The 111,112-nt window shown below is 31.6% G+C and overlaps 1 protein-coding gene across 2 annotated transcripts; it reads right to left on the bottom strand.

Moving 5' to 3' along the window:
• Nucleotides 1-4,897: 4,897 nt before the first annotated feature.
• LOC145260609 (protein dpy-30 homolog) lies at nt 4,898-94,057 on the bottom strand. Of its 2 annotated transcripts, none has more exons than XM_080118905.1 (4): nt 94,021-94,057; nt 14,497-14,585; nt 6,069-6,214; nt 4,898-5,249 (listed from the first exon to the last, which is right to left on the bottom strand). In XM_080118905.1, exons 1-4 carry the CDS (start codon nt 94,052-94,054, stop codon nt 5,183-5,185), a joined length of 336 nt encoding a protein of 111 aa, XP_079975031.1. In that variant the 5' UTR covers nt 94,055-94,057; the 3' UTR covers nt 4,898-5,182. The 2 variants fall into 2 exon arrangements, with proteins under 2 accessions (XP_079975031.1, XP_079975032.1); XM_080118906.1 differs by lacking the exon at nt 94,021-94,057 and adding an exon at nt 55,820-56,053.
• Nucleotides 94,058-111,112: the final 17,055 nt, after the last annotated feature.

Genomic DNA, 111,112 nt, shown 5'->3' with positions numbered 1-111,112 from the left:
GGATTGACTTTGCTTAATTTCAACGTTCCGAATTTCCCATCGGATGATGGAGACATTGGCAAAGACGTCACATATTTTTTTTTCTTCCGTTACGGGTTTGAGCCTGCCTGCCTACTACCACATTTTTTTTTCCTCTCTCTCCACCCAATCTGCGTACTGTTGTTTGCCTCCCCCCGGCTCTTACCACTTTATATTTGTAGCAAGGCTAGAATTTGCTATTTACAGCATTAAATGAACTCGCAGTTTATTATAGTCATAAACTGCACAAATGAACATATCCTTTAAAACGAGTGAAAAAAAGATAGATGTAGAAAAATAAAAATAAACTCGGAATAAACTTGCAGCTTGCATGAAGACTCTTTCAAAGGTAATCCGAAAAGCAAAAATAATTCTTACAAAGAATCTAAGGATTATTTTCACTTTTTTGTCTACCTTTGAACAACTTCCTCGCCATTGTTCTGCCGATAAATCCTATTTCTTATACTTTTGTTCCCTGATAAACTTATTTCTTCTTCTCTTGTCATTGTTAAGTATTGAGACATCCTGTTGAACAAAGATGGCGGTGGAGAAGCAGTGCAGTCCTGAAAAAGTAATTGCTAGTAACAAAGATGGCGGCCAAGAATCAAATGCTGTCCGTGACGTAGTTAACGGCGAACTGATTAAATCCAAAATTCAACAATTTTTATAGTAACTTTGGAAGATTTTCATTGGTTGGTTATAAAAACGATTGTCAAAATTTTCTTTTTCTCTTTCCTTTCTGACACTTTAACGAATGGTATAGATAGCAATGGGCAAGATAAAAACCGGTAAGGTTGAAAAACCCTCAAGTGTTGTTACAAAATAATTACTCCTAGATGATTGACCCACAGCCAATGCCTTATAGTATATATTTAAGAAGAAAACAAAAAGATAAATACGGTTTTGTCCCCCAACCTCCTGACTAACCAAAGGGTTGAAGTGCAGTGTTGTAAGTCATGTGTTATTTATGCAACCAGGCTATGTACTGCTTAGCCACCAGGATCATGTCCCTAAGGCACCAATCACGGCCTAAAAGTAGCCCTGTTTCTGAAGGAGTCTTGCCCTTCTACATTGGATTGCAGTCAAAGAATTCATGGTCCTGCTGACAAGACAGACAAGGGTAAAAGAAACAAGCTCTCCAACCCAAAAACAGGAAATATTTTTTTATTTAGTCACCACTTATCAAGGCTCGAAGGCCACTCAAGGATAAGAGTTAATGAATGTAAAGTGGTAGTTTAGTAATTGTTACTGGTGTGTATTGGGTGTAACGTGATCGACTTGGGGGAGCGATTTGTTCCCCATTGGGGAGGTTGAGACTGGGTAAATATGCTAAAAATGTTTAAATTAATCCCGGACACCAGCAGATATCAAAAATACCTGAATTGAAATATACAGATATGTATATTTTATTGTTTGAAAAGCCAGAGGTATATTTTGCTGTTTAAAAATCCAATAACAGGAAATGTCAGAATAAAGTAGAAACAAGATTGTACTTGTTGGCCTGGAGACCTTCAGACTATGGCATTTTGAATGACAGAGATTGACCCGGGGGTTATGTGAACGGATGTCATTTTTGGTCCCAGATTACAAAACTGGTAATATTGGTGAAGTGCACACACGCAAATGTATCTGGGGTTTCCCCAGATACGTAGTTGGCTCTGACTGGTTGAATAGGACCACCACACCCCGACCTGTCCTGGAATATAAAAACAAGCGCCCAGCTTTTTTTTTAGACAGATTGGAGATTTGTGCCAACCTTGAGAGGAACCAGCTCCCAAACGCCGACCCCTCTCTCTCTCTCTCCATTTCGCCGAGTGCCATCTATGAAGGAGAGAGATTTGTGAATTTAAAAATGTGCTAAGAACTGAACGTGTATATATCTGTAAAAAGACTGTAATTTTTGTGAAATTAATTTTTAGTAGAATAGAATTTTTATTTGTTTGTCTTCCTTCTTTCTGGCATATGCGAGCTTCGTTTTTTGCTTTCAGAAGAATTCGACATAGAGGCGCTTAGAATTTCATGTGGCGAGCTTCCGACTGACGGGACATCATGAGCCACAGTTTCGAAGAAGACCAGAGGTCAATTGCTTGACCTCACCACGGGAGTCAGCCACAGGGTAAAATTTAGGTTATTTAAGGGGACACTTCAAGAACTTGTTTACATTGAACTTGAAGGCTACCATATTGTAATCGGCTGGGAAGCGTGCCAATGGAACAGTGTTCCACATGCGGACAGTTCTAAGAAAAAACTTTGTTCATGGAATCTGGATTTAGAATTAGGCATAGATAGAAAGTAGGGAAAATTGTTGATCGTGGTTGTAGTTAGTCGAGTGTTTTTTGCGAAAGTTAGGCAATGGGAGACCATAGATTGGATCTCAGATGAGCACTTGCCATGAAAATAATCATAGAGCAGAGATAGGCTCGCAACGTCTTGTTACATGATAAGGGCTGTCCTTTTTTCATGTAAATATAAAAATAGAGAGATTACTTAAAATGAAAATAAAATGAGAGAAAGCAGAAATCGAACCTTGGATATAAGTTTTAAAGAACAATAGGTTTCAATGGAATGTCCAGTAAATTGTTAATTCTGATGAAATAAATAATAAATAAACTATTCAATTGTTAGAAAGAATGTGGATAATAAAATATGGGTTAAATAAATTAGATATGTAGGTTGAATTCCTTTGTAAAAACATCAAAGAAAAAATAGGTTATTGGGAAATCATAATGTCGGAAACGTGCAAAGTCGCGCATGTTGAAACACGTGAATTTTGCTCACGAGGCCGGACATGCATGGATTTCTCAATATAGGAAGTGAGAGTTAGTTAGTTAGGGAGACAGTCAGTGAGAAACTCAGGGAGAGTCTGGAGTTTGAGATTCGAATGTCTAGAAGCGAGACGATCACTTTTAAACTTAATATGTGAAGCTTTGAATTCTTGATGAGAAAACCACGGCCGGTCGTGAAGAAATAAACCCATCATGTGTTTTGATAAAGCTCGTCTTTGTGTTGGTGATTCTTACAAAAAGGTAAAGTGAATTGTTATTATGTCTTGTGTTATAAAATGTCGTGACATACACATTTCATATCCACAATGTGAATCTACATCTCATATCTACACTAAGACTGTCTGAAGACATGTCTACACGTCTGAACACTATCTCCTCACACTAAGAGCTTCACATAGCAACACATCTATTAACCTAAGAGTTTCTTCTTCTACACGTCTAAGTAAAGAACAGTTTTAATATAAATATGAATCTTCATAACACGAACACGGAACGAACAATCTCTCTCACAACATCCCTCTCTAGAACTCTTACAACAACAACTCCCTCTCTTTCTCTTCTAAGACTGCGCTTATAATAAGACCTCCAAAATATAAGTCTCTTCTGTGGGAAAGAGGTTGCAAGGAAGAGAAAACGGTATCACCTACTAGGTTTTGAACTCTATCACAGCAAAATAGGGTGTAGCTAGCAGCTCCTGCCCAGATGTGGCAACAGTATTCCATTTTATGACGTATTCAGCTCTTATACAGACAGAGAATTGCATCAGCAGCAACAAGATACCTTTGAGCGGTTAAAATGTTCATCTTTAACAAATGAAAACTGAAGAACGATGATCAAATTAAATAAAAACAAAAACAAAAAAACAATTTTCAAAATTTTTATTTTATTAATTAATCTGTAAAAATGAGACAAAAATTTTTTAATTAATCAAATTAAAATCTTTTTCATGAGTTTTGTAATATGATTCTTCAAAAATGAAGATAAGTGTTTTTTCTTTTAATGGAAGTTGCTCCATAAATAACCTAACATATGAGAAAATGTTAGGAGTAAAAGAGAGATAAAGTAGAATAAAAGGGAGGCAAGAAAGAAAAAAAAAAGAAAAGAGAAATATAAGGAGAGAGAGAGAGAGAGAGAGAGAGAGAGATGGAGAAAAGAAATAAAATGCAACCAAATAGTGCCCCGAAAATGAGGCCGTAAAAGCGATTTTGCATAAATCAGCCTTTTGTTGAAAAAATTATTTTTAAAATGCTGATTTGGTTAGAGTCAGCAAGCATACTTCCTAACTTCTGATGCGGTGACAAGTTGGTTCCTTTATTTTTATTATTCTTCAGTATTTCTATTGTGAAGTGATTTATTGAAATAAAATCTGAGAAAAGGATATTATTGAAAAATATACAATAGAAATTACAATTATACAGATAAACATAACACAATTAGTCTTTATAAAAAAAAAAGTTTTTATTTAAATTGAAATTTTATGTTTTTTATATATTTTATGTTTATAACTTTTTATGATTTTATAAATTATAAAAAGTTATTTTTTTAATTTAAAAAAAATTTTTTTTTATTCGAATTTATATGTTTATGAAAGTATAAAAATGAAATTATTGAAATCAAAATATAAAACATCATAAAATAAAACATATCCAATACATAATATTTCCAAAATAGTTTAAATATTTGAAAGTGTTTTCACAAAAAGTGTCTTTAATAATTCTAAAAAAAAATTTAAAAAAAAAAAAAAAAGTTAAAAATAAAACTAATTTTAATAATTTTTAATTAAAATAAAACCAAAAAAGCATTTCAATGATTATTAAATAAAAAAAAAGAAAAATCTGAAAAACATAAAAAGAAGGAGTACATGCACGGGAGAGATATAGGTGTGAGATTTGCCTTGTACCGCTTCCAGTAGCGCTACATCGGAAGTTAGGAAGTATGTAATCTGACTATAACCGCAGATTGTTTACGACAAAACAGAGAACTCGCATAACATCCTTGAGAGGTTCTAGCTGTTTTTTCAAAAAAAAAGTAAAATTTCAGTTAAAAGTGAAGAACTCACATTGCTGTGAAATAACAAAAACAAAATAAAGAACAACAGTTTTTAATTTTATTAATTTATAAACATGAATGAAATGACAAAAAATTAATAAAATTAAAATCTACTTCATGTTTGGAAATGTGATTTTTCAAAAATGAATTTCTACTGTTCATGGTGTGTTTTATTTGATTTTTTCAAGATTTTCTGAATTTTTCTTTTTTTTTTTTTTTTTTGCAGAAGAAAAAAAAAATAAAGAACAACTCAGATGTGAGTTTTGTACAAATGTATTTACACAATCCATCATTGAAATCAATGATGACCCACCAAGAATTTCGTTTTGTTAATTCTCATATTGGCCTTTGTTCTTTAACAAATACGTCGCAAGATACTCAATAGGATTTGGAGGTCTGAAATAGAAAAAACAAAAAAGAAATTCAATACTAAAAAACAATTTCAGTTCCCAACTCCACTTTACATCCAAGCATATATCGGACAGCTTTTAGAAATGGACTTCCAAACTATTAACAAGCATCACTAAACAACAACAGATGAAAACAGCCATCGCAATCGAAATAATGCTTATCATAAATTTTCATCACAAAAATTCCAAAACACTAAGGTATTATTCTCATTACGTCATTTTTTCTCAGCATGTTTGTTTTATATATTGGCATATGTTGGAAAGCTTTAAAAAGTTGACTTCTAAACTAACCTGTCACTGGCCGGGTCTTCATTTATCCCTCTTTCTCTCAAGTCTTTTCTTATCACTTTCTCCCACATTTTCCAGTTGACTGACCCTACTATCTTAACTGTTCTACATCTAACCCAAGTTCTCACTTTGAATATTATCTTCACAATGTTCCAGTCAATGTAACCTCCAACCTTCTTCCAGTGCATCTTGTCGAACTCAGGAATCTACATCCAATAGAAATAGGACCCAGTGGCATAACGAACAAAGAACTAGGTAAAAGAATTTAGCTGTAAGTTACACTCTTCTGGAGGTTGAAGATTCAATTCTCAGTGCAGGTAATATGAAAAATACAATTATGAATTACTTGGGATTTCTAACCAGTCATGGCTTATCAAATGAGACCATACTACCTCCTCTCTCATGTATTTATCGTGAATTATCTCCCTTAAAACATTTGGTAACACACAATGCAACCTTTCATTAGGCCAAAATTTAGATCTTAGAAAATTGTATGGTAGATGAGGAAGTGCCTTACCTTTCCTTCGCTAAAGCAGACATTCCTTGCAGTAATATTGGAACGACGGTTTGGTCAAGGTACGCTCGCGTTGGTAGGGACTGGAGATCGACCTTTGGGAGCTTGGCCGGCATTTCCGTCGCCTCTTTCTCATTTGACACAATTTTCTACAAGTTGAAAAAAATACAAATAAAAATCAAATCATTTAGACTCAAAAAAGAAAAAAAAAGGTTTAAAGAAAGGCATTCTGGTTCTAGAAATTTTTTTAGTTTATTAATTCCATGCAATGAGTAAATAAGAAAATAAAATAAAAAAAACTTATTTATAACAGAAATTTTAATTCTTTGGCATTGTTTTTTTTTTGTTTTTTTATAGATTTTTTTTGTTTTGTTTTGAAGCATTAATGAAAAGCTTAAGTGATTGACCACAATCTAGGGATGAATTCCTTCCTCATCTATGAACACAATTTGACAAATGCAGCATAGCGTGGGGTTTTTTTATCACTAGATTATCTATGATCGTCTTCAACAGAAACAGCTTCTTTATCATCCCACTGCAGAAAGATTTGACACAAGGCATTATAGTGGGATATAAAAAAAAAAAAAAAAACAGAACACATCAAGAAATGCACTCTGAAACACAAAATATGCCTCAGGAACACTGCCAGTATTCCTTAGTAGTGGCATCTCAGGCAATTAGCGATAATTTTCAAAACTTAGGACTGCACAAAACCATACTTCAGGCCAATAATTTCAAAATGATCAAGACTATAGGAATGAGTGTTGACGACATGTTCATGGCTGATATGAATAGCCTCTATGCAGAAACAGCTGTTTGTCGTCACTCTGAAATGTAAATAGTTGACTCATTGGATGGTGATGTCTAGTTGTAAAGGTGGTCATAGTGGTGATGTAGCAGCAACAACTTTGTATTCCTTTATCTTTACATTAAGGTAACAAAAAGGAAAAATAGCAACAGTTATATTACACCTCATCATGCGTACATGAACTGTTATACATCGGTTTCACATCCATTTGCTTCAGCCGTCAGTCTGAAAAAGCCCTATGGACGGAATTCATGTTGGTTCATTGATTTCCACTTTTAGGTCATTCTGACCATCAGTGCATCACTGAAACCTCTTCATTCAAACAACCTGTTCGTCATGCTTTTTCAAGTTCTGTTCTTTTACACAGCAGAGTTTATCCCCTCACCCATTCCTGATTTCACAGATTTTAATGAAAAGAAAAGTATTGGAAATGTGAAACATTCGTTGATCCGCATTGAATTTCATACTACGCAAATACTTCCCTTCCATTGAAAAAAACAGAATTTGAATTGTAACAGACAATTTTTGCCCTTCTTTTTCGCAGTCATTCAAATGTCTTAAAGCAAAATCATACAAGCCAAAGAGCGATGATGTCATTAAGGTCATGTGTTGTTTCTTCCCAATTTTTTTATTAATCTTTAAAATTGAGGATGTTATCAGATTATTCTTCTTGTTTCATTTTCATTTGTTATTCAAATTTTTATACTTCTCGTTAAAGGACACTTAAATATTTCTGTTATTAAAATGCAAGTGCATTTGTGCAACAAAGTTTGTCAACATAAAAATGACTAAACTATAAAAGCGAAATTCAGGAAACAAAAAAAAAAATCGATTTAAAACAAAAACAATGGTATCTACTAACATGTTTGTGTCAATTTCAACTAAAGCAATGATATCTACATAATTAGCATGTCAGAAGTACTTAAATATTACTGCATTATTTAAAAAATAAAACAAAAAAAACATGAGTTTTCAATCTTTATCATAAAAATCTTTGCTATATTTCTTTGTGAACATAACATAAGAAAAGTACCTCAGTTACACTAAAAACAAAGCAAATAATGCATATTTATGTTATTTTAGTTTCCTAATGTTATTTTATTTTCTAGGTTTGCTATATAGAATTGACCAAAAGTCAGCAACAAAATTGAATTTTTTTTTTTTTTGAATTACATTTTCCCCCAAACAAGGCACATTGCCACTTTGGTGTAGGGGGCTACTATCAGGGGCAACAGCTACTGGGGTACTATGTAGGGATTTGGGCAGCAAGATGTCGGTTCACGTTACACTTGAACTTCTGCACGTCAGTACAGTTGGAGAAGCAGGGACCGGGAATGGAATTCCAAAGTCTAGCGGTTCTGGGGAAGAAACTATTGGAGTAGAAAGATCTTTTACATTTAGGGATCTCTACAGTGTGGGGGTGGGATTTAGCAGCATGTCGGGTTTGTCGAGGGTGCTCACGTCGTGAGGCCACAAGTGAATGCAGTTCGTCAGAGCATTCACCACTAAAATACTTGTAGAAAAGGCAGAGGGATGCAACATTTCGTCGATGGGACAGAGGCTGAAGCTTAGATGCCAGTTCAGGGCCTATCAGGTTTGCGACTCTTTTGAACCTTGTCAAGGAGCGAGAGACTAGTAGCAGATGCACCAGCCCAAATGTGACAACAATACTCCATACATGGGCGAATGGTGGCCTTATAGAGGTACAGGATACTTTCGGGTGTTAGTAGTTGTCTAGCACGGTAGAGAGAGCCCACCTTTCTTGCAGCGGCCCTGGCAATGCCTTCAATGTAATTGTTCCAACTCAGGTTTCCTGTTAATGCACAATTTAGTAAAAACTCCTCTGGAATTGGCAATAGTCACACATTATTTATCTCCCCTTGGAATTTTCCAGTGTTTGATTTTTTTAGCCAAACATTTTATTTTGGCTAATTTTCATTAAAAAAAAGTTTTCTTGATTTTTTTTTTTCCTATTTTATGGGGTTTTTTTTTTTTTTTGTAATTTTTGGATATAATCATTACTGTAACATGGCAATTAAGTGGAGACCATTGGTTTATCTTGAAATTCAATATTAAAAAATTTGAATTTCGCTATTATAGTGTAGTTGCAGCACCTCTACTATTAAATAAATACAGATAACATTCACATTCGTTTATTTTACAAATTTCTAAATATAACACTCAGAATATATATATATAAACAAACATGAACAAGCAAAAATATATTGATAAATAAGTGCAATAATGGTTAAATAAAAAAAAAATGTTTTTTAATTACTTACCCAATCTGTATTAGAAAATGAGTATGATATCATTCTGGCATTATTTTTATAAAGCAAGACATTCATTATTTTAAAAAGTTAATGAAACAAAATGAAGGGGTGAAGTAGAAAAAGTAGCCAACACTGGTGTTAGAATAAAAATACAAAGAACACATTTGTTAGTTCGACCAGCATTAACTGAATATTCCAACAATAATGTTCAATATTACTGTTCTCAACTACGATGCTATTCTCCAAACTCCAGAACCTTTAAACGGAATGTTTTATTTAATCCATGAGAGTAACTTACCAACAAGAATCCGTGGCATATCAGATGAAAGTATTAAGCAATAATCAGTTCAAAATGAGTCTTCAGATGGTTGAAGGTTCAGTCCTTAGTATGGACGATAGTAAAATACAATTACAAATTACTGCAAACTTCTACACGGTCATGGCTGACGAAACAAGAGCAAGCTAGTCTCATGGATTAATTAAAGGTTTCCATCTGAAATTCCAGAATTTGACAAAACATACTTGAAAAGGTTAAAGGATTCTGGATTTTTTTTTTTTTGTAGTGAAATTAATATATATATGTGTGGGTGGGTGGTACTTTGCCGTTGTGCATGTGGGGTGAGGTGGGGGTGGAAGAGAGTCTGTTTTTTATAATTTACAATGTAGAAACAGATCGCTATACCCAGAAGAATCTTTCTCTTTTCACTGAAAATGCTAATTTTCTATCCAACATATAAAATGTTCAAAACGAATTGTGTAATAAAATGAAAATGGTATTTGAATTATAATAATGATAACTTATGGTGAATTAATAAGATGTAATTTTGTAAATCTATATGCAAATTAGGGTTTTCAAAATGTATCTATATAATTATAAAATTCTGTGAACCTTGCTTGCTGTCATCTTGTCTTCCATGATTAGGCTTTCCATCTTTTAAAAAAGGGATAACAGGTGAATTTATCTATATAATTATAAAACTGTGGCCCTTGCTTGCATCTTGTCTATCAAAAACATTGTTATGGAAACCAGCTTGTAGTAAATAAAGTTCACATTTCTTTCCACCATCAAACCATATTGAATACAAATACACTTTAGTCTTTGCTTAACTTGTAGACATAGTTTCAATAATGAAACTACGTTTTGTTATGTTTTCATTTCGATTCTAGCTGATGGCACTCATTTTTTCTTTTTTCTTTTTGAAATCATAACTATATGTTGGTTACAATATAATATGAAATAATTGACTATAATAAATACAAAATCTGTACCAATTATAATTTAATTGTATTTTACGACTGGGAAATGTCAGGTTCCTCTGCTACTATTAAAGAAAATGAAAGCATGTGCCAGTTTCCAGCAAATTTTCATACCAATCCATTTAAAAAAAAAAAAAAAAAAAAAGTACACGCTAAATACAATACAAATAATTTTGAGTCCTCTTCAATAAAAGGAAATATTGCTTTCTATTTTCTGGTCGTTTAGCATGCAGGGAAGGGCCCATAAGTGTTCATGAGGCTTTATGATAATCTCAATGGTCCCGCTTTGGTAAAAACAATAGATAGATAATTCACTAGTGCTCGAGGTGTATATCTTAATTGTTGTCAGGTCATTTCAGTCTCAGTAACAAACATTTTAATCCAATTCTGTGATCATTCTCTTGTGATCCATCTCTAACAAGTGTCTTTGAAATATATTTATTTTGTACTTTCATTTTGGAATAAATTTATGTTGTACTTTCTTTTTTTCCCCCTCAACTTATCGCCAGAAACTAGTAGCATTTTTTTTTCCTCTCAGATTACTTTCGTCATCGTTATTTAGTCACCCAGCCAGCAAACAAATAATTGTCAAGGCATCACTGGTCTGTAGAGTTCAATGAGCAAGCTGATCGTTTTATTGTCATTTTTCTGGCTGATATTTCTCCTAGTGGTCCTAGCTGTGGGGGGTGGGGGTGGAGAGAGGACCATTTCATGGAATCACAACCAAATATTTCAGTGATTTCAGGCATTCCATAACAGTAAAAAGAGCCTTGAACATTAAAAAAGGAGGGGAACCCCGCCCCCCCAAAAAAAACGATCAAATTAACATTTTTTTCCTACTAATATTTTCTACAATGTCTCCTTGTAAATTTTATAAAACATGAACTCCTTTTCCTTTTTTCTTTGTCCTCAACCTAACACACTCATGTCATCGTAAAATTTAACACATATCAGCTTTTTACAAATAGAAGAAATTAAATTTTATAAAATTTAAATTTAAAAAAAATAAAATCTTTGTTTTAGGTCATTCCTTTGATGGCCGCATTTTTATGGGATGAAGAGAGCAATTTGTGCCTACTCTTTTGCCTTGAAACCTAAATTTAACTTATTCACTTTTTATTACGAATGTGAATCTGCACCGGAGTATATTATCTACAAAACGCATGATCTACTTGATTTTGACACTGGGGGAGGTCAATCATTCCTGTAACAAAAGAATGTGCCTTCCAAAAAAGATCACAACTCAAGTTTAAAAACAATAATAATACAAATACAGTTGTTGTCGATCCAGTATGTTAAGATAGTATAATCACGTTGACATACTGTTTTTTGTTAAGCGATGTTGAGCGTGGTCAATACTAAATGGGTGACCAATTTAGAATACGTGTTTTCCACTTATCTTGGCATTGTTCCTAGTCGTCCTTGGACTTCTTGCCATTGGAATCAAACAGTGTTGATTCAGAAGAATTGTGGTTGAGACTTGTGCAATCTTTGCTTCATAAGTACATGCGCAGTCACTCATATAGCTACGTATCCATTATCTCTCAAGATTGAATGGTGGCCATAAAACTCGATCCAGAGTAATAAGTCAAAATAAACGACATGTCAAAACAGAAAGCTCACAAAACTTATTCCATGCAAGATTGAATTAAATTCCCACCCACCAGCAGAGATTATATTAACAAAATCTACAACTTCTGTAAACGATCCACAAATAACTCCATATATGGCCTGCCTTTAATTGCACAAGCATTAACAGCACATCTTCTGCAGAGATGGTTTTCAATAGGGTTAGTCTTCCTTAGTTTTTCTTCTTGAGAATGCAACAATGAAAAGCAAGAATAAAAAAAGAAAAAAAAATGTCTTACGCTTACAAAATCATACAAGACATTTTGATTTCATTAAAATCAGACAATTCTTTAAATCTTAGTGATTATAAAGAATACATTTATTTGCTTTTGTTACAAAGCAAAATGTCAGCATCCATTAACCATCAATGCTGACATTATCCACAGCCTTTCATAAAACAATATTAAATGTGTTAGTAAAAAAAAGCCACACGCAACAAGTTATGTAAAAGAACAATTAGAAGATGTATATGTCTATATAGCGCTTGAATGTTTGTTCAAGGAGACTTTAAACCTAGATACGATAGTCATCATCACAATCTAAGATGGGTTGCTTCACGGTGCAAAAATACAAAGAATGAATGAGAAAACAAAAGCAATTATAGTACATCTTCTGCTAGGTTTCACAAAGATTATGAATCAACGCTTAGTGGAAAAACTCCTCGAAAGGCATATTTACCATACCGTACTGTACCGAAGCAGCATTCACTTCACTCAAAAGAGGAAGTTTCATGGGAATATCAAATTCACAAGCAGCCCCCAGTTGCACAGTATATCCCTGTCAAGGGAGATGACATAAGTTTTTGCAGGAAAGTGTCGACAACCTCATATTTACAGTGCTTCATATTCTCAAATGGTCACCCACTTTAGTACTGACCAGGCTTAACGTCGCATAACTTTGGTGATCTAACAAGAACCGGTGTGTCAACGTGATTATGCTGAATATATAAAGGTGTATTTAAATTATGGTTGACGAAGCTTTACCAATCGAACGATAGCTTGTTGTCTTACTTGTGGAATCATATTTGTGCATTTCGATAATAGAAACAAAACAAGAAAAATGTGCTATTAAAAGCCTTGACAATGTTCATTTAAAAATAATTCAAATGTTAATGGCCATTCATATACACCCATCCACACTAATATCTTCAGAAAAATCTTTTTGTCAAATGAGAATTCCTGACCCACACCCCCACCCACGTATTTGTTTATCTGTCCCAGTTTGATTGCAAGATTTTGATTTGTCAGTTAAGTTGAATTTTCTAGAATTATTGGAATTCTATATATAGAAAATATATGGAAATTAAGCTACACAGAATCTTCTGCATTTCATCCCTGCAAGAAATTATCAGGCTAAAGTGCTAAATATTATATATCTCCTCATAACATTTAATGTGTGGACACACAAAATATCTCATGAAAATAAAAAAATAAAGAAAAAAAAAATTATATTTCTTGGTTTCATTAGATAGAAAGATATAAAATAGAGTGATTGCATGTTTAATCATATGTGTGTAATATTTATTTATTTATCATGTTCAAATCAACATAATACCTTATATTTTAAACTGGAGAAAAAACAAAAAAATTACTGAGTTTTCTTATATTTTAATTATAAACGACTCAATGGCAAGTCACTGATTGGTTTATGATTAAAACTCAAGAAAACCCAGTATTTTTTTCACCTGTGTCTATTATTCTCTCAGCTTGAAACTTAAAGTACCATTAGGATCTGAACATTTAAAAACAAAGCAAATGCTGAGATCTGTTATTGAAACAGAGACCCTTAGATCCTCAGTTTGACACTTAATCCACTAAACTATTTCGACTGACCATACATTTTGTAATTGTATCCAATGCTGATGATCTCTTCCATTCGCCTGTTTCCCAGCTGACTACAACTGGTGGTCTTCAAGTCCAACATAAACAAATTCTTGATGACCGCCCCCTTAAGTAATCCAATTTATCAAATTTCTATTACTAATATTGTACTACAATATCATCCCATTGACTACTGTACACTCAATAACCCTTATCCTCGAGTGGCATCCAGGCCTTAATAAGTGGTGACTCTTATGTAAAAAAAAAAAAAAAAAAAAAAAGATGGCATCCATTAAAAAAAAAAAAAAAAATGTTCCTAAGTGGATGAAATATTATTGAAAGAAAGTAAATCAAAAAACATTTTTGTTAACATAGGCCAATAATAAAAAAAAAATGGCCAATAAAAAGCAAATATTTTGTAGGAAAAAAGTTATAAATCAAAAGATTCAATAAATAAACTTCCTTTACTTTATTATATAGATTTGCATTGTCAAAGCTTTTAATAAAATGTAATACCTTTTATGCTACCCGCAATATTTCAAGTGAACATTAACACTTTCTAAGAGATTTTTTTTTTTTTTTTAAAAAGAGATAAGAAAAAGAAGTAAAAAAGAAAATCTCTTCGACAAAGAACAAAAGTCTACCTGTACATTGCCAGGAATCTCTCGGTTTGTCACAGACTCTTGTTGCTCATTGGAAGCTTCGAGCGCTCCAGTTGTCCCGTTTTCTCGTTCTGAATTAAAATAAAAGTAGCTCAGAGAAAGCCAACTAGCTGTGTGGGACAGATGGGTGGGTGGGTTGCTTATCCTTGAATAACTAACGACAATTTCAAACCAATAAGCTTACAATCACGCGTTAAGTGTTATATTAAGATGTTTTTATGGGAGATTGCTCAATATTGCCGATTGGGTATATGTCTAGATCTACATTTTAAGATGGAGACATAAGATAGCGGGAAGGTCAATAAAGAGATGCAAGTTTGGAGATATGAAGTCAACAGTGCATGATAACTGGTAGTTTTTCCCATAGTATTCCTCAAACCAGAGACACCGTGCAATCCACTGATTCCACATCTCCAAACTAAAAAATTAATCCTTGATATGAGCATTCTCTATAAATATTGCAAATATTGTATTTATTAATGCGCAGATATTATTGTGTATATCTAAGTCAAGTATGTTTATATATTTGTACAAGATTCATTCTTAAACTAATCATTATCAAATTGGAAACATAATTGCTAAGCTTAAGGGATCCAAATGTGGGTCATATTTAATTTAATAAATTTTGTGAAAAGGGGGTGGATGCCATTTGTGAAAATTCAAACATATTTGTTTTTTTCTGAAATTATATATCTTAAATATTCCCCAAATTACATTTTCATTTGGATTTTTTTAAGGAGGCATATGAACACAATCTATTTAAAATTCAAATATTTCAGATTTGCATCAAAGTTTGATTTAATCATTAGGCACTAATTAGACAAGATTTCCAGAATTTCAATTTCTTATTAAAATCCTTTTTGCCTTAAATCAAAATCATGTTCTGAGAGGCGTATTCTTCTAGTATATATATGTGTGTGTGTGTGTAGACGGTATTCTTTCATTAAACACAGAATATTTGTTTGATTATACCAGTTTGATTTTTTTCAATTTTTCTGATAATCTTTTTGTGTAAAAATCAAAAATGAATGTCTGTTCCATCTGTACGTCAAACGTTTTTGATTCTTTGTCGAAAAAAAATGAACAAGAAGTTATGTTACATATTTTTAAAAGGTTATTATGTTACATATTTTTAAAAGGTTATTATGTTACATATTTTTAAAAGGTTATTATGTTACATATTTTTAAAAGGTTATTATGTTACATATTTTTTAAAAGTTATTATGTTACATATTTTTTAAAAGTTATTATGTTACATATTTTTAAAAGTTATTATGTTACATATTTTTAAAAGTTATTATGTTACATATTTTTAAAAGTTATTATGTTACATATTTTTAAAAGTTATTATGTTACATATTTTTAAAAGTTATTATGTTACATATTTTTTAAAAGTTATTATGTTACATATTTTTTAAAAGTTATTATGTTACATATTTTAAAATGTTATTATGTTACATATTTTAAAATGTTATTATGTTACATATTTTAAAAATGTTATGTTACATATTTTAAAAATGTTATGTTACATATTTTAAAAATGTTATGTTACATATTTTAAAATGTTACTGGATTCATATATAATGAAATTTATTGTAAATTACTGGGTTTTAATAAAGATAACTGTGATTTACGTTTCTGAAATTTTTAGACGAGGAATGATCATTCATATTATTTGGATTTTTCAAATTATTGTTCTCATTTTAAGTATTATTTTTACAAACCGAAACATTGTGAAAAAAACATTCAAGATGAGAACAGTAGTTCGAAGAATCAAAATATGCTTTAGTTTAAATATTTCATTATGATCTAAACTAAAAATTTGCATAGCGTATGTAGATAGAGTTTCCTAATGTTATTTTATTTTCTAGGTTTGCTATATAGAATTGACCAAAAGTCAGCAACAAAATTGAATTTTTTTTTTTTTTTTTTAATTACATTTTCCCCCAAACAAGGCACATTGCCACTTTGGTGGCTACTATCAGGGGCAACAGCTACTGGGGTACTATGTAGGGATTTGGGCAGCAAGAGGTCGGTTCACGTTACACTTGAAATTCTGCATGTCAGTATACAGTTGGGGAAGCAGGGACCTGGAATAGAATTCCAAAGTCTAGCGGTTCTGGGGAAGAAACTACTGGAGTAGAAAGATCTTTTACACCTAGGGATCTCTACTGTGTGGAGGTGGGATTTAGCTGCATGTCGGGTTTGTCGAGGGTGTTTACGTCGTGGGGGCACAAGTGCTTGCAGTTCGTCAGAGCATTCACCATTAAAACACTTTTAGAACAGGCAGAGGAGGGATGCAACATTTCATCGATGGGACAGAGGCTGAAGCTTAGATTTCAGTTCAGGACCTATCAGATTGGCGACTCTCTTTTGAACCTTGTCTAGGAGCGAGAGACTAGTAGCAGATGCACCAGCCCAAATATGACGATACTCTATACATGGGCGAATGGTGGCCTTATAGAGGTACAGGATACTTTCGGGTGTTAGTAGTTTTCTGGCACGGTAGAGAGAGAGCCTACCTTCCTCACAGCGGTCCTGGCAATGCTTTCAATGTAATTGTTCCAACTCATATTTCCTGTGAACGCTAGGCCAAGGAGTTTGAAAGATGTACTTTCAGATAAAGAGTCATTGGCCATTGCTATTGGTGGTAGAGAAGGTTTCTTGTAATTATTGAAGAAAACAAGTTTAGTCTTGGCAGCATTGAATGTGACCATCCATTTTTGTCCCCATTCCACTACAGATTGGAGGTCATCCTCTAGTTGAGTGTAAATATTTCTCCCGGTGTCATAAATAATTTGATTTTATGTGGAAAAAACGAGTCATAGTGTGTGTGTGTGTGTGTGTGTGTGTGTGTGTGTGTGTGTGTATATATATATATATATATATATATATATATATATATATATGATTTTAATAGAAAATGATCATGACAAAAATTGAAAAATAAAAAAAGATGTAATCAAATTATTATATTCAACATTTCCTTGAATGCAAGAATGCTGCCTAAATACAATTCGAAACGAATTATACTGCAACACAACATTTCTACTTAGGACTTTAATTAAAAGACAAATCAGCTGCAGCCATGAATTGGAAAACCATCAAAAGCTGAAGGACTTCAACAACCTTGCAGATATCATTACCAATCAAACACTCTTACCCATAACTATTACAAAAAATTCAACTTAGCACAAACAATCTATTTTATTAAACAATCACACGAAGCATTACATTAATCTGATCATAAACTTATATTACACCACAAAGACTTCCTATACCTTGTACATAATTACTATCTTTTTAATCAATTTAGCCATCAAAACAAAAAAGCAGAAATTGAATTATATAAAAACATAGCTAAACTAAAAATAAAATACCAAAACATCTCTACTTATGTGATCTCTTAAAAGTAGAAGCTATAAAAATACATGGTAAAAAAAACAATCAATTCATTAATTTCCACTTAAAAAACCCTCTAACAAACTCCACAACAATCCAAATATCGTTATAAAAGTGCTGACAAAACATTTGTAGCACTTAACAAATCCAACTATCATACCAAACTACAAACAAGTTTTGATAACCACACAAAATTGAAAAGAATTAACAATCCGACGAATACATTAAAGAGACAAGTCAACGGATTCATCACTGCCAATAACGCACAAATAGATGATTACAAACTCTTACCTTCCCCTAAAACTTACCAGGGAAAGATACCCCATTTACAGGCTAGTCTAGCTTTTTACAGCAGTTAACCAAAAATAATATTTTGCTATGAGAGATAAACTATATTGACTTATTTTTTAGGCAGGGGGGGGGGGCTTTATTTAACCTACATTTAGTTTTAATTTATATTTTTATTATATTTTTTTTGTCATTATTATATATTATTTGTACTCACCAGCAATTCTCACAAATGATTTTAATCATTTAAAGATTACTCACAATAATCAGTGGTGTTCCCTGAAGTCTGGGTGACAAGTCTCCTCAGATTTCCAGTGTTCTCTATCTCTTTAGATAACCTTTGCAAATAAATTTGCATTACTGCAAGAGCCATTACCATTGGTCATTACTGGAATTTGGGTGGCAACAAGTCTCCCTAAAGTCCTAGTCCTTTTCACACTCATCCAGTTGAGATCTGATTAGTACTTTCTCTCCTTGATCTTTCCATCCTCTTGATCGTTCATGACCATTTGGTGTGGTATCAAACGATAACATTTTTTTTGGAGGGGATGTAGTTATTATTTTAGTATTTATTTTATATTTTGCTACCAATTTTTTCTTTTTACACTTGGAATATTTATTTGCTTCCATTTTGTTTTTGTTTTCACACAGGGTTTTTATATGTGCTGATTTGTGAAAGATATGAATCCGGATATACCCTCCTCCCTTTTTTTCTCAATTTGCTGCATATTTTATCATGAATAATAGTGAAACTTTGATGATTCAGTTCGACTTGACTTCTGGTGTCTAGAACCTGTTCTGATGAAGAGACATAGATGAATAAATGCCCTTTTGTATCAGCAACGATTTTACACCTAAATTGTTGATGTTCAATTCTTGATATGGATATAAATAAAGGTTTGTTTGGAAAACTTATGGGTCGAAAATTCGAATTTAATTTTAATAAATTGATATATTAAAATTTTTAAAATCTGCACTTGTTTGGTCTTTTAACTGTTAAATTTGGAATTTCAATATCACAGTACATTTTTTAAACAGTGAATTTTCTTATTTTCATATGCATATATTTATATTTAAAATATAAACTTTTATAACAAAGTTTTTTCAATAGCTCATTAACTATTTTTGTATTATATGAAGCACTAATCTTTTACAAATTCACTAAAAAATTCACGTTTTATTTTCCATTCAGAGCATGCAATTATTTCAGCCTGCCACCAAGAAAATGTTCATAATGACATATTTATATCTTTTCTTGATAAGGCCATCTTTAGTGTTGTATGCAAGTGAATAAATAAAGCAGCAACCTCCAAAGGGAAACCATGTTACATTCCAGTCATTTTATAATTTGTATTGTTATAGAAGATTTTTTTTAGCCTTCATCTCACACCTATATACATAACTTTATTGTCTGGAAAAAAATTTTGGAAAAAAAAAAAAAAAATTGGATGATATTCTCACATTTCAGCCAATGTAACTTCCAACTTTGTTCAGGTGCATCGTATATATATATATATATATATATATATATATACACATACACACACTCCTATAAATTGTTTTTTTTGTGTGTGTGTGTATTGATATTCATATTAAAAACCCTTTTTTCTATTTATTTAAAAAGAAAATACAACTTTGTTATATATGGGTTGTGGAAATGCATTCACTACCAAAAGATCTAGTTAATTTGCATATTCTTTTAAATTAATTCCCCATTAGTTTTTTCGGTTTTCTTATGGGATGATCATCTTTAGCAAACTATTACGTGTAATTATATTCATGCAGATATTCTACATGATTTATACTTGTGTAATATTTGCATAAAAAGGATATATATATATATATATATATATATTTGTTAAAAAACTTGCCTACTAAAATCCTGTCAGTTTTTGGTCTACAGACATGAAACTTTATATATAGAGTATTCAAACCCATGCGAAACTTTATATTTGGGTTTTAGCCAGCGAAAATCAGTGCAAAAGTGTGAAAATGTTAAAAATTGAAATTTGCCAGGTGATGGTCGAACAACTGCATTACGAATATGCATGTGTAACGTAGTAGCTATTGGTTGATATTAATTTATTTTTATTTCGGACTATTATTCTCATCTTTATTAGTTGTTGTTTTCACAACATTTTGGCCAACTATTCCTCTGGCCTTCGTCAGGTGGTAACCATGACGGATAGGAACTTTGAATCTCCTAACTGTATTCTCAGCAATTACTGCTATCCATAGTTATTGTCGTCTCACCACGTTTTGGCCAAGTAAACCTCTGGCCAGCTTTGGGTAGGATGTAAACCGCTATCTTCTGACAATGTCCATCGGGGTTCGTGGCGCATTTGATAAAGACGTTGAATCTCTACGGTTCCAGATGGACATTGTCTGAAGATAGTGGTTTCAATCCTACGCAAAGCGTGCCAGAGGCTTACTTGACCGAAAACGTGGTGAGACAACAACAACAACTATGGATGGCAGTGATTGCTGAGAATGCAGTTAGGAGATTCGGAGTTCCTATCCGTCGCGGTTACCACCTGACGAAGGCCAGAGGAATAGTTGGCCGAAATGTTGTGAAAAACAACAACCAATAAAGATGAAAAAACAACTAATAAAGATGAGAATAATAGTCAGAAATAAAAATAAATTAATATATATAATGCTCATCTCAAAAATGAATTCCAACTATTGGTTGATGTTTTAATTTTTAGCCTTGCAACAAACATGTCTTCCATAGCTCAGGCATTAATGTCAAAGGAAAAAGTAAATTGTGAGCTAAATGGTTTGGTTTTGATTCTCGGTGGTGGAGCACGAGTCATTTTTTTTTTTTTTTTTTTTACTTTTTAAATCATTACTATATATTGAGTCCAATATAATATTATAATAAATATGAAATCTGCATTAATCAAAATATCATATTTAACGCCCGGGCAATGCCAGGCGGCTTGTTAGTATATATATAAACCTCTATTTATTATTGAGCATTATTATATAAACCCAGTTGAAATTATCTGGATTTTTATCCTGTGAATACATTCTTAACCTGGATTATATATATATTACACATATCTAGAAAATTGAGGGGGGGGGTCTCACTCTGACATTGATATTGAAAGCCTACTTTTTCTACTTGAAAATTATTTAAATGAATTTCTTAATATACTCAGTCATGGATATGCGAGCGACTACATGAAGATTAATTTGCATATGCCTTTAAAAAACGAGCATTATTTATTTAGTTTTTATGCATTTTTATTAGATGATTGTTTTCATTTCACTATTTCACTGAATTCTATTCATGTACGAGGGGTGTGCAATAAGTAATGCCCCTGACCCACTTCCAGTTGTCTGATCTAGCTGAAATTCTGCATGTGCAATGATTTATATCTCTACGGGCTATCTGGCAAATTACAGCTCTGAACTAATTGCGGTTTCTATTTTACAGGTGTTTGAACTGAGTCAGGTGTGAAATGGAGCCTGTTGAATGTCGAGCAGTGATCCAGTTTTTGTATTTGAAAGGACGCACACCACAGGAGACTTTTGATGAAATGAAAGAAACTTATGGTGATAATGCCCCATCATATGACCTTGTAAAACGCTGGCATTGTGAATTCAAACATGGCTGGAAGTCTGTGGAAACAGCTCCCAGACCTGGTCGCCCCCCCCCCGCCATTGATGAGGCATCTGTCCGTCAAGTTGAGGCTACTATTTTGGAAGATCGGCGCATTACTATTCGCAAATAGCCCAAGGTTTCAAGATTAGTACAGGGTCTGTGGAAACTATCATTCATGACCATTTGCATATGCATAAGGTGTCTGCCAGATGGATTCCTAAGTTGCTCACACCATTCCAGAAGCGAGAATGCGTCGAGTGCTCAAGGATGAATTTGGAGATGTGCTAAGAAGATGAGTCAAAGTTTTTCAAAAGACTGATTACACAGGATGAAACCTTTAAACCTTTTAAAAGGAAAGCGTTTCCCAGATGATGCAGCCTTGATTTCTGAAGTCACATCGTGGTTGGAGGACTAACCTGGGGTGTTCTACAAAAACGGTCTCCAGAGCTGCATCAAACGATGGGAGAAATGCATAAATCTGGGTGGTTCCTATGTAGAGAAAGACTAATATCTGTGCCAAGTTTCGTTGCTCTACTGCTATGGGAAGTGGGTCAGGGGCATTACTTATTGCACGCCCCTCGTATAGTTTCTACATTCTGCATAATTGCAAAGAATTTAAGATGAAAACATTCTAGCACACAGAAATATTTTTACATATGTGGCCTTGTCAGTGTGTGTACAAAAACTCTACCAATCTCCTCTCTGAATATTTAGTTAACAGAGTTGAAATTTGATATATAGGGTATTTGGACCTGTGGTACACTTTCGATTTGGTTTTTAGCCAACAAAAACTAAGGGGTCAAATTTGAAAACAAAACAGTTGACCTTGTCAAGATAAAACAAATAGAACATTACACCTGCTGTTATTATAAAACATTCATAGCTCAAAGTTATTTAATTTTTAACCTTTTGTACCCCAGTCAATAATGACGCTGGAGAGATAAATAACAACTAAAGCTGGAGTGCTAAATGATCTGATTTTGATTCTAGCGGATGCTACCCAAGTCATATTTTTATTATAACATTTTACTATATATTGAATAATGAATAGCAAATTGGCTATATAATAAGAAATAAGAAATCTGCATGGATATATAATATTATGCAGGGCTTTATGGACAAATTTATCTTTACTGACCTTTGACAACTAAACATTTTCATTAACTAGCCAAATAGAAAAGTTACTAGCCAAACCCATATGATTTTTAGAATATGACATCTTCGTTCTGTGATGAATATGTACATTATAAAGATTTTTCTGCTTTTTTTTTTTTTAATAAGTGTAATTCTAAATATGCAACAAATTTTATGTTGATACTTAAAGGTATAAACATTCTAATTTCTTTAGATATTTTTTTGAACAGCCTTCGTTAAAAAAAGAAAAGTATATCGTTCTTTTAAACTTTTATTGTTTAAATAATTTAATTTTGTTCGTTTTATATAAAAAAAAAAAAAAAAAAAGGTTGAAAAGATATTTTTCGCTCAGTAGTGAGCTTTGGAAGATTGTCAGTGAAAGAAATACAATGGCCAAAAGATAAGCGTTTTATTATTTCTAGTCGCCACTTTGAAAAATCGCTCGCAAACGTGACTATCTCACTTGCAATGTAAATCCCTGTTCTGCATATTTTACGACAGGACAACACCGGGCAGCCTACTAGTATTACATATATTTCTGAATTAAATTAGATTTCCACCTTTTCTGGTATACAAAAAAGTGGAATTTTACTAAAAAAGCAGAGGTCTCACCATCCCTGCATAAGATTTCTACCCGGTCATGGCTGACGGAATGAAAACATCTATCCCATGGATTAAGTGAAAAGTTCAGTTCGAAATTCCATATAGATTCCAGAGTTTAAGAAACAGATTTGCATGAGAATAGTAATAAAAAAACAAAAAAAATACAAATCAGCACTAAGCGCTGGAACAATGTATTATATACGTTTAATTGAACACAAATTGCTATTTTTCCCATAGCTGGCAGAAGATTGTGTGTTTTCACAATTCACAAGATTATTAACATATTAAAATTGCAATAGATCCAAAAGAATTTTTATCCGACATAGCAAATTTGATGGTATGCATTAGGAAAGTGATGCACCCGTAAATCTGATGTTAGAAATGCTTCTAGCTATGAGTAAACGTTAACAGAAAGAGGAAATGATGGCAGAATCCGAGAACTAAAAAAAGAATAGATGGCAGAGGATGAAGCAGAGGTTACATTTTAGGATGATGAGCAGAACAGAGATGAAGAAAGGTCAAGGAGATGTAAAGTCAAATTAAATTAGAAGAAAACTAACCTACAAATTGGATGCTAACACACATCAAAAGCAAATCAAATATTAGCAATACATGATGCGGCAGATTATATAAGTATTTTATTTAAAAATTATATGTTAGAGTGTCTTAGGTGTACTAGGGTTTCAGCGATTTGGCCATGCCAGGTCTGGAGAAGAAACTGGCTTATAGTGGGGAAAAAGATTCTTCAGTATCATTCAGTAGATGAAGAGAAAAAAAAAATGGAGAAAAAACACAAATCACGAGTTCTTCAAGATAACTGTTGCCTGCTTTTTTTGTGTTCCCTCACAATAGCTATTCCTTGTTTGTACAGAGGTGTTTGTTATTGCTTGTTTAATGAAAGAATTTTTTTTTTTTATTGTATTTTGTTTTATTTAAAAGGCGTTTTTATTAGTGCATGTTTATTTAGTCTGCTTAGAAGAGATTTTTATATACATCGTTTTTCTTTCACAATATTTGTTGACTGGCTTGATTGTGTATAACTAAAGTGTTTTCTGACAATAGTTGTTTTAAAAATATACATCTAGGCCAAAGGTTAAGTTTTGAGAAATTAAAATTCAGGTATAGTTTTTAGCTTTTATAGAACCTACAATCGAGCACTTGTGTTTTTTCTAACAAACTTATGATTATACATGATATACATATATACTAAGTGTTTTCAGTCTAGGAGGAATAAGCAGTACTTATGTAAGTGCATATACGTTTTTTTTTTTGTTTTTTATTTCAAAAGAACATTATACATTAATTTGCTCATCCATCAATACCTCCAGTTTCACAAAAAAACACTGTAAACAGATTGCAAGATCAAAGACACTAACTGTATCCATCTTCTGTTGATGGTATGGTGAGCTAACATATCATTTTAAAATAACACAAAAGGATACGTTATATCCTATCTAATACTCTGTGTGGTATTCACCCAGTACAAATTGAGCTGGATTTCTCCAAAAAAGGAAGTTTCTAGGGAATATTGCATTTACAAGTAGTCGCCAGTTGCATGTACATCCCGCTAAAGAGAAAGGAGTTTTTTCCACCTCAGTTGTTTTGCATGCTCTAACATAGAATACCTTATATTTCCAAATGGTCACCCATCCAGTAAAGACCAGGCTTAACATCACTTAACTTCGGTAATCTAACAAAAATCAGTGTGTCAATATGATCATGTCCTGTTTTATATCATAATGCTGATTGAAGAGCAAGTACACTTGGTATCTTTAGTCCTGTAGACTGAATTTCGAGTATTTTCATGAAACTGAAGGTATCAATGGACAATCAAATAAACATATAGTGTTCTTAGAAATAAATAAGATATATACAGTGTCTGGGAAGTAACTCCCTATTAAGTACTCGTAAGTATTGAAATATAATTATTACACAAAATGAAGACAGTGTATAGGGATTTGAGGTTTGTTTTACTATGCACACAGATTTGAAAAAGTTGTCAAAAAACAAATATATACAAATAAATGTTATCAAAGGCAAGATAAGTTACTTTTCTACCTAACTGGATAAGTTCTTAGTGTTTTTATTTGATGTAAAATGTTTAATCAGTTCGGAAAACATGCAGTGTTTATTAATATATTTGAAAAAGACAAATGGCAGCGAGTTCGCTGTAGGATACGTTAAGTTTAGGAAAACGAGTTCAAACTATAAAACTATACAAAATACTGTTAGAAACTCACTCAATATATGTTACTGACATAGGCTGACATATATTTGGCGAGTTTCTAACAATATTTTGTATAACTTTAGTTTGGACCCATTTCCCCAAACTTAACATATTCAACAGCGAGCCCACAGCCATTTGTCTTTTTCAAATATACCGATGCATATTTTTGAACCGATCAAACATTTTACATTAAATTCCTAAACTTAACGTATCCTACAGTAAGCTCGCTGTCATTTGTCTTTTTCAAATATATCGATAAACACTGCATAGTTTTTGAAGTGATTAAACATTTTACATTATTTATCACACAGTCAAAACAACAGTTGACCCAGAAAACAGTAAATTTAGATATTCAGTAAGTAATATTTCTGACATAGGATGAAGAATTGCTGCTTTTTGAGCCAACTGTTATCTGGAATAAATGGTATGTGGAAACTTTCAATAGATGCAACTACAGGCTGCTTGTAAATTTCATATTTCCTAGACACTTCCTTCTCTGGGGGAAATTGGTTCAAGCCACCAATCTCCTTCTCGTTTAACTGTCAATCTATCCATCAATAAGTCATTATTAAAAAATAAATAAATCTATCCATCAATAAGTCATTATTAAAAAATAAATAAAAAATAGTTACTTGTGAAATCGGTTGATGTAGTTTACAAAGATTAAAATAATTGTGGCAAATATTGACTGTTTGTTTTTATTATTATTATTATTATTATTATTATTATTATTATTATTTATAAACATTTTTCTAAATTATCTAACTTGAGCCCTACTCACAACTATTAATAACTAACTGAGATGGTGTCGTAATTTCTGCAAAATTAAAAGGAGCCATTCTTTTTCACATTTTTTTTATCATTCCTATCTCTCCCCAGTGGCCCTGGTTGTGATGGGATTTTGTAGTATTATACAAATATATAGAACCCTAACACACATAATAGATTTCAATATGATACTTATTATAATATTTATACAATATACAAATGCTTCAAGCAAACTATACTACTCTGTTATAATTTTATACATGCAGTTCAAGCAAATTTCAGACATTAGTAATTAATCTAACACTATTATTACTAAACAGTAAAATACAAAAATAACTACATACAAATAAACAATAGAAAGGACAACATAGTTTATGACAAGCATAAGAAAATTCGCAAGTGTATTTAGAAAAAAGAATCAGATAGAAATGATGAACAAGTTTGCTTTTTTAATATTTTTCTGCCAATCGACTATACAAAAATAAATAAACAAGTTTCTGTAAAAAAAAAAAAAAATTTTGGAAAACAATGATATTGAGCAAAATGACAGCTTAACGCTGGCTATCCCAAACGAAAATGTAATTTTCATTATATTTAAAAACTTTTAATGTGGATAAATAGACCTTTGCAAAACACAAACGATGATATCAAATTTATTTTGTTCAGATTAATTAGCCAACAAAATATGACCATTCAAATTTTGTAGGAAATTTAAAAAATTTACCATTTTGTGAGTTATTGGTCAAGACGCCAATTTTAAGTGTATCATTAAATATTAACGTTCTGAACAAATGCAAAAATATCATTTTGTAGTAAAGCAAAATGGAAATAATTAAATCAAGCAAACGTAAACATTAGAAAAAAATCCCATTATCTCTTTAAAAAAAAAAAAAAAAATGTTAAAAAACATGATATGGAAGCACAATTTTTTTAAAATAAGATTTATTTGATCTGGGTTTTTTGCCACCACAGCTAACACATTGAATTTTCTTAATATGATTCATAGCACTTTAGAAAGCCATTCTTAATATGAGGACAGGAGGGGGTTGTGTACCTATTCTGTACTTTCATCTAACAATTTAATAAAAACATATTCTAAAACTTTAATTAAATTTGAAAATACTATTTCAAAAATAGCACAGATCAATAAGTGAACTAGCACCAAAATTTTTATAGTCTACTTACAGATTAGCATTAGTCAAGTGCACCTTTCGTGCTATTTTTACTGCAAATATATGTCCTATAAAAAAATAAATATATGTCCTATAAAAAAATAAATATATGTCCTATAAAAAAATAAGGGGCGACTCATTCACAAATATATATATATATATGAATAAGAAAGAGCTTATGGCTCTTTAAAAAGAAAAAAAAAAAGAAAAAAAAATAAATAACAGCATTTCGAAGCTGTTAATGTCGCTAAAACAACAAATCTTAAATTTAAAAGCGATAAAAAAACCGTGCATTCAAGTGGTGAGTCATCGTAGCTCATCCTGTAGAACACCAAACTGTGGATGCTGGTCTCATGAGTTTGATCTTAACCCATGCTGATGACAGCTGAGAGCCAGAAACATGCATGTCCATAAGTATACCTTTTATGCATGTAATAACAAAGCTTCTTTCTTAGAAGTGCACGCATGTGGAACTCTCTTCCGTTTGCCTGTTTCCCACCTGACTACAACTTGTCCAACATAAACAATTTCCTGATGAACCACCCCTCTTAAGACACTTTATCAGATTGCCATTACTAGCGATTACTACGATATTATCCCATTGATTAATGTACATGCAATAACCCTAATCCCCGAGTGGCCTCCGGGCTTTGATAAGTAGTGACTTCCTTGTAAAAATAAAATAATATTTAATAAGAAAAAAATATGTCCCATAAAAAAATAAGAGGCGATTTATGAATAACAAAAAGAGCTTACAGCTCTAAAAAAAAAAAAAAAAAAAAAAAAAAAAAAAAAAAAAAAAAAATAGCGAAAAAAATAAATAACAGCGTTTTGAAGTTGTTAATGTTGCTAAAACAATACATCTTTATATACATATAGAGGAAATAAATAGGAAACAAACCGAGTTACGTGTTCATCAACGTTTCGTCTTTATTTTGAGACTTCCGTTTTGTTCCTTTTTATTCGTCTATTTTGTCAGAATACTGTTTCCATTATTCTCATCATATATATATATATATATATATATATATATATATACACTAACCGAATTTGCCAGCTTGTTATCACTGTAAAGTTCATTACTTGAAATACTTGATATATTAATTCAAAATAAGCATTTGAATTCACAGCTTTCGTTCAGGAAGATGAACTAAGATTTTGATGATTTCAATACAAATTTATTTATGCATTCGTATTATTTGGATTCATCGGACTACCGTTCTCATCTTGAATGTGATTTTCGCGACATTTTGGTCGATGTAACCTCCGACCTTCTTTGGGTGTATCTTGTTGAACTCTGAAATGTTTCTGTCAAACTCAAGAATTTGGATGGAATTTTGAGCGGACCCTTTTATTTACTTCATGGGGCTAGTATACTTTTGTTCCATCAAGCTATGACTGGATAGAGGTCCTAAGTAATTCGCAATTGTATTTTTCGGTTGTTCAAACTGAGGATTGAATTTTCAACCTTCAGAAAAACATCACTTTTTACAATTGATTTTTCCAGTGATATTCTCCTGAAGGCTAACAGTTCAATCCTAAGTGTGGACAACCGAAAAATACAATTGCGAATTACATTGCATCTCTATCCAGTCATGGCTGATGGAACAAGACAATGTTCCACCTGTGAAGTAATAAAGGGTTCCGCTCGAAATTCTGTTCAAATTCTCAAGTTTGACAGAAACATTCCAGAGTTCAACAAGATATATCTGAAGAAGATCGGAGGTTACATCAACTGAAATGTGAAAACAACACTCAAGATGAGAACAGTAGTCCGATGAATCCAAATAATACGAATAACCAATCCTCATCTCAAAAATTCAGAAACGTTAAATTTATGCATCTTTTAATGCAAACATTAAAGGGAAAGAAAAAAAAAATCATTCTGCCTTTTGACTTGCAATTTAGAAATAAATCACAACTTATTAAAAATCAAATCACAGTACCTCTAAAGAAACATTTGAACACAAATGCAAAATATTTATCCAGAAAATACATTAAAATCGTGAAACAGAATTATTTCTTATATTAAAATCAAAACAATCAGTTAATTTTCTTTTAATTTTAAATTAATCCATTGAATATCCATTTAACGTCAGTTTTTCTTTGTTTGGAATTATTTGTTTTACAAGCTCACTCTCAAGTTCTTACAATGGGTCAACTATTTCCAAATTCCACCCTGTATGGTATTCTCTAATCAATTGCTTCCAAATTTTCCATGGTCAACCAACATTCCTGCAGTTCCAGACATCCAAGACATTTTATCTAGAAAAATAAATATGTACTAGTTTATATAATTCATCCTTAGGAAAATGTGTTGTCACCAAACTCTCTAACCTAAGGTGTTGAGTTTTGTCAGATTTTACATTGCTTGTGCCTCAGTCATGCAAGATAGTGCTAAGCATTCACTGCCATATAACTTAACAGTTGTTATACAATCCCAGATATATAGAGAGAGACATCTTGCAACAGTTTATGAAATTTTACCCATGCTAACTTCCTTTATCATTGTTGTGGTAACAAGTTCTCACATCCAATGGCTTTTTTGTTGGGTTATTTCTCTTTCATTGGTTATTTTCTATTTTTATTCGGTAAAGGGGAATAACTTTTTTTTAATTGCTTTTGTTTAATAGTAGTTGGGTGTCCAGAATTCCCTCTGTATCAAAACAAAATACAGAAGAAATCTTTGATTTGCATATCCATCACGGAATGAAAAGATCATATTCCAAAAATTATGTAAATTGATCAAGTAATTTTTTTTTTATATAGAAAATCATTTTACAATTTTAAGCATTAATGGCAAATCGTGATTATTACAAAGCTGGAAAAAAAAAAACCTTTGAAGTTAGAATTTAGTTATATTTCTTTGTTTAAGATGGCGAAGTAAGACACCATTTTCTCATCCTATGCTTAAACCTAAACATAGATTCTATGAACAAAGCTTCTTTCAGAGAACTGCCCACCTGTAGAACACTATCCCACTGGCCTGCTTCCTAGTTCAAATCCAATGTAAGCAAGTTCTTGTTTAGCCGTCCCCATAAATAATCCAATTCTACCCAATTTATACAATTAATGATTACTACACAACCAGCTTACATTCATTAAGCTTTATACTCGAGTGGCCTTTAGATGTTGATAAGTGCTAACTCTCGAGTAAAAACAAAAAAAATTTGATTTAGTTTAAAAAAAAAAAAAAAATACTTTATCAATTTACATGATTTTTAGTTTTGTCACAGATACGTATATCATACAGATTTTCTTAATTTTGGGGTGAATTCTGGACAAGAACCTAATTATATGAAAATATGTTCTGCTTTATATACAACAATAAATGTTAATAGTGTTAGCAATTGTTTTTTTTTATTTTAACAATTATTTTTGTTTTTTTCAATTTACCTTATTAAGCTTAACTAGCAAAACCGTGTGTGTGTTGATAGTTCTATGTGCTTGCAGTAAGCTATGAATTCATATTTATTATCGAATAATTTGTATTTTTCCTCTAGACAACCTACAATTCCTGCTGTAAGTAGGTACTATCTGGATCTCTCATTTTATGCAAGTGTAGATATTTTTATTTGTTTTTTTATCCCATATATATATATATATATATATATATATATATATATATATATAGGTAGACACTTGTACAGTTTTTGTATGCTCCCATTCTCAGAATCATTATATTATAGTTGTACCTAGTCTTAGCCGTGTTTTTTTATCACATATGTAAACATTTCCTTTATTGTTGATGTTGCTGTGCCTGGTGGCTTTGTATACAATATTATTTGTCAAACAATTATACATCAGAGAGAGAGCAATTGCTTCTGATTCTGCATTTGTATAAGTATCACTTATATTATCTGCAGTTATTGGGTTTCTTACAACTATTTAGTATGTTTATATTGTTTCCTTAACATAGCTTGCATGTTATCTTAAAACTGTTTTTTTTATTTATAATTTTTGGAGAACATAATGCTTCTAGGAAAATGCTAAAAAATGAAATCATTTTTAGCATTTTCCGAGAGGTATGATACAGTTTTATTTTATTTGAAGAATAATTTACATATTGATGTAACAATTTCATTATTATTTATTTGAAGAATAATTTACATATTGATGTAACAATTTCATTATTATTTATTTGAAGACTGTTATCCTCATCTTCACAGTTGGTGTTTCGCAACGTTTCGGCCAACTATTCCTCTGGCCCTGAAACAACAACTATGACAATGAGAATAACAGTCCACAAATATATAAATATATAAATATAAATATGTAAATATACATATATAAATATATATAAAAATATATAAATATACAAATTACTCATCTCAAAGGATTCCAATGATAAAATAAGTTCATTATTGTAAGGCAAGTTAAACCCAAGTTGAGTTTTCTATTGTATTTATAGCAGGGATCTATAGACAAATTTATCTTTAGTTGACCCTTGACAACTAAATATTTTTGTTTACCAGCCAAATAGAAAAGTTACTAGCCAAACCCACATGATTTTTAGAATATGACATCTTCGTTCTGTGACGAGTATGTACATCATGAAGATTTTTCTACATTATTTTTTTAAAGTGTCATTATAAATATACAACAAATTTTATGCTGATACTTGCAGGTATAAACATTCTAATTTCTTCAGACATTTTTTTACCAGCCTTCGTTAAAAAAAAAATATATATATATGTATATATGTTCTATTAAACTTTTGTTTAAATAATTTTGTTCGTTTGAATTAAAAAAAAAAAAAAAAAAAAATTAAAAAGATATTTTTCACTCAGTAGTGAGCTTTGGAAGATTGTCAGTGAAAGAAATGCAATCGCCAAAAGATAAGCGTTTTATTATTTCTAGTCGCCACTTTGAAAAATCACTTGCAAACGCGACTGTTTCATTCACAATGTAAAGCCCTGTATAGAATAATATGCAGTTCAAAGTGCAAATATTACTATAAATTTGTCAGATCGTCCATTGATACCTATAGTTCTATAGAAATACTAGAAATGTAACCTATATGGACAAAAACTACCAAGCGTAATCACTCTTCAGCTGATGGTTAAAAAGTGGTTATACTTGATATTCTTCAGCATTATGGGTTGAATTTCCAATGTTTGTGTGAAACCGCAAATATCCATAGACAAACTAATCTATAGCATTATTTGAAATCAAAAATGTTCTTATATACATTTGGTCATATCTCCTATACAAGAACACAACATTATACTACATATTGTAATAGTTGATTTGAAGGATTGTGCATATGTCGTGCTAGTTCTTTTTAAACAAGTTAGTCCATGTTTTCTGCCTTTCCTTGTGAAGAACCCTTGGCAAAACCAGGTTTTACTTAAATTGAAGTGGACCTACAGTTCAAATAGAGAAATGAAAAGGAGAAACAAAAAGTTAAATCCTTTCAAAAAAAAAAAGTTATCATTTATATGTAGGTAAGATAATATATACATGTTATATACACATATATATATATATATTTGAAAATAAGAGAATAACACACTAACCTTTTCTGTGGGGGGGTTTCAAATTTATATGAAAATAAAAAAATTTGGGAAAAAAAAAGAAAAGGAATGAAATATTATTTGGGATTAAAAAAAAAAAAATAGGACAAAAAAATGAAATCAAAACGTAATTAAATTATTTTTTTTTCAAAATTTGTTAAATAAGTTTTCATTTTTCATATGGACAAATGATTATCATAGTATCAATTTTTTTTTAATCAATATTTTATATTATACTCCTATATCTCTATTGTCACTGCCAGTTCAGGAAAGCTGAAGAAAGAGTATACATTACTTATATCATACAAAAAACAAAAATGCTTCAACTATAAGTATTATTAAACTGGGGTAGTGTCAAAGAGAAACAGAAAAAGATTATAGATTACACAAAATAAAAATGGCAAATAAAAAATACAGGACAAATTATAAGAAATTAAATAATTTTAAGACAGATAAATACTCAGTTGAATGATAAAGAATATTATGAGAGGATTGGAAGTAATGAATAGAATGAAGTAATGAGAAATATTTGTTGCCATTGAAAATGACGATGTTATAAAAGAGAGCAGTCCAGTGGTAATGTGTTCCATAGATGAGTATATATATTCTAAGAATGTCCTTAGAAAGTTTTTTTTTGTATGATTTTTAATGAAAACATCAATTTTTTTTTTTTTTAATCAACTGTTTGATCGCTAGTGGTGTAGAGATTCACATGAAGTGATCTAAAGCACGATGTAATACGAAAAAGTGACTAGTTAGATTTATTTCATGTTTTACCAAAGTGTAATGTATCAAAGGAAGAGGACTTAATACTGTGGAGGATATCTACTCCCACACCCTATTTGAAAATAGTAAGCATAGAGAAAACTGTTAATCAGTGCAAATATATAAATGTAAAAATTGATGAACTTGAACAACATAAATTTGTTTTTGAAAACAGATACCACGAAGAGCCTAAATTGGAGACAAAGCAGATTTATACATATATATAGAGGGTTTCAGAGATTATTTCACAAGGTGATTAATGTTTTTTTAGTAAATCTTACATTTTTATGTGTATTTTTTGTTATAAACCAGTACCGTTAATGTACAGGTAAGATAAATACCAAGTTATGAATTATCTAATTATCCGATTGGATGTTGCGTGTGTGTAAATAGAAATCAGTGTTAATTGTTAAATTTTAATGATTTCTAAAAATCTTACAGAAATTAAGATAAACAGAAGGAAACTGGTAATATCTTTGGAAACGTTATTTTGTAAAGTTAATTTGAAAATCTTTAAAAAATTGAAAAAAATGTTATAAAATATTTTATTAAATGATTAAAAATTTTTTTTTTTTTTCTGAGACTCTTAGTGTAAGACACCTTTTTCACAGAAAACTTGTTTTTCAGGGTTTTTTTTTTTGGGGGGGGGGGTTCTGGTGGTATTAACACACAGGGGTCAGGGCCATGTGAAGAGAGAAAAAACTGATTTTGATCATTTAATAAAATGTTTTATAACATTTAGTCTTTTAAAATTCAGAAATTAAAACATTTATAATTTAGATATATTTCTTAACTAATTCCCCTAGAGGTGCTTCCTTTAAAATAATTTATGCTGCTAATAATGATTATCACAAAGTTTAAAGAATTTTCACAGGCACCCCCATTGTATTAAAAAGTCATAAATCTCTTACAAAAGAAGGTCGCAGTTACCAAGAGAAAAAATATGCTAATATATATAAAAAAAAAAAAGATAATTTAAGGTTACTTCCTATCTCAGAGAGTAATTATTCTCAGGCTTGAAACAATGTTTGCTCAATGTTTTTATTAAAAACAAAAAAAAATTGCTTTTTTTTTTATTATTATTTATTAAGATGCATATGCCCTCCACATTTTAACATGGGAAGGGGAGGGATTTTTTTAACTATTTTGTACCTTTACGAAATAATGTTTTTCTTTGTTTTTGTATTACATATAAAAAGCTTAGCTTCCTGTTCTTGTACTAAAAAATTATCAACTAGAGTTATCGCCCTTGGACTTGTTTATAAAGAAAACTATACAGGGTGGCCCAAAAATAGTTTTACAGTTCGACCTGCTTCATAAAGTAGTAGTGCCACAACTCTGAACGAAATCTAACTTTGATGAACTTTTCTTTCACCAGGATGGAGCACTACCGCATCATGTAAAATGATGAAAAGGAAAACTTATGGATATACTTATCAGTGAAAAATATTCATTTACATAAATTATGAAAAATAAAAATAATAAAAAATAAAAATAATTTTATAAATCATAAAATTATAAAATATAAAAATAATGAAAAATAAAAATAATTTTAATAACTACAACTTGGCCTTTTGACCGAGATCAAAGTGTAGTATCTGTTCTCTAGATGCTGCACTTCCATTTCTTGTTCTCTTTCAATGGAGGAGCAGTCCTTCACGACTGAGACAATTTTTTATTTTTGTACCTTTTCTCCACGTTATTATTCACTAGCTTGATGTAAATGTCGTTCAGAGTTCATGAACTACAAATCGTCAATTATTATTCTTTTAATTTTATTTTCCATCATTTTTGGTGTACAATATTTTTCACTGATATGTATATCAATAAGTTTCCCTGTGCTTTTGTTTTGAACTGCTATATTTCGCATATACCTCAATATAAATAAGCACTAAAGCATTAAAATAATAAATTATAGAAAATTCCATAGTACACATGAAACACTGAAATGAAAACTTGACCAAAAAATATATATAGTCACAACTGATATAAGCCAGTTCAAGGATAAGTCAACTTCCTAATTTGAGAACTTTAAAAAAGAACTTTTTTGATGCTTCTTGCAATTAATGCTACTCGATAAGTTAAATAAAATTCTCATTTTAAGAAATGCATACAAAAAAAACGCTAACCAAATGTTATAGAAACAATCCCTTTATTATTTTTGATTTATTATTACATATTTAAAAAACGTTAACCAAATGTTGCAGAAAACAATTCCTGTTTATTATTTTTTTTTCATTACATATTTAAAAAATGTTAACCAAATGTTATAGAAAGCAATCCTTTTATTATTTTTATATTATTACATACTTAAAAAAAACACTTATTATTACATACTTAAAAACACTAACCATATCTTATAGAAAGCAATCATTTTATTATTATTTTTATCATTACATATTTAAAACCGTTAACCAAATGTTATAGGAAATAATCCTTTTATTATTTTTCTATTATTACTAGTGGTGGGACGATTAATCGGAATCGGAATCGTTAATCGTAAGAATCGTGTATTTTGGGAGGTATCGGAATCGGATCGTTAAAAAAATACCTTAATTTTCCGATTCCTTCATTACGATTCTTTTAGTCTGATGTTGAAAAAAAGAAAAAAATTTCCTGATATTTCTAACCGCAAGAGAGAAATGTAGCATGTTATAAAAAGAAACCAAAGAAATTCATTATTAACAGGGCAATGCTTAGTGCCCCTCCCTTACAAGGTTCATTCATTCAGATCTATTGTAATCAAAACTACAAAAGAGTTAACTTGAAAAGAAGTATGCAGGGCTCTACATTGCGAGTAAAAATAAAAAAACGCTTATCTTTTTGGCGATTGTTTTTTTTTACTGACAAATATTCTAATACTGAATGAAAATGCTTTTTCAACTTATATTTTCTTAAAATAAAACGAGCAAAGTCAAATTATTTAAACAGTAAACGGTTTAATAGAACAATGTACTTTTTTTTCGTTTTTTAAAAGAAGGCTTTTGAAAGAAATATCTCTAAAATGAAATTGATCACGTTGTATTATTTCGCAAAGTTTTGACAGTTGTCGGCTTCTTTTGATGTTTCCAAAAAATCGACCCCATACCTATCTCTTCCAAACCTAAAGTTATTAAATAACCCCTTCGTTAATTCAAGGGTAATTAATTCAATTCAGTCAAGATTTTTTTTTTAATTTCATTGAAATAAAATCCATTTTTTAAATTTTTTTCTCCAGAAAGATAAAACCCTGAATTTGATTATATTAAAAGCAGAATAATATAATCTTTTTTCTAGAATTTTAAATTGAAAATTAAAAGTGTTTTGCGCAGTTTTTTGCCGAACGAAAAAGAAATTAATATATATATATTTTTAAAAGGTTTAGTAATCAATTAATTTTTATGTCTAAATAATATTTACGATTAATTAAATAATTTCATTTTAAAAAGTATTTATGAATAGAATTTTACTTAAGATTTATAGTTTAGCAATATTGAACCGCATCAACCATGTGTGAATTGAACACGGTCAACCAAAAAAAAAAAATTCAAAAGAAAATGCATATTTGCATTTCATTATGTAAACTTTTATACATTGGTTTCAAAAATTAAATTCTATAAGTTTTTTTTGTTAACTACTGGTTGGTACAATTTACCGCCCCATCCCTTTATATTTTTTTCTTTTTGTCTTTTTTAGCGGATTTTTTTTTTTTTCTTTTTTTACACAGTGATCACCACTTATCAAGACCCGGAAGCCACTCAGGGATAAGGGTTATTGCAAGTACATTACGTTAGTGTGGAGATTTGATGAAGTGTTTAATTAGGGGGGGCGGTTCATTAGGAATTTGTTAACATTGGACTTGAAGACATCCAAGTTGTAGTCCGGAGAGAAGCAGGCAGACGGAACAGAGTTCCACAGGCTAAGTTCTAAGAAAGAAGCTTTGTTCATGGAATCCGCATTTTGATTTAGGCACAGATATAGAGTGGGGGAAATTTTTCACAGTGGATTCAGCTAGACGGGTGTTTTTCGTGAAAGATTGGCGAGGTGGGGGGACCAGAGATTGGAGTTCGGACGAGCACCTGCCATGGAAATAATGATCAAACAAGGATAGGCTCGCAACGTCTCTTCTGTGGGAGAGAGGTTGCAGGGTAGAGAAAAGAGCATCCCCCCACTAAACCACGAAGACTATTTTGTACTCTGTCAAGGCATGATAGGCTGTTTTTGGCAGCTCCTGCCCAGATATGGCAACAGTATTCCATCCTTGGACATACTTGGCTTTTATATAGATAGAGAATTGCATCAGTAATAAGATATCTTCTGGAGCGGTAGAAGGATCCCACCATCTTTCCAGCAACCTTGGCAACAGACTTGATGTACGTGTTCCATTTCAGATCAGGAGTAAAGGTCAAACCCAGAAGCTTGTCAAAACACAGGGCCTCACCCAGACGAGAGCCATCCATCACACTGGGGATCAGAGCGTTGATGATGTAAGGATAGGAGTTTGGTTTTGGATGCATTAAAGGTAACCAGCCACATCTTCCCCCACTGAACCACGCGCTCGAGATCAGAGGAGAGAGAATCCGAGAGAACTTTGTCATTTACAGCCTTTGATGTGTTGCCGTAGATGGTCGTGTCATCAGCATAGATGTCAACGAATAATTTAAGTATGTGTTTAGGGAGGTCATTGATGTAGATCAGGAAGAGAGTTGGGTCCAGGATTTACCCCTGAGGGACTCCAGCATTTATATTGCAGGCCTCCGATTTTTGTCCATCTACCACTACTCTTATGAGCCTATCGGAGAGAAATGATTTAATGATAGAGAACACATTTCCAGTTATACCGTAGCTGGAAATCTTGTGAAGTAGACCCTTATGCCATACCTTGTCGAAGGCCTTTGATAGGTCAAGAGCAATTGCCCTAGAAAGGAAGCCTTTGTCAAGAGATTCACTAATCCTGTGGGATATAACCGTCAGCATATCTGCGGTAGATCTTGCAGAGCGGAAACCATATTGTGTGTCACTAAGAAGGTTATTCCTGCTGAGGTGGTTGACTATTTCTCTATTTAATATGGATTCCAGCAACTCATAACACACAGGAGACTTATTGGTCTGTACTGAGAGGGAGATGACTTATCACCTGAATTCTTAAATACAGGGCAAACTGATGAGGTCTTCCAGGGAGTCGGAAAGCACTTCTCCTTAAGGCAGCGCTTAAATAGTTTCGTAAGTATGGGAGCAAGTTTTGGTTGAAGCTTTTTTAACACTATAATTGGGATGCCATCAGGGCCAGTTGCCTTACTAGAATCTAGGTTCTTGATTAGCTTGGCGACCTCATGCACGGATATTTGTATGTTACCTAGCTTGTTCTGTGTTGTAGGAGGAAATATGGGGAGTTGATTGCCTTCGTCGCATAGGGTAGAATTAGCTGCAAAGTTCTTTGCAAATAGTTTGGCCCTGTCTGACGCTGACTAGATGACCTCTGGTCCATTGATAATGGTTGGGATAGAACGCACAACGCCAAAGTCCAAAAAAAGTCTTCCATGGAAACTTTTTGAAGTTGATGAAGATGATGAGTTGAAAGCCATTTGCAAAGTCTGTCAAATTAAAATATCGCGAGGAATAAAACCATCTAACATGACCACAACCAACATGTTAAAACATTTAACTATGATGCATCCAAATAAATTGGAGGAGCAAAATAAAAAAGAAAAGGAACAAAAAATTACCAACTAGTCACTCAGAGCAGTTTTATTAGTGAGGGTTGAAATCGCAGTGTCTTTTTTTTTTTTTTTTGCCTACGTCACCATCTAGGTGTCACCAATTTTTTTAACCCTCCTTAACTTCAAAGAGTAAATACAATATATACAGCTAAAAAAATAATTTTTAAAAATGCTGATTCTATTCATGAAAAATTCTTTTAACTAGAAATTAAAACTTAGGTAAAGATAGCTGACTGACAGCAACAGGACCACTGGTTAACTACTGAACCACGTGGAAAGGTGTGGGGGGGAGGAAAAAAAGGAAATTAAATGATGATAATAAATTATGATAACCGTCTTTGAAAGGCAATAAACTCCTAAAATTTACTTCTTTAAAATTTTAGGTGGCACTCCCCGGCGATTTTAAAGCACTCTCTCTCTCTCTCTCTCTCTCTCTCTCTCTCTCTCTCTCTCTCTCCAAAAAAAAAAAAAAAAAAAAAAAAAAAAAAAAGATTTAATTTTTAAGTTTGGGAAAGATATATTTATTATAACCGAATTCTTGTATGAAGACTGGATCTACTTTATTGGACATTAATTTGTGAGATGAGTAATTTTTCAATGTTTAATATGTTTTTAAAGTTTGAATTATCAATTAAATTTTTTTAATTGCGTTTATTTTTAAATTTATTTAAAAAAACAGGGTTTTAAATGTATTTTTCAAGGTAACAAGCTTCGAAAGAAGTCTAAAAAAAAGAAAATCACTTAATTTTTAATTTCGACAACCCTGAGAATTTAATTATTAAAAAAATATTGAAATGTGACATTTTTTTATTTAACATTTCTATTATTTCAATTAATTTTCTTTCAATAATTCATTTCACTCAACAAACTTCACCATTTTTTTTTTATCGTTTTCTGTAATTTTGGTAATTATGTTTGCTCAATTTTATCTAGTATTTCATTTGTTTTTTATGGTAGTATCATTTTTATGTGTTCCTTTGATATACCCTATTTCAAAATTAGTTTGGCTAAACTTATTCTTCACGTTAGAAACAACGTGTAAAAGCAATGAAAAAGTAAGAAAAAATAATAGGTGTTAACTACTCTTTGTGAATTATGGAGGTCTGAAGAACTGCCGTCACAAATACAACTATCAATAGCCAAACAAAAAATCGTTTTTGAAATTCCTTTAATTGTAACTTTTCGCTATACCTACCTTTTTGGTATAAAACACAAAAACTTTCGATTAATGGTATTTCTCCTATATGGTTGTTAACTTTGGAAAGGTTATTTTGTATCTACGGCGCCATGTCACATGGTATATTGTTTTTTGTTTTTTTTTTCCTTACGCACGTTCAATTATAAATTATTAAATTAAATATTTATCTTTTTTATATTTAATTAGTATATATTTTCTTTCTCTTCCGCTATATTTTTTTTTTATTTAATTCATTAAATCTGTTAATTATGAGGACCAAAATAATGAATCGTGTGTATTTATTCTCTAATTTTCTTGTTTTTGTTCTGTTATATAAATTCTATTTTATTTGTTTTTTCTCTGAAGGATAAATTCTATTTTCTTTGAGTTTTTTTTCTGTATTCCAATTAAGTAAAATAAATTTTCTCTAAAATAAATTTTGCTAAGTTTTCCATTTAGTTTATTATATAATAATTTTATTTAAACCAAAATACGACGGTGTACTGGTGTAGACATAAAATATCTCTTCCAAAGTTAGGGAACATATTTGGGAACTACCGACCATAAGTATAAAACTACCTGGTATATTTCAAAACAATAATTCCCTAGGAATCGGAATCGTACTTGGTATCGGAATCGTTAATCAATATTTTCCTGGAATCGGAATCGGAATCGTATAAAAATTAGGAATCGTCCCAACACTAATTATTACATTAAAAAACATTAACTTTAGTTAATGTTTTTTAATGTAATAATAAAAAAATAAAAGGATTGTTTCCTATAACATTTTTACAGAAAACAATCTAGCATTATTTAAGATAATCATTTATTGAATATTTTGCTAAAGAGAAATTCATCATTTGCATCAAAGTGACAGAAACACGTTATCACTTGTGATAATAAATAAAAACTCAAGTCATTTTGTGAAGCGATGAAAAAATTTGAAGATCTTAAATTATCTGTTTTCTATATACATTTAAAAAAATAGAGGTAAAACATCAATTTATTAAAAAACAGTAAAATAATAAATGAAGATACATAATATTAAAGAGAGCTCCCTGCCCTTTACATTTTAACATGGGAAGGTGAGGAATTTGTTAACTATTTTGTACCTTTACGAAATAACGTTTTTCTTAGTTTTAGTTTAGTTTACATATAGAAAGCTTGGGTTCCTGTTCTTGTACTAGAAAATTATCAATTTGAGTTATCGCCCTTGGACTTGAAGAAACCTATACAGGATGGCCCAAAAATAGATTTACAGTTCGACGTGCTTCATGAAGTGGTAGTACCGCAACTCCGAACTAAACCTAACTTTGATGAACTTTTCTTTCACCAGGATGGGGCACCACTACATTATGTGTTTAGAGTAAGAGACTACTTGAACCAGGTTTTTCCAGAGCGTTGGTTCAGAATAAGAGGCAATATTAAACGGTCACCATCTTTCCTTGACCTGACATCAATGGATTTCAATTTTAGGGATGTTGTAAAGAACAATGTCTATGAGAATAACACCAAAACAGTAGATGAATTAAATGATTACATTGATGAGGCATTCACAGAAAATCAGAATTTATGCCATACTGTGTGTCAGAAACGTCTTGGAGAGATTTGAATGTTGCAATGTTGGAGAAGGACATTTTGAACATCTTAGAGATTAAACAATTTATGTTTAATAATTAAAAACATGCCAACGGCTTTAATATGTTTACAGGTATAATGAATTTCCAGCTATTCTAGTGTTAATTTTCTTTTTTAAGTCTATATGATAACTATAAACCTACTTTTGAACCAGCCTGTATTTTTTCTGGCATGATTTCATTTATAGCATTTCATGTGTACGATAAAATTTGCTATAAACATAGTGTAATGTTATTTTTATTTATTTTTATTTTTTTGCTAAAATTGAATTATTTCACTAAAAATGGCTGCTAACTAACGTCAATGAAATGTTTTTTTGTTTGCAAGCAACGCCCCCAATTTACAGAAAATAGAAAATGTTTTTTTGTTTTTTTTTCAATTTTATTGTGAAAATAAAATCCGTGTTTTTGTAAATGTATCCGAAATATAACAAACAGTAGTAGGAATTTTGAATAGAGAAACTGTGCCACATCTTTGAAACATTTTCTACACTTAATTTGAAAATTTTGAAAACCCAAATGTTATATAATTTTTTATTAAATAATTAAAATATTTTCTGATCTTTTGTTGTTAAGAATATTTAGTGTTTGTTTTTTTCTGTTCATTTTGTTGGTGGTATTGACCCAAGGGATCAACTTCTTATGAAGAGATAAAAGGTATACACGCAATGTTGTTAACTGTTGTTGTAACCACACAGCACACATCGATTCAGACTTTACAACAATTGTCAACAACATCGGACGTATACCTTTTCTCTCTACAACGGGTCAACTCACCACCATTAACAAAATGAAGAGAAAAAATCCTCAATCTCAAAAAAAAAAAATTATTTTATTCATTTCATAAAAAATTTATAACATTATTCGGGTTTCTAAGTTTTCAAATTAAATATAACAATTTAACAAACAGGATTTTTTTTGTTTTCAAAATTGATAAAAAAAATAAGGTGCTTCTATATTATAATAAGGAAAAAAATATTGAATTTCAAGTAAAACAAATGGTACCTACATAATTGTCAGGTTTCAAATAGTAAAGTGAAAGAACTGACCCATTAAATTATCGCTCTATTAGCCTCTTCCCACTTTTTGCCAAAATATTTGAGACCTTAATTAACCATGCTCTAGTCCAGCACCTTACAGATGCTAAACTTCTGACCGACCAACAATATAGATTTAGACAAGCCCATTCCACAGCAGACATCCTCACTGTAATCTCTGAACGCATATACCATTCACTGGACAAAGCGGGAGAGGGCAGAGCGGTAGCTCTAGATATATCTAAGGCTTTCTCCTCAGGAAGATTAGATCATACGGTATCACTAGTAGAATACTTAACATAATTAAATCCTTCTTAGATAACAGAAAAATCCAGGTTGTCCTCAACGGTCGTACATCTAAACAATATGATATAAATGCGGGAGTGCCCCAGGGATCTATCCTTGGACCTCTACTGTTCCTGATATTCATAAATGACCTCCCCGACAAAATTGCCTCTGAGATGGGTATATATGCTGATGACACCACACTCTATAGCAGGCACGACAGGAAAACAAATGAACATATATCTAAAGTAATGGCAGAAACACTAGAGGATGACCTCCAATCAGTAGTGGAATGGGGACAAAAATGGATGGTCACGTTCAATGCCGCCAAGACTAAACTGGTTTCATTCAATAATTACAAGAAACCTTCTCTACCAGCAATGGCCAACGACTCTTTATCTGAGAGTCCGTCTTTCAAGCTCCTTGGCCTAACGTTCACAGGAAACATGAGTTGGAACAATTACATCGAGGGCATTGCCAGGGCCGCTGCAAGGAAGGTGGGCTCTCTCTACCGTGCTAGAAAACTACTAACACCCGAAAGTATCCTGTACCTCTATAAGGCAACCATTCGCCCATGTATGGAGTATTGCTGTCATATTTGGGCTGGTGCATCGGCTACTAGTCTCTCGCTCCTTGACAGGGTTCAAAAGAGAGTCGCAAATCTGATAGGCCCTAAACTGGCATCTAAGCTTCAGCCTCTGTCCCATCGACGAAACGTTGCATCCCTCTGCCTGTTCTACAAGTATTTTAATGGTGAATGCTCTGATGAACTGCAAGCACTTGTGCCTCCACGATGTGAACACCCTCGACAGACCCGACAAGCTGCAAAATCCCACCCCCACACTGTAGAGATCCCTAGATGTAAAAGATCTTTCTACTCCGGTAGTTTCTTCCCCAGAACCGCTAGACTTTGGAATTCCATTCCAGGTCACTGCTTCCCCAACTGTACTGACATGCAGAAGTTCAAGTGCAACGTGAACCAACATCTTGCTGCCCAAATCCCTACATAGTACCCCAGTAGTTGTTTCCCCTGATAGTAGCCCCCTACACCAAAGTGGCAATGTGCCTTGTTTGGGGTGAAAATGTAATAAAAAAAAAAAGTAACATATCCAAAAATTACAAAAAACGATGAGATAGAAAATCAATTATTCAAAAAAAGGCATTTGTAAAACCTAGCGATTTGGTTTCAAAATATACCTACTTGAATTGGAGTAATCAGGGGAAGTAATTAAGTTTGCAATTTCTGGGAAATCTTACGTCACTTTTAGAAAAGTCATTTCAAAGAGTTTTGAGAACAGTTACAAACGACTTTTTTTTTTTAATTCAAAAATTATGTATATATGTTATTTTTATTTTTGTTTTATGAATAAATCCTGTCTGCTATACATGGTGTTTCAACTGAGTTACTTCCCTTTTTTGCTTAACCACGTGACCCAATATGTTCAACACAAATTTTTAATTTTATAGGAATTGTTTTTCACGAATAATCATTTTCTACCTAATCGTTTTTCATAATTTTTGAGTATGTTACTATTTGAGACCTGACAATTATGTAGGTACCATTTGTTTTATTTGAAATTCAATATTTTTTCATTATTATAATGTAGAAGCATAAAAAAATTACAATTTAACAATTTTTTCTTTTTCAATTTATAATTTAATAAATTTTGTAATGTTTTTTTAATAAAATATTTCTTTCTATAAAACAGCAATTTTTTTTTCAGATTAAAAATTTATAAATTACTTTTTTTTTTCTTTTTTTTTTTTTTACCTCATAGCAGTGCCATTTCCATATAGCATATTGCCAAAGAAATTGTTTTTGATATGACAGTGTTATAAAAATCCTTGCAAATGACTGAAATATTACTTTGGTATAAAAAAAATGGAAAAGTTTAATTTGTAAATTGAAAGAAAGTTTGTTTAATTGTAATTCTTTCATATAAGACAAATTTTTCATGGCACTGGCCGTAAATAATAGTAAACAACTCATTGATGTCACAATCCGACATTTTCAGTGAAATAATTCAATTTTATCTGTTTTTTTTTTGTTGTTTTTTACTAAAACTATATTTCACTGTAAATATTTTGTGAATTTAACAAAATTTAAAAAGATTTTTTAATTTTAAATGCTTTCAGTGAATTTAATTTTGAAATTTTGATACTTCTACAGTTTACAGACTGTGCTGAAATAACATTTAGAAATCCATTCTAAACATGAGGAAGGGTGGGGGAGGCTTTATTAACTATTCTGTATTTTCACATAATAATGTAATAAGATTTTGTATTTTCACATTATGTAATAAGATACTGTAAAAATTGAATTCAACTTGAAAATCCTTTCTAAAAAAAATAGCATGGTTTGTAAATTGCAGAAGTATCCAAATTTTTATTTAACATGAAAACAAATTTGAAATTTCCAAATAACATTTTTAGGTTTAAAAACGTATTAAACAGTAGAAGTAAAAAATAAAGTACATTACCCAATCCAAGCTTTGCTAATAAAATAAACTAAAATTTTTTTTTTTTTTATTGTTGATAATTCTTATTTTTATTTGAATTTATTTACAAAACCCGAGTTGAAATGACAATTATTAAAATACATTTTCTTTTATAAACATTTATTTTAGTATTATTGTAAGTGATCACACTCAGCTACTCTTCTTAGGGGTGATTATGTTTAAAAAGGTCCCTTGATGGAAAATTATTTTTAGAATTTTAAGTAGGGGATCAATTTCATATGTAAATTTAACGTAAAATTATAACCCGCAAATTCTAGCGTTTTAAGGCAGTTAATTCTTTTTTTTTTTTCGTTACTATCGGAGATAAATTGGTAAAACTGCAGTTTAGAACAAAAAATTTTTACGAGTGATAAATATAGTTTTATCTTGTTAATTTTGTTAAATTCCGTAATTATGAGCAAAAATGTCCTTACAAAAAAATTACAAAAAAAAAAAAACACGACTAGCAGCTGCTCATATTTTTTTATTTTTATTTATGTTTAAATTTTGATTATGTTTGAAAGATAAATAATGAAAGTTATTTTCTAAAAAGAAATGCATATTTACATGCTAAAATCATTAGTGAAAAATGTCACGGTGATTAAAATAAAAATCCATTAAAATTTGCTCGCTTGAATAAATCATTTTAAAATCTTTAGAAAAATAATTATCAGTTTTCTGAAACTATTTCATGATAATTAGTAAATTAGATATTGAATTAAAAAAAGCAGGATTTATGTTCAAAACACCTAATCATAAAACACTCACTAGCTTTCAAAAAAGTATGGAACATACTGTAATAATTTCCTTTAATTTTGTTGTAATAAGAAAGGAAATGCTTATTTAATTGGACTAATTTTAATATACACATGTAAGAACTTATTTTTATCTAAAAAAAAAAAAAAAAATCATATTTAACTTGGTATAAGTAATTTATTAAGTAATACTCTAAAAATTATTGATAACGTCTGTTTATCAATGCTTTTTCCTTAGAATTTAAAGTAAAATTTTTATAAAACTTCATTTTCCAGTATAAACTACATCTGCCTCAATTTTAGTAATTAGATGACTCGATTTATTCTTAAATTTTATAACTAATTTTAAAAAATAAACTAAAACAATTCTTTATTAATGATTACATAAAATTAAAATTTTTTCACCGTGCTGTCCACCCATACTTCTTCAAATTAATCGTTAGTAGAAATTTTTTTTTTAGTAATTTTTTTTTAATGGTCCAGGACCTCAATTTATTTTTAATTTTCAAGATTATAAAAAAATTTCTTGCACTGATGTTTACATGTTCATGTGTACAAAGGAAATATTAGAAAATCCCATTTCAAATTTTTCCAGAAACTTATTAAAATCACAGGAAATATTTTTTTGCAATTATATCCATATTTTTAATAGAAATATTGAAGAAACAATGTTTAATTCAATGATAATATCGTTAGTTTGAGAAATTAATTTTTCTTTGGGTTATACTGATTTCATTAACATCAACTTTAAGGAATATTTTTTGTTTATAAAAGATATCACAAAAAAAAAAATTTTTTAATCGTTATAACACCTATGCTGCTTAATTTTCATTTAAAAAAAAAGAAAGCAAAAATAAATCAATGTCATTTTTGTACTTAAAAATATAACTTTATTAAAGGTATTATTTGTTAACGTAAAATAGATTTTCACTAAAATTTTGGTGTTTTTTCAAAATAAGAATGAAAATAGGAAATCGTTATCTACTTAATTTTTATGTCAAAATTAGTAACATATTACTGCATTATTACATGAAATATGTACTTTCACAATTTCACAACATCCACCATTATTAATTTCGAATTGTAACAAGACAAGACTGCAGTTAGCTCCCCTGCTATCACATATCTATTCTGTTTATTATTCAAGTATAACTTGCAATTCATTCAAAAACTATTTTCATTAATATTTAATTTTCTACTTGTCTTTTGTAATTTTTGTACCTGAGTTTTCTCAGAAAATCCGTTCTGTTTCTTTTTTACTCATATCATGTTTAATGTTTGTGCAAAATTTCAAACAATTCCAAGGCGTAGTTATTGAGAAAAGTGCAAACAGACGAACAGATGAACGGTCAGGGGACCAATAAACCATTTAGAATATTTATTTCACACAATTTTTTTTAATTTGGTACTTCTGCAGTTTAAAAACCGTGCTATTTTTGTGTTTTAAATAGGATTTTTAATTTATTTTTACAATTACAGGATTTTTGTTAAATATTTTTACACAGACTTTTTTAATGTTTCTTTTTACATTTTTAAATAATTAAAAAAATATGGCTTTAATTTTATGTGTTGTGTGTGTTTAAATAAAATAAAAAGGTACTTCTGCAGTTTGCTGAACGCTGAAGAATGTTATTATTGAGAAACTACCATAGAAGTAATGTTGACACTTACAAGCCTTATGTTGAAACATAAGACATCATGGCCACCAAAATGTCATGTGACTCATGTTTACGTAAAATATGACTCCAGGAAATAATTGATACTCAAACAAAATACTTTTAATAGTTTTTGTCTTGTTTCAATTTTCATTTATTCTTTGAGTTTTTTTTGTGTGTGTGTGTGTGTGTGTGTGTGTGTGTGTGGAGGGGGGGTGTTATGGACAGAAACTTGACAACTTTTTGTTTTTCGGACATTTTCTAAATTTTATATTTTTAATGGTTTTCTTTACAATCCTCAAAATTGTGTCCGTTTCAGTGTCCTAAATCTTCGTATGAAACAAATGAACGAATCTCTTATTAAAATGGAGTTATCCCCGTTTTTTTCATGAACCCTGTCCAAGAGTCAAAGAAAATATAGCCATGACGAATTCTTCATAACAATGAAAACATTAAAAAATAAAAAAAAAAATTGAAGCAAGATACGTGCACAGTTAGGCATATCAGAATTTTGGGGGAATTTTTGACACCTCTAACATGAAACTGCGAATAAAATATAAAAAACTCGTAATTTCTCTTTTAAAAGTGGGTTGTTTATTTTCTTTATGGAATATACTTCCAAAATAAACTATTAAAGTTGTATAAAAAATAATAGAAATATTTTTTATCTTTTAAAAAACAGTAATGAAATCAATTGAATTTTACAAGTATTTTTCAATTTTTAAACTTTAAAAATCTATAAAAATTTTTCTATTAATTCAATTTTTACGATATTTTCAGGGTCAATGTGAAATTTTATGCTCTTTCCAATAAACCGAATATAATATTTTAGACAAACGTTTTTTTTTTTAATTCACGCCCCCTCCCCATTTTGAAATGTTTATTAAAAAGTAAATAATTAATTTACTCAGTTTTATATATCACAAATTGAAGATAAAAGATCAATAAATAATATATTCAAATTTAAAACAAAAAAAAGAAGTGTTTTTTAGAAATCTACCTGTAAAGTCCGAAGTTTAACACCTTTTTTTAAAAACCACATTTTTTTTTTTTTTTTAAATGAAACCGCCTTTAATTGAAAAAAAAATTAGAGTTTGAATTACATTTTTCGAGTAGTTATAAGCTTGGAAAGACAGGGGGTCGAATTATTCAATATTTTATGCATTCGTAAGGTTAGTTTCTGACACACCTAGTGCACAGTTCTCTTTAATAAAAATGCCAATTCCTCTGCAACTATCACCCTTTCTTTTTCTTTTCATGAAAAGAAAGATGTGACTACTGTTTTTCTTTGTTGTGAAAAGTCATAAAAAGTTCTTCATAAAAATAAAATGTCACAAAAAAATTAAAATGTTGCATCTCAAAGTTAAAAACTGAAACAAGACGCAAAACTATTGAAAAGTATTTCGTTTCAGTAGAAGTCATTTCCCAAGGTCGCATTTTACATAAACACAAATCATGTGACATTTTGGTGGTCATGACATCCATGTTTTGACATAGGGCCGGCAAGTGTTAACATTGCCATAAAATCTTGTGAAAATAACTATTTTAAAGAATTTATTTTTATAATTTACTTTGTTTCGTTAGTCATTATTTCCGATCTGGATTTTAGATAAATCATTACTTCTCTAACTTCCATTTTTTATGAAGATTCCCATACGGATTTTCTTTCTAGCGATTATTTCAGCATATGTACACATTTCAAACTTGTTGGTCTCGACAAAAGGAGGGTGAATCTGTATATTCACCTTTCTCCATTCGTTCGTTTGCACTTATAGCTATGCCTTGGAATTTTTTTGAAAATTTGCACAAACATAAAACATGATACAAGTAAAAAAAATAACAATGGATTTTCTAGGAAAACTCCGGTTGACCCCCTAAGGGTTCCTTTTGGGTTAAAATGGCTAAAATTGACACTTTTGTGTTTATTTAAAAAAAAAAAAAAAAAATGGAAAGTGTGATCAGAAATAGATCTAGAAGTGAGGTTTGCTGGTACTGACGATCTGGGAAGCATGTCAGGAACAAGGAATGGAATATAGAACAGCTATGTGTGATGCTGCCAGCTGTGTAACTAGAGAAACCAAGCGAATTATTGTGGTGGACATTAAAGTCACCAAATACATTTTTTTTTTTTTTTTTTTTTTTTTTTACATGGTAGTCACCACTTATCAAGGCCCGGAAGCCACTCGGGGATAAGGGTTATTGCGTGTACAGTAATCAATGGGATAATATCGTGGTAATCGTTAGTAATGGAGATTTGATAAAGTGTCTTACTTAAGGGGGGCGGTTTATCAGAAATTTGTTTATATTGGACTTGAAGACATCCAAGTTATAGTCAGGTGGGAAACAGGCAAATGGAAGAGAGATCCATAGGCGTCCACTTCTAAAAAAAAGAAGCTTTGTTCATGGAATCTACGCTTTGCCGCTAATGTCTAGGGGACATGCTGCATGTATGCTATCATAGACGTGATTAATTATAGTACAGTCCTGGATCGAGAGAAAGCAGTAGATATAATATAACTAATGCTATGTTTTACAGTTAATCTAAAGCACTGATTCTTGTTTGAATTCTCTAGTCAAGTGTAGGATATCACGAAAATAGACGCCAAGTCCATACATGTGTCTGTCAGAGTCCTTACAGCAAAGTGGAAGATAACCAGACATGTTAAAGTGATTAGAGGGGGATAGAGAAGAGTAGGTTCTTTCACTAAACGCTAAGATATCCAGGGAATTTGCTAGGAAAAATGATTCTACATCATCTAAGTTAGTTTTAAGTCTACAGTATTCATGAATGTGAGCCTCAAGGAAGGATGCAAGTTGGTTTTGTTTGAGTGGCTATCTGGTTTGATTGTATTTTTTGTTTTAACTGTCATTTTATTTAATAGTTTCAGTTGGACAAGGTGAATGTGTATGATACCAAATTATGCACACACAAGTAGACTATCAGCCGACTCGTCATCTACATAATTGTAGCCAAGGAAAAGCTTGACATGGTCCCTTCCCATGCGCTACATAGCACTACAACCATCCCGATAAAGTGATGATAAAGCAGCTGCTCTGTGCTGCCAAAGAGTTAGGGCCCCTGTACTGTCAGTCAGAATACTGGCACCCTCAGATAAGAGTGTCCCAGTTTAATCGCATGAACATATGTGGCAATCAAACACCCTCAACAAGCCCAGTTTTAGGGGAAGGAAATGAAACTGAAGTGAGAGTTGGCATTATTTGCCCTAGTTAGGAAATAAGGCCAAGTACTGAGTGTCTGTTGATTCCCTGTGATCGTACCTCTGTGCCGTTTTTTTTTTTTTTTAGGCAAAGAAGGAGTATGAAAGACAGGCGATAGGCAGAGCCTACCTATTCCTTAATACATAAAAATGAGATTTGTATTTTTTAAAAGAAAAACTTGTCGGTAAAAATGAATGCAGCAACTACAAAAATCAGATATTTATACAGAATATGGATCGTGCTGAAATAATGCTATTAATTGGAAACACATTCTTAATATGAAGAGGGTAAGGCGTTTTGTAACTATTCTGAACTTTCACCTAACAATTTTATAAACAAATATTGAATTTAACTTCAGTATACATTCAAATTGGCACTTATGGCAGCAATTAAAAGTAAAGAAAATACAGAAAAGTCTGTATGATGTATGTACCAGTGATGGAATGAAGATGATATATTCCAAAAATCACGTAACTTGATCAAGTAGCTTTTTTTATTAAAGCAAATCAAATTTTTGTGCTTTAAGCGAGTAGTAGTGTTTTTGTCAGCTATCGTGAAATTCAATGAAATAAAAAAAAAAGGGGGACAACTGAAATGGAAGTTGAGAGGTCAAACGGTGCTTCTACACTTTATCGCCTAAACTGGAGACGCCATTTTATTTCGCGCACTTGTTAAAATCCCAGGGAGAAATCAGTATTTTAAACTATGACCAAAGTTAGAAATAAAGGTACTCATGCAGAGAGTGATCCGTGCTGAAATAATGTCGTTATTATTTAAAAAGTCATTCTTAACATGAAGGGTAGGGTGTTTTGTACCTATTCTGTACTTTAACCTTAAAATTGAATAAAAAAAACATAAAACTTTAATTAAACCTGGAAATACGATTTAAAAAATAGCGCGGATCACTCTCTGCATTAGCACCGAAATGGAAAGAACTATGAAAAAAAAGTAAATAAAGAAGGTGAAAGAGAATATATATCCATAATTGTTTAATTTGAAATGTTTCGATTTAATTCATGAAAACGGGAACGTTTTTCATTTAATTTTAGGTTAATTTTTAGGTTCATTTAATTTTAGGTTACGCAATCGTTCTCCAGTTTAATTTTTTTTTGTTATTTATTTCATGCTCTGGCCATAGTTTAAAATTAGGCACCGCCAAAAATGGCCGCAAAATCAAGTTGTTGTTGTTTTTTAAAACTAAATTACATTTATTAAAATCCATTATTTCTGAGTAACTTTTTTTTTTCCAGAAAGATAAAACCCTGAATTTTATCATATAGAAAACAGAATAATGTAAAACTTTTTCTACTATTTTTAATTCAATTTTAAATGTTAAATTTTCCCAAAAAGTTAACAATTGATATTTTTTGTCTTGCACAAAAAACGTACTTAAATATTTAAAAAAAAAAGGGTTTTTGAAATAATTTATTTATTTATTGTCTAACTAAGATTTAGGATGATTTTCTAAGAGAATATGCAAAAATATTATAATATAAGTACCTGAATTTCAAATAATTCCACTTATTCATATAGGTAACCAGATATTTCGCGTCGCCGTAGAGTTCAGATCGACTCTGTTTACGTTTTCTTTTGATGAGACGAAAACTATGGAAGACCAAATAGGCCCAAAAAACTGATTTTTCAGTGACGACAATTTCAATGTATTATTAAGCTGAGGCTGGCCAGTACCAGATGGGTGACCATTTGTAGGAGTTTGGTTTTTAATGTGTATGTGTGTGGGAGCCAGGCTCCCCAAAATGGGGGCAGGGGGCAATTTAAAGCAGAATAAAAAAAAAATTATTTCAGCGCGTTTGGTCCACCGTAGTCGAAAGGCGGCAAACGTTTTCAAACGAGATCGAAAAAAATGATGCTATTTTTAACACAAAGGGCACAATATTTATCGAATTTTTTTTTTTGTATCGATTATTCAAAGCATGCTCTGTTTAATAATGGTCATGCATTATTCGGCTCGCTAAAAAAAAAATTGTTAATTTATTTATCAAAAATTTTAAAATGGCTTTTTTCGTATAAATATTAAAAAAAAATTTTTTTTGTTTTGCTTAACTTAAATTAAGCATTTTACTTAACATATTCACCGAATTTCACACTTCAAAACTCAAAAGCGGGATAATTAAACACAATCGAAGTTCTGATATTCAGACGTCAAAATAAGGTATGCAAACAATTTTTTTTTTTTTTTTTTTTTTTTAATCTATAATTCTGTCCCTTACAACAACACAATATGTTTTGTTCAGTTTCAGATGATTATTTTAAGCATATTTGTTCCCACTTCAAAACAGGGGGGGGGGTTGTAAGCAAAAACATATATATATATAAATATCGTTTATGAAAAGTAAGTACACTGTTATAAAGTTCATTCTTCTCCTAATAATCGCTGAAAATTTCGTATTGATCGGATAATTACCTGATTTTTGGTAGATTTTTAAAAAGACGGTCCGTCAAAAAGTACTGACCTGCCCCCCCCCCCCAGTTTTGGCGGTGCCTATTTAAAATACTGATTTCTCCCTTTGATTTTATCTGCAGGTGCGCGAAATAAAATGGTGTCTCCAGTTTTCGGAGATAAAGAAGTAGAAGTACAAATATATACCTTATAATAGTCAATGTAGTTTATAATTGTAAAATCGCTAAAAAATCGTAAATCTTGATTTTCTTAGTTATAAGTAAAACTACTTGATCGATTTAAGTAATTTTTGGAATATGACATCTTCGTTCTGTAACAAGTATGTACATCATACAAACTTTTTCGGTATTATTATACAAACACCGTGACAGCGAATTAACCCTAACCCCTAACCCTAACGCTGTCACGGTGTTTGTATAATAATACCACTTTTTCTGTATTTTATTTACTTTTAATTGCCGCCAAATCTGAATAAGCTCCCAAAACTCTTAAAAAACAACAACAGCACGGTCGGTGCTAATGCAGAGAGTGCCGACTGCCGATCCGCGCTATTTTTTAAATCGTATTTCCAAATTTAATTAAAGTTGTTTTTTTTTTATATTCAATTGTAAAGTTAAAGTATAGAATAGGTACAAAACAGTAAACACCCTCCCCATATTAAGAATGGCTTTTTTAATAATAACGTTATTATTTCAGCACGGGTCACTCTCTGCACTAGAACCGCACGGGCGCACGGTCTGTATTCTGCATAAGTACCAGGCAGTATTATTTCAAAATTTAGAGTGAGGGATCAGTTTTGCATAAAAATTTGCATCTAAAATTATCACCCACTTTTTGCCCGGATAGTGTTTTTAATACTAAAAAAAGTTCATTTTATTTAAATTTAAAAAATGTTTTGTCCGGTATTTTTGTTTTTAGAAGATGCGGTTTCTGTTGTTTATTTATTATCATTAATTTTAATTCAAAGAGTAAATAAATTTCACATGAAAAATATTAAGTTTTAATTTTATTAAACAAAATTTGCGTAATCGTAGAATAGACTTAGTAATTCGAAGTCGACAAGTGATAATAAAAATATAATTTAACAAGAGAATAATTTAAAATATTCTAAAATATATGTCTATTTTGAAAATATAAACTTTATATTTCTAATATATATACATAATTACTTATATATTTCACAAAAAAAGATCTTAAAAAACAATCACGGTGAAAACAAAAATGACAAAAAGCGCTCTTTTTTTTATCGTAATAACAGTAATAAATAACATTTAATATTAGAAAAATATAACTATAGTATAAAATTAAAAAATCTTTTTAATTTAAATAATATATAGTAAATAATATAACCGCCGTGTAACGATATTTAAATAATAAAATTTGTTTGTTTGTTTTCTAACATGGAAGGACAAGTCGGAGTTATTATTATATCTTACCTTCCGCCATGTTGGTATCTATGGACTATGATGACGACAGAGTCGCGAATTTAAATAAATTTAATATTTCACATAAAAATGATGATAACACCCCCATAAACAAGTTCTAGAATACTTTCTTAAGTTATTTTATAAAAATATAAAAATTTTAAAAACTATCATCAACAAAACAAACGTAAATCTCGCATACACTTGAATACACGGCTCCCAAGTTCTCGTTGTGTACGTGAGTTCGGAAAAGAAAAAGGAAAAGGTTACCTGTCACAATAACGGTAGTTGTTCGGTTCTCTGCCCTTAGATAGTTTACAAGGGATCATTGGGAAATTACTGGGGTTTGTTTTTGTTTTTTTTTTGGAGGGGCGTATCTTATTTGCATTTAAACTTTAATTCCAATTAGAAATTAGGTTTTGATTTGACAGTTTAAAGGCCTCAAAATTACTTTCGAATAATAAAGTCGAGTATTTTACAGTATAGACAACAAAACAAAAGAGTAGAAACCCAACCAATAAAGTCAACGTGACATTTATTGGATGTGTTTTTTAAGAGTAATGTTTAATTATCGATTTTCGAGTGATTATCGACACTCCCCAAGTAGTCTAAATGTCAGCCATTTTTTTTTTCTTGATCTAAATCTTGATCTCACTCGCAATTACTTGTGTCTCAAAGTAAATAAAAGCTTTATAATAAGATAAAACATAATAAACTTACCTAGGTAGGTAGAATAGTAACTTATCTTGCATTTATTTGTTATGTATTTGTTTTTCTTTTGATTTTTTTTTTTTTTTCACTTTTCCGTTTTGTCGTCTATACTGCAAAATATCCAGGTTCTTATTTAAAACTCACCCTAATTTTTACAAAAATACAGAAAAGTCTTTATGATGTCACAAAACAAAAATGCCATAGTCCAAAAATCACATTAATTGATCAAGTATTCTTTGTTTTTATATAAAATTCATTTCTTTACGATTTTTAGCGATTAATATATATTGTACCCATTAAAAGACTTATTTTCAAATCTCAATACTTCAAACTGAAATATGGCGGATCAAAACACATCTCGATGAAATTTAATTTTCTTAGTTAAAAATACTACTCGATCAATTTACATGATTTTGAGAATTAGTTTCATGACAATAAAGATTTTTCTTAATTTTTGTTTTTAATTAGGTTGAATTCTGGGTACTTGTACAGTTTAGTCAAGACATTAAAAAAATGAAAATATCGAAAAAAGTTTAAATTGTATGTATCCGTTATAGAACGAAGTGGGTTTGTATTACTGTACACATAGATTCGAAAAGTTGTCAAAAAACAAATATATAACAAATAAATGTTATCAAAGGCAAGATAAGTTACTTTTCTTCCCAACTGGATATATTTTTCGTGTTTTTATTCAATGTAACATGTTTATTCAGCTCGAAAAACATACAGTGTTTACCGATGTATTGGAAAATTCAAAATGGCGCCCAACTTTCTCTTTAACACGGTAAGTTTGAGAAAAGGTGTTATAAATAATAAACTAGACAGAATACTATTAAAACCCCACCGAATATATGTCAACCTATGTCACGGTAACATATATTAAGCGAGTTTCTAACAGTATTTTGTCTAGTTTTATATTTACAGCACCTTTTCCCAAACTTACCGTGTTAAAGAGAGAGTCGGGTGCCATTTTGAATTTTCCAATACATCGGTAAACAATGTATGTTTTTCGAGCTGAATAAACATGTTACATCAAATAAAAACACTGAAAACATATCCAGTTAGGTAGAAAAGTAACTTATCTTGCCTTTGATAATATTTATTCGTTATATATTTGTTTTTTGACAACTTTTTCGAATCTATGTATAGTAATACAAACCCAACGAAGTTCTCCGGAAAAAATTTCACTTAATTTCATCAAGTAGTTTTTTTTTGTTGTTTTTTTTTACAGCGGAAAAAACATGTTTTTATGAGAGCGCGTTGAAGACGGCCATTTTGGATTTATAAAAAAAATTTTGTTTGAATTTTAGAAATAACAAAGGGAGATAACTCCAGTTAAAGCGCTGACACCCCTCCCCATCTTTAATACTAGCTAAATCGAACATTTTGCTCGGTATCATAACAGATTGTTTTTTCGCTGTAAAAAAAAAAATACTTGATGAAATTAAGTGAAATTTTTTTTTCAGAGAACCTCGTTCCATAACGGATACGTACAATTTAAACTTTTTTCGATATTTTCATTTTTTAATGTCTTGATTAAACTGTACAAGTACCGAATTCTGGAATTGCACCATATTAACTTTAGAGGAATCATAAAAATTATTATGGCGTTTTGAAACATGGCAGAAAGTCAATTTTTACGATTTCACCGAAATGCGTATGAATTCCAAATTCTCAACCTTTAATTTTTTTTTTTTTTTTTATCATCCAGTGTTGAAGCTACTTTTTGCTTTTCGTGTTGCAATACTTATTTTTAAAAAAATGATTAAATAATGTCCGTACTTCTTGTGTGCGTGCAATGTAAAAATGGCACCTTTCGTTTGGGGTAAAGAAGAAAGAACTGATTTAAATTAAAATTTTTAGTTCCAGAAACGAAATTAAAAAAAAAAAAACGTCATGTGAATATTAATTAACATAACAATTCTTTAGAAACACGAAAACAATGTTGTAGGAATTTAAAAATAAATATCAGATTTAATTGAAAAGCTTTCATTTACAAAAGAACATTGTGGCAGTCAGTCACATGTGCCCATGGATTATTTCCTATTTATGTAAACAAACAAATGCTGGAACTCCTGACTTTTTTGTCTCCCAATTTTTTGTCTGCTAAAATTTTAATCACGTGATTACGGTGTAGCGTCAATAAAATAAACCATTCATTCAAGTTATGCTTGTTATGGATTTAGCTGAATACGATATTAAAAATTACTTTATTGGTACTTATGCACTTATGTTACCAGGCTGGCGGGTGTTTTTGTAACTATTCTGTATTTTCACCTATTGTACATGTTTGGGGTCAAAGTCGCCCCTTCGATTTTTCAGCAAATTATGGACATTATGTTAAATGGGTTGGGTTTTGCAATAGGGTACCTGGACGATGTGTTAATGAAAAGTGCTAGCAAAGAACAACACAAAGTATTCAAAAAGATCCAGGATTATGGATTTAAAGTAAAACAGGAAAAATGTGCATTTTTCATGGAGAAAATAAAATACTTGGGGCAAATCATCAATAAACACGGAAGAAGATCAGATCCAGATAGATAGAGTGCAATAAAGAATATGCCTGCTCCAGAAAATATTGCGTCTTTACAAAGTTTCTTAGGTTTTGAAAATTACTACAATGTATTTGTACCAAATATGCATAAGCTAAGGTCGCCTTTATTAAATGAACTGTTAAGGAAAAACCAAAAATGGGTCTGAGTGCAAGAGTGCAAAGAAGCATTTCGGAAAATTAAAGAGACTTTAACGTCTGACTTGTTTCTGGCACATTTTAATCCCAAGCGTGAAATTATAGTTGCAAGCGATGCCAGCTCCTCTGGCATAGGAGCATACATTTTACTCAAAATGGATGATGGAAAAGTGAAACCCATAGCACATTCATCCCGATCACTTTTGCCAGCCGAAAAGAACTACTCACAAATTGAAAAAGAGGCGCTAAGCATTATATTCGCAGTTAAGAAATTTCATCATTTCCTGCACGGTAGGCAATTTCTGTTACAAACAGACCACAAACCATTATTAACGATTTTCGGATCGAAAAAGGGACTACCACAACATATAGCGAATAGACTCCAAAGATGGGGTACTATACTTCTGAATTATAATTTTCAAATGGAGTATATACCAACTAAAAATTTGGTCATGCAGATGGGTTATCAAGGTTAATACCTAAGCAGACAGAACCATTGGAGGATATGGTAATAGCAGCCATTCAAGCGGAAGTTGAAGTAAAATATATGTTATGTGACACAATAAGAGAAGTTCCAGTAACGCTTGATGAGATTTAGAGTAAGGCAGAGGTGGACGAATTTATTATACACACAAAAGAAAGGATCAACAATAACGAACTGGATGAAGAAATTTATTTAATTTGTGATAACGTCCTGTTATATAGTGACGGACAGGATATTTTCAAAGGAGGGTGTTATACCGGCCTTCCTTGAACAGAGGAATTTACACTGATTAGCACTATAAATAGCGCTAGTAATTCCAACACCGGTGAGAGAGATGTGACTGCACTTCAACTGCTAGCCGAGTGCCCAACAGATATACACGCTTTCCTATCTTTGTACATTATTGTTAATACACTTTTTCCTTAACCGAACCTCAACTTGATTGTTCTTATTTTCACTGCTGTTCCACAACACAACATTTATATATTCCTGAGATAAAATATTTCAGAAAATATTTGGCATGTTGTTGGTTGGCCTATTCTTCTAGTTTTCTGCAATGGGAGGTGTTGGTGGATTTCTGGTGACTTTTTTAAGCAATTTCCATAGCAGATTTGTTTGGTGTTTTTTCATCTCATTTGTGAGACAGTCTTGTTCAAAATGCTTATCTAGTTTTGTGATGGGGGTTGTTTTACTAAATTTTGTTTCTTTGTGTTGGTGTACCATCCTAAGTTTTGGGTTCTGGGAGCTTGCCAGATATTGGCCAGTGTTCACATGTGTTCTTGACCAATCCTTCCAGACTGAGGGCTTGCTGACCTGAAATCAAAACTTCTTATTTATACATATTATTTTGATTCATCAGACTACAGATCTCATCTTGAGTGTGATTTTCACAAAAATGAAAACAGTAGTCCAATTAATTCAAATAATACAAATAACCAATCCTCATCCCAAAAATTCAGAAACGTCCTTATTTATACTTTCAAGTAGATTGTTAGAAGGTGTTTAGAGTTCATTTTTAGAAAAAAGAGGAGGTTAAAGGTTTAATCCTCAGTACAGGCATTATTCAGAATAAAACTGCAAATTACTTAAAACTTCTTACTGATCATGGCTGATGGAAGCAGAACAAAGCATGTTACCTTCTTGAATTAAATAAAAGGCTTTGTTTGAAATTCTGTTCAAATTCCCAAGTTTGATCAGATACACCTGAAGAAGGTTGGAGGTTACATCAGCTTAAACATTGTGAAAATAAGACTCAAGATGAGAACAGTAGTCCAAATAATCCAAACCATCGAAAATATTAATCATCATTTCAAAAGTTCAAAAACATTACCAATATTCAAAATAAAGTTGTCACAAGCGGAGAAATAAAAAAAATCAGCCCTAGCTGAACATGTGTGGAAGAAAGGGTGTAAACATTCCCCAATGTGGCATGATGTCAAAATACTGGATGCAGAAGAAAGATGGCGGATCAGAAAACTTAGAGGCAGCACATATGATAAATAATAATAACATCGTTAGTCATCACAGCATTGAACTAAACTGCATCTGGACGCCCCAAATCACAAAATCTCTGAAAAAGAAAACATGACATATGCCCAGCCCAAGGGAGGTAACTTCACAAAAACAAAAAAAAACTCTTTTTTCCTTAGAGTTGCCCCACTTCCTTTGTATTTTTTTAGAAAAAGAAAAAATATGCATGGGTATTGATCCTCTGTTTCGTAAAACACTTTTTTTTCACTAATATTAACAATTAGTATAGATATCTCAAATAATGAGTAATAGGAAAACCTTTAAAAAATATTTTAGTGACCCCTGAAGATTGAACCTTCTTTATGATCTACGGACCCACCCTCAAACCGACGGTTCGAATTAATGTAATGCAGAGCTAACCCTCTTTTCCTTAATAGAGAAAAGGAAGCATATTTTCAACACCTGAAGAAGGTCGCAGGTTACAGCGACCGAAACGTTGTGTCAATAACACCCAAGATAAGAATAGCAGTCCGATCAATCAACATAAGACATTCACGATGCTTGAATTTTTGAGATGAGGGCTGATTGTTTGTATTACTTGTTTTGATTGGACTATCATTTTCATCTTGAGTTTTATGTGTGTAACGTTTCCGTCGACGTAGCCTTCGGCCTTTGTCAGGCATGTTGGTCACCATCTTAGAAAAGAAAAGAGAAAAGTTACTGGCTCCATAGATGGTTTCATGTTCTTGGATTTGTTTTTATTTTTTTCGACTTGGTTTCATATTTGTGAAATTTTTATTAGACCCTTTGACAACCAAAATTGTTTTTTTTTTCACACATATGGAACCATGGTGAAAAAACAAAAACAACTGCAAGAATATGAAACCATCTACGGAGCCAATCATTTTTCCCTTTCTTTTTCAAGATGGCGACCAACATGCATGATGATGGTCGAAGGCTACATCGACCGAAACGTTGCACAAATAAAACTCAAGATAGGAACAATAGTCCGATCAATGCAAGTAATACAAAGTTGTCTTTATTTTGGTGTAATAGAAGAAAAATAGAAGATAAATATAAGATAAAGGTGTTAATGAAGAAATATGAACAGAGACAAAAGGTTAGAAGATCCTGTTTGTAAAGAGAAAATAGTTCATATATGAAGGAAGGGTGTTTTTACATACACACACATTTAAATGCCTACTAGACACTGTCCTCGAGTGTCTAAGGTCTCTCTATACAGGGGTTTGTCAGAACAACCTGGCATGAGGATAGTTTTCCCTAGAAGTAAACCCTGACCAAATATTCAAAATCACATAGTATTCGCAGCCCAATTACAATCTCCTATCTATAGCTAACTTACATTAGCTTTTTACGAGAAATGGTGCACCTTCTCTAAATGATATTACCTCAATTAACAGCATGAAGCTTGATACTCCACCAGAGTAGATGAATTCTTGTCTTGGAATCCAGTAAGACCAAGAGACCAAAATTAAAGATATACTAAAACGTATGAAAATGGTTAATTGGGGAGAGGAAGATTATGTTCTTAATTTCTTTACTAACTCAGTATTTGAGAGATAAAGAACTTAAATGGAACATTCGAATATCTATGTATCTCATATAGCGTTCAAGTGTTAGCCCCAGGTCGTGGGTCCCTTGATTTCTGAGAACTTTGACTGAAACAAAATGAAACAAAAAATATTTATACACGTGTGTGGAAGTCAAGTTGTGTCTGTGTGTGTATGTGCTACATAATCTAGTTCATGTGTGTGTATGTGCTACATGATCTCGTTCATGTGTGTGTATGTGCTACATGATCTCGTTCATGTGTGTGTATGTGCTACATGATCTAGTTCATGTGTGTGTATGTGCTACATGATCTCGTTCATGTGTGTGTATGTGCTACATGATCTCGTTCATGTGTGTGTATGTGCTACATGATCTCGTTCATGTGTGTGTATGTGCTACATGATCTCGTTCATGTGTGTGTATGTGCTACATGATCTCGTTCATGTATGTGTATGTGCTACATGATCTAGTTCATGTGTGTGTATGTGCTACATGATCTCGTTCATGTGTGTGTATGTGCTACATGATCTAGTTCATGTGTGTGTATGTGCTACATGATCTAGTTCATGTGTGTGTATGTGCTACATGATCTCGTTCATGTGTGTGTATGTGCTACATGATATCGTTCATGTGTGTGTATGTGCTACATGATCTCGTTCATGTGTGTGTATGTGCTACATGATCTCGTTCATGTGTGTGTATGTGCTACATGATCTAGTTCATGTGTGTGTATGTGCTACATGATCTAGTTCATGTGTGCCGACGGTTGCCATGTTTTATTCTTGTCGAATCCCAGAACTGGAAGGCCGAGTGGGTTTAGGCTGTGCCCCAAGATAGAAGATTGGGGCTTGAAAGGAAGGTTGTGGAATGTCAGTCCACTGTGTGGCTCAAAAAGATTGAGAGTCTGGTTAGTCTTGCCTTTTTATCACCTTCCATCATGTGCTCAGCTCATCTCATTGACCTCTGATTGTGTAAGCCAGAAAGGAAGTAAAATGTTTGCACCAATCAGCGCTAAGCTTAGAAATTAAGCACAAATTCAAAATCATAATTCATTGTTGTCACATGTAGTAGTGCTTTTTGTTTTTTTGTTTTTTTTTACAAGGAAGTCACTACTTATCAAGGCCCGAAGGCCATTTGAGGATAAAAATTAATGCATGTCAAGAGGTTGGTGAGGTAACACTGTTATAATGAGTAGTGATGGCAGTTGGGTAGAATTTTAGTATTTAAGAGGACGGTTCAAAAAGAACTTGTTTACATTGGACTTGAAAACGACCGTGTTGTAGTCAACTGGAAAGTAGTACAACAGTATAGAGTTTCACAGGTAAACAGTTCTAGTAAGAAGAAAAAAGGTTGCCTTTGACTTGATTATAAAGACAAACTTTTCCTTCACCTTTAAATGAGATTTATTCCTATATTGCAAACAGCAAGCAGAAACAGGCCAAAAACAGGTTTTGTAACACGTCAAGAAAAACAGCAGAGTTGGATGCATGCACATACAGGGTGACCCCCCCAAAAAACGGGCCCCAACTCTAATTAGGCCCTGTTTCTTAGTGTTTTGTCTGAATGAAATGAAACTTTGGTCATAACTAGCTTATTATATTCAAAACATCACATCAAAAAACTAGGGTCTTTGGCCTTTTTTTCTCCGTTTTACAGCATATGTTCTGGATGGCCTACATTTAGCTCCGTGCATTTCTTGAGGCACAGCACGAAGTTGTCCATGACGTTCTTACAGACTGAATTGGTAATGGCTCTCATCTCCTCCCTGATGGCTTCCTTGAGTTCCGTGATGGTTCTGGGTTTCCCTGCGTAGACTCTGTCCTTAAGATAGGCCCAAAGAAAAAAATCTGGGGGCTTAGGTCCAGGCTATGGGGTGCCCACTCAAAATCAATCTTGAGACTGATCACTCGGCCTCTGAAGTTCTCTTTCAGCCAATCTCAGGACAGATTTGAGGTGTGAGAACTTCTCTGTCCTGCTGGAACCAGAACTTGCTCATAAGCGAGGGATTGACTTCGCTTACACACAGAGCATTTCGGACTCTGCTAGAGAAACTCTCTCACTCTTTCGACCAGCTCGGCTGTTCGCTTCTTGGGACGTCCCAAGTGACTTGGACGGTTCTCTCTGGCAGCTTTGAGGTTCTCCACGGTCCCATACTTCTCAAAATGGTCAACCCAGTTCTGAATTCTGCTTTTAGATGGAGCCTTTTCACATTTGAACTGACGCATGAAACTGTCCTGGGTTTTCTTAAACGAGCCTGTCTTGTAGTAAAATTTAACACAGTGTTTTCTTTGTCCCAGCTCCCACTGGGGTCTTGGTGTACTCACTGTCATTGATTCTGCCATGTCCTGTAAAATAAGGGCAATCGGTGAATAAATAATGGAGATATCACATAAAATGTACACGGGGCCTGTTTTTTGGGGGTCACCCTGTATACTTGCCGAAGTTGTAATAGTTGCAAAGCCAACCTGCTTCAAAAAAGGCCAAATATAATTTTTTCAGGCCAAATTGCTTCAAAAAAGGCCAAATTTGCGAAATTTGGCTCTAAAAAGGTCAATCTGGCAGCTCTGGATAAAAATATGAGAGTGACCTCCCTTTGATGTAACCTCGTTTTCGAATAGCATTATAATAATCCATGATCATTGTTGTAATGGTGTGAGAGATAAAATAGACACTATTTTCATAGAAATGTTAATAAACATTTGATGCATGTTATTGTTTTTCTTGTTGAAAGAAACATTTTTTTATGCTGTTCAACCGAGAATTTCTTTAACCCTTATCCTCAAGTGGCTCACGAACCTTGATAAACGATGACTCATTAGCAAAAAATAAAAAATAAAAAAAATAATATTTACTCTTCCATTGAAGAGAAGTTTTTTATTAATTTATTTGTTTTGTTTTGTTAACAGCAGCAAACTCTTTTCTTACCATTTGGAATGTCAGACGGTAAAATGCAAAAATAGTGTTCAAACACATAACTGCATACATGAAGAATCTCTCCCTCTCTCTTTTGCTCGCTTTCTCTCTCATTTTATCTATCCCACTCACCCTATCTATCTATCTATCTATCTATCTATCACACTTTCTCTATATCCATCTATTTATTTATTTCTACCTTTCTCTCTCTCTCCCTCTCTCTCTCCCTCTGTATATATATATATATATATATATATATATATATATATATATATATATATATATATATATATATATATATACTAGCAAGGAGATCCGAGGTTGTCAGGATTGAATGAGAAACAACAAATGTTTCACCTACCCATACATCAAAATCAATGAAATCATCAATTTTTCGATCAAACTGCCTACTCTAGTTGGAGACCCACTGTAGTACACTAGGAGGAAAGTTCATATGCTTTCCTGCAATGATAGTCCACAATACAATGTAGTTTACATTGCTCTGTAGAGAACCTACTGTTGATTTTATAAAATTATTTTTATATAATGATTTGAATTAAAGTTTAAAATGCAAAAGTCAAGTATCATGGTTCATTTGTGCTCTAAACAGAAACATTCATTTCGAACGCACTCCTGTCATATCAAAGAACTTACTCTTGATTTTATATGCCTGTCCCTTCTGCTTGTGTGGTAATAAAATTTCTCAAATGCACCTGTGATGTTAGACTGTATAAGGTCTTAACTTTGGTAAAAATCGGACCGTTCCTTCTTTCATCAGATTATTTCGATTTTTGACATTTATCAAAGGCATTCCTATAAAAACCTATCTAAGAATACTCCCAGACACACACATAAAGTACATTAATGTAGAATTAAAAAAATCGACCCATTCATTTCAGAGTCCACAGGGAACGAACAGACACACCCAAAGTGCCTTTTCTCTCTCTCTCTCTCTCTCTCTCTCTCTCTCTCTCTCTCTCTCTCTCCATATATATATACACTTTAAAAACATTTTATGCAAATATGATTCACTTCAATTTTGTAGTTTCTTTTAATGCATTAACCTGCAAAATTTATTGTATATTTTGCAAACCTCTTTCCTCTGATGAGAAAGATTGCATTTTTCGAAACTCCACGGAATAAGGTTTATCTATACAGTTTGTCAGCTAATTAAAAATTTTGTATACCTTCTTTACAGGTTTTAATGTTTTTTTGAAAATTTGAATTAATTTACAATAAGATTTTTCTATTATATATATATATATATATATATATATATATATATATATATATATACTTGTTTATTGTTATATAAACATGCTCACATCCCGCTGCTACAAATAGCCACTTGTTTCAATCAAACAACAGATATCATCAGGCAGCGACTTGACTATTCAAAAGTTCAATGAATAATGGATTTTTATTTTAGGTAGGAACTCTTTAGAAGTTGGAGTTAAAAAACTTAAAACACAGAACTTTAATTAAATAAAAAAGTAAAAAGGGAGAGGCAATTTAAATAAAGTTAAAAGATTACAATGGGGAGAGAGTGATTGAGAAGAGAAAAAAAGGAATAGAGACAGAAATAGAGAAAGAAAATAGAGAGAAAACAAAATAGATAGAAAAAGAAGAGAGAAAATATATATATATATATATATATATATATATATATATATGTATATATATATATATATATATATATATATATATATATATATATATGATATGGAGAAGAAAAGAAAAAAGATATAAATGGTTATTATAAAGAGAATAAGAACTAGAAGGAAAAGGAAAAAATAATGAGATCTAGTTAAATAGAGAAAGAGAGAAAGTAAGAATTTGACAGTATATAGAAAAAGAAAAAGAAAAAGATCTGCGTGTCAACCAATTTATGAACAATTATACAATTCAGTAATGAAACATATTATTACAAATACAAACAGAAGATACAATCCAAGCGTCAGAAATGAACGTGTCAAAAAAGGCAGTGAATGTATTCAGCTAGCATATTTATCCTCTTACATACGTCCACGAGTAAAATCAACGCAATTCAAACATACGTCTACCATTAATTAGGCCCTTTATGCTAAATGATATAAGTTTAAAGTTTTCGCGTTTTTATTAGATAAATATATGAATAAAAGAAGAAAATAATGATAAAACAATATTAAAATTATTATTAATAACAATAAACATAATAGTAATGATAATTATAATAATAATAATAATAATAATAATAATAATAATAATAATAATAATAATAAAAAACAGAATAAAATTAATATTTATTATCTTTTTAATATAACATATTTAGCCATAAGAGGGGATTAAATAAATTAAATAGGTCCAATAATTATAAATAAAAAACTACTAATATTTACGTATATAAAAAGAATACAATACAAATATGTATATACACACACACACACATATATATCCATATATACACACACATACACACACACATATATATATATATACATATATATATATATATATATATATATATATATATATACATATACATGCACATAAGTAAAGGTGTAACTATACTATTAAGTTGGAAGTTTAAGCTATTTAAGTATAGATATAAAGTCATATTAAATCACAAAATAATACATTCAAGACCAGATTACTAATAACACAGATACAAGTACACTTACCTATAAATATATAAATATATTCAGGCAAAAGAAGTAATTAAATCAACGAAATACTCAAAAGTAGCGACGCACAGGTAGATAGTACCCAAATTAAAAATAATAAGATACATATGTATATACCCACAGAGAACCAACCGACATACAAATAAGCATATATATATATACATATATATATATATATATATATATATATATATATATATATATATATATATATATATATATATATATATATAATCTTATGTATACACATACATACAAAAAATACACAAATATATGCACACAATCATATACTAATAAACAACAACGCACACACACATATATATACTCACACATAAATATGTATAATTTACATAAATTATATATATAGAAATACATAAGAATACAAATAATTTGGCAAGAGTACAGATAGATGCATACACACATAGAAACAAACAAATGGATTGAATAAACATGGGAGGGTATACCAAATAATATAGAAATATATAGATCTAAGTACACACGGTCATAAAATAAATACATAGACACATACATATACACATAGACACACAGGTATATAAGATAGGAGAAGTAAAGAATGAAATCAGGAGAGGAGAAAGTATATTAATAGTATTTTAATAAATTATAGAAATCAGTGACAATTTTTAATTTATTTAAATTTTATATCTAAACTAAATTACTTAAAAGATGGTTTTTATAATGTTTGCAATTAATTGAATTTTCGTGCTTCTTATTTAGTAATTTATCTCTTTCTCTAAAAGTAAGTATAAATAATTTCTCATAAAGACATAGGTAGCAAGGCGAGTTTAAAGATGAACAGGTTTTCGCTTTCTTTAAAATTTTCCAATTTACTATTGGGGAGTAACCTTGCTCTACTAGTTCATTGTAATATTTAGACAAGGAAGTTCTATTTTTGTACTCATTATTTTCAAAAGAGCACTTGTGACCGGTAAATCTTTCTTTAAAATTGTTATTTGTCATTCCTATGTAATATTTTTTTTCATTCGGATTTTCCTTAGTAGAAATAGTTGCTTGGTACACTACAGAAGTAATTTGACAATTTCCTTTAAGAGGGCATTTTGATTTAATTCTACAGTTACAACTTTCGGTAGCAATGGGTGTGCTATTTTTGTTTAATATTTTGTTATTATGTTTTTTAATTATTTTTTCAAGGTTTTCATTACAGCTATAACTAAGTTTTATTGTATTTTTATTGAAAATTTTATGTAGTATGTTATTAATAGGGAAGTGCTTTTTAATTAAGTTTAAGAATTTCATTCCTAGATTTGTTTTAAGTTTCAGATTAAAAGGGGGATTGTACCACAGGATTTTTCTCTTACGGTTTCTATTTGTATTTGTGTTTGGGTGTGTTGGTTCTATGAACTCAATTTGGGTGTTTTTGTATCCACTATCCTTAAGGGCCCTGTTATAGAAATATTTATGTTTATTAAATGTTTCAAGATTGGAAGAATTGTCACTGATTCTTTTACTAATTGATTTGGGGATATGCCTAATGATAGATTTTGGGTGATTTGATAGGGGGTGTACATAAATTGGGTTTGAGTTTTCCTTCCTATATGGTTGGTAGATGCCTTTCCTTAAATCAAAGTTCACATCCAAAAAATTTACAGTTTTAACATCTGATATAATATCCACTTTTAATTTAATTCTATGGAATTCATTTAAGATAATCTTTTTGATTCTTTCACATTTAGGGCCGTTGGATTCCTTGATGATCATCAGTCCATCATCACGATACAAGCCTATATCCATGACATTGATGTCTTTGGTTAAGTTGTATAGTATGAATAGACCTACTAAGTCTGTCATTTCAGCCGAATCCAAAGACCCCATGGAAATGTCAAACAGGTCATTTTGATCTTTTTTCAACCACTGATCATTTCCACTAATTAATGTAGTATTTCTACATGTCCGTATAATTTCAATTTCAGTGTCTTTTATATCAGACAGGAGTTTGGCAAACTCCATCACCTCTTCGAATAGTTCCTTAGATATGGAGGGATAGTAATTCACAATATCGAATTGTAAGAAAGTACAATTCTTTTTATTATGTATATTGGAAAACCATTTAATGGTATCCGCTGTGTTAACCCATAGATTTAGTTTATATGTTGATTTAATTTGATAGTTAACTCTTTCTAGTATATTTTTACTTAATTTACCAATTTCGGGTTTCGTAGGATTAATTAACCTAGTTGTAGGTTTATTTTCAAAATTTATCTTATGGTCTTTAAGCAAAATATATGACTGTTTTTTTTTGTAAAATTCCCACTCTATTACTAATTTTAAGTCTATCAGTTATTTCTTTACTATCCTTGTCAATTTTTTTGCAAATATCTATATTTGATTTTTGTTGTTTATTAGTATATGATTGTGTGCATATATTTGTGTATTTTTTGTATGTATGTGTATACATAAGATTATATATATATATATATATATATATATATATATATATGCTTATTTGTATGTCGGTTGGTTCTCTGTGGGTATATACATATGTATCTTATTATTTTTAATTTGGGTACTATCTACCTGTGCGTCGCTACTTTTGAGTATTTCGTTGATTTAATTACTTCTTTTGCCTGAATATATTTATATATTTATAGGTAAGTGTACTTGTATCTGTGTTATTAGTAATCTGGTCTTGAATGTATTATTTTGTGATTTAATATGACTTTATATCTATACTTAAATAGCTTAAACTTCCAACTTAATAGTATAGTTACACCTTTACTTATGTGCATGTATATATATATATATATATATATATATATATATGTATATATATGTGTGTGTATGTGTGTGTATATATGGATATATATGTGTGTGTGTGTGTGTGTGTGTATACATATTTGTATTGTATTCTTTTTATATACATAAATATTAGTAGTTTTTTATTTATAATTATTGGACCTATTTAATTTATTTAATCCCCTCTTATGGCTAAATATGTTATATTAAAAAGATAATAAATATTAATTTTATTCTGTTTTTTATTATTATTATTATTATTATTATTATTATTATTATTATTATTATTATTATAATTATCATTACTATTATGTTTATTGTTATTAATAATAATTTTAATATTGTTTTATCATTATTTTCTTCTTTTATTCATATATTTATCTAATAAAAACGCGAAAACTTTAAACTTATATCATTTAGCATAAAGGGCCTAATTAATGGTAGACGTATGTTTGAATTGCGTTGATTTTACTCGTGGACGTATGTAAGAGGATAAATATGCTAGCTGAATACATTCACTGCCTTTTTTGACACGTTCATTTCTGACGCTTGGATTGTATCTTCTGTTTGTATTTGTAATAATATGTTTCATTACTGAATTGTATAATTGTTCATAAATTGGTTGACACGCAGATCTTTTTCTTTTTCTTTTTCTTTTTCTATATACTGTCAAATTCTTACTTTCTCTCTTTCTCTATTTAACTAGATCTCATTATTTTTTCCTTTTCCTTCTAGTTCTTATTCTCTTTATAATAACCATTTATATCTTTTTTCTTTTCTTCTCCATATCATATATATATATATATATATATATATATATATATATATATATATATATATATATATATATATATATATATATATATATATATATTTTCTCTCTTCTTTTTCTATCTATTTTGTTTTCTCTCTATTTTCTTTCTCTATTTCTGTCTCTATTCCTTTTTTTCTCTTCTCAATCACTCTCTCCCCATTGTAATCTTTTAACTTTATTTAAATTGCCTCTCCCTTTTTACTTTTTTATTTAATTAAAGTTCTGTGTTTTAAGTTTTTTAACTCCAACTTCTAAAGAGTTCCTACCTAAAATAAAAATCCATTATTCATTGAACTTTTGAATAGTCAAGTCGCTGCCTGATGATATCTGTTGTTTGATTGAAACAAGTGGCTATTTGTAGCAGCGGGATGTGAGCATGTTTATATAACAATAAACAAGTATTATCAGCTCTTTTTATTGAGCACTATCTAACAACCTCGTTGAATTCATTAGTCCATTACTTTTGAATATAAAAAAACCCGAGTATATATATATATATATATATATATATATATATATATATATATATATATATATATATATATATATATATATATATATATATATATTGTAGTCGATAAATGGAATTTGCAGATAAAAAACAATGCTTTCTACCGTTTGTTTGTTTTTTGGGGGTTTTTTTTGTCAATTCTAATAAACTTTAATGTTAGGTTCCAAATTATGCAGTCGAAATTACCTGAATATTACTGAATCGGAAAAAAAAAAAAAAAAGGCTTTAATCGTGTTAGCAGGTGAAAAATTTGCGGCCATCTTGTTTTATAAAATAAATCGAAACGGAAACTTACCCTCCTTTTGAATCTCCTGTGTCTTACATAAGCAAATGCGATCGTTTTCTTTAAAATCTATTTTCTTTAATAAATAATTTTTTACTTTATCAATTTTCGTAATTTTTGGATATAATCATCTTTAAAATACGAGGAATACGTAGATACCATTGTTTTCATGTGAAATTCAGTTTTACGATTTCTGAAATTTCGTTCTGATAGTGTAAAATCGTCCATTTTTTAAATCGCCACTTAGACTTAAGGTTTGTGATAAAAGCTAGAATAATCCTCAAACGCGGGAGGGGTACTTAAGTTAAATCTATATGATCGCACACTCTAAATAGTTGGGTTCATAAAGGACAACGATTGTACCGATTTAGGATCCTAAAGCAAACATTTATCCTATTGTCTCCTATTTCTTTATTTTTGTTGTTTCTTAATATGATTTTTTTTTTTGCTGAAAATCAATCAAAAAAAATGTTGAGGTAAGTTATATCCCTTACATTGCCACCCTTAAGTAAAAAGTAGGTTGAATAATTTACTTTTTTTTTTCAAGTAATTTACAATGTCGAAATTAAAACTTAACCAAATGTTATGTTAGACAACTCTTACTTTACTTTATGTGGAATTACCTCCCTTTAATCGTTTATTTCATGCTAAAAGTAAAATTAAAACTTGTAAGCTGAAGAAAAAGCTATTTAAATTAATCACATTTGGTTAAGTTTTTATTTTATTTATTTTAAATTTAAATCAGTAATCATTGCTATTACCGACATAAATTATTTTAAAGAAAACACAATCGGGAAATTAATTAAAAACAATTTATTTTGGCTTTAATACCCTAGTCCGGTAACTAATAATCTTGACTTACTACGATAGACTTTATTTACTAAATTTGTGACCTATTAGCGTAAACAACTTTTATATATAATATTGGTGCTTGTGCAGCTTAGCAAAGACATTTTAAAAAAATGCCTGTTATATAATGAAAATTTCATCAAGACATCACAAGTAGTTTTTTTTTTTTAACAGAAAGAATCAAATTTTAGTGAGACTTGTCGCGGCGAAATCAATTTGGGAATTTCCAGCTATGAGGAGGGAGAGCGCCAGGGGAGATAACTCCGTCTAATTCTTTAATTTTGCCAAAATTTGAAGAGATTATGTTTAGTTTCGAATGATTTTATTTATTTATTTATTTTTCCAAAAATCGTTTAAAAATTTATTAATAAAATTATCAGAACTTTATGTGCGTTTTGTCAAACTTCAACAACGCATAACGCATACAATTTTTGAGACGTTCGACCTCGAGCCACTCCAACCAACACCAGAGCAATTCAGCAACAGGCTGAAAGAGGAAAATTATCGCCCTGAAGTTGCAAAGATATTACAGCTTTTTACAATGCAAAAAGGCTTGGTAAGAGGATACTGTGTGAATTCACTCATACATAAGATATGAACTCTTCCAAACTGTATAAATATACCGAGAGGTAACCATTCTGAGGTGGTGTGCTGGTGTGTGTGTATTTCGTAATACGCCATATGGATACTACAAGTCTTGTTCCCCATCTATTCTGTCTTGTTGTAAATACAAATGCCTTTTTCTAAACCATATCCATTTTGGAGTGTGTAGGATTTATCGGGTTGGTGACTCGTTTTTTTTTTACCCTGTCTAGGAGCGAGAGACTAGTGGTAAATGCACCAACCCAGATGTGATAATACTCCATGCATGGGTGAATAGTGGCTTTGTAGAGGTACAGGATACTCTCAGGTGTAAGTAACCTTCTAGCATGGTAGAGGGAGCCTATCTTCTTCATAGCAGCCTTAGCAATTACCTCAATGTATTTGTTTCAATTCATGTTGCATGTGAACGTTAATGCCTAGGAGTTTGAACGAAGTATATTCAAGTAGTGTATTATTAGTCATAGCAATTGGTGGTTGAGAAGGTTTCTTGTAGTTATTGAAGGAAAGAAGTATAATCATGGCAGCATTAAATGTTACCATCCATTTATATCCCCATTTCACTACATACTGGAGGTCTTCCTCTAGGGTTTCCACCATTGCCTTGAATATGTGTTCATTCATTTTCTCCTCGTATCTGTTATAAAGTATGGTGTCATCAGCAAATATACCCATCTCAGAGACAATTTTATCAGGGAATTTGTTTATGAATACTAGGAATAATAACGGTCCAAGAATCGACCCCTGAGGCTCACTTGCAGTTATATTATATTGTTTTAATGTATGACCATAGAGAACAACCTGGATTCTTCTCTTGTTTAAGAAGAATTTAATTATGCTAAGTATTCGTCCAGTAATACCATATTATTTGATTTTCATGAAAACGTAAGTTTTCCAATCTTATAAATAAACTTCTTTCCAGTTAACGAAAAACAAAAATTAAGAAATGTACGCGCGGAGTTTGAACCTACAGATCATGTCATGCAAAAACAAAACCAAAACGAAACACGTAAATTATCAAGTCTTATAAAATTCTCTGCAGTTAATGAAAAACAATTAAGATACTTACGTGCAGAGTTTGAACCTACAGACCACTCTATGCAAAAAAAAAAAAAAAAAAAAAAAAAAAACATGTTATCAACTTACCCACAGTAGAATTTTCACGGCCCATTGTTCTATCATTGTTACTAATCGACGACATGGATAAAATGGCTTTACTGATCATAGTAAATTAAAATAAGTTTCGATTATCGAGTATTGGTAATTCTGGGACAAAAATTAACTAAGATCACTCCCAGATTATACACTAAAGTTCTGTAAATTTTGAAGAAAATTTGTTCAGCTGTTTCAGAGTCTATAAGGAACGAACTCACACACACATGCATACACATGCACACACACACAGAGTAACATTTATAAATATATATATATATATATATATATATATATATATATATATATATATATATATATAAAAGAGTTTTTGAAGGCTTACAATGCAGGAATGCACAGTCGTTGTGAGCAGATACATAAACAAATAATAAATAATTCAATAATACTTTTTATTTACCTGATTGGTTTGTTTTTCCTTCTTTTTTTTCAACTGTTGATGTTATTTATTCCATAGGTCTTTTCGAGTGTATGAATCATATTCAGTAGAGAAACATATATCCACTCTCTAGGCCGTCAATTTTAAAGTGGCTGTTGTGCTTAAATTTTTAAAAATTTAAACGCTATAAAGTTTAAATTAATTACTTTTTTTTTTTTTTTTTTTTTTTTTACAAAGGCAACACCACATTATCAAGGCCCAGAGGCCACTCAAGGATAAGGGTTAAAGAGTGTACAGTAGAAGTTGGTCAATATAGTAATCATTAGTAATGAAAATTTGGTAAATTTAATAACTTATATGGAACGGCTCATCAAGAACTTATTTACTTTAGACTTGAACAAAACCATATTGTAGTCAGCCGGAAAGCAGGAAAACGGAAGACAATTCCACAGGCGTGCAGTTCTAAGAAAGAAGCTTTGTTCATGGAATCTACGTTTAGGTTTAGGCACAGATAAAGAGTGGGGGAAATTATTGATAGTGTTTACAGCTAGACGAGTGTTTCTTGTGAAAGTTTGGCGAGGGGGGACCATAGATTGAAGCTCAGTTGAACACTTTCCATGAAAATAACGATACATCAGAGACAAACTCGCAACATCTCTTCTGTGAGATAGAGGTTGCAAGGAGGAGAAAAGGACATCTCCTACGAGGCTACGAAGTCTATTTTGAACTCTATCAAGGCAGGACAAGTTCTTTCTAGCAGCTCCTGCCCAGATGTGGCAACAGTATTCCATCCTTGGACGTACCTGGCTCTTATATAGATAGAGAATTGCATCAGCAGTGAGATATCTACTGGATCGATAGAAAGATCCCACCATTTTTCCAGCGGCCTTGGCAACAGATTTGATATACGTGTTCCATTTAAGATCAGGAGTAATGGTCAAGCCCAGAAGCTTGTCAAAACTTGAGGCCTCCTGAAGACGAGAGCCATTCATTTCAATTGATGACAAATGTGGATTAGAATGTTGATGATGTAAAGAGAGAAGCTTGGTTTTAGATGCATTAAAAGTAACCAGCCACTCCTTTCCCCATTGTACTACGTGCTCAAGATCAGAGGAGAGAGAATTGGAGAGAACTTGCTCGTTTACTGTCTTAGATGTGGTACCATAAATGGTAGTGTCGTCAGCATAAATGTCTACAAATGATGTAAGGATATGATTTGGAAGATCATTAATGTAGATCAGGAAAAGAGTTGGGCCCAGGATGGATCCCTGAGGGACACCGGCATTAATATTGTGAGCTTCTGATTTTTGCCCCTCAACTACTACTCTTATGAATCTATCAGAAAGAAATGATTTAATAATTGAGAAGACTTTTCCAGCTATACCATAGCTAGCGATCTTATGAAGTAAACCTTTATGCCATACCCTATCAAAGGCTTTAGATATGTCAAGAGCAATTGCCCTAGAAAGATTGCCACCGTCGAGAGATTTGCTAATCCTATGCGATATAACTGTAAGGACATCTGCTGTAGATCTAGCAGAACGGAAACCATATTGAGTGTCACTAAGAAGGTTATTTTTGTTGAGATGTTTGATTACTTCTGTATTTAATACAGATTCTAGCAACTTACTCATGACGCACAGGAGACTTATTGGCCTGTACTGAGAGGGGGATGAGCGATCACCTGAATTCTTAAATACAGGGCATACTGATGAGATTTTCCAGGGAGATGGGAAACTATTCTCCTTAAGACAACGTTTAAACAGTTTTGTAAGTATGGGCGCTAGTTCAGGTTGAAGTTTTTTGAGTACTATAATTGGAATACCATCAGGGCCAGTTGCTTTACTGGAATCAAGGTTTTTGATTAGCTTGGCAACATCACGTACAGATATACGTATATCACATAGTGTGTTTTCAGATACAGGAGGAAATATTGGGGGTTGGCGGCCTTGATCGCAAAAGGTAGAATTAGCTGCAAAATTCTTGACAAAGAGTTTGGCTTTGTCTGATGCTGACGAGATTACCTCAGATCCATTGATAATAGTTGGGATGGAGCACACGCTTCTGTTCAGGATTCTGTTTGCTATTTGCCAAAACTGGTGGGAACCAAGCCGCTGCTCAGCTACTTTGGACTTAACAGATTGAGCATACAACTCTCTTGCGTTCCTTATTACTTTCTTACAATGGTTGCTGGCAGTCCTGAAAACGGCTTTAGTTTCCATACATCTATTACGTTTGAAGCAGTGGAAAAAGTGATTTCTGTGCGCAATGGCAGCAGCACATTCTGGAGAGAACCATGGCTGGCTGTTAGGTTTTTGCTGAAATTTTTTAGAGGGTATGAAATGGTCAATACCTACAATTAACCATTCAGTTAGGTCTAATACTATAGAGGACACATCCTTTTTAAACATGGAATGCAGAGGTAGATCAGATATAAATGTACGGAAGCTATCCCAGTCAGCCTTAGTGTATCGATATACTGTACGATGAAGAGGTACGTCTGGGGACTTATTACATTTCATTTTTATCTTAATTGATACAACAGAGTGGTCGGAAGATCCAAGAGGCGACAGAACAGAAACTGAACATAGTTCAGGGCAAGTTGTGAGAAAAAGGTCTAGTAGGCTCGCATACTGGCCGTCATTATCGGGCACACGGGTAGGTTCCTGAACAATCTGAGTGAGGTCATAGGCAATGGAGAAATCATGACAGAACCTCCCCTCATCATCGGTCTTGTTTGAGTGGGTCAACCATTCGACGTTGTGAACATTGAAGTCTCCACATACGTGAATGTTAGCTGAAGGATAAGTAGAAAGGACTTGGTCAATTTTCTCAGATATGCTTTGAAAGATAGTAACTCCGCTGTTGTGGGGGCGATAGAGAGTAAATATAAATGCAGTAGTGTGAGCTAAAGCAACCCGGAAGCACATATAAGGTAAGTAAGGATCTTCCCTGGAGATGTCCCTCCCACATGGAAAGCTATCTTTAATATAGGCACATATTCCATGCCCATGGCGATCTTGGGGGTCAGATTTAGAAGTTAAGTTAGAGTATCCTGTAATTGCAAACTCATCAAGGGAAATAGCCTGTCCAATGCCAGTTTCACTTAAAAATAAAAGGTCTGGTTTAGTCTCCTGTAATTGGGTTTCAACCTCTGGAAGGTTAGAACGTAGACCCCTGATGTTGGAGAAGGAGACATGGTAGTAGGGGTCTACGTTGGAAGTTGGAGAACCGGGTTTAATCGTGTATTTTTTCTTGAAACTTGTCATGATGAAATTTTGGAATTTGTGGACTAGGTCGACAGATTTACTTAGAGCAGGACAGAGAGGGGAAACTAAGAGAGAAAAAGAAACGAAGAATTTTTTTTTTTTTTTTTTTTGTACCACATGATAAGGTAAAGCCGTAACAATTACCCACTAGTATGGCATCGAGAGGCCCCACCAGAAGCTACTGCATGGTCCAGATTCCATTCACCAAATGGCAATACAGCAGCCCCAGTACTTTGCACCTGCTGATAGGACAGCCTCCTTAGTGGTTAATCCAAGGTTCGGGTCCCTGACTATCAGGCGGATAACGTCAGCCCAGTTACATATTTTTATGAATATATAAAATATTTTTTATAAAGATATTACATGATTTCATGAATATGTTACACATTTCCATGAATATATTACATATTTTTATGAAAAGATTACATATTTTTATAAATATATTACATGTTGAAATGAATATATTACATATTGAAATGAATATATTACATTTTTCTAATATATATTACCGATGTGCATGAATATATTACATATTTTTATGAATATATTACATATTTTTATGAATATATTACATATTTACATGAATATATTACATACTTTTATGAATACATCTGTGCCATTAATATGGCACAGATTTTCATGATTATACTACATATTCTAATAAATATATTACATATTTTTATGAATATATTTCATATTTTCATGAATATATTACATATTGTCATGAACATATTACATATTTTCATTAATATATTACATATTTACAGAGATATATAGCTTATATTTATGAATATGTAACTTATTTTCATAGGTGTCGTACATATTTTAATAAATATATTGCATATATTTATGTATATTTTACACATTTTTATGAATATATTACTTATTTTTATGAATATATTAAATATTTTCATGAAAATATTACATCTTTACATGGATATATTACATATTTTCATGAACATATTGCATATTTTTAGAAATGTATTACATGTTTTCACGAATATATTGCATATTTTCATGAATATGTCAGGTATTTTAATGAATATATTACATGTTTATGAATATATTACATAATCTTATGAGTATATGATATATGTTTACGTAGATATTACATTTTTTACGAATATATTACATATTTTAATAAATATATTTTATATTCTCATGAATATCTTATATATGTTTATGAATCAATTACATATTCTTATGAATATATTGCATATTTACATGAATATATTAGATGTTTTTATAAATATATCACATATTTTTATATATATTACTAATTTTTATTAATATATTACATATTTTTTTAATATATTACATATTTAGGAGAATATGTTACATATTTTTATGAATATATTACATATTTTTATGAATATATTACATATTTTTATGAATATATTACATATTTAGGAGAATATGTTACATATTTTTATGAATATATTACATATTTTCATGAATATATTACATATTTTCATGAAAATATTACTTATTTTTATGAATATATTACTTATTTTTATGAATATATTACTTATTTTTATGAATATATTACTTATTTTTATGAATCTATTACTTATTTTTATGAATATATTGCATATTTATATGAATATATTACATATTCTTATGAATATATTACATATTTTTATGAATATATTACATATCTTTATGAATATATTACATATATTTATGTGCGGATGACATATTTTCATGAATCTATTACATATGTTTATGAATATATTACATATTTTTATAAGTATATAAAATATTCTTAAGAATATATTATCAATATTTACAAATACATTAAATATTTACGAGAATATATTACATATTTTTATAAATACCGCACATATTTTTATGAATATATTACATATTATTTGAAAAATATTACATATTTTCATGTATATATTACATATTTTTTATGAAAATATTATATATTTTCTATGAAAATATTACATATTTTCATGAATATATTACATATTTACATGAATATATTACATATTTACATGAATATATTACATATTTACATGAATATATTACATATTTTTATGAATATATTGCATATTTCATGAATATATTACATATTTTTATAAATATATTACATATTTCATGAATGTATAGCATACGTCTTTGAATATATTACACATTTTTATGAGTATATTACATATTTTTACAAATGTATTACATATTTTTATGAATATATTACACATTTGCATGAATATATTACATATTATTATGATTATATTACATTATTTTTTATATATTACACATTTGCATTGAAAATATTACATATTTTTATGAATATATTACATATTTTTATAAATATATTACAAAATTTTCTGAATACATTACATATTTACATTAATGTATTACCCATATTTATGATATTACGTATTCTTATAGATATATTACATATTTTCCTGAATATATTACATATTTTTATGAATATATTACATATTTTCATGAATTTGTTACATATTTTTATATGTAAAAATATTACATATTTTCATGAATATATTACATATTTTCATGAATATATTACATATTTTTATATGTAAAAATATTACATATTTTCATGAATATATTACATATTCTTATATATATGACATATTTTCATTTATTTGTTACAGATTTCCATGAATTAATTACTGATTTCTATCAATACATTTAATATTTTCATGACTATATCACATATATATGACATATTTTCACATGTTTTTTTACATATTTCTATGTATGAATTACGTATTTTCATGAATACATTACATAAATTTCATGAATTTACTATGTATATTCACAAATATAACATATTTCCATTATTATATTACATATTGTCACTAATATATCACATATCATAAATACATTGCATATTTACATCGCATATTTTACATATTTTCACTAATGCACAGCATGTTTTCATGTATATTAAACCTTTTTCATGAATTTATTACATAGTTTTATAAATATATTACATATTTTTATGTTGATACCTGATAAACCGTGACCTGTTGAGTCAGTATGTTATATTAGCTATGGAGTTAATGTATGAGCGTGACATTTGTGACGTAAAGAAAGTAGGTTTTTTTGACATAACAGAAACATTTCTATGAAAGTATATTAAAATGAAAAAAATATATAGATAGATTTCTATGAGACGTTCTGTTTATAATTGTTTATTTTTGGAAAAAACTTACAACCATTGAATTATAAGTGGTTTGCCATACTTATAGGTAAATTTGCACTGAACAAATACCTTAATATTTAAAGTTAAATTTTGATATATCTTTAAATTTAAATGCGAAAAATAATAATTGGGACGCTGAAAACGTACACAGTACAACAATACTTTTCATTGTCACGTTGATTATTTATTTTAACGCAAATTAAAAAAAAAACCCATATTTTCGGGGTTATTTATGTTGGTAGTGTAGAAGAAAATGTATGAATCTTTTTAAGAAAATTGCATTAAAAATGGAGAATACATTAAAAAAAAGAAAGGAAGGCGGTGGGCAAATCGCCGTTGTAAAATGCTTTTATGGTTATGAACGGGTTAAAGTAGATTTATTTGTAAGAAAATTGCATTAAAATAACTTAAACGTAATACGGAAATGAACGATGTGAAAAAAAAATGCAGAAAGTATGAACAATTGTTTATTTGGATAATCTAAACGCGAAAAAAAACAAAAAAACAATTGGGACGCTGGAAACGTACACAGTTATTGTTATTGTCGCGTTGTTTATTCATTTGTATCGCAATTAAAAAAACATATTTTCGGGGTTATTTATGTTGGTAGTGTAGAAGAAAATGTATGAATGTTTTTAAGAAAATTGTATTAAAAATGGAGAATAAATTAAAAAATAGACAGGCGGTGGGGAAATTCTTCTTATGGTTGTCAACGGGTCAAAGTTGATTTATTTGTAAGAAAATTGCGACAGTATAGTTGTAATACAAAACATTTGAAAAACATCCCAACACTTCATTTTAAATAATAATTTCAGTGCGCAAGAAAGTTCTGCAAAAGTAGCGATTTGTGTTAATTTGTTTACGCCGTTATGGGTTTATGTTTATGTACACATGCGCAACTAGAAGTTGATAACCGAATGTCGGTTACAACACTGTTACAAGGTCATTTTAGTTTCATAATTACACAAATTACATATTTTTATGAATATACTAGACCACCCGTGACCCGTTGGGTCAGTACGTTATATTAGCTATGGAATTCATGTATGAGCGTGACACTTGTGGCATAAAGAAAATAGTTTTTTTTTACATAACAGAAGCATTTCTATGAAAGTATATTAAAATGAAAAAAGAATATAGATAGATTTCTATGAGTCGTTCTGTTTATTATAATTGTTATTTTTTTTTAAATTACAGTTACTGAATTATAAGTGGTTGGTCATACTTATAGGTAAATATGCACTGAACAGGTATCATAATCCTTATTATAGTTAAATTCAAATTTTGATATATCATCTTTTAAATGAAATTGTTAGTTGAAAGTACAGAATAATAAAAAAAAAACACTCTCCACATGTTAATAATGGCTTTTTAAATAGAAAATGAAAATAAAATGTAACTTTTTTCATTTAATTTAAGCAAACATTCAGTACCCATTGTGTAAAATATTTAATTTGTATGTTAATAATAAGGTCAATAAAATTAAGACAATTCTTTTCTATTTACATTTTTTGTACAATTAATTTTTTTTAAAGAAAACTTTTGTTATCCTTTTGCTTAATTGAGACTTCTTATCAGGTTCTAACTCTCTTATATCCAGATTAATTATATTAATCAATTTATTTTATTGAATATGTATCGCTGAAAAGCACGGGTGCTTAAGCACTTATTGTACAGAAAATAAATATTGTATTCATATGCTAATAATAAGGTCACTAAAACTAAGACAATACTTTTCTATTTACAACATTTTTTGTACAATTTGAGTGTTTTAAAAAAACTTTTATGTTTTCCTTTCGCTTAACTATCCAGTTTTACATCGCTCCCTTTTTCTCTCTCTCACACATACACGTAACTATTTCTCGCGTACGTAACGAAAACAGAGGGAGTAGGAGTGTTGAAATCTATGAGAGTGAAAGTGAGAGGTGTTTTCTTTCACCGCCGCTGTTTCTATTAATAATGAGTGTTGTTTTTTAAAAGGGAGAAGTTTTTTTGAAACTGCGACAGACTTTACGAAGTTGAATGTTTTTAGCCGTTAAAAAAAAAAAAAAAAACTACGGTTGATTTTATAAAATTTTTTATTTATAATGACATGAATTAAAGATTTCTCGCGTACGTAACGAAAACAGAGGGAGTAGGAGTGTTGAAATCTATTAGAGAGAAAGTGAGAGGTGTTTTCTTTCACCGCCGCTGTTTCTATTAATAATGAGTGTTGTTTTTCTTGTTTGTTTACTTTTGTTTTTTTAAAAGGGAGAAGTTTTTTTGAAACTGCGACAGACTTTACGAAGTTGAATGTTTTTAGCTGTTAAAAAAAAACAAAAAACTATTTGATCAAATTAAATGAAATTGTTTGTATTAAAAGCGATATAAAAATTCCGGAATTGGAATAACGGATTGAAGACGTTGCTATTTACGCATGTGCAACCGGATGTTGAAAACCGGAAATCTGATTGCAAACATACAAGATCCATAGACTTTTAGTATTATATAGATTACATATTTTTATGATTATATTACATATTTTTATGAATATATTTCATAATATTGTTAATATATTACATATTTTTATGAACATAATACTTATTTTTATGTATATATTACATATGTTTATGAATATATTACATATTTTTCTGCATATATTACATATTTTTATAAATATATTTCATAATATTTTAATATATTGCATATGTTTATGAATATATTACGTAGTATTTTGAACATATTACATTATTTTATGGAAATATTACATATTATTATGAATATATTACTAATTTAATTAATAATTAATATTTTCTTAAATATATTGCATATTTCCTTTGAATATATTAGGCATATCCTTTATGTTACATATTTTTATGAATATTTAGGTTGGTGTTTTTGTTTTATGGCATATTATCTTTTTCAGGTTATTTAATGCCGAATCCAAAGATTTTGAAGAAATTTTTTTAATAGAATATATTTGTTGTTTTCAAGTCGGTTTCTATTTAACCCATAATTGGGACCCTAACAGGTACTAACACTCCGGGTCAGAGGTGACCTGGGAGCAATGGCAATTAATGGTGGCTCCACACTCCCCAAAGCCCGCAAGCTGGGGCCTCACCACTTAATATAGTTTAAGGTCATATCCAGGACCTATGAATATTAAACATATTTCTATTCCCAGTATTTGTTTGCTAGTGTTGTTTTCATTCGGTGTTTTTTTTTATTTTTTTAACATACTTTTGTGGTCATAATATCGGGTTTTGAAATCTAAGGAAGTTATACCTACGTAATATTTCTTGTTATTCGGGTTTTCTTTCGCAAATATTGTGGCCTGGTAAACCATACTTTTAGTTCGATATTTATTTTGAAGTGGACAAAGTGTGTGCGATCTACAGATACATTTATCCTGTTCATTATTAGTAGTTTTATTTCTATTTCTATTATGGTTGTCGTTGTCCGGGGTTGGCTTATTATTATTATTATTATTATTATTATTATTATTACTTCTACTAGTTACATAGGTGTTCTTTGTGTTAGTTTTTTCTGTAATGATGTCCACTTTTTATTGTTTATTTGGTTGTTTTCATTGCTTTTATTTAATATTTTGTTATTATGTGCTTTAATTATCATCTCTAAATTTTCGCAGCAACTTTAGGTTATTTTTATTGAAAATTTTGTGTATGGGATTGATTACGGGGAAATGCTTTTCGATGAGATCTAGACATTTCTTGCCAAGTTTTGTTTTTAACACTTGATTGTATCGCGCCGTATACCAGATTATATTTCTTTTTCTTCTATTTTTAACTTTATTTTTATTGGTGTTTTGTTGCTTATATTTGATATCAATATTTTTGTATCCACTATTTTTTAAGGCTGTTTCATAGATATTGATTGATCTGTTAAATACATTTTCATCGCTTGAGTTATTGCTGGTCTACTTACGATCGAGTTAGGAATTCGTTTTATAATTGATGGTGGGTGATTGGACTTAGGGTTTATGTATATTGGATTAGCGTTATCTTTTAAGTAGGGTTCATATGTGTTTTTATCTAAATTTAACCTGACGTCCAAGAAGTTTGTTATTTTTATGTTAGCTAGTACGTCTACTTTTAGGCCTAATTTTTTCATTTCCTTGTGTATGATTTTCTTAAAGTTACCTCCCTTAACATTGTTGGAGTCTTTTATTATAGCTCGTCCGTCATCTCTATACAGGCTGATATCCGTAGTATCAAATATGCTTGTGATGGTATACAGAATGAATAATCCCACAAGATCTCATGACTCTGCAAAATCCAGGGCACCCATCGCCAAATTTAACGAATTTGTCATTTTAGTTTTTATCCATTGGTTATTGTTATTTACTAGAACTGATTTTCTACATTTTTTAATAATGTGGATTTTTTCCGAGGATATATCGGCAAACTCCAGGGCAATGTTGAAAAGTTCTTCTGGGTCTTGTTTGATTTGTTTGTTTACTCTAGAAAGTATTGCTTTGCTAATTCTACCTATTTCTGGTATAGTTGGGTTTATCAAGCGAGTGCTGGGGTTATTATTGGAGTCACATTTGTGGTCTTTGAGCAAAATGTATGCTTCTCTAGGTTTCAATTTGCCAACTTTAATTTTTAATTTATCGGTGATTTTTTTCAGTATTTATTATATCTATGTAGTCGCATTCGATGTAACAAGTTTTTTTTTTTTTTTAGTTTTTGTAATGTTTTCTGTGATTAGTTTGTTATATTCTTGTTTATCTATTTTACTAAAATTTCTAGTTTTATCTGCTTTTCCAAAGATATATATATATATATATATATATATATATATATATATATATATATATATATATATATATATAATTATTTTTTTACTATAATAATTAAATACCTACAGACACTAGTGTTTCATCCTTTTGGGAATCTTCAGTGCAGGGTGTCCCGATTAACACCAGTCGACAGATTCGAACCCTGCAACACGAGACATCTCTGGCTCGATAAGTGGAGATCGTATCAATTCGGCTATACCATTAACCGCGTGAAATAACGTTGAATTTAAACATTTTAATTGTAAATGTTTATTTACGTCAGTCAGACAGTGATCTAATCGTTATACGGTGATATATATATATATATATATATATATATATATATATATATATATATATAACATTTTTTTGTTTTTGACTTTAAGTAAATATTTTAAATCAAAGAGAAACAACTTCATAGCGATTTCCGATTTTGAATCAGAAATTGACAAGCAGTGTTTGTCAGAAAAAAATTACACTTTATATTTTAGGCCGGGAAGAGGGGGAAATTCATAATTTGTTTCCACTAAAATTTTAAATAAAACCACTTTGTTTTTATAACAAACATCGGTGCTTCTGCACTTAACGACTCACGATTTCCACGAAGTTGGCTCGGGCTCCGTCGGCAGCTGACGAAAATAACCGGAAAAGATCGGTCGAGCGTTTCTCAATTGTTTTTAGCTAATACAAATTTATGAAGGCTACGTTTTTATAAATTGGAAAACATAAAATATTAATTTTAATTGCGCAAGTTAGTGTTAGGGTTAGATTAAGGGGTTTGGGTTTACATGTTTGTAATTTTATTTATTATAATTCTATGTTTTTCGTGTTTATCATTATAATTTTCTCGAAGCCGTTTAACCTTTCTCAGTACCACATTTCTGATTATTTCAATCAGCGGGCGAGCACACCCGAGAAATTCGTGGAAAACGCGGGTTGGTAAATGCGGAAGTATCCAAAAATCCAATAAAACTTTCTTTTATAATCGGAATTGTTTTTGATTAAAAATAATTAAATAATTTATTTTTTCTTTGAAAATATTTGTTAGTTTTTTTGCTAGTTTTTCTTTATTCAAACCAGTGAAATTAAAAATTACGCCAAACTCTAAAGGGGGCAAAAATGTTTTTTTTTTTTTTTTTTTCTGGTAAACTCCATTTGTCGATTTCCAAATTCGAAGCCGAGTACTTCTGCATTTATCAACCCGCGATTTCCACGAAGTTACTCGAGTGTGCCCGGCAGATAACGGGAAGAACCGGAAACGGTTGACAAGTAGTTTTCTGGATATACTTTTCCAATGTATTATTTAATGAATTTCAGTGGCCGTCGCCATTCTTAATATGGGAAGGGGGTTGTAATAATTTTTTTTTTTTTTCGTAATAAGGCTTGCCCAGCCGTTTCCGGTTACTTCGTGGAAATCGCGGGTCGATAAATGCAGAAGCACTCGAAGCCGGAAGCTGTCATCAAGTAGACTTTTTCTCTTTGATCACTGTTGTTCTTATAATTGAATCTATCTTCCCTTTAATTGAAGAGCGCCTTCCCTTTGATTTCAATTACTTTATTTTAGTATCTAATTCTTACTATTATTCAGCACAAGTACATTTTTATATGTCCTCTTGTTAGAATTCTCACAATGCGTCCAGTCAATAGAATATCAGATTGATCTTCCCGGGCAATATTGATAAAACTGCACAACTCCTAATCGACTTGGTACGTGAAAGAATAGAAGAATTGCCAGTAAAATGATTGCAATCAACGTGATTCGTCCAGAGATATCAACAATGCCGTTTCTGTTCTCAGTTGTTAGCTGAGATGAACTTGAATTCAATCTTATAGAATGTATAGCGTCATTGGTTTTTAAGGTCGAAGAGGTCAACAAGGTTTGGCTTGAAATCGACATTTTACAGTTAGTAGAAGTAGTAATATCATTAATATTTAAAGTCGCAAAGGTCAACGGTGTTTGACTTGAATTCGATTTTTTAATGCCGCTATCATTAGTAGTCGATATCAAAGAGGTCAACGGACATTGGTTTGAATTCGACATTACATAATTATCATCAATTTTTAGGGTCGAAGCGCTTAATGGTATTTGACTTGAATTCGGCTTTTTAAGATCGCTAGAAGGTATAACACCATTGTACGTAGAGGTCAACAGTGTTTGGTTTGATTTTGACGATATACAACCGCTAGAAGTAACAGTGTTATTGGTTTCAGACGTCATATTCGTTGGAAGTATTTGGTTTGAAAACAATCTATTACATCCAAGAGAAGAATTAGCGGAATTACTCTTTAAGGCTGAGTTGGTCACCGGTATTTGACTTGCAATCGGTTTCATACACGCGGTAGAAGGAACGATGACACTGGTTTTACAGATCAAAGTAGTCAACAGTGTTTGGCATGCAATAGATCTTGTGTGTCCGGTGAGTGAATTAGCAGCATTAATTTTGAAGGTCGAGGTGGTGGTCACCGGTATTTGGCTTGCAATTAACTTCATACATTCGGTAGAAGTAATTTCGATATTGGATTTGCAAGTTAAAGTGGTCAACAATGTTTGGCACGTGATAGATCTTATACGCCCGGTAGAAATATCATCATTACGTTTAAAGATCGGGATGACCACTGGTATTTGGCTTGTAACCGATCTAATGCATTTTTTAGAAGGAATGCCGGTGTTGATTTTGCAAGTTAAAGTTGTCAACAAAGTTTGGCATGCGATAGATCTTATACGGCCAGTGAAAGAATTGGCACAATGACCTTTAAAAGTTGGGGTGGTCAACAGTATTTGGTTTGTAAGCGATTTCATACATCCGATAGAAGTAATTTCAGCATTGGTTTTGCAAGTCAAAGTGGTCACCAGTGTTTGGCATGCGATGGACCTATGTCCGATAGAAGGAATAACGGTACTGCTTTGAAAGGTCGAAGGGGCCCTCATCAGTGGGTTTGAATTCGACCTCATACGTTTCGTCGAAGGAATAACAGTATTGGTTTTGAATGTCGGAGCAATAAGTTGTGTTCGGTTTACAATGGAATTGCGTCCAGCAGAAGGACTAACTGCATTAGTCTTGGAAGTCGAATGTGTCAGCGATATTTGATTTTTAATCGATTTCCTGCTAGAAGAGATAATATCATTTTTTTTGACGGTCGATGCGGTCGTCGTTGATGGGCTTGAATTCGACCTCATACGTCCAGTAGATGGATTAATGACATTGGTTTTGAATGTCGAACCCTTCAGCATTGATGAGTTTGAATTCGAAATCATCAATCTGGTTGAAGAAATTGTAGCATTCGTGTTAAAGTTCGTAGGCGTCCTCAATGAAGGGTTTGAAGTCGACCTTATACGCCCATTAGCAGGAACAGCTGCATTGATTTTAAAAGCCGAAGGGAGCATCGGCATTTGCTTTGCAATTGATCTTATATGTCCAGTAGCAGGAATAGATGCATTGGTTTTGAAAGGCAACTTCATACTTCCTGTACACGAAATATTAGCATTGGTCTTGCATGATGAAGTGGATCTCAGTATAACTTGTTTTACCATGGGTTTCATGTATGTGTTTGGAGAAAAATCTGCATTTTTGAAGGCCGAAGGAAGCAACGGTATTTGCTTTGCAATCGACCTTATATATCTGGTAGCAGGAATAGATGGATCGGTTTTGATGGTCGAAGATGTCAACTGTATTTGATTCGCAATCGACTTCATATGTCTGGTAGGCGAAATACTAGCATTAGTTTTGCGCGTCGAAGCTGTGCTCAATGAAGGGTTTGAATTCGACCTAATATGTCGGGTAGAAGGAATAATAGGATTGGTTTTGCTGATTGAATTCTTCACCAATAATGGGTTTGAATTCGGCTTCATGCAACCGATAGAAATAGTAAAATTATTTTTGAAGGTTGAAGTGTTCATCGGTGAAGGGTTTGAATTCGACCTTGCATGTCTACTAGAAGGAATAACAGGATTGGTTTTGTCGGTTGAATTCTTCACCATTAATAAGTTTGAATTCAATTTCCTACAACCGATAGAAGAAATAGAATTATTTTTGAATGTTGAAGTGTTCATCGGTGAAGGGCTTGCATTTGATCTTCTACGTATCCTAAAAGGAATAACTAAATTGTTTTCGCCGATTGAATTCTTTGCCAACGTTGAGTTTGGATTCGACCGTATATATCCGGTAGAGGAAATAGCAGTATCATTTTTAATGGTTGAAGTGATCCTCAGTGAAGGGGTTGAATTCGACCTTGCATGTCTGCTAGAAGAAATAGCGGGTTTGGTTTTGTCGATTGCATTTTTCACCAGAAATAAGTTTGAATTCGACCTTATACGTTCAGTGGAAGAAATCGCAGTATTACTTTTGATGGTTGAAGTGATTCTCAGTGAAGGGTTTGAATTTGATCTTATATGTCTACTAGACGGAACAACGGGTTTGGTTTTGTTGTTAGAATTCTTTAGCAGTGATGGGTTCGAATTCGACCTCATACGCACAAGGAAAGGAACAGAGGCATTATTTTTAAAGTTCGAAGTGGCCCTTAATAGAGGATATGAATTCGACATTCTTTGTCCGATAGAAGATATATTAGAATTGGTTTTAAAGGCCGAAGTTTTCAGCCCTTTTTGGTTCGGCTTTATAATATCGGAATGTATATAATATCGTTGCTTCACCAATCATCAACAGACGGCGTATCTTTCCGTGACGTCATAAAAGATCTATATATATATTAATCTAGAATAAATGGTTAGCGTTTTTCTGTAATCAAAATATGACGTCATAAAATTAAATACCATCATTTGATTTCATATATCTTCCAGACAAGAGTTCGCTTCTTGAAGTGTAGCATCTATTCTGATACTACACTTCGCCTGCTCTGTCCTCGATCAGCGGAGGAGAAATCCTTCTAGACTGAGGCAATTTTAATTCTTGTTCCTATCCAAAGTGCCCCTTTTTGGGGAGCTGGATTTTCCTCACATTAAAATCCAACCTTGTGTTTAACTCTGCCGAAGTTAGTGGTCATTGGTGAACATGGAAAGAGTCACGGATGCCATTGCAGCAATGCAGCGGAAGTCGGCCATGATTGATTCAAATCCAACGTACTAATTAAAAATAGGCAAGCAGTTAATTGCAATCATGGTGCAAGCAATTTTCAATACAAACGGCGAATCTCGAAGTAGTTTCGGCTATTTTCGAGTTTGAACGAAGACAACACGAATAGAAAGATTTGTTTTGTTTTTGTTTGGAAAGAATTAATTGAGCAAAACTTGTTTTTTCTTGCTTGTCCAGAAGAGGGCAAATAATTTGTAAATAGATTAATTTGGGGGGGGGGGGTAGGGGGAGTATTTTAATTATGATTTAGAAAGAAATTTTTTGTCCAATTGTTTTATGTTGATTTTTATTTTTTAATTTATGGTGCTTCTACAATTATCGACCTGCGATTTCCACGAAGTTTGCTGGGGCTGGTTCGGCAGCCGACGGCAATAACCAGAAAAGGTCAGCTGAGCGTTTCCCAATTTTTAACGAACGTGCTGTCTGTTTTTAGCTAATCCGAATCTACGAAGGCTACGTTTTTATAAACTCGAAGAAATAAACAATAAATTTTAATCGCGCAAGTTAAAATTAGGGTTAGATACATGTTTGTAATTTTATTTATTGTATATCCATGTTTTTCCTGTTTATTATTATACAGTAGAATCCCAGGATACGGCATTAATCCGTTCCGGGTTTGGATCGTAAGGCAAAATTTATACAGTACATATTTAAAATTAATAACAAAATACAGTACAGTATATAATACACATGTATATAATCAAATAACATTATAAATAACACCACAAGGTGGGGCAAATACCAAAACCAGGGTCCGGAAAAACATCGAATTCCACATTGTAACCTGATAAAACCGTATCCTAGGGCCACCGTATGCAGGGGTTCTGTAATTTTCTCGTAGTGGTTTAACGTTTTGTGACCGGTCGTTTCCGGTTATTCTCGTCAGTGGCCGAGCAGCCCGAGCACACCTGAGAAACCTTGTGGAAACCGTGGAAATTTATTTAACGTAAAGTGTGTGCATGTTTTCCTTATTTTCAAAGTTTTAAGTCTGTTCATTTAGATTTATAAAAGGAAGTTTGTGGTGTAGTCCCTGGCTTTGGTAGTGGTCATTTTTGATGACGATAGTGTCTTTATGCAGCCAACAACGAATATAAGTTCAGTGTAAATGTTATGTTTTAGTGAGGTATTGAAGGATATATACGGGTATGCAATGCATACCGTATGCATATAAAAATAGGGTACTCTTGCATAATTTAACCCGAATTCTCGTGAATTGCCGTCAAGCATGGATCGGGCGAGACCGTCAGTTATCGGTGTTAGCCAAGCGTCATAACAGACACAGACTAATAAAAAAAAAAAAACTACCTTGAAAAATGAAAATATGTTTATTTCATTTTAGTATTTTTTTTTTTTCAAAAATATTTATCAACAGAAAGTTTGTTTGTTTTTTTTTCTCCAAGAAAAATTTTTTTAACCGTATAATTGTTAGGTGTAAGTACAATTTTTTTTTGTTTTGTTTTTCGTAACCGTATTTTTTTCGGTGCTAATGCACTTACTGATCCGCACTATATTTTTTTAAATCGTATTTCCAAGTTAAATTAAAGTTGGTACTCATGCACTTATTGATCCGCGTTATAATTTAAAAAGCCATTCTTAACATGGGGAGGGGAGGGTGTTTTGTACCTATTCTGTACTTTAACCTTACAATTGAATAAAAAAAATCATAACTTTATCTAAACTTGGAAATACGATTTAAAAAAAATAGCGCGGATCAAGTGCTTTAGTGAGAAACCGATTGTAAGAATACGTGAAAAAAAAAAAAATGGAATTCGACCTCCTATTTTTACAAGCTTATAACTACTTGAAAAATGTAATTCAAACCCTAATTTTTTTTTTCAATTAAAGGAGCAAAGACCAAAATTAAAAAAAAAATAACAGGTTTAATAGCAAATTACGCAATATTTGTTGTTGTTTTTTTAATCGGCTTTCTTTTAAAAAAGATTTGAAGAAATTCAACGAAATTTTTCTTCCTTCGAGTATAAAAAAATTGATATAAAGTCTAAAAAAATCACTTACCTAAAAGCCAAAACAATTCCATGTGTAGTTTCATTCTTCATTGTTAAGAATTCATCCATATTTATATTTTAAAAATAATTTTTTAAACGACTATTTGAAAAACGCGCGGTCATGGAAGCAACCGGAAGTAATCTTTCTCATTGTTTTGAACTACGGATAAACAAAAGGACATAAAAACCAAGCGTTCGCGTTAGGCGTGTAGCCTTGTGTCTGGAGAAATATGTGTTCCCATAGTTTAAAAATAGTCAAGATTTACCCATAAGATTATTCCTTTAAAAAAAAAAAATTAAAAAAAAAAAAATTAAATAAAAAATTAAAAAAAAACACTCCAGGATTTTTCTCTTTTCTCAAAGAAATACATAAATTTTTGATTTATTATATTTTCATTCTTTTTTGTCGAGTGGAATTTTTTAAATATCTAAAAAAAAAAAAAAAAAAAAAAAAAAAAAATATTGAATGAAATAGAAAATTGTTATCGTCCATTACTTACTGGACAATATAAGCAGAACATAAGCTTCCAATGTAAAGTAAACATTTGTGTTTGTTGCACCTCATTTTTGGGGGACAGCAGTTTGACAATATGCGATTGTCTGCATCGATGTTTTCATTTCTTTTTCTAACATGTATAGATTTTCTTACCTGTCATTTTTCTGTTTGGCGAGTTCGAAAATATATTTGTCAGTTTTTCTTTTTGTTTAGTCGCTTTCTTCCAATTCGAATGTCCTCTGCTTCCATTTAGATAACACTTTTTCATTGGCTAATCAAACTCCAAAATTCAATTAAAAATAAGTAACTAATTAGAAAATAAATCTCGCCCGATCCATGCTTGACGGGAATTCACGAGAATTCGGGTCAAATTATGTAAGAGTACCAAAAATATAAATAAATGAAACATTAAATAATGAAAAAGTCACCAGTTCACCTAAAAACTGGAACAGAGTTTTGTAAATAAAATTGGGGGGAAAAAAAATTTATAACAAAATATTTTTATACAAGAGATAATATAAAAGTTATTTTCAGTCTTTTATACAAACACGTATTTGGTAAAGTACGGCATTATCAATAAATAAAAACATCTATATATATATATATATATATATATATATATATATATATATATATAGATGTTTTTATTTGTTTTTGTTTTTGTTAGCGATACTTTCTTGAATGAATTCAGCCACTCTGACGAGTCGTAGACGACGAAACATGTATCAGTGGATAATTATATTTTAAAAATAATATATATATATATATATATATATATATATATATATATATATATAATTCAAACACGGTAGTATATATATGTCATTCAAACACTATCGTGTTTGAATATATGGTTAAGTGGCAGTTTTAAAATTTAGAACTGCTTTAAAGCTTCACCGCTCATTCATTTTTCGACCAAATTTCAAACAATTATTACAGTTTATAGATCACCTTCTCAGCTACATTGTGAAATTTTCGCTCAGTAAAACAAAAGTTGTGATGATTTTTCTGGTGTGCAAAATCGTAAAAATATGTAAGGAGGTGAGCGACGCTTTTTATGACTGGTTATTATAGCAACCACGGCGCTTCAGCGACTACTGTTGCTACTAATTCACTGCTATCTCGAAAAGAGAAGTAACAATTGAAACAGAGAATGAAAGTATGAAAGGAAAATAATTGGGGGTATTTTATTGAAAGCAGACGAGTGCTGTAAATTATTACATATGTGTTTATGGGGCAAAAAGTAAGACTGAAATTAAACAATGAACAAGTGATTTTATTGAAAGCATGAAAACATCATGAATTACAATAGAAAAATGTGGGCATAAAAAGTAATATGGTTAAGCTTAAACATGGAAAAGTAAAGGACTAGTTTTTAAAACTGGGCAAGAAAAGGACTAGAGATTTGGTGGGTTATTAAATTGATTTGCTTTGCTATAAAAAACACAAAAAACAAAAACCAGATGCAAATATAGCAGGACCTGTGGAAATTCCACAGGGGACTCATTCATATGTAATATATTGACGTTGATATCCATGGCGTAAACAGAGATGCTCTGATATTATTGGAACTCTTGTTAAAACTGCAAAAGTATTTATCTAAGCTAGCAGGGACGCCCGGCGTAGCCAGGTTGTAAAGTACACTTAAATATATTTTAATTCTTGCAGATTTCGTATATATCATTATAGAGTTAATGTTCTATCGATTTTTATATATCATAAAGTTGCGATTTAAAAAAAAAATATCCATATGACTTTGGTGCATCTTCTTGAGTTGCTTCAGTTATAATCGAAACCGAAACCAAAATTTATGAAGAATTCTTGATAAAATTATTTATAAAAATAAATGGATCACTGGAGTTCTATCAGCTATAATTGAAATCAAAACTAAAACTTATGAAGAATTCTTGGTAAAATCATTTATAAAAAATAGATGACTTAATTGCCATCACCTATAATTTAAACCGAAACCAAAACTTATGAAGAATTCTTGGTAAAATTATTTATTATAAGAAATGGGAATCCATAATTAAACAATAATCATTCGGGTGTAATCGTGACACAGAAAATAGATAACACACACGCTATCGTATTAATATATAGTATTGTTAAAAGTCATAAAAACCACGCTCCTTTCCTACTAATAACCCTAAGTCTGGGTGGCAATACAAAAATATAGCAATTACATGTGATTTTATGATTTTTATGAATGGGTTTTCAAATATGCTTGGAATAACAATTGCCATAGCCGCGAAGGATTTCCTTGTGTCCAAAGAGATCCCATCAAACTATTTCAAAAGCTGATGGCAGACACTCCAATGTACAGCTGGCACCAACGAAATTTACCCCCCTCTCAGAGCATTTTAAACATTTTAATAATCATATGAACTCCCTCGGATGAGGGCACATAGATATTTTAGCGAATAGATACAAAACGATTACAAAGGCAATAGGCAAGTTATCTCTTAATAAATGACGAATAAATAAAATAAATTAAACTCTGCTAATCAATGTTAAATCGGTAAATGAGATTTATTATCCATTCTGGAGCCCTTCCCAGTCTTATGTTGTAAAGGAACAGCTTCTAATTAAAAAAAATCTGTGCGTGTTTCATTTTTTTATTTTAACATTTAAAAATTTTAAAGAATCGGCTTGGAATCGGAAATAAGACTATAATTTTCCCGATTCCAATACCCCAAAAAGTTCTGATTTTTCTGATTCCTGATTCCGATTCTGAATAATCGTCCTAACACTAATATATATATATATATATATATATATATATATATATATATATATATATATATATATATATATATTAATATATAATATATATATATATATATATTAATATATAATAATATATACATTTCCTATATATATATATATATATATATATATATATATATATATATATATATATATATATAAAGCTGAATGTGTGTGTGTGTATGTGGGTCTGGTCACGAATAGGCTTCTATATGGTTGACTATTATAGAAAACTGATCACATATAATGATAGAAGATGTATCGAGACACAGGAATGGGTATGTTTGATCTGGCATAATGATGGTTCATTAAAATTGTGGGATCTGCGTTCGCGCCTGGCCCCAAAGTATGGACATAAAAAATTTTAAAATGAAAAAAAAAAAAAAAACGTTTACAAGTGTTTTTGATATAGATGTACATAATAATACTTTGATAAGTATGTTTTGACTTAAATAGGGATGGTATAATAAAATTGTGGGGTCTGCGTTCGCGCATGGCCACCATAGAATTGTAATAGGCACAAACTTTAATAAAGACTTTTCATATCTATCTGCGTAAGTATATTTTGATAATTATCTATTTTATTTTTACTTTCATCATATTTTGCTTTGGTTTTGATACCCCCAAGTTCGAAGCTATCTCTTTACAACCCTTCCTTTTCATAACCTATCTTACTTTCATAAATCAGAGTCCATTTTCTGTAGGCTGTTTTCGAACCCAGTCAATGACGGGTACTTTTGCTAGTATATATATATATATATATATATATATATATATATATATATATATATATATATGTTGCCTACATAAACCCGAAGTTAAGCAACGATGAGGCTGGCCAGTACGATATGGGTGACCATTTTGGGAATGCTAGGCGCCGTACGTTTTGAGACAACACCTACATCTAGTATTACGCTTGGTCATCTTGACCTTGTCTTGCTATCAAGTGTTCCTGGACGATATAGAGTATGGTAGATGCACGTTCCTACACTTTTAACTAAGTCAAGCACAAGTCACAACACCACCAGCGGCAGGCATGGACGTAATTTTGGAAAAGGGGGAGGTAACAAATGTTTGTAAATAAAGAACAACTGGTTTTTAGGCCGTTTGGTCTTCCGTAGATGAAAAAGATAATACGTAACAACAAATTACCGAGAGAAATTATTTTGATTAGCAAAATGCGCAGTTATTTATCGATTTTTTTCTTTTTTGGTGTTGATTCTTCAAAGCATTTCCTATATAATAGTATAATGACAATATTGGACTCACTAAAAGAAAATTATTAAATTATTTTTCAAAGATTTGAAAGTATTTTTTTTTTGTAAAAATAATTCATATATATATATATATATATATATATATATATATATATATATATATATATATATATATATATATATATATATATATATATATATATATTTACTAATCTAAAATAATTATTAAGATATTAAACGAATTTCACACTTCAAAACACAAAAGATGAAAAATAAAAAAAATTCAAAATTTAAATTTTTAACCTTAAAATCTGATACGTGCAAAAGTGTTTTTGTTTGTTTGTTTTATTTACAATCCTCACCCCTCCCACAATACAATATATTTTGTTCAGTTTCGGCTGATTATTTTAAGCATGTTTGTACCCACAAATAAAGAGAGGGATTGTAGGCAAAGAATGTATATATGTAAATATCGATTATGAAAAAAAAGAACACCACTATAAAGTTCGTTCTTTACTTAATAATCAGTGAAAATTTCGTATTGATCGGATAATTACCTGATTTTTGGTAGATTTTTAAAGAGAGACTCCGTCCAAAAATACTTACTCCCTCTTTTCGTTTTGGCCGTGAATAATAATAATAATAATAATAATAATAATAATAATAATAATAATAATAATAATAATAATAATAATAACAATAACAACAACAACACAAACAACAACAACAACAACAACAACAACAACAATAATAATGACCATAATTTGTAGAACTTGCGTCTTCAAAGTTGGAAATGATTTTCACAAGAATCCAATGCTACGAAAACTCCAGCCCAGTTGACGGTCCTTAAGCGAAATTTGAAACCCCCTCGGAGCAAGTGGCCAGCCTTTGCATTTAAATTAGTTTTATAACAACAAAAGCCTTAGCAAACCTACTTTCCGAGTTGAAATAGCTCAGGCGATATGCAGACTTTGTTCACATCGTATCTTTTTTCCGAACACACCCACAGTAACAACAAAAACTCTACAAGGATTAGGAAAAGATTTCGAATATTTTAAAATGACTGTTTATTTTTTTTTTTAGCATAGATTTATCGTTTTCTTTTACGTTTTTTTTTTATTATTGTTTGCTCATGTCGGAATTTTGGGGTTGTTATCAAAATTCGACTTTGTTGGGAAACAAGTTCAAAAAAAAAAAAAAGGAGAAAAAGGAAAATAGCAATGCAACAACAAAGAAAAAAGAAAGAAAGAACAAATGTAAAACCCTGAATAAAAGTTTTAAAAGTCAAAGTTTATTTGGGAAAAGTGAGTGGCGGATTGTTTTTTGCATCCTAAAAAGCAATGGTAAAAATTACCATATTAACAAAATCATGAAAAAATAATATAAAGAACAAACATTCAAATTACCATTAAAAGAAATAATACCAAAAAGAAAAACTACAACTTTATCTCAAAATTATAATTCCCAAAAGGAGGGGGGGGCGTTCTCGTTTCCCTTAAAAATAAAAGAAAAACTTACTTGAAAAAGGTCTGAAAATGAAAAAAAAAACTTGAAAGATTTCTCTAAGTTCTTTAAAAGTTGTTTTCTTCTCTGCCCTTTCTTTAAGACTAACGAAACCTTCAAAAGACTAAAAGTTGGACCCTCTCTCTCTCTCTCAACCCAAGAATAGAGTCCGAATTGAAATTCCTTTTCTATGAAAAGGTTGTCAGACTTCTTCTTCAGTAAACTTTTTCTCGAAAGAAGAATAAAAAAATAAATTAATGTTGACGAGTGACTATGTCAAAGGCTTGAAAAAGGGAGAAATAAAAAATGTTGACAGGCATAGTTAACGCTTTCTCTTTTTCAATTAAAGGTGTATTTCAGAATACTTCAATTTCAAACCGTTTCAATAAGAGCTCTCTACCCTTAATAAAGTGGTTTAATAAATTTACGTCGTATGGTCTCCGATACGACGGAATCCTGGAAAACGAGTCTTGCTCTCAAGAAACCCGACCTGGAATTAATTTGAATGACCCGCAAAAAAGGGGGGGGGGTGCAGGAACTGTTTAACGGCAGCCAATCACTAACAAGCTTCTTCCACTTTTCAGAGATCTGCATACAGCAACTATCCCGCGAGCGAATGGGAGAGAGAGACAGAAAGGACGAGAGAGAAATGTGCGCCAGGATTTAAATGACAAAAAAGGAGAGAGAGAGAGAGAGAGAGAGAGAGAGAGAGAGAGAGAGAGAGAGAGAGAGACGCACACACACATAATCGCCCCCAGAAAGGCCCTTTAGCTCATACACCCGCTAGACGAAACAGGGTCAAGAGACAAGGGAAGGGGTAACATGAATGCCACAGGCTGACCAAAACTGCTGACTTCCCACCTCCCTTTTGCACTGCTGAAGACGACTATGCCGATAAAAAAATAAAATACCAACACTGACGAGGAGTAGTCACACAAGCCATTATCAAAGTTTTCTCTTCGAATACAGCCTATGGTGTTCCCTGGAGTCTGAGTGACAACAAGTCTCCTCAAATTTCCATAAGTCTGAGTGACAACAAGTCTCCTCAAATTTCGATAACTTTTGCAAATAAATTTGCGTTATCGCAGTAACCGTTTACCATTTATTTCACTTGGCAGCGGTCATTGGTTTTCACTGTAATTTGGGTGGCAATAAACTTTCTCAAGGTCCCAGTACCTTTTGCACTCATCTAGTGGATCTCTGCTTAGTGCTTTCTCTCCTAAGACTTTCCATCCAAATTATTATTATTATTGGTTCACAAGGAGCTTCCACACAGATCATCAAAGGTCTCTCCTTGAAAACAGCCTGTGGTGTTCCCTGGAAGCTGAGTGACAACAAGTCTCCCCAGATTACCAGTACTCTCCACTTCTTTTGATAACATTTGCAAATAAATGTGCATTATCACAACAGCAGCTTGTCATTGATTTCTCATTGGCGGCGACTATTGGTCTTCACTGGAATTTGAGTGGCAATAAGCCTCCCCAAGGAATACAGTTCGTTCGCTCCCGGATGATTATTATTATTATTATTATTATTATTATTATTATTATTATTATTATTATTATTATTTACTCACTAGGAGTATTCACACAAGCCATCATCGAAAGTTGCTCTTTGAGAACAACTTATGGTGCTCCCTAGAGTCTGAGTGACAACAAGTCTCTCCAGATTGCCAGTACTCTCCACCACTTTTGATAACCTTTGCAACAGCCGCTTACTATTGATTTCTCGTTGACGGCGACCATTGGTCTTCCTTGAAATTTATATGGCAATAAATCTCCCCAAAGTCTCAGTCCTCTTTGCACCCACCCAGTGGAGGTTTGCTATGGTGCCCGTTTATGGTGACACTCACAAAAAAAAAAAAAAAATTGGGGGTCGGTATTTTTTTTTCAATTATACATGTGATGTTCCTTTGTGTTTTGTATCTGTAGCCGTTTCTGCATATTCAGTTTGTGTGTAGTTTATATGTGGTGTTGGTCTCCACATTCAAGGGTTTTCCTTAATATTTCTGCAGTTTTTATTATTGAAATTCGTTGTATGTTCTCTGACATCCCTCGGATTTTAATCTCTCCCATTCTTTTTTCAATTTCTCATTCTTCTTCTTATTATTATTATTTTCTTTTTACTATCCAGGAGTTTTCAAACAGGCCATCATCAGAGATTATTCACTGACAAGAACCGGTGGTGTACCCCAGAATCTGGGTAACAAGTCCCCCAGATTTCCTGTACTCTTCATCTCTTCCGATAACCATAGCAAATTATTTTGCTTTATGGCAACAGCCGCTTACCACTGGCAACAACCATTGGTATTCAATGGAATTTGGGTGGCAATAATCCTCCCTAGGGTCCCAACTCTCTTTTCACTTATTCAGTGGAGGTCTGTTTAGTGTTATCTCTCTTCAGTCTTTTCATCCTCATTGACCCTTCATGATTTCCAGTTGATGCCATCACCACAATTTTTGGGGAGGAGGGCGTAGTCTTCATAGAATTTTGCAGTTTCGGTTATCTTGGTTCCATGCGGTGTTCCTTTCTACAGTTTCCATGTGACTGGTTACTGTTTGTACTTTATGTCAGTTAGTTTCTGCATTCGAAGATTTTCCTTAAGATTTCAGCTGTTTTTAGTATTACCATCTGCTGCATAGTCACAGTCTTCCCTTTGATTCCAATTTCAACTCGCTTTTTTCCCAAGTTCTCTGGAGCTGTTTCTAGTAGTGTTGGGACGATTAATCGGAATCAGAAAAAAATCAAAACTTTTGGGAGTATCAGAATCAGTATCTGAATCTGAAAAAAAATTGCCTATTTTCGATGCCAAAAACGATTCTTTTAATTACCTTATTTTTTTTAATTTGATTTTGTTTAAAATAAAATCTTCCACTGCTGGTAGTAGTAATAAAATAATAAATATTTATTTATTTTAAACTACTAGTAAAGCTAAAAGCTACAGATCACCCTCGCTATAAGTGTGTTTTTACGCTTGGGAATATATCTGCACATTTAACATGTTTTTAATTGTATTGCAATTGGGAAAATATTCTATTCACTAGTTTCTAGTACTCCTACAATTATTGGTACTAGCGGGACCTGTGGAAATTCCACAGGGGACTCATTCATATGTAATATATTGATGTTGGAAATCTGTGGATGTTCAGTGTAAATGGAGAGGCCCTGATATTATTGTAGCAAAACTTCAAAAGTATTTATCTAAGCTAGCAGGGACACTCAATATAGCCCGGTCATAAAATACGCATAAATATGATATTTTATTGTATGCAGATTTCGCATATATACTCTATATATCGAGTCAATTTTCTATCGATTCTTATATATTATAAAGTTGTGATTTAAAAAATATATCTATATGATTTGAGTGCATCAGCTTGAAACGAAACCAAATCTTATATATATATATATATATATATATATATATATATATATTCTTCATAACTTGAGCTCCTTCAGATATAATCGAAACCGAAACCAAAACTTATGAAGAATTCTTGATAAAATTATTTATAAAATAATAGATGACTCCAGTGCCATCAGTTATAATCGAAACCGAAACCAAAACTTATGAAGAATTCTTGATAAAATCATTTATTACAAGAAATGAAAGTACATAACAATTAAACGACCCGGAAGGATGGAATACTGTTGCCACATCTGGGCAGGAGCTGCTAGAAAGGACTTGGCCTGCCTTGATAGAGTTCAAAATAGACTTCGTAGCCTCGTAGGAGATGTCCTTTTCTCTTCCTTGCAACCTCTATCTCACAGAAGAGATGTTGCGAGTTTGTCTCTGATGTATCGTTATTTTCATGGAAAGTGTTCAACTGAGCTTCAATCTATGGTCCCCCCTCGCAAAACTTTCACAAGAAACACTCGTCTAGCTGTAAACACTATCAATAATTTCCCCCACTCTTTATCTGTGCCTAAACCTAAACGTAGATTCCATGAACAAAGCTTTTTTATTAGAACTGCACGCCTGTGGAATTGTCTTCCGTTTTCCTGCTTTCCGGCTGACTACAATATGGTTGTCTTCAAGTCTAACGTAAATAAGTTCTTGATGAGCCGTTCCATATAAGTTATCAAATTTAACAAATTTTCATTACTAATGATTATTATATTGTCCAATTTCTACTGTACACTCTTTAACCCTTATCCTTGAGTGGCCTCTTTGCTTTGATAATGAGTTGATACCTATGAAAAAAAAAAAAAAAGAAAAAGTCCAATGTGAACAAGTTCTAATTGAATCGTCCCCCTAAGTAATCCAAGTTTCAAAATTCCCACTGTTTACTATGCTAAAATCACAATGACTAATGTATACCTATTAACCCTTATCCTCGAGTAGCCTCTGGGCCTTGATAAGTGGTGACACCCTTGTAAAAAAAAAAATGTAAGCATGACACAGAAAATAACACACACACACATACTATTGTATTAATACATAGATGTTAATATCAACAAACCTAATACACTTATATATGGAAAAAATAAAACAATAAAATTACAAATTAATAATACTCAATATTCATTTACTTATATATTAATATATAGATTATATTGATTTTCTCCATGTTCTACATTCCTTTTAGTTCTCTGACAAACTCCGTGTATTTGCTTCAATTGTTCATCTGTTTGGCCTTCAAAATTGTATCTGCTTGTACCTCCATGTCCCAAATGGTTTCATTTTCCAGTACTATCTCCGGTTGCGCTTGTATTATTTGTCTGTATATTCGCAGTGCAGTCGTTTGCGGTATCCTCAGTTTACTCCTTTCCCCATGCAGCCGTGTCTCTTCTGATATTCTGTTGGGGCTTGTTTGCTTCATTTACTCATTATGTCTTTTATCGTTTCGTTTTTACATCAATTGTTTTCATGGGTGTCATCAATGTTAGCTTTAATATAGCTCTAGTTAGTTCTAATCGTATTGTTCTGTGAAGCTGTCAGTAAAAATCATGTCTCTCTGTTCATGTGTCCTTTTCTTAGCTATGACCAAGTTTTTTTCGTGATTCTCTTCTCTTGTCATGCTTATGAATCGTCCATGTAACCCTTTCTCTTCTCACTTTCTTTTCTTATCATTTTGTTTCTGGTTTCATAGATTCCTGTTTTGACACTGTGGTGATCAAAAAAGAAATAGACAGAAACACTCAATTGCACACACACACACACACATATATATATATATATATATATATATATATATATATATATATATATACAGACATATGCCGACTATCAATGTGATGATTCTCAGTTCAATCCTTGGCTAGGGAAAGGTGCTAGTCTAGCCACACTGATGAGTTGTGATACTGTGAAAACAGTACTCTATGTGGATGACTATATATATATATATATATATATATATATATATGTATATATATATATATATATAAAGCTACCAATTTCACAAATATATACAAAACGGAAACACGTTTAGCTTCATCCACTGATTGTTGGTCAAGTCCAAACCATGAATGATTGACAGAAACTCCCGAGGATCCAGATCCAATTCTGCAAGAGTACCATTTTTTTCATTTTCGCCTTCTTTTTCACTTGTTGCAGTGGATTGCTGTACTAATATAAGAAACATGCATTTTCTCTTTTTATTAAATTTTTCCATTACACCAAATTGAGCCACTGCAACGCGTGGCAGGGTACAGCTAGTGTATATATATATATATATACTGGCAGGCCACCCAGTATTACCCGGTCGCAGAATATGCTTAAATATGATATTTTGATTAATGCAGATTTCATGTTTATTATCATATCATATTGGACGCAATATATAGTAATGATTTAAAAAGTAAAAAAAAAAATGACTCGTGCACAACCACTGAGAATCGAAATCAAAACATTTAGCTTACGATTTACTTTTTCTTTTTACATTAATGCCTGAGCTATGAAGACATGTTTGTTGCAAGACTAAAAATTAAAACATGAACCAATAGCTATGACGTTACGCGTGCATATTCATAATGCTGTCATTCGACCTTCACCTGGCAAATTCCATTTTTTAATTTTCAAACTTTTGAATCGATTTTCTCTGGCTAAAACCCAAATCTAAAGTTTTGCATGGGTTCGAATACCCTTTTTTTTCTTTTTTTTTTTTTACACGGTGGTCACCACTTATCAAGGCCCGGAAGCCACTCAGGGATAAAGGTTATTGCAAGTACATTACGTTAGTGTGGAGATTTGATGAAGTGTTTACTTAAGGGAGCAGTTCAATAGGAATTTGTTAACGTTGGACTTGAAGACATCCAAGTTGTAGTAAGGTGGGAAGCAGGCATACGGAACAGAGTTCCACAGGCGTGCAGTTCTAAGAAAGAAGCTTTGTTCATGGAATCCACGTTTTGATTTAGGCACAGATAAAGAGTGAGGGAAATTTTTCACAGTGGATTCAGCTAGACGGGTGTTTATCGTGAAAGATTGGCGAGGGGGGACCAGAGATTGGAGTTCAGACGAGCACCTGCCATGGAAATAACGATAAAACAAGGATAGGCTCGCAACGTCTCTTCTGTGGGAGAGAGGTTGAAGGGTAGAGAAAAGGGCATCCCCCACTAAGCCAAGAAGTCTATTTTGTACTCTGTCAAGGCAGGATAGGCTGTTTTTAGCAGCTCCTGCCCAGATATGGCAGCAGTATTCCATCCTTGGACGTACTTGGCTTTTATATAGATAGAGAATTGCATCAGTAGTGAGATATCTTCTGGAGCGGTAGAAGGATCTCACCATCTTTCCAGCGACCTTGGTCACAGACTTGATGTACGTGTTCCATTTCAGATCAGGAGTAAAGGTCAAACCCAGAAACTTGTCAAAACATGGGGCCTCACCCAGACGAGAGCCATCCATTCCAATTGATGCCAGATGAGGATCAGAGTGTTGATGATGTAAGGATAGGAGTTTGGTTTTAGATGCCTTAAAGGTAACCAGCCACGTCTTCCCCCGCTGAACCATGCGCTCGAGATCAGAGGAGAGAGAATCAGAGAGAACTTTGTCATTTACAGCCTTTGATGTGTTGCCATAGATGGTCGTGTCATCAGCATAGATGTCAACAAATGATTTAAGTATGTGTTTAGGGAGGTCATTGATGTAGATCAGGAAGAGAGTTGGCCCAGGATTGACCCCTGAGGGACTCCAGCATTAATACTGCAGGCCTCTGATTTTTGTCCATCGACCACTACTCTTATGAGCCTATCGGAGAGAAATGATTTAATGATTGAGAAAACATTTCCAGTTATACCGTAGCTGGAAATCTTGTGAAGTAGACCCTTATGCCATACCTTGTCAAAGGCCTTTGATATGTCAAGAGCAATTGCCCTAGAGAGGAAGCCTTTGTCAAGAGATTCACTAGTCCTGTGAGATATAACCGTCAGCACATCTGCGATAGATCTTGCAGAATGGAAACCATATTGTGTGTCACTAAGGAGGTTGTTTCTGCTGAGGTGGTTGACTATTTCTCTATTTAATATGGATTCTAGCAACTTACTCATGACTCACAGGAGACTTATTGGTCTGTACTCAGAGGGAGATGACTTATCACCTGAATTCTTAAATACAGGGCAAACTGATGAGGTCTTCCAGGGAGTCGGAAAGCACTTCTCCTTAAGGCAACGCTTAAACAGTTTCGTAAGTATGGGAGCAAGTTCTGGTTGAAGCTTTTTTAACACTATAATTGGGATGCCATCAGGGCCAGTTGCTTTACTGGAATCAAGGTTCTTGATTAGCTTGGCGACATCATGCACGGATATTTGTATGTTACCTAGCATGTTCTGTGTTATAGGAGGAAATATGGGGAGTTGATGGCCTTCTTATATATTAAATTTCATGTTTGTAGACCAAAAACTGTAGGAGTTTGGTAAGCAAAATTTTTTAAACAAATATATATACGCATACATAAATATATATAGAAAGAGGTTAACCTATAACTGATGTGTTGTCCATACCTGAATAAAAAATAAAAACTATATATAAAAATATCAATACAGACCAAAACAATTATATGCATATATAGTAAAAAAAACTCAACTTTTTCGGATGTGCATAAAAATAAGTGTCTTTTCTCAGTGAAGCGATATAATAGATAAAATTAAGTCTATAATGGAAGCCTCCATTCAGTCTTGAAAGACAGCGGATCTCCAGTAAGTGTAGCTGCGCGTGTAATTATGAGGCAAGGGTTGCGCAATCACCAACCACACCTCTCCTGAATCGGCACTGTTTGAGTTCAGTGGCAAGGAGAGGTCCAGGACGACTGGAAACAATGCCGAGATAAGCGGAGAGCAGATACAGCACCCAAAATTCCCAAATCGTCACCCATTTTAGTATTGATAAAATTCAACATTGCTTAACTTCAGTGATCTAACAGAAACCAGTGTGTCAATGTGATTATGCCGTTAAAACATATACAAAACTATATATGTATGTGGGTGTATGTGTGTGTGTGTGTGCATAGATCTCTGTGTGCATATAATTATGTATTCGATATGTATATATTGTCACATACCGATATTTTGGGCTTAATCTTGTAATTAATTTTTTTTATTTAAAACAAAGATATACATTTCCCTTCTATAACAAGATATAAAATTACTCTGAAGTGCAAACCCTTCTATTTACACAAGAAAGCGGATTAACATTCTTTGCCCAACTCTAAACACCAAAAATATGAGCCGTTAACTTTGGGACCAGTTGCTACAAAATAAAATGTAAACTAGTGATGGAACGATTCCAAGATTTTTTTTCTGATTGTGATCCAATTATCGATTCTGATTCTTTTTAAATTTCTAAATATAGATGTTTTTTTTTGGGGGGGGGAGGGTATTTTTGTGGGGTGGGATTTACTGCAAAAACCTATGTAATATGTTCATATATTTTAGCGAACGTAAAAAATACGCTTATCGAATTGATCAATAAATGTTAGTTTTAATTGTAGTTTAAAATCAATAAATGTTTATCATCTCATCATTAATGCGAACCGTGGATAATTAAGTTTTAAACAAAAACAAATGACTAAAAACAAAAAAAAAAGTATCGTTTAATAAAATTATTCCAAAATATTATCTAGTTAGGCATGAATTGAAATAGGTGAACCCACTGTCAATAATTTTCCCCACTCTTTATCTGTGCCTAAATAAAAACGTAGATTCCATGAACAAAGCTTCTTTATTAGAACAGCACGCTTGTGGAACTGTCTTCCATTTGCCTACTACAAATCAGTTGTCTTCAAGTCCAACATAAACAAATTCTTGATGAGTCGCCCCCTTAAGTAATCCAATTTACCAAATTTCCACTAATAACGATTACTATAATATTATCCCATTGACTATTGTACACTCTATAACCTTATCCTCGAGTGGCCTCCGGGCCTTGATAAGTGGTGACTACTATGTAAAAAAACAAAAAAAACAACAACAACAACAACAAAAAAGGCCAACGTGGTGACGAAAAAAAAAAAGAAAGAAAAACAATGTGACAGGTTCACACATAAATATTTTTTTGTGTTTTTTTTTAGAAAGAAGTAACCACTTATCAAGGCTCGGTGGGCACTCGAGGATTAGGGTTAAAGAGTGTACAGTAGTCAATGAGACAATATCTTAGTAATCATTAGTAATGAAAATTTGATAAATTGGATTACTTTAGGGGACGGCTCATCAAGAACTTGTTCACATTGGACTTGAAGAAGACCATATTTTTGTCAGATGGAGAGCAGAGAAATGGAAGAGAGTTTCACAGGTGTGCAATTCTAAGAAAGAAACTTTGTTCATGGAATCCGCATTTAGGTTTAGGCACAGATAAAGAGTGGGGGAAATTATTGATAGTAGCTTCAGCTAGACGAGCATTTTTCATGAAAGTTTTGCAGGGGGGGGCATAGATTGGAGCTCAGACGAGCACTTGTGATGATAATAACGATAAAGCAGAGACAGGCCCACAACGTCTCTTCTGTGGGAACGAGGTTGCAGGGAAGAGAAAAGGAGCATCCCTCACTAGGCTACGAAGTCTATTTTGAAATCTGTCAAGGCAGGATGAGACGCTTCTAGCACAAATCAAATCAAAGACAAAAAGAACAAAAATCCAAAGGAAATGACAAATAAAACGATGGATAAAACAAAACGCATTGTTTAGCTTTTCTGCTTCTTTTATCTTCATTCTGAGAACTGTTGAGACGATGAAATTTACAATTTACTCAGTATTTTCCTTCATGTTAACTATCACAGAGTGCGATTTCCTTGCATGTATGGGGGATCGTTTATTTGTTCCCAATCCGTTTATTGAGAGGATTATCATTATTATTATTTGATGCCTCCGTTCAGTCTCAAGGCAATGGATGCCCTCTGTAAGGGTAGCTGCGCATGTAATTGTGAGGTAATGGTTGCATAAGCCCAACCCAACCACACCTTTCCTGAATTGGCACTTGAGTCCAGTGGCAAAGAGAAGTGCTAGACGACTGGAAATAATGCCGAGATAAACACGGTGCAGCACTAGGAATTCCCATTTTATTACTGACCAGGTTCAACATTGCTTAACTTTGGTGAGATAGCAAGAACTGGTGTGTCAACATGAATTATGCCGTACATTATTATTATTTGTACTCACTAGAAGTTCTCACTCAGACCATCATCAGAGATTGCTCACTGGCAACAATCGGTGTTATTCCTTGGAGACTGTGTGACAACAAGTTTTACTTCTGTTGCACCCATGTACCTATTTACTATGCCTCCCCACGGGACAGAGTTAGACACCAGGGTCGTTTTTTAACGTGGAGAAAAGGTACAAAAATAAAAATTGTCTCAGTCGTGAAGGATTTCTCCTCCACCGAAAGAGAACAAGAAATAGAAGTGCAGCATCCGAAGAACAGATACTACACTTTGAGATATTAAATCTTTTATTCATGTTAAAAAAATACAGTCAAAATCAACGATGAACAAAAAACTTAGGCACATGGCCAACTCAAAAGGGGGGATTTTGGGGGTCGTTGGTCATCCTTGTCACTTCAGAACTAAACAAAGTCAAAAGTTTCTCCCAGCTAGTATCTTCTTTCACCATAATACCGCATTCACCCTTTCATATTTGGGGACGTCCTACTTAACTCCCAATTTTTTAAAACATTTTTTTATTGACGTGTAAG

Source organism: Euprymna scolopes, chromosome 36 (assembly GCF_053919585.1).
Source record: "Euprymna scolopes isolate OS-2025 chromosome 36, ASM5391958v1, whole genome shotgun sequence".
In the NCBI taxonomy this organism is placed as follows: domain Eukaryota; kingdom Metazoa; phylum Mollusca; class Cephalopoda; order Sepiida; family Sepiolidae; genus Euprymna; species Euprymna scolopes.
This window is presented reverse-complemented; position numbering and strand designations above follow the sequence as displayed.

Coding starts and splice junctions, on each gene's coding strand:
- LOC145260609 (XM_080118905.1), bottom strand. CDS start 94,054: ATGAAACTACACATGGAATTGTTTTGGCTTTTAG. Junction 14,586..94,020: donor GGAATTGTTTTGGCTTTTAG/GTAAGTGATTTT, acceptor ATTTTAATTCAG/AACGAGAAAACGGGACAACT. Junction 5,250..6,068: donor TCTGCTTTAGCGAAGGAAAG/GTAAGGCACTTC, acceptor TTTCTATTTCAG/ACCTCCAAATCCTATTGAGT.